Source organism: Carettochelys insculpta, chromosome 6 (genome assembly GCF_033958435.1).
Source record: "Carettochelys insculpta isolate YL-2023 chromosome 6, ASM3395843v1, whole genome shotgun sequence".
Taxonomy (NCBI): domain Eukaryota; kingdom Metazoa; phylum Chordata; order Testudines; family Carettochelyidae; genus Carettochelys; species Carettochelys insculpta.
In genome coordinates, this window is record NC_134142.1 from 116493961 (window position 1) to 116625111 (window position 131151).

The 131151-nt window shown below is 45.1% G+C and overlaps 2 protein-coding genes and 1 pseudogene across 4 annotated transcripts; 2 read left to right on the forward strand and 1 right to left on the reverse strand.

The window, feature by feature from the left end:
- Positions 1–2865: 2865 nt before the first annotated feature.
- On the reverse strand, positions 2866–32170 carry MRPL21 (mitochondrial ribosomal protein L21). 3 transcript variants are annotated; one of them, XM_074997938.1, is made up of 7 exons: positions 27147–27255; positions 26836–26896; positions 20599–20684; positions 16680–16843; positions 14184–14236; positions 8271–8374; positions 2866–6932 (listed from the first exon to the last, which is right to left on the reverse strand). In XM_074997938.1, the coding sequence occupies exons 1-7, from the start codon at positions 27238–27240 to the stop codon at positions 6868–6870; spliced, it is 627 nt and encodes a 208-aa protein (XP_074854039.1). In that variant the 5' UTR covers positions 27241–27255; the 3' UTR covers positions 2866–6867. The 3 variants fall into 3 exon arrangements, with proteins under 3 accessions (XP_074854039.1, XP_074854041.1, XP_074854040.1); XM_074997939.1 differs by lacking the exon at positions 27147–27255 and adding an exon at positions 32076–32170 and having other exon boundaries at positions 6766–6932; XM_074997940.1 differs by lacking the exons at positions 20599–20684; positions 26836–26896; positions 27147–27255 and adding an exon at positions 19177–19239 and having other exon boundaries at positions 6765–6932.
- On the forward strand, positions 32161–108284 carry IGHMBP2 (immunoglobulin mu DNA binding protein 2). Its single transcript, XM_074997937.1, has 15 exons — positions 32161–32321; positions 36856–37025; positions 42318–42510; positions 43978–44075; positions 58026–58189; positions 60394–60594; positions 68225–68372; positions 71694–71868; positions 88606–88788; positions 93169–93287; positions 97453–97547; positions 98076–98199; positions 100756–101619; positions 102425–102609; positions 107735–108284. The coding sequence occupies exons 1-15, from the start codon at positions 32245–32247 to the stop codon at positions 107930–107932; spliced, it is 2994 nt and encodes a 997-aa protein (XP_074854038.1). The 5' UTR covers positions 32161–32244; the 3' UTR covers positions 107933–108284.
- LOC142014009 (jun dimerization protein 2 pseudogene) lies at positions 45977–46462 on the forward strand (annotated as a pseudogene).
- Positions 108285–131151: the final 22867 nt, after the last annotated feature.

Here is a 131151-nt window from a genome sequence, read left to right on the forward strand (position 1 = left end):
TGAATTTATGAAATATATCTGCTGTATAATTACAGTGTTACATGGATCCAGTTGCTAAGACTCCCATTGATTGCAGTGGGCTTTGGAACAGCTGCCCCTCCCAGAGCCAAGTATGAGTGTTAATTGCTTTTCGCTGCAAGGCATAGAACTGTAGTGTCTCTAACCCAGGCAGGAAGAGCTGTCGTCAGAAAAGAGAAATGGGAAGCGGTGCTCCATAGCAGTTGCTGTTCCTCCTCCCAGCCCTTACTCTGTCTTCATATTCCTGTCCTATTTCACCTACTGTACTTAAACAATTTAAGTCTGGATTAGACTTGTATGTTTGCTCTCTTCCTCGTGGCAGAAAGTCAATAGGCCTGGGAGGGCATTTTGTCATGTTCCATTACGCTCAGCTTCAACCCTGTTAAGTGCTGGCCTTGGAGTCATGGGATTAATACCACTGCAGAGCCTTCTATTTAGACATGCCCCAGAGTGTACCCAACAGGAGAAGGCTGCATGGTTCCATTCATACAGGAGTTGTCGGGGCAGAGCAGAGCACTGGGCGACCCAATCCAGTACTCTGCCTCTGTGGGTGGCCAGCACAGCTGCTTCAGAACAAAGTGCAAGAAACTCTCATGTGGCCAATTACACAAATTCCTGCTTCATTTCTTTGGACTGGATTATTAACACAGAAGCTCTGAACAAGGACTCATGACCCCCCCAACCTGTTTACATAAATTCCAGAAAGACTTTTTGTGAACTAGAGTTTATTCCATCACTCCTGTAAACCTTATACAATAACTTTGCAATAATTGTATCTGTCCCGTTTCCTTAGCTCTCATAAATAAACTTTTAGAGATCAGATCTTAAAGAATTGCAACGCATAATTACTGGGTAAGATCCAAGTTAATATTTTGACCTGGGCACATGACTGATCTTATGAAGTCAGAAGAACCCTTTGGTGAAATTGGGACAATCAGTCTAGAGCCAATCAAGAGAGCCTGGTCAACCTGGCAAATGTTTGTCTCATCCCACTGGCTAACCAGAAGTCAAAAATGCATTCTCCTTAGACATCCCAGCCCTTGTTTCACCATCCAAACACTAGATTTCATGGTAAAACAAGGGCTGGGATTCCTAAGGAGAATGCATTTTTGACTTTTTGTTAACTAGTGGGGTGAGACAAACATTTGACTTTGTCTGTCACCAAGTATATCTAATAATAGACTAACCACCAGTTGAGGAGTCAGCCCCATTTCTCTGCAGTTTGTCCTGAATCTGACATCCTTAGCTGTGTCCCATGGAAGCACGGTGGCAGTTCGTTATGGCAGGGTCTGTATCTTACTATATCCATATAGTACACAGCAATATTGGGTCTCAGTTTTGGTTGAGGCTCTTAGTCTCTATTGTAATATAGGTAGAAAGTAAGGCATAATGCTTGGCAGTTATGTAAACTGACATCCAGGTTAACGAGAGAACTAGCACGTTGCAATGGACCTGGTGGAAAGTCTGCATTGTTTTGAATGCATTTTGGATTATATTGAAATATCTATGCTCAGGAGAGTTGGTATTATGCCTTGCTACTTTTGAAGCAGAGTGAAAATATGTGCAGAGTTTGCATTTGGAAATATTTGAGATTCAAAGTGAACTGTGTCTTTACAAATAAAACTCTCTCAGCAGCCAGATAAAAAGCAACAGTTGCCTTAAAGCAGATGAAGCAAGAAATCACCCCAAGCTACTGTCATGGAGCATGTGATTCCCACCACATGATCTAAGCGATATCTTAGCATGGGTCACCGGCTATTTTGAGACCAAAATGCATTTGAATTTTGCTAGGCTGGAGAGAAAAATAACTAGCTGTTGCTTTTCTGACTGATGCCTTCTCCTCACAATTCAATGATCTGAAAGGGAGGAGAGGTAATCAAAAATCTTGGGGGAACTTTTCTAAAGGGCCTAAGTGACTTTGGAGTCTAAGTCCCATTTAAAAATTGATTTAGGGGCTTCGGAACCTAAGTCTCATTGACTTTTAATGAAACTCAGGTTCCAAAGTGCTCAAGTCTCTTCTGAAAATTGGGCCAGGAAGCCCAACTCAGGTACTTTTGAAAATTTTACCATCTCATTAGTGATCTTACAAATACCGTCATCCTACTGTGACACACTCTGTCACCACCATTGGTATCCCCATAGTCTCTATAGTTAATCTAGTGCTATACTCCGAAAATTCACTCTGAAAGAGTCAGCATTCTTCCTGTACAGAACACAATGCCACTTTGCCCATAAACACCTAGATAACATGTAGCTTTTTTAAAAAAAAATTGTTGCTGTGGAAATAAACATGCATTCTTATTAATTTCAGGGGGGGGACTGGACCTGATATTTTTCTTTGCAAGTCTGTGGACCAGTATCTCCACTGAAGTCAACAACAAGACTCCCACTTACTTCCATGGAATCAGCATTGCATGTTAAAATCTGAGTCACTGTTTTTTATATTACATAAATAGGAGATAATGGCTGTGTCTACACGTGCCCCAAACTTCGAAATGGCCATGCAAATGGCCATTTCGAAGTTTACTAATGAAGCGCTGAAATGCATATTCAGCGCTTCATTAGCATGCGGGCGGCAGCGGCGCTTCGAAATTGACGAGCCTTGCCGCCGCGCGGTGCGTCCAGACGGGGCTCCTTTTCGAAAGGGCCCCGCCTACTTCGAAGTCCCCTTATTCCCATGAGCTCATGGGAATAAGGGGACTTCGAAGAAGGTGGCGTCCTTTTGAAAAGGAGCCCCGTCTGGACGCGTCGCGCGGCGGCAAGGCTCATCAATTTCGAAGCGCCGCTGCCGCCCGCATGCTAATGAAGCGCTGAATATGCATTTCAGCGCTTCATTAGTAAACTTCGAAATGGCCATTTGCATGGCCATTTCGAAGTTTGGGGCACGTGTAGACATAGCCAATATGTGAAAAACTACTGGCCTCAGTATCTTCGATTGCGCATTGCTGGAAGACAGGGACAGAAAAGTTTTAACTGCATTCACCTATTGCCAAAATGTTACAATCCCCACTTCCCCCCATGTATTAAAAACTTAGCTTTGGTCACAAAAAAAAACCTCCCATACACAGAGAAATCAAACCAACACAATTCCCTGTTATTACTAGTCTTCCTGGTTCTGAATTCTAACCACCACAGCTTGTTTTTTATTAGCAGCCAGAACGTGTCTGTATCAGACTGAGAAAATAAATCTGAGATAGAAAGAATTCAAAAACACTTCACAAAGCTGATAGCATAAAGAAAAAAGAAGTTATTCCCCTCTGTTTTTTTACGATAGCTTTTCCTTAGCACTCCACCCTCAAAACTCCACAAACCTTTCAAACTGCATTTTCATATAGCTGGAAACATGCTGCAGTAGGGGACATGTAGAGACTTTCAGTATTAAGGAATTCCAGTTATTGTAACTAGATGCTGCCCCTTCCCTAGCCAGTGTGTCTGAATGGATAGGTTCACACAACTTGCTGAGATACAATCCTATACCCATCTCTGTAAGAATGGGGCAGGATATGGTGATAACACTTCAGCAAGTATGTAGTGCTTCATTACATTGCACCACAATAATGAATCCTCACAGCATGTGGGCTGAGCACCCTAAGAAATTTCTTAACAGTAAGGCTTATTCAGGAGTACAAGATTAATTTGTAAGGGGAACTGATAACAGCCCCATCTTCTGAGTTATTTAACAGACACAGCACTGTAGAATATGCTGCAGGGAGCAATTCTGCACTGAACACATAGGGGGGAAATTTGATGAGCCTTTTTCATCTTTAATTTTTATGACTACTGTTGTTTTGGGGATATTAAAACCCCTGCACAATCATCAACAAATGGCACGCTTAACAGACAAATATTACCAGTGGGTGACATCTGGAGAATAAAAAGAACAATATTAGCCCTTCTACTTAATAAAAATTTCAAAAGCGTTCTTTTTTGGCTAACAAACCCACTCAGAAAAAATTGAAGTGCCACAGTTCATTGCTTTTGAGGGTGATTGATGTATTCATTGTAATGCTGTTTAATCAGACCCAAAATTAATTGGTCTCTTGCACAAAACTGCAAGCTGCTTCCCTTTAGTTCTTTGGATTGGTGACTGAAAAACTGGGGTTGGGGATTTGTCTAAATTATCAGCTTAATGCAGGAAATAAAGGCCTGCACAGCCACTAATCTAGCCCATTGCAAATTATCACTAACCATTTGAAAGGCAACAGTTGGAGTTTTGACAAAAGGGAAATATTTCCTCCTGTTTTCATTATATTACAAAACAAAAACAAACAAACAAACAAACAAAGTCACGCCAAAAGGAAAATGGAAAGGATTCATACTGAAAAATTCAAAGAGAGACACTTTGACATTGTTGGATTTTTTCCCACCCTTTCTTTCCTCTGAAATGAAATTTCAGAAAATAGGACACAATATTGCAAAGTGTTTTGATTTTGATATACCTGTGTTTTCCAACAGAAAACTTTTGAGTGTTTTTTTGAATCATAAAAGGTAGGTTCTTTTTATTTGCCTTTTGGTGGCACTCACTTCATATTCTCAAGTTATTTTTTTAAATAACCAAGAGAGCTGGAAGTTCAGTTATTTTAAACAATGAAGAGATTCTTATCTGGTCTCTTGATTCTAGCAGCTGGGCCTTTAAGACAGCCACCAAAAATTGCTCTGGCTGATGCAACCATGCCAACTTAGCCTCCAGTGTAAATGCAGCTATGTCAACGGACAAACGTAGCTGCCATTGTTCAGGGAAGTGGTCCTACATCACTAGAGAAACAAACCCCTTCTATTGGTGTTGGCTGCATCTACACAATCAGGCTATGTTGGCATAGCTATAGTGGTACAGTCTGTGTAGTGCTGTCACTATTGGAACCTCTAATTCTGTTTCCTGCATTACCTAGTGATCCTTCAGAGGCATCTATTCAAGTGCTACCTAACAGCAACCAGGCTTAGCTGGTAAGCCCTGATAGGCTCACAGCACAGAGTACCTGAGCATATTGATAATGAATGTTGTTATGACAGGGTGGTAAGAGGACCAGGTGGATTTTTAAATGAGGTACTGGGCCTTCTTCGCACTTTTTCTTTGGGCTTAGTCTCATCCACTTTGGAAAGGGATATTAGCTCCCCTAAGAAGTGCTAAGCAAGGGCCATTCTTTACCGTATGCAGTAGCTGTAGGGAATCTGACAGCTACTCTGACAATGTGCTGGAAGATCTAAGAGAAATAGCTCTATCATCACACTGAGTGCTTCTCCTCATGTCTCAGAGCCTTATAACTGTTCCTGCAAACTGTTTGAGTTGTTGGCATGTGCATGTCTGATCAAGAAAGGAGTCCTACAACCAGTGGGAACACGTGGCACACAGGTTAAAAGGAAGTGCACAAAGAGCACATCCTGTGATTCCTGAGCAACTATTTCAGCTTGCAAATGTTTACATAAACAACACAAGATCTGTGGATTTCGAGATAGTAATGGGAACCAGGAGAGCCACAAAATCACATTAATGTATTCAATTTATAACCCCAAAAACATCTCAAATGAGGTTGCGTCTGTGCCGAGCGCTGTGCACTCACAGTACAAAGTCAGTCCCTGCTCCCCAAAGGTCTTATAATCTGCACAGACAAGTGTGGAAAGGGAAATCCTGTCCCCAGCCACTGATTAAACACCTTGCTTGAGGTCCCACAATGTCTGTGGCAGCCAGGAACTGAATCCAGATCTCTGAGTCCATTCAGTGCCTTAGCCAAAAGGCCATCTACCTACACTTCCTTACATTTTTATTTGTAAGGAAGTAGTGCACAGGAGTCCCAATTGCAAACCCAGGGACAGGAGCTGGTGCAGTACATACACAGAGCAAAAGGAGAAGCCCTGTCCCTAAGAGCTTACAGGCCCTACTTCTGTTTTAGATGTTAGTGCCACCAGCTATAAAAGGATCCAGAACTCAGCCAAAAGAATATTTTCAAATACTGCAAAGATCTGTCATTTCTAAGGCTATTTATAAGACTTCTGCTAATGGGCTGAGACTCTGAACAGCTTTTTAGAAATAATCAGGCCTTTTGGCTCACCTTTAAGAGGATTATCTCCTCAGCTGCATCTCCTCTGGCTAATCATTAACATGGATTTGCACTGCTCCATCACGAAGCACATTGCAAGTCCTGCAGACACCAGGTTCATCTGTCCCTTCTCCTCGTTTTTTCTGTACCGTACTGTATAGCACATTATCCTGCAGTGCTATAGAACGACAGGGTTCAGATCATACTGTTCTTGTGTTGAGCTCCCAAAGAATGCTACTGCACTGACTGTGTCCTGGGGAGAGGGCGGAAACACATGCTACACACTTTATGTCTATTTGCCTGATTTTAGGGTTCATCAATGTTCATGCTCTAGACCCCACCCAGCAAAGCACTGAAGCATGTTAATACCACGCACTTGAGCAGTCCCCCTGAAATTTACAGGGCTATTAAACAAGCTTAATTGCTGTGCTGGATCAGGGCCTAAGCTGCAAGGCTTTTCTCTTTTATACCACTAGGTCGCTGTCAATTTTAAAAGTACCTGAGCATTTGCTTTCATTTTTCCATGCTGGCCTTCTGCTTGTGAGAGGGCAGTGGGGAGTTCAGGCAAAGATAAACTGTCCTGAAATCAAACATCTTGTCAATGATCCTTGGATGCAGGATTTCAGAAGGGATTGGTTACAAATAAACACCAATAAATAGTATTTTCACAAAAATGTTTGTTAAAGAAAGTAAAAATTGGTTTCTATAACAGATAATAATAAAAAGCTCAATAATTTCCAATGAGAAGAGTGCTTTATTTCCATACTTCCTAAAGCAGTAAAAATAAACCTAGTCCTACTCGACCAACACTCGATCATGTCAGACAAGGAGCAATTTCTATAGTGTTTATCCGGAGGACAGTTTGTGGCTGCACGATAACTGAAAAAGAATGAAAGAAGACAAATAAGATCATGCATTAATGTGTCTTACACATTCAAGCCTGGAACTGTAATGCTATTTAGACACCGTTGTGCTCAGTGCCTACTGATTTAGGAGCCTAAATATTTTCAAAGAAGGTTTAGGCATTTTGATATTTAAATCCCATCAATAGTTATAAATGAGAAATCGGCATCTAATTCAGTGGCGCTCAGCAATGCTTAAATACCTTTGAAAATCTGGACCTAAGGCTACGTCTACTTTAGAAGGCTTTTCCTGATACAGGATGGGATAAGACATGATCTTGCCAGCACTACTGTGTGGGTAATAAAGTCCCACATGCAGACAGTTATTCTGAAACAACTGTGCTTTTACCAGCACAGCATATATCATTTGAAAGAGCTGGAGTAGATTACACTTTTTACTTTTGCTGGCATTGACACATAAATATAACTACACTGGTTAAGCCATCTCAGGTAGACAGAGCCTGAGTGAAGGCGGGAGCATGGATGGTGAGCTCCTGTGAGGGCAGATCACGTTTTACTTTTGCCCAGTATTTCTACCTCATTGTTTTTCCTTCTGATAAATCAGGAAGAAACTCCAGAATTGCCTCATTGCCAGGGTAATCAAAGCCTGGTTCGAGATGCTATTTAGACCAGTAAACATCTGTGGATAAATATGCAAGACTAGAGGCTCGGGGAGGACAGCAACACTTCCCTGTGCTGAAAGCAGTATTTTAAATGGCCTTTTTGGTGATGAGTGTCAGATCGTGGAGAAAGGAAATGAGGTCACTTTGCTCAGAACTCTCAGGACTTGTGCATGTTGCTCATGTTGCTGTGTTGAGAGCCATCAGGGCACTCCACAGGCACCACGGGATCATCCTCATGTCCCTCTGCTGTGTGCCACAACGGCACTGTGTATGCAGCCTATAACTCTGTACTGTGTGTCAGCAGAACATTCCCGAGGGCATTGCGTACCAGGCCTACGTCCGTGCTCTCAGCTTCAAGGGTGCTGTTCAGTGGGCTCATGTACTGTGCTCTGAGCTGGGAGGACACTGGGTATTGAGCCCATGTCCCTGTGCCATCAGGGCACTCGTGTGAGCATCGTGCACCACACTTGCGTCTGTGCTCTGAGCTGGGGGGACACTGGGTACTGAATCATGTCCCTGTGCCATCAGGGCACTCCTGTGAGCATTGCGTACCACACCTATGTCCGTGCCCTGAGTTGCAAAGACAGCGTGTGCTATGCCTGTGTCACTGGACTGTCAGCTACAAGCCTGTTCTGTGGCTCTGGACCATGAAAGCAGTGGGAAGTGACAGTGCTGTATTCTTTTCCTCTTACTTTTTTTCCTTTGGTAATTGTGCCTTTTCCAAAATTTCATGTTAATTTTTGGCCATGATTCTGTTTTTTCGATAACTGTGGCTTCCACGCGGACGAGATCTTTCCTGAAAAACGAAAATAATAATTCAAAAAAGAAACAGTGCATAGTCAATGATGTCCTGCTGTAATCAAAGGGCAGGTTCCCTGGAAGAGTATCACAGCATAATGCCTCTTTCTGACAGAACCCTCCCTGTGGAAACTGCAAGTCCCCGGCAGCGAGTGGGTAAATGCATCTCCGCAGTGCTCACTTATAGGCTTTGAGCTGAAGAAATGCAGGACTGATTATGCAACTCCTACTAGATAAGTGCCATGACAGTCTGTATGGCCGTACTTCTCTGCCTCTCTGGGAGGGAATTAGGCCATGTCTACACTAGGAAAAGTAAGTTCATTGCAGATATGCAATTCTATCTATGGCAACTGTGCAGCTAGAATTGATGTAGCTGCAATCAATTTACCTGGCCGTCCTCACTAAAGAGGGTCAAAGGGAGAGGGAGGTTGACTGCCAAATCCACTAGGTCAAGTTCATGCGTCCCTACCAGATGCATGAAACTGAACCCCGGAAGATCGATCCTGAGTGTGTCAATCTTCCAGGGCAGCATAGACATAGCCTTAGGAATGTCCGATGCTGATAGACTAGCAGTGGAAGTCTGCAATGACACTCAGAGCTGGGAATCCCAAATTACTAGTGCTGGGAAAGTGCCTGCAATGAAACTTGATGCACCAGGAGCTTTTACAAATTTCCTCTTTGGCTTAAAGTTCAGTAAACTTTCAATACTGGGCTCAGACTGTTTGGTCACTCTTCTACAGAGCTCTGCATTGGAGCAAGTACTGGCATTTGCATTTACAGAGTGAATTATAAATTCTTCTAGTGTGACTCAGCTGAGTACTCCTAGAGAAGACTATGGGTAAGAGAAACAGGATTTGATTTTTCTTCTAGTAATGTAACTAATAGAGCACAGGTCTCTGACCAGCTGTGTCTCCCCTCAGATGAATCATTTCACCTCTCTTTCCCCTCCCACCCATTGTCTGCTGTAGGTTTACTCCTGGGGTTTCAATTGCATTTGAAGAAATCCAGACATAAATTCAGAACTTCATGCTCTCCTAGATCCAGAATGGATCTCTCACAGACATCTGTGGGAGGTTTGCCAAGAGACTACTCATGGAAGAATGTGGCCGTAATGTCTTGATTCTGTAACCTACTGCCAGAAACAGCATCACCTAGTGATAAAATCTTTCCCATCTCCTCTCTGTGAAAGATATCCATGGCCAAATGGTTCTCAAAGCTCCCATCTGACATGACCTAGCATGCAAGGCCTTCTCTTTTGACCTGGCACTGACTCATTGTTCAAAGACACATGAAATGTGGTACTCAGCAATAGCTCTCACATATATTCTCGTACTTTGGAAGCTACTGAGAGGAAAACTACTGATCCAGACCATGAGGTTATTCCCTTTTGGAAGAGCACCCTGGACTCTTTATCTGCCATCTGGAGGTGGACAGAAAGGATGGCAATATAAGGTCCACATAGAAGAATAAGCTACCTGCCTGAGCAACTGCCAGGCCTTCTCCTAACAAATCAGCCTCAATTTAGGATAAGAAACCCAGTCCATTGCTTTGAGATGCTCTGACTGTAATGAAAGGTAGTGGTGCGTGATGGAAGATGTAGTTTTTCACGTCTTGCTCCAAAACTGCATTAAAAGCTCATTATTGTTCTCCCTTCTCTGCCAAAGGATGCTCACAGCACATTTTTCTGACAAATGGCTGTCTGTACATACACGGCGATTGGGGGATCCCCCCAATAAGATAATGAAAGGGCCAAAGGATTTGAAACATTTACAGTCGGCATTAACGTCTACCTTTTGGGAATGCAATATTAAAAGAAATTGAATTCTTAGAGGAAAACCTACAAAATTCAGCCTGTGTATTTAGCAGCCAGTCAAAGGGCTTAATAAACATGGCTATTGGCCACATGTGAATGAGCTGCAGAGCAGAGTGTGACCTTGGAAACGGGGGTACTCCACAGCTAGCACAATGGTAATCCAATCCTGATCAGGGTCTCCAGGAGCACATGAAAGCAATGCTTAAAAAAGAAAACAGCTCAGGCAAAGACAAGCAGGGGATGAGGTACTTCATGAATATGTCTTCTATCAGGGAGCTGTGCTGCCTGACCCTGTGCCCACTGAAGCCATCGAGAGAGATAGCTTCCCCTTGCCTCACCACTGCAGGATTAGATTCTGTGCGCATAAGCAAGTCCAGGAACTAACGCCAGCGCTGTGGAATCCCAAAAATATAATTGACATTCTGAAGGCAAGATAGGTGAGGACAGAGTGATTCAAACAAGTTCGGTGGGCTGCTTTAAGCAATCAGGAGTCAGGATTTTAAGTAGTGCAGTTATTGGCCGCAAGCCACAAGACTTTTGAAAAACAGAGTGGGGGTGAAGGGAAAGCTGGTTCAGAAATGAGACTTTGGTTACCGGTGGGCCAGATGTCCTAGCTCTCATGAGCCTTACTTGTGTTCAGCCAGAGGTGTAACACCAAGGAAATAACTATACCTCCCTCCTCTAGATGCTCGATACAGGCACGTGCACTATGCAACAGTGACACACACAAAAGCAGACCTTTCAAAAGGCGATTCTCGAGCCTGCCCAGGTGCCATGAAGTAACTTCTGTCTGCAAGCCACGTTTCAAAGCAATCTGACTACAGCTGAGTGTCTAACAACAATGTGACTTTGCCGTTTGGTTGAACCAGTCCTTAAGACTCAGTGATGGAGATGAACTCTTCAGGATGGGGCCCTCGTTCTCAACAGGAATCTGGACAGTGTGAAGCAAAATGAGGCCCTAATCTTGAATCAAGACCTCCTGATGCTACAGCAATTAAATAATTAATTTATTAAACTTCTCAGCTGTTTGCATTATGCAATCACAAAGGTAAACTTCTGGCCCCCATGAATTGAAGGGGAAGCATCCACTGACTTCAGTGGGGCCAGAATTTCCACATTAGGCTTTTCTAATAAAGAAGAGGAATTCATACTGTACCTGCCTTTGCCCAAGTTGGCGTGAAAGTGACAGGTACTACGGCTACTAAACAATGAATACAATCCATGCAGAGGACATGGCATAAGTAACAAGTGATGGCAATCTTTGTATTGCTCCCAGGGGTCTCTCTTCTGACAGGAGTCAGGTGAACCTCAACGTGGCTGTTTTGGGGGAAAGAGGCAATGTGGCACACAGTGGCACTGCAGACTGGGATGCAGGTGGGCACTGATTTAGGGTGAGCAGGCAATGGCGGGGAGGGCAGGAGCCCTCTATGCCACCTTTCTCCCTTCTATGCTCCTGGGGGGCAACAGACACTGGCCAGAGACCCTGGAAAATGGGGTGTGTGTGAAGAAGAGTGCACCTCCACTTACACTGCCCCCTAACCTGGCACTCCAGCCAGGGGCATGACACTGCAGGTTGCCCCGACCCACCCAGCACTCCCTCTAGGGAATGGGATCATGGCTGTGGGACTTGCCAGCTCCAGCAAGGGAGAGGGAGTTGTGCTGCAGGATCTTGCACCACTCTGGCAGCCCAGTGCTCCTGCCTGGGAGCAGTGTCAGGGCATGGGGTCTTGCCCCACTCCAACTGGTGCCCCTGCCAGGGAGCAAGGACAGGGCATAGGGTTTTGCTGCAAAGTCTTGTCCTGCTCCAGTGCTCCAGCTGGGGAGATGGGCGGGGGGGTCGGGGCTTGTAAGTCCCTATGCCCCAATCCTGCTCCCCGGCAACAGCACCAACTGGGATGAGCAGGGCAAGTCCCCAACCCAGTTCTGCGGCTGAAGCACTGGATGGGAACAATGGAGCAAGCCCCATGCCCTAACCCCAGCAGGAACTCCGGGCAGGAGGAGCTGGGTGAGCTCCCACACCCCGACCCACCTCCCAAAAAGAGCACTGAACAGGCTGAGCAGGGCACGTGCTGGAGCTGTACTGCTGGGATGGGGGTGGGCCTGAATGATAAGGCCATTGCCTACTCAGACCCACCCATGGATATGCTACCGGGAGCACCATGCCATCTGCCAGCCAGGGGTCTGTAGCCTTGGCCAAACTGGGCAAGCAGACAATGGGAAACCCTGCGTAACATAGCTAGCTACCTTAATGGGAAGAAACCTGCTCAAGAGCATCTAGGATTAGAGCAAGCTGAGCTCTTTTACTAACACATGAACCACCGAGGATGCCATGTCTCCTTTATTTAGGGCTAAATTACCTTGGGGTATTGCAATGGATCAGAGCGTAAACTCCTCATTGGAAAGCAGTGAAAATGCTGCTACAATTTCTGGGTCAAATCATTTCCTGTCACAGCTTTGGGGTTGTACAATATTGTACAAATTATAAAGCTAAGGAAATGACAGCTGCATACCACTCAATATTGCTTTTTGCATAGAAATCTTGGACAATTAGTGGTTGAAAAGAACAAGGCAGACCACAGGCCTGGTGCTTGGTATGGGCTACTGGGAGTTGGAGGAAAGATATGCTTTGTTTTGTTTGATGATGTTAAAAAAGTGTCATTTGGGAAGGTATTAGATTTCTGCAAAAAGTTAAAAGACCCATCAGTGTAAAACAGAACAATTCCTATCAGCCTCCAAGTCTGACCAGGAAACGCAGCTGAAAGGGACTGCTCTACGCTGATAAGCGCTTGGACATTCACTTACATACTGATTTTTAAACCAATGGAAAACAAAATATCTTTGTATTAATGCAAGCTGTTATCTATCCTCCAAAACTCTTGTGGCTTAGGGAGAGTGGGAAACTATGCACAAATGCTACAGCCCACACCATCTCTCATAGGCTGTGCCCTATTTTCCTTTGTTTCAGACCACAGTGGTGGGCAGGTTGCACATCAGCCTGTTTTCCCCCCAAGCCCTACACCACACTTCTGTTTTACACCGTAGGCTCCTCCACTACCTTTATCTCAATTTAACCTAACGCCAAAATGCAACCATTTGCTCTGCAGTTGATTACATTGCCAAAGCTTCCCCACTTCTGAGGGGCTTACAGAGACCAAATGATGGCTCTTCCTGGTCCCTAATATTTCCAGGGAAGGCCTGGATTTCAGTGTGTGCCCAATGGCTAGTGCAGAAATATAGCTTTGCCAGGGTACTCTCATGCTGCCAATTAATTAGCAGAGTTTAAGGCACCGAGAAGAAAGATCTGCACTGATAGAGGAATGTTCCTTTAAGTGGTGCCAAAAATATTGCCTGTTGAAGGTGACTCACAACTTACACAGTCTATAAAATCTGAGCTTTCATTGCAAAATATTAACTTTCTAGCCCTGCTCTGTGCTGGGGGGGAGGGGTGTTGAGGGAGGAGAGGAGAGGGTTGGGTTTGTTTGTTTGCAAATTTTCCCCACAGATATGAACTCTGGTTTAATTCCTCTGGTGGTAGCGGTATTGGGAGCCCAGAGTGGACAAGGCTCCTCTGGGCCAAAGTGTTTCAGGGCTAAAATACTAGCAGCCACAGAAGCCTTCTCTACTGCTGGGATCCCACTGGTGCTAGTGCTCTTGCAGCTGAACTGGTGTTAGTGTGTGTGCAAATGTTTTACAAATAGCCTATGTCACAGCTTTTTTTAACCCTTAGCTGTTTTGGTCTGTTACAAGAAGAGGAGATTTAGTTCTCGGATTGTATGAGAGTGATAGACTTAGGGGCCTAATATCCCTTTGATGTGTGCATCCAACTCCCCACAAACGCTAAGTTACGCAGGCTCAACCCCCTCAGCACTGCAGACAACCTGCTGCACCGACTTCATGTATGTTCCCAGCCCTGGCAAGACTGAATTGTGCAACCATTTCCCTGGGATAGTCAGCTGACGTGCAGATATGTTAGTCTAAAATGTGTTTTTCTTACCCTAGAAGTGGCTTTCCAATTAGCGTGAAGTCATCGGCACCGACCAGCAAAACCTGGAGAGATTAAATTAGGCACTTGGGTCACTAGCCAGTGGTCACAATCTAATTAGAAAAAATATTATCAAGACTTTACAAGAATCCTGGAACGTTGGGCGTTGGAACATTTGCATTTTTATGAGCTTCCAGCCTCAATCTGCTGCTGGAAGAGAGCTACTAGCCAAGAAATAGACTCATTCAATAAACACCCTTCCAGGCAAGGCTAGATTTGTTCTCCCAGAGTGTGTTTTATGAACACTCAGACCACTAATCGGAGCCCACTAAACCCTTTGGACCTCTCTGCATTTGTAAGACTGTGGAACGCTCTTCTCCCTAATCTTTTTCATCCTTGTGCAGAATAAATATTTTAGATGCACTGAGACACGTGCAAACATGCACCAGCAGTAAAAACAACAATATCTAGCTGTGGGTGCTCTGCTTATCAGCTGGGCGGCATTTGAATCTCTCCTGAGCAGCCACATGAGCACACAGCTTACAGGGAACACTGCAGGGGAAGAAAAAGGCAGAGGAGGACATAAAGACACTGAACTTCTAAGATCTTCATGCCAAAGCCTGTGAACAGTAGCTGCTCTGATCCCTGGAGTTTTATAGTGTTGCTATGCACTCCTTAGGAAAACAACAACATTTTTCTTCTTCTCCTGGAACACTCAGATGGGTAATAAACAAGTGGATGTTTAGGGTATGCTCACTTCATGTACAGTCCTCTGGTTCAGGGGAACAGGAATTGCCTGCTTAAGTAACAGAACAGCCAATCCCTCCAGTCAGGACTTGCAGAGACTTGGAAGGGTTTAAAACATACAGGGTTTTTACAGCCTCTTTCTTTTCCCCACTAACTATTCTGTACCATTTACAAGTGATGCACATGTGATAACTGAGGCTTTTGACTTCTGGTTCAAATAGGCATTTGTTTGCAAAAACCTGATAGGATTATAGTTTGGATTTACTTGAAAATTAAACATAAATGCTTGACTTCCTTCACTCTGATCCAGATCTCTGCACTCTCAGCAGGCTGCTTCTTGGAATCCCCTATCTCACACAAGGGATCCAACATGCAGTTGTCAGAGACCAGGCTGCAATATTGGGCTTTAAAGCAACAATTGTGCAGAAAACCAGCATCTTTCCTAATGTAATATGCTGAAAATAAATGCTTGGCTATGGTTAATAAAGATTAACACTGTGGCCTCACTTCAGGGTATTTCATCCAAGGTTTGGATTAAGGAGTCTATCTAGGTTCATTTTGAGTGTTAGAAGTCGATTAAGATAGAAACATCTAATAAGGAGCCAATAATTATCTCCTCCCATGCCCTCCTCATCCACTGATGTAATGAACATTATGGAAGCTCAGGAGAGGAATCAACTTTTATGTCACTTTCCAAAGTTCCGTCTCTTTTGGATGGGTTGCTGCGACAGTTGATTAGTATTGCCAATCCCAGGACAGAAAATTTTTCTTGGATAGTTTATCTGGGAATCACAACATCCAGTGGCCGATATTTTACACCTTGGGACCAACTGGTAAAGGAAACTCCCTGCCTTCCCACAGACTGAAGGAGCTTGAAGTCTTCAGAGCAATTCATTCCATCTCTCTTTAGTGTCAATTATGTTGACATTGTCAGTAAGAGGGTAATTAAAATCACAGCAACATGAAGAAGGCCTGGCAAAGGAGCCACAGTTAGGACTAGAGCTTTTGTAGATCCAAGGGGAATATTCAGGACTTCTCTGAAACTGATTTTTGAGTTCCTAGGGAACTTTTTCCCAAGCCACCTATTTATGATGTGGTGTTGGGAAAGGGGCCTCTATCCAGGGCATTTCTGCTAGTAAGCACAAAGAATTACAACACATCTTTGTGGTTAGCACAGAACTGCTGGGGCTTTGCTATACAAACATTTTGTATGGAAACATCCATGATATTAAATGATACAGGGGGATACTGTGAGAGCAGGGGAGAATAAAGGAACTCAAGTTTCCCATAATCTGTTATTTATTTTTACGAACAGCCAGCTCTCTCTTCCAGCCCTCAGCATAATCTTAAATACCGGAACAGTTACCAGCTCTGCTGAGTCAGTTTTCTTGCCTTCCATAGGGGTGAATGCAGTTTTCTTGACTTGTTGGCCATGAAGGGACATCCCTATGGGTTTATATAAGAATGAAGCAGGAACAGTGAACAAAAACTAGGTGGCTCAGCTCACAGGATAGATTAGTGAACTTTTGTTTCAGTAAACAACTAGCAGTCAAGTGCTTTCCTAAGGATGAAACAGCATTCCAAATAGGAAAATACTCACAAAAGTGTTAAGCGAAGCAGTCTGGAGAAAGAATCAAAGCTCTGGTGGTCCACATGAGTGGGGAATAAAGTCTTATGTCCATCACAAACAGCAGCTGACATAATCTGAACTAAGAGTTCTTGAGTTAAGGTACATAATCCTGAGCATCAGGAGGGTTTTACCTTCTCCAGTCGGATTCGATCTCCGCATTCAGCTGGCAGCACATTTTCCATTAAAATCAAATCTTCGCTGGTTACCTTCCACTGCTTACTTGCAAAGTGAACCACAGCAAAGAGCCTTCCGTACTGTCCAGCAGCAATCATCTCATTCACCTTGTGTACAACCTCTGTAAGCAAGTGGTGAGTTAAAGAGGGAATCAGTGAGGAGCTACAGCCAGAAAAGCCAGCAGAAAAGTCTAGCTGTTCAACACCAAAAATTTTGTCCCTGCAGCCCTCCCACGGAAGCCATGATCTCAGTACTGGCCCTATTTGCAGTGGCAAGGATTGGCTGAACACCGACAACATTTCATAAGCATGGACCTTACCTCCCTTCCTGAAAGACTGAAGTCCTGTCCACAAGAGAATTTTAACCATTGGACTGACTGAACTCAAACAACACAATGTGGATATGGTTTACAGTGGTATTGATTATATTGAACGGCTGACGTCTGAAATATTTGTTTAGACATCACCAGAAAGTTCTATCTGGCAGATCCAAGGTGTTGAATAGGAGTATGCCAGGGTCTGTCGTTGGTGCATTCTGCAGAGTGTACAGGAGCCATCCCTTATCTTCTGCAAAACCTAACACAATTGCCAGGTGCTGAAGGAGGGATGAAACATACTTTGTAATGGACACAGGGCTCTGCAAATGGTGCTGGAACTAGGCTCCACTGGACTTGCAAAGCCCAAGTCTGAGGTTTTGTCTATTTCACAAAGCAAGAACCACCGTTCTTTTCAGCCGCTGTACGCTTTCCAGAGAAGTTATCCATGCATTCATCTGCACTGCAGCTTTTCTTAGCCATGCACATTATCAGAGTAGCAAAAATACTGTGCACAATATTCCACACAAGCAAAGCACACCGTTTTTAAAAGTCATAACTTAGTCAAATCAACCTCCATCCTTATGAGAACACTGAAAGGCACTTCCTAATAAGGGCTAGTTCTCAGTCTATTTTCAACTTTTTACCTTCAGTCCTTTCAGCCCTCGAGCTGTTCAAAAAAAAAAAAAAAGAGTATTTTTTTTACAATAAGGAAAGCATATTCCTTCCCCTCCCTCAGTGTGCTCAAAAATAGCTGATCCAATTTTATTCAAAATTTAAAAAAAAAAGTCATTTCAAAAAGAGGTAAAAAGCAGGGAATGTTTCACCCCCTAAAGGTGATGCTTACAAAAAGTTAGGAGCAACTGAAAGCAAGGGGTTACAACGGAAACTATAAAGCAACCTTCATTACAAAAGCCAGTTTCACTCCCACTTCAATTAAGCAGTTTCACTCCCACTTCAAAACAAAAAGCAGTCAAGTAGCACTTTAAAGACGAGCAAAATAGCTTATTAGGAGAGCTTTTGTGGGACAGACCCACTTCAGAACTGGGTCTGTCCCACGAAAGCTCACCTAATAAACTATTTTGCTAGTCTTTAAAGTGCTACTTGACTGCTTTTTGTTTTGATAGTGTATAGACTAGCACGGCTTACTCTCTGTTACTACTCCCACTTCTATTAAGCAATGAGCTTATGTTATGGTCAGAATATGCATTAAGGAACAAATCACTGTCTGCAACCTAGCCCTAGGATACAACTACCTTTGTTCCAATCCCTTGACAGAGACAAACACCTACTGGATCTTTATCAAGTGTTCTTAAAACTACAATACCACCGTAGGTAAGTGAAGAAACAGATTGACAGAGCCAGATAGGTACCAAGAATCCAGCAGTTGTACAACAGGCCCAACAAGGAAAGTAGCAGAATGCCACTGGCCATCAGCTACAGCCCTCACCTAAAGCATCTCCAACGCCTCATCAAGGATCTACAACAGGCGTGTCCAACCCGCGGCCCCACAAGATTGTAAACTTTTAACATTATTATGTGATTTATATACATTAACTATATTATATATTTTATATGCGGCCCAAGACAATTTCTCCTCACTCAGTGCGGCCCAGGCAAGCCAAAAGGTTGGACACCCATGATCTACAACCTACCCTGGTAGATGATGCCTCACTCTCACAGATCCTGGGAGGCAGGCCAGTCCTCGCTGATAGACAGCTCCCCTACCCCCAATGAACCCGAAGCGAAAATTCATCTGCAACTACATACCAAATCACAGAAACAGTAACCCAGGAACCAATTCCTGAAACAAATCATGTTGCCAACTCTATCTGTATATCTACTCAAGCAACAGTGACACCATCACAGGACCTAACCACAGCAACCACTCCATCAGCGGTTTGTTCATCTGCACATCTATTGACGTGAAACATGCCATCATGAGACAGCAACGCCTCTCTGCCATGTGCACTGACCACACAGGACTGTCTCTATCCAAAGGAATAAATGATCACAAATCAGGTAGCAAGAATGGTAACAAATACCAGTGGAAGAGCACTTCAGTCTCCCTGGACCCTCAGTAAGAGATCTGAACAGTTAAACATACTTCAGCACAAAACCACCCCAAAAACAGATTTTACCATGAAACTGCAGAGCTGGAATTCATATGCAAACTTGACCCTATCACACTGGGTCTGAGTAGAGACGGGAAGTGACTACCTCACTATAGAAAGTCACTTTCCCCTTTTGGTATTTACACCTTCTTATCAACTATTTGGAGTGGGCCACATCCACCCGGCTGAATCGACTCATTAGCTCTAGTCCTCTACATAATAATATAACACCCACCTTTGCATGTGTATACAGAAATCCCTCAATTGATGCGGAAGTTGCATCCTGGGCAACCTCTCTGTAAATAAATTTTGAATAAATTGGAGGGGAGGGAGGGAGTTGGGGAGATCCCGAAATTCCTGTTGCTGGGGGAGGGGCAGCTGGAGTTAAGTGCAGAGAGTTAAACACAAACCGCAATCGCGCTTCTCGAGGGTTTACTGTATATACCCACCAAACTGGGTATATATACTTCCACTTCATGTATCTGAAGTAGGTTCCAGATCACAAAAGCTTGTACTTAAATAAATTTATTAGTCTTTAAGATGCTACAGGAGTCCTCATTGTTTTTGCTGAAACAGACTAACATGACCACCCCTCTGAAGCTTGGTATCAACCAGCACTGCTATTTTTATCATTATTAGTCAGCTGCGTTTTAGCAGTACATGAAGTGATCTCACAAAAACATCCTGTGTACATTTCTAATCACAGTGAGGGAGAGAGACTGGCATGCAGAACTCAAATGCTCTCAGGGTGTGAGTTGAAGATGGAGCTTTAATATCATTTGAGCTTGGTCCAAATGGGCAAGCCAGCTGCTTTGTACAGAGGTCTCCTGGACATGTTGAATTGAATGACACAAAACTGTGAATATCTATGAGGTTATGAAATTACAATGTCTCAAAAGCAGAGCCTGTGAAAATCAGACCCAATGGCATTGAAACCTGTGTGGTAAAATTTGATGCATTTTATCAAGCAGGTTCAATACTTACTTCCCCCAGTGATGGTGACATTACATTTTTATGATTCACTGTGTCAACAAACAGCATTTGTGGGAGAGAAAGCTTTCTTCATTATATTAATTTGTCACTTGAGCAATAATGAGGAGTATAATGTGTGACATGCAAAGAGCAGAATGAAAACAATGCAGAAAAGGAGGCGTGGAGCTGAAGGTTTTTTGTCAAGTAGACAATTATACATGCAGTTACTTATTGATATTTTATCCACACATTGCTTAGTGAACCACATTAAAAGCAGCATACCGCTAAGTTAACTGCCCCCAGCAGACAGTGTAACAGCTCTCTTCTCTAAAATGTGTTAGGGGAAACATGGAGTAGACTTTCAAGAACAATGCCCCACCCAAAAAAAAATCAAGGATGTGCTGCCTTACATTCTTTCAGGTTGACTATCATATTACAGAAGAATTGATGCTGGGCTCTGCAGATGGACACCTTTACCTGCATGGTACTTTGCCTCTTCTATCGGATCTGGCAGTTTGACTTCAGGCCATGGGGGTGAGGACAATGATGTTTTGGCAATAATTCTGTCAAAAATAAGATAAGAATCAACTATTGCAAATATGTATTATCATGAGACACAACAGATTAACAAAGATGAGCATCAATCACGCAGACACACAAAAGTCCCACATGGCAGGAGAGCGAAAAGTAGGGCTGCTCTGACATCACTGGAGGGGAGGTAAAACCTTGGGAGCTGTACTCCTCTTCCTCATACAGCTCACTCACCACTGCTCCTGGCCTGATCCAAGCCTACTGACATCAGTGGGAAACTTTCACGTTTGACTCAGCCCCCTGAGTGAGTCATGTCAGTTTTGGGTTATTGACTTCCCCACTAAAGCTATGTATGTTGGTCAAGGGATGTCTAACTAGATGAAGCAAGAGAAAGAGATTCTTCCTGAGGGACTTTGATGCAGCAACTCACCATCCCGATCTCCTTACACTCTTTGTTCAGCTGAGCAGCTGCCCCAAGACCATATTAAAACCAGGTCCAGAGATGAAACATCGATGCATTCCGGTGAGTAGGGAAGCAGTAGGTGCTTTTCAAAGGTGTTGAAATTGCAGCCTGCCTGAAGAGATTGTTTAACCACAGGCTGAAAATGCTTTTTCTTGCTTCAACAGTGAGACATCCTGTGGCACCTTACAGACTAGCAGATATTTTAGAGCACAAACTTTCCTAGGCAAAGGCCCACTTCATCAGCTAGTCTTGCAAATCAAGGAAAGGCACTCTACTGAAACAGAAACAGCTGCTGCCCTGATGTGCAATGCCATTCAGATACACTACAAAGTTTAGAGAATCCCCAAGAGCTTTGTTAGAATTCTACTTCCTCCCTCCCCACACACTCTATAAACAGTACAAGTTTCTTTCTTCAATTTTATAATGCACCAAGCCAAAATCAGCAAAAATGACCTTTAAGAATAAGCAGTTTGAAATTGAGCTGGAGAGTCAATTAAAGTTTAAAATCTCCTTCAGCCTTTATATACCAGGCTTTGATATAGCACAGTCCATGACACCACTGCAGCTTCAGTCCTGGTGCAGAGAAAAAGCCTGTCACCACCAGTGGTTTTATCACTGTGTTGTGTAGCTGACATGAGGCATGTGCCTCCCACCCCCACTGCCATTGACTTCAGTGGGAGCAGAAGCAGGCCCAGGTTACTTAAAATGCTGGTAAGCCCTCTGTGGCATTGTGTGCACTAGAACTCTCCCTCACCAATGGCTGCACTGCTGTTAATGATGGTGGGGACCATTTCAGAAAATAACCCAGCGTAGTCTCAGGCTTAGACAGAATATGAAGTCTAAGTAAAATAATGCCCCTACATCAGCCTCAGGGGACTGGAGATTAATCATTCATGCATGTTATTTGTCCTTCTCTAGGCAGACTACTTACAAAAGCTCTTCGCTGCTAAATTGGTAGTTTAGTGAGGGGCTTGAGAAGCACAGTGGGGCTCTCTACGCAAGTTCATGAAGCTGGGTTTTTTTAAACTTCCATCTGCATGTCTTGAATGCAGATACTGATGGCTGCTAACACACCCCTTGGAAACTTCTGCAAAATTGCAATATTTGAGCCAAGAGATTTTATTCAGCCCAAGAGCCTATCTGTGAATAATGTAAGAACAGCTTACTGGATCAGATCAATGGTCATTTAACCCAATGTCCCGTCCTCTGACAATGGCCAAAACCACACACTGCAGAGGCAATGAACAGAGCAGGCGATCACTGAGTGACCCATCCCCTGTTGTCCATTCCCAGTTTCTGGTAAACAGAAGCTTGGGAACCCCAAAGTATGGGGTTGCACGTCTGACCATTGGGGCTCACAGAATGGATTTGCCCTCTATGAACTTATTTGGTTCTTTTTTGAACCCTGTTCTAGTTTTGGGCTTTACGTCTCCTGGAAAGGCGTTCTGAAGTCTGACTATGCATTGTGCAAAGCATTTCTTCCTTTTGTTTGTTTTAAACTTGCTTCCTAATAATTTCACTGGATGACTCCTGTTTTGTACTATGTAAAGACTAAGTAACACTTCCTTATTTACTTTCTCCACAGCAGTCAATTTTAGAGACTTCCAGCACATCTTATTTGGCCTTTTCCAAGATGAAAAGTCTTAGTCTTTTTCATCTTTCCTCATATGGAATCTGTTCCATATGTGTTACCTTTTTCTGCACCTTTTCTAATTCTAATTCTGTACCTTTCCAATTCTAATACATCCTATTCTTATGTTATTCAATACGTAAGCATACCATGCATTTACATGTTGTACCTCTCTAGGCTGGAGCTCACTTGTCTGGCAACATCCATGATCTGACATGATTTTATCTAGCCAGACAACCATTTCTCGTGGTGTGGCCCAATTTCCTGTGGGCCTATAAAGTTTGTTTACAGCAACCTGTGCCATCTCTCAGTGTTCTATGCTGTTATTTAGCTGTAATTTACCCCTAAATGACTTCTGAGAGACAAGTAAGCAGTGGAAGTGTGGGTAATATTGCTAAACAATACTCACCTCCTGTCATTTTGCAAATTCTCTCATTTGGCACTGGTCAAGTCCCGAAGGTGCTGGGCTAGAGAGGTTCAACCTGTACATAGCAGTACTATATTTTCTGTCTTATTATCTATTCCTTGCCTAATGGTTCCAAACATTGTTAGCTTGTTTGGTTGCTGCTGCACACTGAGTAGATAGTTCTTTTCAGAGAACTATCCACAATGACTTCAAGATCTCTTTCTTGAGCAGTAACAGCTAACTCAGATCCTATCATTTTGTATGCATTTTGGGGATTATATTTTCCAATGTGCATTACTTTGCATTTATCAACACTGAATTTCACTAGCTATTTTGATGCTCAGTTTTGTGAGATTTCTTTGTAACTATTCACAAACTTTGCACTAGCTATCCCCAGTAAGTGCCACTGAGTTGTTTGTTATGTCCCATATTGCTTTGGTGTTTGAGGTAAACTGACTTGTGGATAGATCTACATGGCACCTTGACACCTATGGCTGGCACACCACTGCTTCACATACCCAGCCATGTAGCTGTGGTTTGATTCGGGCTCTGGCTGCAGGGCAGTTTCACTATTGCGTAGACTTCCTGGCTTGGGCTTGAACCCAGACTCTCGAACCCTGTGGGGTGGGAGGGTTCCAGAGTCCAGACTCTAGCCTTGGTCCAGACGTAGGTTTCTCTTTGCTGTATAAACATTCCCTGTGAGATGGTGTGTCTTGTCTGAATGACTGGCTTCCAGATTCAGCTCACAGACCATTGCTAACATTTTGGGGATGAAAAGGTATCAGTTCTTAGTGAGCTGGCATGCTATTGCTTCATATATTCAGCCATATAACTGCATTTTGTTATTTGTTTTGTGTTTTACACAGATTTGTAGGGAATGGAGTCCAGCAAATTATGTTCAGTGTTCCAGCTTAAATCTTTGACATTCCTTTTCTGCATTTCTTATAGCTGTGCTCCAAATTCCTTCAACAAAGCTTGCTTCTGAAGTACCTCCTGACCGCAGCAAGGGCTTCCGCATGCTAGAAGTTCTTTCCTGAGGAATCTCCTTGGGAATCCAACTAACAGGAAGAATGGAGCATTACATCTTGGATGCCACCTGGTACATATACCTATCTCATAGAACTGTAAGGGAGCTTGAAACGTCACTGAGTCCAGCCCCTGAACTCACAGGAGGACCTACCACTGTCCCTGACAGTTTTTTTTAAAATTATTATTATTCTATTTGCCCAGATCCCTAAATGGCCCTCCTCAAGAACTAAACTCACAACCCTGAGTTTAGCAGCACACTGCTCAAACCACTGGGCTCTCTTTCCCCAACAACAGGTTCTCCATAAGGGCACTCAGTATTGACATTCACTGATGTTCTCAGAGCTCAAACTTCCTGAGCACTTGTCTGCCAATTTCTGCACAGAATGAGTTCTCCCAGCAGGCTGATTTACTTTCTACTTTTAGGAGTTGCTTACATTACCTACTGGAAATGTCAAAATTCTGAATACAGTGACAGCTCTAATTAAAAGAGTATCCTGGGGATGCAATGAATGGCAGCAAATCCTCTGCTACTGCTGTAACACTGATGAATGGAAGCTATCAAAGATATTTAAGCTGGCATCTATCAGTGTTTTCCCATCAGCAATATGAGTGAATCTTCTCTGCTTCGCTCAAGACTGTCACTGTGCGGGATTCTTTGCTCCAACATTGAAAAGAATCCATTACCCGAAAAGCCCTATTCAACTAACAGTATGTAAACTATATATCATCTGGTTTGCTGGGCCAGAGTAGGGCTGACATACAAGGAACTAAGACGTCACTGGTGAGTATACTTATTTGCTATAAACATCAGAGGGTGAACAGCAATTAAAACTGCTCCAATATTCCAACGTGAAAACTGTGAAAGACAGTTTTAATTACAAGATGAAAATGTCTATATGATGTAAAATGGATGTCAGACTAAACGATCACAATGATCCATTCTGGTCTTATAATCTATGAAAAGTGATTCTAAGTGGAAAAAATGACTACTCTTTGCTGGATTACCAGCAAACACCTGTGCTTCATGACTTTTTTTTATTTATATATATTTATTTTGTTCCATGGAACAACAGAGAGAAAAGCATGATTAGTCTAACAGACAATACTCCCCTCTCTCTAGGAAGTGCTCAATAGATCCTACCTGTACCGCAGGCCCTGCCCCAATTTCATGCCTTCACCCAAGCCCCACCCCGATCTGCCCCATAAGACCCTTTCCCCCCCCCAAGAACCACCTCCACTTTGCCCCACCCCATTCTAGCCCTTCCCCCAAGCTCTCACTCCTTCCCCGCTCTTCCCTACCTCCTCCCCAGCCCTCCAGCAGCTTCCTGAATGCTACAAATCAGCTATTCATGGAGCTCCAGAAGCACTGGGACAGTGGGGGAGGAGTTGATAGTTGGGCTCACTAGCAGATGAGAAGTGTACAGGATGTTGGGGCGCAGTTTGTCTGCTGATGGATGCTCAGAAGCCAATTATTTTTCCCTGTGGGTGCTCCAGCCCTGGAGCACCTATGCTTTGCACCCAGAGATCCCAAAGAGCTTTACAAGAGAAGACAAGCACACTAGCATATCCACTTTGCAGAAGGTGAAACTGCCACAGAGAGATTATGTGAACTATACAAAATCGTACTGTGTCACTGGCAGTAGGAACAGAACTAAGTCCCATTTCCACACCCCACAGCAGCTTTGTGTTTTGCTATGCAAGCCCCCTCATGGAGCAGAAAGCTCACCATCTCCTGTAAATACTCTAAAACTAAAACATAGCTGCCATCAAGAATGGTTCTGTATAGTCCAGTGTCTAAGGGTATCCTAACAGTTCCAGGATGCTTTAAATTAAAGAGAGAGACAGTTAAAATCCCCCTTACCAATTAAAATAGTTATTCTTAATGAACTAACAACCAAGGACACTGCAAAGACATTTACAGAAAATGGTCTGATTCAGTATGATCTGCTCTTTTGAACACGTAATGTCTCAGATGGGATGGTCAGAAAGCACTGGCTTCTGAAACCTCAAAGCACTAGGAACCATGCGACTACAATAAAATTGTCCCTGAAATAAACGGAGCACAGAACTTCCTGAGAGCTCCATTTAAGTACTTTCCTGCAGTAGTTTCCCCAGCTTGCAAATGATATGTAAATTACAAGCAAATATTTTCAAATGCAAGGGGAATGCTACACACTAGTAAATCAGGGCAAAATGAATAGTTGGGGAGTTATGTTCAATTTACTTGGCAATGTCCACTAGTGCTCTTTAAAGTGCCTTCATTTACTAGAAACACTAACCAAATATTATCAAAAAAATCTCCAGAACCAGGCCTTTTTGGGCTGGCTCCACAGCTTAATGACAGTGTCTTTTTCTATGATGCAGGAACAAATTAAAAACTCTCTCTTGAGCACCCTTGTTTAGAACTGTGCAGATCAGGGACATAAAATAATTACTAGGTCATGTATTCCAGGCTCCAGCACAGAGTAATTTTCTGTTTCTTTAGTGGCCTCTTCTGGCTAACATAAGGAATGGCACTGACTGAAGCAGCACCATGCCTTGCTCAGTTACCTCTATACTGCATCATTGGAAGGGAGGGCTTTACAAGACAATAAAAGCGAGGAGGGAAGGAGGGTCAGTATTTCAGAGGGAAGCAGAGTAACACGCTGACCTTACCCTTGTTGTAGTGAAGTGCTCTGAGAGCTCTGGCTGCGAACTGTAGACCACAATAGAGATGCTAAAAAGAAAAGAGGAAAGAGAATTAAAAATAAACAATAACACTTACATTCCCAGTGACATATGAGGTCGACAGAGTACAGCCCAAGTAGGGCGGGCAGCTTCAACTGTCAGCAGTGCAATGTGGATACCTATCCCATAGTTCTTCCTACCCCCTTGCATTTTGGGTTAAGCTCCCACTGTCTGACCAGACAAAAACAGTGCTGCAGGTGGCTCTGGGTATGTTTTGTCAGCATCCATAGTACACTTACCTCCTCCCCCTCCCGCTGGGAAGCAATAGCAAACAGTGTTTTCACATCCTTTTTCACTGGGGTATCCATACAGATGCCATTGCAAAGCTAGCATGGTCACTGTCCAGCTTCAAACTGTAGTGGCAAGCATTGTATACGCCTCACACATTGTACCAGGGTATGCGCAGAGCCTAAGCAGCAGCCTTCAGTGCAAAAAAGCCTCTGAGGAGGATGCAGATATACACACGTGAAACACTGGAGAAGAGCGATGCTGTGTACATACAGGAAAATCGGTTCTAGTGCCATAAAACAAGCTCAGACTGGTGGGACCACATTGTTTTGCAGGTATGGAATGATCAGCAGTGGCTACAAAACTTTTGCACGTGTAAGGCCACTTTCATGGAACTTTGCGAATTGCTTTTCCCTGCTTTGAAGCGCAACAATACCAGAATGAGACCTGCTCTGACAGTTCAGAAGTGTGCAGCAATAGCTCTGCGGAAACTTACAACACCAAACAGCTACCAGTCAGTGGACAGTTAATTCAGAATGGGCAAATTTACAATGGGAGCTGCTGTGATCCAGGTAGCCAAGGCAATCAATAGCCTTATACTACGAAGGGCAGTGACTCTGGGAAATGTACAGTACTTAGTGGATGGATTTGCCACGAGGGGTTCCCTAATGGTGGCAGGAAGATAGATGGAACACACATCCCTATCTTAGCACTAGACCACTTTGCCACAAAGTACATAAATAACAAGGGCTACTTCTCCATCATGTTGTAGGCATTGGTGGATCACAAGGGTCATTTCACTGACATCAACATGGGATGGTTGGGAAACATGCAAGATGTGCACATCTTTAGCAACTCTGGTCTGTTCAGAAAGGTGCAGAATGGATGTTTAAAAACCACGTTCAGGAGCCTGACTTGGTTAGACCTCAGCAAAAGTAACATTGCCCTCATGGTGGCAGCCAGCTGTGTGCTCCACAATTTATGAGAGCAACGATAACATTTTCATGACAGTCTGGAAGGCTGAGGCAGATCATCTGGCCACAAATTGTGCTTTCCTTACTGTTCTGGTGTCTGGCTGATCACAGCGAGAGGAACTGCTAATCAGGGAGCCTTTGAAAAACAGCCTTATGAATGACCAGACTGCGACATGATAGTCATGTCTATTGCTGTTAAGGAGGTGCCCCCTATATGATGTGTACTGACCTGTAAACCCTGTAGAACTCCTGGCCCCACTGGTGCAACATAAGCAGTAAAGACACTGCTGTTGAGAGGTTATTCCTTTTTATTTAGTGAACAAAATTAAGCAGAGAGTAAAGGAGTTCCTGGCAGGAGCTTTGAGGGGGATGAGCAACGGCAAGAGGTGTTTTGCAATCACAGCTGTTGGTACGTCAGCCTTCTGTTTTGGGACATGTCCCTAAACAGTTGAGTGGAAAGCTGCCCTTTACTTCCTCCTCCTCCTCTGCATTCTGGGCCCTCAGGGAGAAAGAATGGAACATAGTCTGGAGGGCATGTGGTTCCCCATGGGCTGGAATGGGGCTCTGCGTTCCTCTACCAGGAACCCTCTGCGTTCCTCTACCAGGCACCTCAGGAACTCTGTTTGCTGCACCATGCTAATGGCCAAATCGGAGAATACTAATGAGGTGCTAAAATGAATATTCAATACCTCATTAGCATGCTGCCAGCCATGGCACTTCAAAAGCGTCGCATTTCAATCATGTGTAGCTCATCTACATGGGGCCCTTTTCAAAACGGCCCCGCAAACGCCGAAATCCCTAAGGGATTTAATGACAGGATCCCTCCTGTTGCCCTGCTGGCCGTTAAGCCAATTAAATTGAATTCTACTGTTTCAGCAGTGGGAGGGCAAGAAGCCACAGAGGAGCCAATGATGCCAGTGTCCAGAGCCACAAATTATTTCTGAAAGAGCCACAGCTTGCCAACCTCTAGTGTAGATGGTACTTGGCCCTGCCGTGAGGGCAGAGCACTGAATTCGATGACCTCTCAAGGTCTCTTCCAGTTCTAGTGTTCTATGATTTATCTTCTTGCACGCTCACCTGAGCACCTTTATTTTCACGTGGCACTGACAAATGTCCCTAGTGTATCCTTTTTCCACCATGTCCTGTGAGATCTTGGCACAGATGTCTGCATTTCTCTTGCTGCTCTATAGTTCTGCAAGTGCAGCTTCATTCCCCTATTTCTCCCACGCAGCAATAAGGTCATGGAGCTCCTGCAAGCGGACCTCTGCAACCCTGGTAATTCATGGCCAGATGTGATGCTGAGGTATGCTGCCTGCCTGTTCCACTTGCCATGCTGGCCAAACAGGAAATGAACTTCAAACTCTCCTGGGCCATTTCCTGTACACCTGGAGAGCAGTGGAGCTGAAAGTGCAGGACAGAGTGGTCATATTAGAGCACGGTGGAACACCTCCAGGAGACCAAGGAAGTTGAATTTCACAGTGCTCCACCTGCACTACACTAAGGTAAACCATGCAAGGTTGAATTTGGTGTTACTCTTTGTGAAAGGCAGGAGTACCAAAATCAACCTTTAGAGCCCTTAAAGTCAGCAGAACAGATCCAGTAATGTGGACTAATTGCTTAGAAAATCGATTTAATTCAGCTAGGTTTGAGCTAATGTCCTAGCATGGACCAGGCCTCAGTCCCTGGTAATGTAATGAGGAAGTACAAGCTGTGTCAATTTCAGCATTGCTTGGAAAAATATCACCAAGCTAGAGACAGAAACAAGACACAGTACATAATAAATAAATCAAGAACTTCTCCATAATGTGCAATATCCCAATGGAGCAGAAGAAGACAGGATTACTCTTACACAGCATACAAAAACTACTATAGCGAGAGCATCAGCTATAAGATTCTAAATGTGGATTGCAACAAAGGGAGAGTGGAATGGAGAATTACCATTACTATGACCAAATAGCCAGACAAATTAATGAAAATCCCTTCATGGAAGGGTTGTTTTCTAATGTAAGATTATCTTTTTCATTACATTTTTGCACCCACCCCATTTGAGAGATTTTCTTCAGAAAGGAACTAGACCTGCACATTGCTAACTAATGGGAAGGGCCTAATCCTGGAAAACTGGGCTAGCAAATAAGAAAAACAGTAATTGAACTTTATTAGGAAAAAAAGAAGCTGTCTTGGATGTTTTTTGTTTAGCTAAAAGAAGCTGTCTTGGATGTTTTTTGTTTGCACAGCTCCTTTAAGCAGCTGCTCTGCCTTCTTCCTTCACCCTTCAGAGTGCAATAAATATCTGTCTGGAAGGGACCCATTACAAATGAATAAGCCTAACCATTCTAGACTGTGAGCTCTGTATTTGATTACTATTCTAACCAACTGGTAGCACAAACTAAATGTAGATCTGGCTTGAGAGCCAACTTATTCAGATAATCACACTTATCGGTATCTACCGTCTCTCATTATAGATACTGATACAGACACACTCCTTCTCAGAGGTGTCCTCTTTTTCGAAGTTCAAGTATGGTAACCGTATGCTGCACCATGGGACTTTTAGTAAACCAAAGATCATGAAGTAAAAGAACGAGAGGCGATTTGATAGCAACCTTCAACTTCCTGAAGTGGGGCTCTGAAGAGGATGGCAAGAGGCTCTTCTCAGTAGTGATGGAAGGCAGAACAAGGAGCAATGGCCTCAAGTTACAGACAGGGAGGTGTAGGTTGGATATTAGGAAAAACTATTTCACCAGGAGAGTGGTGAAATACTGGAATGGGTTACCTAGGGAGGTGGTGGACTCTCCATCCTTAGAGGTATTTAAGTCCAAGCTTGACAAAGTCCTGGCTGGGAGAATTTACTTGGGCTTGGTTCTGCTTTGGGCAGGGGGCTGGACTTTATGACCTCCTGAGGTCCCTTCCAGCCCTGGGATTCTGTGAACCAAAGAGCCTCAGACACTTCTACAGCCACAATTGCTAGGACCCGCAGTGGGCCAGACAATTATATGAACTGGGTCCACAGACCAGATTTTGACCCCAGAACTAAACTGACCCATTACACCCTATGGGAGACTAAGGCTATGTCTACACTACCAGATAAATTCTATTTTATTAAATCTAATTTTATAATGCTGGGGTTTGTAAATTTGATTTTGAGTCTCATCACTTACCTACAGAGTCCAGTTAGTGCCGCCACACTGAAAGGCCGAACATGGACTGTTGCAGCTGTGCACTGTGGGGAACCTATCCCACAGTTCCCTCAGCCCTGCATTCTGCACCCTCCCCACCAGCAGCACTCACCCTGCTGCCTGGATCCCTGCAGCTTGAGGGAGCCGGGAAACTGACCAGTACTGCTGCACCTAAACTCACCAGAGAGGGGAGCCAGGCGCAGCAGCACCACTCGGCCTCTGGACACCAATGAATTCCATTCGAAGACATGGCACTTCCCCCCGCCCCAGCCTTCACCTGAACTATTAAGTTTGAACTTGAGGCTACACCCAGCCGGTTTCAGTGACGTTATGCGATCGATAGTAGCGCTCCCTAAATCGAGCTAATGGTATTTACACCTATTGGAAAGTCACTTGGTACAACCGCGCTAACGGCCTTAAATTCGAATTTATCTGGCCGTGTAGACGTAGCCCCAGTTATGACGTGCGGCAGGCAGGGCAGGACTGGGGCGCACCCCCGCCTGCGCCCACGCCACGGCCGGGAAAAAGTTAAGTGAAACACGCCCAGATAACCCTGGCAAGTGAGCTGCGCCCACACACTGGCCCCAGCTCCCCGCCGCCAGCGTGGAGCAGCGCCCGGCACCAGCCCCCGAGCCCCGGCGACGCCGGGCCCAGAGTGTCAAACCCATTTCCCCGCTCGGCGCCGGACCCAGAGCGTCAGACCCATTTCCCCGCCCGGGCACCCGCCGACCCCCGTTAGCTCCGGCAGGCCGGCCTGCCAGCCCGTCCGTCTCCCCCCTCCGGCGGCTCTCACCTGCCGCGGGCCCCGCCCTCCACCGCGCGGCGCCCAGGAGCCGCCCGCAAGCCGCCGCCATCCTCCCGCCGCCGGAGCCGGAAGCGCGGGGGGCAGGAGTGAGGGTGCACTGGGCCGGCCGGGAACTCGGCCCCAGCCCGAGCAGCTGCTGCCAGAGGCCGCCGGCGCCATGGACGTGCCGGACTTCGTGTCCCGGCAGCTGGAGCTGCTGCAGGAGGAGAGAGAGGCCGAGATCACGGAGACCAGGTACCGGCGGGGCCCTGCTCTGCCCCCGGAACGAGCCGCGCCCCCCTCCCCGGCCGGCCAGAGCCGCGGCCTCCCCAAGCCCCATCTGTGGGGCCCGGGAACGGCTGCCATCGCCTGCGAGAGCTGGGAAACCCTGCGGGGAGCCAGCAGCCCTCACTCCTCTGCGCGAGCCAGGAACCCCGCGCCGCGCAACACACTGCGGGGAGCCAGCAACCCGCACGCTGTCCTATGGGACTCACTGCCCCCCGACACCCCTGCAGGGAGCCAGCAACCCGCACGCTGTCCTATGGGACCAACTGTCCCCCGACACCCCTGCAGGGAGCCAGCAACCCGCACGCTGTCCTATGGGACCAACTGTCCCCCGACACCCCTGCAGGGAGCCAGCAACCCGCACGCTGTCCTATGGGACCAACTGTCCCCCGACACCCCTGCAGGGAGCCAGCAACCCGGACGCTGTCCTATGGGACCAACTGTCCCCCGACACCCCTGCAGGGAGCCAGCAACCCGCACGCTGTCCTATGGGACCCGCTGTCCCCCGACACCCCTGCAGGGAGCCAGCAACCCGCACGCTGTCCTATGGGACTCACTGCCCCCCGACACCCCTGCAGGGAGCCAGCAACCCGCACGCTTTCCTATGGGACCAACTGTCCCCCGACACCCCTGCAGGGAGCCAGCAACCCGCACGCTGTCCTATGGGACCAACTGTCCCCCGACACCCCTGCAGGGAGCCAGCAACCCGGACGCTGTCCTATGGGACCAACTGTCCCCTGACACCCCTGCAGGGAGCCAGCAACCCACACGCTTTCCTATGGGACTCACTGCCTCCGACACACCTGCAGGGAGCCAGCAACCCTCACGCTTTCCTATGGGACTCACTGCCCCCTGACACCCCTGCAGGGAGCAAGCAACCCTCACGCTGTCCTATGGGACTTACTGCCCCCTGACACCCCTGCAGGAAGCCAGCAACCCGCACGCTTTCCTATGGGACCTACTGCCCCCTGACACCCCTGCATGGAGCCAGCAACCCGCAGGCTCTTCTGTGGGACCCACTGCCCCACAACGCTCCTGTAGGGAGCCAGCAACCCTCCGCAAGACCTGGGAAACCCACTACCTATTAATACCCATGAAGGGAGATAGCAAGCCTCCATCCTCTGTGAGACCTGGGAAACCCTGCACCTCATAATACCCCTGCAGGGAGACAACAACCCTCCATACTCTGCAAGACCTGGGAACCCCGCCACCCCATAGTACCCCTACAGGGAGACAACAATCCTCTGTCCTCTGCAAAACCTGGGAAACCCAGCACTCCTGAAGCATCCTTGCAGGGAGCCAACAAGCCTCACCATCCCCTGTGATGCCCAGAAAACCCATTGCCTCAGCAATGCCCCAGCAATACATCTGTGGGGACCCAGGAAATCCAACAGTCATGCAGGGCACAAGCAACCCTCACAGTTCTCTATAAGATCCAGGAAAACCACCACTCTTCTAACACCCCTGTAGGGAGCCAGCAACTCTCAAGATCCAGGCCTCCTCACCCCCACCCGTAAGGACACCCACAAACTTTTATTATGCCCTGTTCTCAGGTCTGTGAAATCTAGGAGTCCCCACTGTCCCCCCACCATCCCATATAAACAGTTCCACCTCACCCTTTTGGGGAACCCCATATCTATGAGATCAAGGATACTCCTCTGTCTTCACTGAACTTTGTCTTCAGTTCAAACTTTTCTTACCTTGAGTAGAAAGGCACCTGATCTAAAATAGGCTCTTTCATCAGTGGTCTGACCACATGTCTTTGTAGGATCAGCCACAGTTTGGGCTCACAGGAAAAACAAACCCATTTATAAATCATTGTCTTGAGCACTATGCCATTAGTAACACTCTGGAGATATATTGACCTTGTTAGCCTGTCTAGAATTATTAAACAGATCCACAATTCATATTTCTAATGTCACATACAAGAAATGATACATACAGGCCGTGTCTACACTAGCCCAAAACTTCGAAATGGCCATGCAGAGGGCCATTTCGAAGTTTACTAATGAAGCACTGAAATACATATTCAGCGCTCCATTAGCATGCGGGCGGCCGCGGCACTTCGAAATTGACGCGGCTCGCCGTCGTGCAGCTCGTCCCGACGGGACTCCTTTTCGAAAGGACCCGGGCTACTTCAAAGTCCCATTATTCCTATGAGCAGATGGGAATAAGGGGACTGTGAAGTAGCCCGGGTCCTTTCGAAAAGGAGTCCCGTTGGGAGGAGCTACACGGCGGCGAGCCGCGTCAATTTCGAAGTGCCGCGGCCGCCCGCATGCTCATGGAGCACTGAATATGTATTTCAGTGCTTCATTAGCAAACTTCGAAATGGCCCTCTGCATGGCCATTTCGAAGTTTTGGGCTAGTGTAGACATAGCCACATAGAAATAGAATATACCCATACAGCAGATTGTAACTTTAAAAATACTCCATCATACATTTTGCCTAAAGCATCTTTGAGTTATGCATATTCATAAGACAGTTCTCATAAAGCTGGGGGAGGGCATGACAATCACATCAAACATAAACTGCTTCCCTTAACTTTCAAGGACCTTCATGGTCAATGCCCACCCAGTCAGCCGATGATGTCAGTCTCCTTCGTCTACTTCTTAAATGCCCTTTAAATGCAAACAAGCACTTTTGTACCTTCACCCATCCACAGAGTTATTTCATTATTCACCTTCAAATCTGTCCTCACCAGGAGGCCTGGTAAAACATTGACAATGGTTAAGCTGCTGTGCTGGTCTGTCATGCTGACCAGAGCTATGCCACTGTTTCCTGCTAAACCAGGGGTTGGTAGTATTTGTTTATGGGAGCCACTCCAAGAATTTGGAAAGTGGTCAAGGGCTGCACTCTTCCATTATATTAAAGGAGAAGTGCATGGGCTGGGATGAAGGTTAGGTACAGAAGAGAGCTCGGGAGCAAGGGATTGTGATGCAGGAGGGGCTGTGGTGTCTGGGCGGGAGTTTAGGTAAAGGAGGTGGTTGTGATGTGGATCAAGGGTCTCGGATGCAGGAGGAGGTACCGGGGGTTGCAACCGTGGGTGAAGATGGGGATTGTGACCTCAGGCAGGAGATTGGGGTGCAGGATCTGTGAGGTGCTATGGCTGCAGGAGGAGGGGAAGAAGGTTGGGGTTATGTGGTGGGGGTCAGAGCGTTGTGTGAGATAAGGTCTGGAGTGCCAGAGGCAGGCTCTGATTGGGAGACTTACCTGGGTGACTTCCAGCCTTTGTCTGTTTAAAGGGAAGCTGGCAAAGTTTATTGACTAAGGTTAGATGTCAGTGAAAGCAATATTCCCATAATTGTGACTTCCCACTGTGTGCTGCTTAATATCAGTGAAAGTAAGGGGGAAAGTTTCTGGTGGAGTGCAGTGTCGAGACCAATTGTATCTAACTAAACATTCCCTGCTCTACTCAGATCTTTGGTTCCAAGTTTAGTCCCTCCCAAGGCATGGGTATTGCTGGAAATTCCATGTCTTGCCCTGGCTTAACCTGTATCTCCCAGCTCTGCCCTGGTCTCACACACGCTGCATCAGGAAGGTCCTGCTTTTCAATTAAAAAACCTGCACTCTGTATTAATTCTGTATTAATTGGCTCTCCTAGGTCTCTGTAACACCCCTGTAGGGAGCTAGCAACTCTCGAGATCCATGCCTCCCCACCCACACCCTTAAGGACACCCACAAACTTTCATTATGCCCTGTTCCCATGTCTGTGAAATGGGTTTTTGACCACTTCCTGGGGACTGTCAAGGACCCTTTGTCTGTGGGTTTAACCCTTGCAGACATTAACTGAATGTGGGATGTCCAGAACAGGATAGAACCCCTCCTGTTCCTTGCCTACTTTGTCTTCCCTTATGCTCGCCTAAGCTGCTGTGTTTTTACACAGCACTGTTAGTTTTCCCTACTGTGTCCTTTTTCCACCATGCCCTGTGCAATTTTTGGCTACGATATCAGCATTTCTTCTGTTGCTTCAGTGTTTTGCCAGCACAGATTCTTCTAACCATGCACTCCATCCTGGTGCTCATTTGCAACCCTGGGCATTCATGGTAAGGTGTGCTGCTTGGCTCACCACAATGAAATTCAGAAATTCCTGGGTCTTTCCTTGTGTACCTGGGAGTGCTGCAGAGTTGAAAATGATGGCCAAAGCAGTCACACTAGGGCCCTGTGGGACGCATCTCAGGTCCCAAGAACATCCAGTTGAATAGCACTGTGTTTACTTTCTCCCACATTTAACCCTGAAATGTCAAATTTAGTGCTACTCCTTTCATCAAGATGGAGTATAAAAGTCCACTTTAAAAGCCCTTAAGGCTGGTGGAAGCGGCTTGATGATGTAGACACATGCATAATAGAATTGGCATAATGTGGCTCACTGGCCTAACCTCATAGTGTAGAACAGGCACTAATCTGCTCTTTTAGCTTTTGAAAACGGGAACTGGTACTATCTACTTGCAAGCCATTGAAGTGCCTCTGTATGTGCATGTGTTTTTTGTTTTTGCTTTTTTTCCAGGGCCTGGAGGGAAAGTGTCTTTCTGAAAGAGCTCCAGCGCAAAGGGGTCTGCTTGGTCAAACTGCAGGTAGCCAGTCAAAGAACTGGGCTCTATGGACGGCTGCTTGTAACATTTCAGCCTAGAAAATACGATCCAGATGCAGAGCTACCCTGTAACAGCTTTGGGCCTGGTATGTAACATTTCTGTTGATGGTAAGGACGTAAAGTGAAAGGTTAATGTATTTTTCTAATAGTTTTTGCATTATTACATTTCTGAAAAGGCTGAACAATTGAGGTTAAAAGATGAGAAACACCTAAAAATGATACTCTGAATCTAGAGAAAAAGGGCGTTGCTTCTTTCCAATCCATTGTAGACTCATAGACTTAAACGCCATGAATGCCAAACAAAAGAATTGTGAAGTAATTCAGAACTTTACCCATTTAGTTCCTGTGTCCAGCCGTTGGAAATATTTGGTAATAGCAGTCATTGATAGGCTGTATTTCACTATAAGCAGCCTCATCATACCATTACCCTGCATACGCTCATCAGGATGAGTCTTGAAACAAGTGAGGTTTTGTGCTCCCACTGCTCCCCTCGGAATGCTAATCCAGAATGTCACTCCTCCATGATCAGAATCTTTCAAATAATTTCAAATCTAATCTTGTTGATGGCCAGTTCACATATATTTGTTCTTGTGCCAGCAATGACTCTTAAATAACTCCTCTCCTTCTTGGTGTTTACCCTTATGATGTATTTATAAAGAGCAATCTTATCTCTCCTCTTCCTTTGCTTTGTTAGGCCAAACAAGCCATGATGCTTAAATCTCCTGTCAGGTTCTCCGTTTCTCTGATCATCCTAGTAGCCCTTCTCTGCACCTGTCTCAGCATGAACTCCTCTTTCTTAAACATGGGAGACAAGACTTGTGTACAGTATTCGAGAAGAGGTACTTCCCTATCTCATACAGCAACGAATGGTCATGTGGCACCTTACAGACTAACAGAAAAGTTTTGAGCATGAGCTTTCGTGAGCACAGACTCACTACATCAGATGAAGTCTGTGCTCATGAAAGCTCATGCTCAAAACTTTTCTGTTAGTCTGTAAGGTGCCACAGGACCCTTCGTTGCTGTTACAGATCCAGACTAACATGGCTACCCCTCCGATACTTCCCTATCTCCTGTCATTACTGTCAACAGTTCAGCAAAGAGTGTTTTCTGGTGCAAAGATCCTGTTGTATCATAATCCAAGGGTTATGGCATCACAGGATACAGCAGCAGGAGAAACCACCTTTATTAAAAACATATGTCTTGTCTAGGGAGCACAGATAGTGCTGGGCTGGGAAATGCTCTAATTTTAAAATTTATTCCATTGCAATTTATCATCTTTTTTGAGTGAGATTTTGAAGGTATTTAGGCACCTACAGATTTTAGATAGATCGGGGGTTGGCCACCTGAGGCTCTTCAAGGAGCCATTTGAGGCTCCTAGCACTGCTGCCGCTGACTCCTCTTGCAGCTCTGGAGGCTGCTGCGGCTTAAACAAAAAAACTAAGTTCAGTTGCCTGCTGTTAAACCAACTGAGTTTAGTTTGTTGTTGTTGTTGTTGAAGTGGCAGCAGCCTCCAGAGCCACTGAGCAGTCAGCTGCAGCAGGAAGCTCCAGAAGAGAAAGCTGGCAGGGCAGGAAGCTACCTTGACTCCACATGGGGGGAAGTGAGCAAGAGAGCTGTGTGGGAGGGGGAGCTGAGTTTGCCCCTGCTGGAACCATGCAGCCTGCTGAGAAGGAAGCAGCAGCGGTGGGGAGCAGCAGGGCGGAGGCGGTGGCTGCTGCCGTGGAGGAGCTGCAGGTGCTGAGGCGAGTTAATCCTGGGGATGTGGGGGTGGGTTTGGAGTTCAGAGGGGTTAATTCTGGGTGGAGGGGTGGATGGAGGGGCTGGTTTGACGCTGAGAGGGGTTAAGCCTGGGGATGTGGGGGCAGGTTTGTGGGATGGAAGGTAAAGCTTGGGGCTAGGGGGTGGATTTGGGGGCTGAGGCAGGTTAAGCCTGGAGATTGGGATTAACTTTCTGACTGGTACAAATCGTGTGTGTGCTGCTCTTAAAACAGAGGTGACAAAAAGTACGGTTTGACTTTATTTATTAAGGACTGTCCCGCATTGCAGCTCTTGAAGTATTGATTTTGTAACTGAATTTGAAAAAATAGCTCTTCTCTCTATTTTGTTTGCAGACCCCTGAGACAGATTCTTAGAATAGTTTACTTGAGTGCCTAAATGGGTTAGGTGTTACTTTGACAATTTTCAGTGTAGTAACAGAGAGGGAGCCGTGCTAGTCTATATACTATCAAAACAAAAAAGTGGTCAAGTAGCACTTTAAAGACTAACAAAATAATTTATTAGGTGAGCTTTCGTAGGACAGACCCACTTCTTCAGACCATAGCCATACCAGAACAGACTCAATATTTAAGGCACAGAGAGCCAAAAACAGTAATCAAGGTGGACAAATCAGAAAAAATGATCAAGGTGAGCAAATCAGAGAGTAGAGGGATAGAAGGAGGGGGGAAGGTCAAAAATTAGATTAAGCCAAGTATGCAAACGAGCCCCTATAGTGACTCAAAAAATTCCTATCCTGGTTCAAACCGCGTGTTAATGTGCCAAATTTGAATATGAAAGACAGCTCGGCTGTCTCCCTTTCAATAGTAGTGCGAAAATTTTTCTTCAGTAACACGCAAACTCTTAAGTCACTAACAGAATGGCCCACTCCATTAAAATGTTGACTAACCGGTTTGTGGATCTGGAGTGTTTTTATGTCTGTTTTGTGCCCATTAACTCTTTGTCTAAGGGAGCTAGAAGTCTGTCCAATGTACAAAGCATCTGGGCATTGTTGGCACATGATGGCATATATGAGGTTAGTTGAGGAACATGAGAATGTGCCCGTGATTCTGTGAATAACCTGGTTAGGTCCAGTGATGGTATTTCCAGAAAAGATACGTGGACAAAGCTGGCAGTGGGCTTTGTTGCAAGAAAAGGTTCCAGGACTGGTATTCCTGGGGTATAGACTGTGGTATACCTCGTAACTTGATTGCCCCCACGGCTCTGGATGCAGAGCCCTATGGCTGGGGACCAGGAGCACAGCCCAGCAGCTGTGGAGCTCAGTGAGCTCCTGGCTCCTGGTTTCCAGTCTCCATATCCACCCTGCCTCTTCTCCTGAGTGCTCCCTGCTCCCCAGTCCCTGCTTGGTCAATACTGGACCCTCTGCTGCTGCTGCTGGAGTACAGCCCCAACTCTGGTGGCAGCAGAAGGACTGTTCACCTCCCCTGGCCCTGCAGATCCCCTGATTTGGGACTGGTCAGGTCCCAAGGGTGCTGGACCAGGGAGGTACAACCTGTATCAAAACTGTCCCATAGTTCTAACAGCAAAGTGGATTTCTGTCTTCTTATCATGAATTATTGTAAGGGATCACTTCATTTCTGTCCGGTGGTGGCTGCTTTTCAGAGGTGGGCGAAGTGTACCATTTGTTGGTAATTTTACTTTGTAATGCGCATGAATTATCCCTTGGAATAAAATGTGCTTTAGAAATCTAAGACTGTTAGCCCATTGCCTTCTACAGCAAACTTGTTCAGCTTGCATTTGAAAAAAATGAAATTGTTTACCCTTTCAGCTCAGACTCTGTTTTATTTTTATTTATTTATTTTTTCTGTCCATGTCTCACTGTCCATCACTGTCTGTACAAAAGAAGCTACAAAGCCAGCCAGATCTTAGTGGGTGATTTTGTTGCTGTTGCACGAGGAAGGTTAGAGTCCAATTTGTTCTCCTGTAATTGGCTTTGTGTGCTAACATCTGGAAAATCTTGGATTTGTTTGTGACATAATTAGGTGTGATTGGAGCACCCTGAGGATTGGAAATTGAAGCTAGACAAATTCAGGTCAGAAATAAGTGTGTAAGTTTTTAACAATGAGGACAATTAACCATTAGGACAGTTTACCAAGGCTGTGATGAGAGAGATTCTCTTACCAGTGGCAATTTTTAAATCAAGATTGGATGATTTTCTAAAAGAGATGTTCTAGGCATTATTTTGGTGAAAATCCAATGGCATGTGCTATGTGCCCTATAAAATGGTGGGGTCAAAATTAGCTGTCACCACTTCAGAAAGAGCTTTTGGAGCCTGGTGGATAGTCCTCTGAAAACATCCTCTCTGTGTGCTGTGGCAGTCAAAAAAGCAAACGGAATGGTAGGAATCATTAAGAAAGGGGTAGCTAAGGCAGAAAATATCATAATGTCTCTACAAATCTATAAACTGCCCACATATTGAATACTGTGTGCAGATGTGGTCCTTCCATCTCACAAAAAAAAAAAAAAGATACCTTGGAATTGGAAAAGGTTCAGAAAAGTGCAACAAAAGATATTAGGGGCATGGAACAGCTTCTCTATGAAGAGAGATTAAAAAGACTTGAACTTTTCATCTTGGAAAAGAGATGTTATTTTAAAGATGAACACTAGGGTTTAGTTTATTTTTTTATCATTAGCCCGACTCCAACCATCAGAAAAAATTTTTAAATTAAAATGACTTGGCATAAATCTGTGTTTTTCCATAAGGGCAAAAAATGGCATATATCCACGCTATTTAAAAAAGGAATGACACTGTTGTAGTGGGAAATTATAAGTACAGCATCATTTAAAGTAAGATTTAATAGGTATTATTAACTAGAGCTTTTTGTAGTTCATGATTCAAAAATAAAATTTTAGAAAGACCTAGTGGCTGCAGCTAAGTAGTTTTCTTGGCAGACGTCCGTCTTTTTAAATCATCATTTCCTAGTTAAGCCAATAGTTTGATCAGCAGAGGCCCACCTCTAAGCTATAAAGAAAATGAACTGCTATTTCATCTGAATGTCAGGTCTTGATTGTTCATTTCTTAGCCCTAACAACTGACATATACCAGGGTGGTAATTTGGAAAGAGTACAGTGTCATATCCTCTCAGTCATTATAAAGAAAAAGGCTGTCTGAAATAAATTGTCTGAAGTTCAGAGAAACGAGCCCCCCCAGCATTGTACATACATATCAGTTCCCTGAGTGCTGCTCTATGGTACAACAGCTGACGTACGTTGAAGTTCAGCGAAGTTGGTTGGGGGATTACTAATGGGCAGAAGGCATCCCATAATGAATCAGTGTTTCAGGAAGGGGAATGAAAGAGGAGGTGAAAGGCAAGGGAAAGGGTATAGGACTGGGTTGTTGCATTAAGGAGTGTCTTTCTGTCATCTAAAAGAAGGAGATGTCCTTTCTTGAGGAGTTTGATACAAGTGTAAACCTGTGGTGTGCAAAAGTGCAAGATACGGGGGTAGACTGGCAGTGCTCCACTGATTTTAATGGGTTATGCTGATTTACAGCAGCTGGGGGACTGATTCACTGTCTCCTCAGAAGGGCTCTTCTTGTTGGCTTGTGAAAGTTCTTGGCTTCTTGTGCACTGAGCTTTGTTCTCTCCTGTGACTTGTATTTGTAGGTGACATTGTGGGTCTTTATGAATCTTCTGGTCAGGGTGATCCGCTTTCCACAGGAATTGTGACCCACATAACACCCAAATTGGTTACTGTCGCCTTTGAGGAGTCTCGAGATGGCCTGTTAAGCTTGGACCAAGAGGATTCCTACCACCTGCTGAAGTTGGCCAATGATGTCACCTACAAGAGGCTGAAAAAGTAAGCTGTTGCCTTCTTTCCATGTCATTCACGTACTCAGACAACTCCTCTGGCTCCTCATTCCATTCAGGATCCCGCTGAAAACTGCTTTGCTCTTTTAGGAAAACCACAGGGACTTGCCTTAGTTTACCTCACTGATCTGACCTCTTCTCCCTCTCCTGCCCCTTCCCTCTGAGTCTTTCTGTACAGTCTTGCCTTTACTGATGGAACAGCTTTTCTGCTTAGGGTGACCATATCTCCCTGTCCCAAATACGGTGCAGGGAGATATGGAGGGGAGGGGGGCTCCTCCCAGTTCCGTCAAGCCTCAGGAGATAGGAAGGAAGCGGCAGCCACCAGTGCTCCCCCGGAGCCCGGGGAAGCAGCAACTGCTCATGCTTCTCCAAGGCTCCAGGAAGTGACTTCCGCCAGCAGCTGTACCTCCACAGCTGCGAGCAGAAAAGGTCAGCGGGCAGTGGGCCCAAATATGGGACAATTCGTCCCTTTTAAAAAATAAGTCAGAATGCCTTTTTGGCATCCCAAATACAGGACTGTCCTGTCTAATACAGGACAGATGGTCACCTTTCCTCTGCTGCAGCTTCTGCCGCCAGTAAGTTCCTCCCTCCCCGCTTCCACTTCATTATCTTTCCATCTTGTTTCTAGATCTTCCCTGAAAAGCTATCCGTTTCTTCTCAATGTACCATGTATTTTTTTCTTTATCTGTTGTGTAACTCTGTGATTCAGTTATTTACTGCTATAAAATATTGTTGGATGCAGTGTTCTATGACAGTTTACCACCCGCTTTGGGCTGCATTCCCAAGCAACCCGACTCCAAGAAGACCCGGTCCCGGCGCGCCGGGGGCCACTACCGGCCTCACACCGTCCACGGGCACCTCTTAACGGTTTCACGCCCTCTTGAACTTGGGAATGCAGCCCAAAGCGGGTGGTAAACTCCATCTAAGGTTAAATACTGGCACGAGATCGATGTTCTATGACAGACACTGCAGAATAATACTGGGCTTTACCTCATAAGGTACCACTTCTGTAAGTGCCACTGAGGTCTTAGTTGCACAGTACCTGTTTGTGGGAATTGTATGTGTAATACTCCTGCCACTGAAACTGCTTAAACATGTTCCTCCTAATGCAGGCCTAAGAGCTCTGACACCCACTTATGCTATAATCTTTTTAGAGTATAAAGTTTATTTGCATGCCGGATCTCATTGTGGCACAACTATCCAGAAGCAAAGCTTCCAACCTGAAAACCAAACTCAGGAACCAACTGCTAGTGGAGAGGGACTCGAGCTAAACCCTCAGGCCTGAACGCCACTGGGAAAGTCCCAGTTCAGATTTGAACTTTGTGATTTGGGTTTGTTTCTGGATCGTCCTGGAAGGGAGGGAATGGAATGTGGCTCAGCAAGGTTTCTAGGTGGTCAGGAGCATCCAAAGGAATCCTCTTTAAATCTGCAACCTTTATATTCTCTTCTTTGGCAGAGCTTTAAACACACTAAATCAATATCGCACTGGTCCAGCGTGCGGTCTTATTGATGTCCTCTTCTTTACTTCTGATCCAAGTGCTCCAAGTGAAACAAGTAAGAACTTTCATTTCGTATTCGAAAAGCAGATATAATTCTGGTGGGAGGCAGAGGTTTGATAGGTTTGGAGAGTGGATCTCTCTGCCCACAATCAGACTAAGGAACTTGCCCAGGGTGACACAGGAAGTCTGGGGCCCAGGCAGGGATAGAACCAATTTTTCCTTTGTATCAGTCCAGTGACCTATTCAATAGCTCATCATTCTGTGCCCATTTTACACTTCTGTGTTCCCCTTTCTTCTCACACTGTCTGAGGTCCTGTGTGTTTGTTCTTCATGCCATAACTTCCTTATGCTCTGTGTCTGCAGGGATGTTTTCTTTCATCTCGAGTAATTAGGTTCTTTCTACATGAGCATCACACGCGAGCCACCATTTCCCCCTTTCACAGAGAATCTCATTCATATACCTCAGAGTAAATTCTCCATGTAATACACTGAGAATGAAGAGTAACACTGAGTTGTGTATCTACATACTCCAAGCACTGTGCTTAAATTGAACTGTACCTCCGTGCCTTCCCCTTAGACTTTTGCTTATTCAGGGACTCTGATGTATATCAGAATTTTATATTAAATAAATGCATTAATTTCATCCTCATTTGGATGTGTCGATAACTTTGCTTTTCCTATATGTCAGCAGAATCACCTCATGTGATTTAAAGAAAAAAAAAGTCTATGAATTGCCTAGATGTATAGTAGAGGCTGTGCAGGGTTTTTTTTTTTTTACAGTCCCAGTTGTAATATGATAGCTGTGGCCTACCAACTCAAAACATCACACCATAGTCAAAGATAATGAATGTTTTCCATTTATATCTCTTGTGGCAGACCGCTGCCTGTAGGCTGCAGGAGCCTGCTAGAGGGCAGGTATGTTGACTGGTGGGCTAGTGCCTTCCTGTTCCCTGAGTGAGCCTAATTAGGGCAGGTAGCTGGGGCCTCTTAGACTCAGCTGTGGCTGATTCCTAATCAGCACTCATGGTCAGTGGAGGCCCAGCACTCCCTATAAAAGGCTCCCTGCCTGGTAGCAGGGGGGTAGGTTTTGGAAGGTGTACTGGAGAGCAGGAACAGAGCCGAAGCAGGAGCAGAGCCAGAAGGTACCATGGGGAAGCGGTGGGCGAAGTGTCCTAGGGAGAGGTCCTGCCAGCTGCCTCTTGTCCTCTTAGGGACCCGGGGACGGAGTCCAGGGTAGAGGGTGGGTCTGGACTGCCCTCACCCTTCCCCAGAGGGTTACTCCACTGGAACAGGCGTGGGTCTGCACGGGGACTGGTTTTATCCTCCCCATTCTGGACTTGCCTATGATGAGGATGCTAAGTGGAGACACCTGCCTCTGGAAAGGTCTGGGCAGATAAGGAGTCTCCATGAGTCTCTGAGGCACAACAGAGAACCGCCAGGAAGTGCAGGTACCCACAGGGGCTGACAGGGTAAATTGTCACAATCTGTATATATCCGTCCCGCTTAAAGGGGAAGATGCACTGACTTGGCTGTGAATAATAACCATCTTACATTATACAGTGTGTGGAAAGTGGTATGCATCCTCTGCTCCCTTTACCTCGAAAAGTTGAGACTGTTTGGGACTTGGCTGGGTCAGCCCAATTACCATTTAGGCCCTCTTGCATGACTTGAAATAAGGGGACTCTAGCAGCAATGCTTTGTAATACTGTTTGGAAGTTTTGATTCAGGAGTGATTTGGTGAAGAGCTCCGCCTACTGAATCCTCGATTCTGCTTCCTTACATTGAGAGACTGCAGCCTGTGCAATGACTCCCAGTGGAGTAGGGTTGCCAGATGTCCAACAGGCTGTGGGACAGTCCCCAGTTTCCATGACCAGTCCCGTCAGTTCCTCCATTCCACCATTCTCCTTGCTAGGATGTATGGAATGAGGCAGAGAGCTTGGAGCTGCTTCTCTTGCTATGACGCCAGTGCAGATTCTAGATCCGTCCCTGACAGCTGGCATTCTGCCTGGGCTTGGCACCTTGACAGGGCTCCCTGGCACCACCTTGACCATAGAAGAGCTGAAGTATGCTGACATCCGCAACACTGGGGCCAGGATCTCGCCACTGCGTTTTCTGGAGGTGAAATTTGGGAAGAGGCCCCGGCCTGTGAAAAGTGAGGTGAATGAGGAAGAGGAGAGGTGGAAAAGGCACCATGAGAAAAACAACATAGCAGATGCTTGATGCTGCAACAGGGAGAGAACAGAGTTCCTGCAGTGGGAATCTGAGCATCTGGAGTTCATGAATGCGGAGCTGAAAGCCCAGATAGAGGAGCTGAAGCAGGAGAGGCAGCAGCTGATTCTGATGCTGAACAGACACCATCCCAGTTGCACTGTGTGAACAGACAGCGTCAAAACACCGGAGAGTGAAGCCAACCAACTGCTTGAATAACTGGAGAAAAAGTGAAGGTGGCACTATCCAGGAAAAAGGAGGAGGCAACAAGATGTAGTCTCCGAAAACCTCACTTATGTACTCTATGAAGAACTGTGTCCCAAGGCTTTGTCCTGCCAGAACCTAGTGGGCTTCCTTGGGAACTACAGGCCAACCAAATGAGGGAAAGGAGAACATCAGAATTGGCCGTTCATCCTGTTCTGAGGCTGAACCTGGAATGGGTCTAGCAGGTGCATCAACCTGCTCACCAGCCCTAGGGATCAAGTAGGTAGCCCATTGCAGGGCATCCTGAATCTGGGTCATGTTGGGCTATGGGGAGGGAAGCTGCAGCTTCCTCTCTTCCCGCACCTACTGGTATGCACCTAGCTGGGAGTGAGGGCTTGTCCCAGGAGAAATGAACATGTGTGGGAGATGAGTGACAGGCAAAGACATGCTGTCTGTATCTCCCACATCTGTCCTATCTCTGTCCCTCTGGATCCTGCCGCTGCTCCCTGTGCACACTCCAGAATGGAATCTGAAACAAGGAATTGCAAACACTTGACACTAGCCCTGCCTCTCGGCAGGGCCTGTGCATGGCACTGTGGTGCAGGCACCCCACAAGCACACTCTGCATAGTGTTTACAGCCCAGCCGTCTCTCTTGGACGTGCTTTTGAATGCACATTTTTACCCTTTTTATATATCTTTTACTAAGTGTTTATACATCAATATCTACATGGATTTATATAATCACTAGATGTGAGCCCACAGAAATGTTCATTGTGTTGGTCCGTTTGTTACAAATGCATATGTCACAGTTATTTCATAGTAAAGACTAACAAAATAGTTTATTAGGTAATGAGCTTTTGTGGGGCAGACCCACTTTTTCAGATCTGGAAATAGTGCTGTAATGGAAATAGTGCTGTACTGCTTTCAGATCTGAAGAAGTGGGTCTGCCCCACGAAAGCTCATCACCTAATAAATTATTTTGCTAGTCTTTAAAGTGCTACAGGACTGCTGTTTTGTTTTGTTAAGATGCAGACTAACACAGCTACCTCTCTGTTACTATTTATTTCATTGCGTTACTTGTTAGATGACATCAGCTTCTTTCCTCTCGGCATGCTGGGAGAGGGGCCTATGCAGCGCTTCACGCTGGCTTTGCTGCCATTTCCATTCATGTACATCCTTTGTAATACATGGTCCTTTACCTCTTGGTGTAATTTAAAAAAAAAAAAAAAAAGAAAAGTTCTGCATCCTGCATTTACACAAAAATGTCCAGCAAAATGTGGGACGTGGGACTTGTCATGGACGTTCCCCTCTGGCCAGGTTTTGTGCAGCTGGGGCTGCCAGCAGGGCTCATGCCCTGCATAAATATTGTGAAAATGTGGCAGTCATACAGTAGAGCTTCATAGTCACGATCTGTATTTTGTAGGTAGAACTCATTGCCTTTATCTGGAGCACTCTGAGACAAATACCAAAACTTCATTTCCTGCCTAATCAGGGAAAACAAATCTTTTCCAATCTTGTTTGTCAGTATCTGTGGAAGAAAACTAGACATCATCCTAACAGAAGAGGAGGAACAGCAGCGCAGAGCAAGGCTGCTTATACAAGTGACACTCACAATTGAGGCTGAGCGTGATAATCTGCCATCTAGACTTAAATCAATGGGGGGGAGGAAGTAGGCATGATAGGAGGTAGTGAGGTGAAAATATGTGCTCTTTTCTATGGGTCTGATCCAAAGCTCATTGCAATCACTGGAAAGACTTGCATCAATTTCATTATGCTTTAAATCGGGCCCAAAGAAAAGGTGAAGCTGGAAAGCAAAGTGCAGGAGACAAGAGTTGCTTCTGTAGCTTTAGAATTCTCTCTTTTCCTGGGGAAGGAAGGCTCAGAATTTTGTAGATTAGAATATAACAATAAAAAGATTCTTATCTTGTCGTCTTTAATCACTAAATCATCAGGCCTCATACAGTTTCCCAGTGATGCTTTTTAGCTAAGATGTGGATAAGATTCTTCAAACAGTAAGGAAATGTGCATATGGAAGAATTATTTAAAAAAAGAACAAATTTAAAGAGACTTCTGTATCTCACATCTGTGCTTTCTGATACATGACTGGAAAAATGTTAAAGCATTTCACTCCTCTTTGTTGCCATAACAGAGCAATTTCTGTAAGGATCAAAATTACATCTTTTGTGAATCAGAAGATGCAATTTTCTATAAGGATAAATGCATCAAAGACTATAACAGAATTTAAGAAAGAGCTAGATAGGACTATAACAGAATTTAAGAAAGAGCTTAGATGAACTCATGGAGGTTAGGTGCATAAAAGACTATTAGCCAAGTTTAGGAATGGTGTCCCTGGCTTCTGATTGTCAGAGGCTGGAGATGGATGGCAGGAGACAAATGGCTTCATCATTGTCTTCAGTCCACCCCCTCTAGGGCACCTGGCAGTGGCCACAGTCAGCAGACAGGCTACTGGGCTGGATGGACCTTTGGTCTGACCCACTATGGACATTCCTATGTTCTTAAAGATGTTTCATGTGATAATGCTGAGGCTGAAAATTTGGTTTAACTTGGGAGTAGATGTCAGGTGCACCACAGAAGTGTGGGTGGAGTACAGGGAGCAAGAGAGATGTAGAAAAAAGTGGCTAAGGCACAGAGGTGTGCAAATGGGAAGAATTACTTGTACTTAATATGGAGGATGAAGCATGGGATCCAAGGAGGGGATTCAATAGAGAGATATGGTTAGAATGGCAGGAGAGGATGATTTTTGACTGCAGAATTTTGAATAGACAAAATGAGTAAGAATTGAGATGCAAAAAGGAACAGGAGAGCCTAGGGACCAAGTTTTTAAATAACCAGTTCTGGGATCAGGGTTTAATTTGGAATAGAGCTGTAAGTGGGGGGTGAGAGGTATAAAGCCTAAAAAATACAGAGGCTGAACAGTATCAGAGAAATAGCCGTGTTAGTCTGTATCTTCAAAAACAACAAGAAGTCCTGTGGCACCTTATAGACTAACAGATATTTTGGAGCATAAGTTTTCGTGGGCAAAGACCCGCTTTGTCAGATGCATGAGTCAGAGGCTGAAGCAATTCAATGTGAATATGAAATCAAGTTCATAAGCAATATTGAGAGAGAGAGTCAGGCAGGCATCCTAGTCAGCTGGATGGAGTGCAAAAGCTGTTGTGTGCTTTCCTTGTAGATTTCTTTACTGTACTGATTTCTGACATATAGCCTCCTGGCCTGGAGATCTCTTCTGTTGTGCAAAAAAATTAGAGGCTGGTTTTCTCTTGTAGTTCTGCCATGCCACAAACAAACAGATTTGTAATAGCTTGAGATGCCCTGTGATGCGACTCTCGCTGCTAAATGTGTTTCAGGTTTTGGTTTTGGGTTTTTTCAGATGACATGTATGTACTCTGATTTATAACATGGCCTTAACAGGTTTTGTTATTTTGAGAACCAAAATATAAACTGCCAAATACTGTGGCTTAACAGCTATGTAAGTGGCTGTCTGTATCACACAAGCAAGGCCTGGCTGATCCATTTCCCAGCTGATTTGGACACACAGTGGATCGACAGAGCAAATCACAGCTAGGGTCTTGTCTACCCTTACAAGCTTACAGCAATACGGCTGTACTAATGTAGATGTGCCTCTATCAGAGCACTAGTGTAGCCACGCTCGTTCCTGGTGGATTTCTGTGCACAATATTTCAAAATTCTGCATGGTTTATTTTTCACTTTAATGCAGAATAAGCACTCAGGTTTCAATTCCTTTGGTAAAGTATTCAAATTACAATACAATGGATGGACAGTATGAGTGGGGAGCTTTGTTAGACAGCCCCAACCCCCAGGCCTAATAGTAATGTAGATAGGGTCCACCCTTTTTTCTAGTTCTTAATCAGCAAATATGTGCAGTCATATGCTCAGTGTTACATTATAGGCAAAGGAAGAGCAAACAATGACCAAGGAATCAAACTCAGAATTTATATTGTCCGCTGACCATCTCCAGAAAAGAAAGTAGCAAACATGCCATGGTGTACGTTTTCATAGAAATGTTTTCAGTCCAAAAAGTTAGATGAGTTTGAATCGCAAAGACAACATAAGCATTTATAAGACCTTATTGTCTTTTATACCCCTCTAACAGGAGCCTTACAGCTTTACTCAGGCTTTAGTCTCTTGTGGAATTTCACAAAGAAAATGGGAACAATTTACTGAGCAGGCAAGCTGCTACATTCTGCTCTGCCTGATGGAACAGCCTGTCTCATGCCTCCCTCCTCAGAAACATTCCTGTGCCCTGTCCCACCATGCTAAGCATGCTGCAGTATTCAGCAAGAGGGACAAGGTCTTCCTCTTTCACATGTGACAGCCCAGGTCCCTGGCCTCTTGTATTTATGTCTATACTAACTGCTCTGTGTGCCCAAGCCAACCTGCATGTGCTTCCGGGGAGGCGTGTGTGACCACTCGTGTGGCTTCCCTTTGCTTCACCGTCAAAAGTCATTTTTCTGCAGGGAAACAAAGAAATCTCTGGGGGGGACACATTCTGCACATGTGCACTGACAGATTTCCCTCAGGAGTACATGTTATACAGATGAGAAGGAATTCTTCTACTGACATGTAAAACCAGTTCAATAGGCAGCAGTAGCCCAACAGTATAGTGGTGTACATTTAAATGTTTATACTCACGAAATTTATGTGAGTTTTACTCACAGCCCAAGCAACAGAAGTATTGCGAACATAAGTGCTAGTGTAGATGTGGCCTTAAAGTAATTAACAACAGCCAGTAAGATCACAGTTTGTGATGATACACTTCGTAAAGAAACCTCCACTTGGCACATACTAGTCCTAACAATAGGAATTTTAAGCAATTCCACCCAGAGGTATAGTGATTTACTGATTGTTGCGAGTACTCTGTGTGTTGCCCATCTCTCCGCCCTCATGTCACTAGAAAATCCTAGCTCCCAGTAGTGGAGTAAACGCCAGACCAGTAGTCACATTTTCAGGGATCTCTCCTGCCAGAATTCCAGCTGCTGAGGCCTAGTGCTAATTTCCTTTCATTTTTGAGCTTTTCGTTGGGCCTCTCCCTTGAAGTTTGGACACGCTAGGTTTGCATCAGTGTTCTTGTAACTTGCATCTCTACATCTGCTATCTTACTGTTATTGCAGTCATTATTGGGCCGTCATTTCTACCACCTCTGGCTGTGTTCTTTTTAGAGCTGAGAGGGCCAGACCTGGTGAATACTGGGAGGGAAGAACTCTGAGAAGCAGCCAGATCCTGAAAGAAGTGATGTTGGTGATTGAAAAGGTGCTTATTTACATGCCCCAGCATGGGACTAAGGAACACAGGACTGCAGGGGGTGCTGCTTTCTGTGTGAGGCAGAAAGCTGAAATTCAGACAAACAGAAGTTTTAAGATAAGGGCACTTTTCTGAAGGACAGGCAGGATGGAACCTTTGTCTGGCGCAAATGCCATTGTGACTAATTACATTAATCTCTGAAGAAGACTGCAGTTGCAGCTTGGTACAGTATTATTCACTTACCATCCTAAACTACTGCTGTTTAATGTTTAGTTATTTATACTTATAATGGTGCCTGTCCAAGTTCATAGCACTGTAAAATGATTGAAAATGCAGCCAAAAATAAATATCCTTTAACACAAGCACAGATCTTTCAGGGAGGCTGCAAATATAATGGCCTATTCAGTAATCTAAGGTTATATAAACATAATAGCAGCTTTCGGACATAATATGCCCAGATGAGACTGAGACCCTCCCTTAAAACAGTCATTGCAAAGTCCTGTTTTTCTGCTCGCAGGAAAACCCAGGAGAATATTTTCCTAATAGCAGGCTCTGAACTTTAGGCAGTCCTGGTCTTGTCAAACCAATAAACTGGCCCAAACTATTTAGAGCTTTCTAAATAAATCCCACACTTAATTCCAATTATTTATCAGCCGCTCAATAACACCTGAGAAATAGCTGCATATGAGTGTGTTTGGAGTAATTCCTGTGTGTCTGTGCTGAAGCTAATAGCTTTTTGGAGTTCTTTAATGTACAAAGCAATGAGTTAAGCTATTATCCACAAGGGGTCAGCATTGTGCTATTACTAGTTTGCGGCTGGGGTTCATGTCCTTGGATGGCTCAAACTTCTTTTGTAAATAATTCCATGATAGAGGTCTATGCAGCTACACAGCAGAGAGTAGCAGAATCTGTTGCTTTTTTTCTTGAAGCTGTCTGGGGGAGCTTCAGAAAAGTAGGGGGTAATTCAGAATTCTGCTCCTGGCTCCCTCAAAATCAAGTCACAAAAGAATGTTTTGCTGCCTGGTCTGAATATGAGCCACTGTCGAGGACAGAATGGCTGCTGCGTTTACTTGTTCAGTTGTTTTGCTACCCACATTCAACTCACTGCTTTGGGAAGAACTTTGGGCTATCTCAAGCATGGAAGTTGCTTAGAGTACATGGTTTTAAAACATATTTAAAAGGGAATTGGTGATTAAGAGCAGAAACTGACCCATCAGCAGATGTATTACAGAATCTTTGAAGATTTACTGAAGATTTTTTTTAATGCTCTCATGAGGTATTCTCCATTTAAACCAGCCTGTCCTTGCAGTCATCCACCTGATGAACCTCAAATATGCCATGTCTCTCTTGCTAATGCATCCTGCTGTATTTACATGGTCACTGCACTGCTAGTCTGTAATGGCTGTGACAGCACCAGGGAGGAATGGAGAGGAAATAAAGCCCACTTTGGAGTAGGAAACTGCTGCCCTATGCAAGAACTCTCCCATTGCTGTATGGCTACGTCTACACGTGCAGCCAACATCGAAATAGCTTATTTCGATGTTGCGACATCGAAATAGTCTATTTCGATGAATAACGTCTACACGTCCTCCAGGGCTGGCAACGTCGATGTTCAACTTCGACGTTGCTCAGCCCAACATCGAAATAGGCGCAGCGAGGGAACGTCTACACGTCAAAGTAGCACACATCGAAATAGGGATGCCAGGCACAGCTGCAGACAGGGTCACAGGGCGGACTCAACAGCCAGCCGCTCCCTTAAAGGGCCCCTCCCAGACACAGTTGCACTAAACAACACAAGATACACAGAGCTGACAACTGGTTGCAGACCCTGTGCCTGCAGCATAGATCCCCAGCTGCCACAGAAGCAGCCAGAAGCCCTGGGCTAAGGGCTGCTGCCCACGGTGACCATAGAGCCCCACAGGGGCTGGAGAGAGAGTATCTCTCAACCCCCCAGCTGATGGCCGCCATGGAGGACCCAGCAATTTCGACGTTGCGGGACGCGGATCGTCTACACGGTCCCTACTTCGACGTTGAACGTCGAAGTAGGGCGCTATTCCTATCTCCTCATGAGGTTAGCGACTTCGACGTCTCGCCGCCTAACGTCGAAGTTAACTTCGAAATAGCACCCGACGCGTGTAGACGCGACGGGCGCTATTTCGAAGTTGGTGCCGCTACTTCGAAGTAGCGTGCACGTGTAGACGCAGCTTATGTGTCCAGTGGTGACATGGCCTGTCTAAATACTAGTCGGGAATAGAGAGGAGAGTCTCTTGTTACAGATTAGGCCTCCCATAACCCCTTTTTAAAGTCATGTAGATGTTGTCATGTTGTTAGGGAGATGCCAGGTAGGATTGGTTCCTACATCAGCACAAGTGTGGGTCTCGTCAACGTTACTACAGCTATGAGCGTATCTTAGGCTACGTCTGCATGGCACCCTAAACTCAAAATAAGATACGCAATTTGCACTACACAAATTGTATATCTTATTTGGAAATAGGGTAAATGTCAAAATAATTTGCGATTTCAAAGGATCCCTTACTCCTCCTGCAATGAGGAGTACAGGGGTGCTGAAATAGTGCACTTGTTATTGCAAAAACCGTTTCAAAATAACGGGCACGTTTCAAAGGTGGGGTGTAGCTATTTTGGGATACCGAGGTATCCCGAAATAGCTCTGCTGTGTCGACATAGTCCCAATGAATATCTCAGGTTAGAGTGATGTCCAGCCATTGAAAATTGAATTCCTTACATTGGTGAGCAGTTATGGGAGGGTTTCCACTGACTAAAGGGGTGTGATCTCATCACCACAAGGGGTTTGCAGCCTAGACCTTAGAATTCAGAGAGATCTGAATAATCACACGCTGCAGTGATAAAGTCTCATGTCATATGCTCTCCTGGAACTCCTGACAAACTGCTTCCACCCTCATTGCTCTACCACTGAAAAGGGCTTTGGCTTATCTCAAACCAGGACTGCAAGAGTGTTAAGATTCCTGCTTTTCATCTGTGTAACTAATGCCCAGGGGTGCTGGGTGTGTGAACAGGCTCCCATTTTTTAGGATTAAAATTTGCTAGAAGAGCACTGATTGGAAGAAAGGACTGAGATGTATGTTTTCATTTCCCTTATAGGCCTTTGTGTCTCAGGGCCTAAGTATGCTGCCAGGCCTGATGGTAGGGTAATCAATGTATCTGAAAATCCTTAATTAAAATGAAAAATGTCTGAGCAGCCCTTAAGTGTGACAGTCTGCTAGCAGACTGAAGCCAGATCAGCTCTGCTCTGTGCATTTCATGGCTGACGTTCTGAGCCTAAATGGTGGGTGGGGAAGACAAATAAGACAAAGAAGCTGCAGCAGGAGCTGGAAAGCAGTCACTTAGGTTACGTCTGTACAATCGGTTAAATTGTGTAGCTTATTTCAAGTGTGACTCAAAGTAGGCAATTTCAGCATTTGGCACTGCCTAAACAGCGCCAGATGTTGAGATAATGTGCTATTTCATGGGATTCCTTACTCCTCCTGCAACAAGGAGCACAAGGATGCCAAAATAGCGCACCTTTTCATTCAAAATGATAGGCACATGTTAAAGATATGGAGTAGCTATTTTGTCATGCTTCTAGTATCCTGAAATAGTTCTGCTGTGTAGACATAGCCTTACTCAGTGTAGGCAAGTGGTGTGTCAAGAGAGGGCCAGCTGGCCATGGCAGGAGCCAGAAAAGAAAGATCTTTTCTCCAAGTGGGACTAAGGGTGAACAAGTCTCTTTAATGAACTAACAATCTAAAGAATCAACAAGAAGTCCAGGCCTGATCTGGGAATGAACTGGGGGCTTTTCTAGAGGGACAAAACACATCACCCTGTCCATTCAATTTCCTAGACTGGCTGTAGCCTCAGAGACCTGGAGAGATTTCCAAACTCCACTTGCAAGGGAAACCTGCTCCACAGGCTCTTCTTCCACTCACCAGGGCTATGTCTACACAAGCCCCAAACTTCGAAATGGCCACGCAAATGGCCATTTCGAAGTTGACTAATGAAGCGCTGAAATGCATATTGAATGCTTCATTAGCATGCGGGCGGCCGCGGCACTTCGAAATTGACGCGCCTCGCCGCCGCGTGTCTCGTCCCGACAGGGCTCCTTTTCGAAAGGACCCCGCCTACTTCGAAGTCCCCTTATTCCCATGAGCTGATGGCAATAAGGGGACTTCGAAGTAGGCGGGGTCCTTTCGAAAAGGAGCCCCGTCGGGAAGAGACACGCGGCGGCGAGGCGCGTCAATTTCGAAGTGCCACGGCCGCCCGCATGCTAATGGAGCGTTCAATATGCATTTCAGCGCTTTATTAGTAAACTTTGAAGTGGCCATTTCGAAGTTTGGGGCTCGTGTAGACACGGCCCAGATGGGCAAGCAGTCCATAGCTTGAACTTACTGCGAGTCAGAGTAGGTCCACTACTGATCCTCCCTTCTGTCTTCTGGGCGGCTTGTAGTTCTCTGGCCTTAGGGAACAACTTCCTTCCAGAACTGCAACAGTGCTCCTATTTCTGCTTCCTCCAGTGTCTCTCCATGGCCCTTCCAGATCTTCTGTCCAACCCTCTCGCTAGTCTTGACACTTCTGGAAGGTGCAATGTAGTGTCCCAGACTGCAAGCCATGAAAGCCCCTTTTGTCCTAGCTTAGTGTGCTGTTCCTCCACCTCATTACCAATGACTGATGGCTGCGTGGTGGACTCCGTGCAATGAAGTGGTGGTCTGAAAGCACAGAAAATATCATCAAAGTTCATTTCTTTTTAGGGGTCTTTGAGAGAGGCTGAGGACTGAATGGGCCTGAGGACTGAACCGCCTTTCCAATTTGAACAATGGCCCCCTCCGTCAGCACACTGATGGGCAAGAGGGAGGGGAAGAAGCTGGCACTGTTAATCATTTTGATGTGCCTGCTCCATAGAGCACCTTTTGCCAGCGTGCCCTTTAAAACCCCCATTCCCATTTGCCAAGCTTTTTTAAAAAAAAAGCAATGACTCCTACTTACCAGCTGTTCCTCTTTGTGGGAAATGCCTCTCATTTGGGAGCTGTTTTTCCCTGTCCCAGAGAGATCTGACATTCTGTGGATAGTTATTGTAAAGTCAAAAAAGTGGAGTAAGGCACAAGGAAAAGAAAGCATTTTATTTCCTACCTCTTGAGGCCTTTTGAGCCCCATGTCATTAACTTGTACTTGGGAGATGTAAAGGTGCGCTCCTAGGCAGGAACAAGTTGTGTACCAGCAGGAAAAAGATCATTCAATCTGCCAAAAGGACAGGTCTGATCTAAAGCTCAGTGACTATGGAAGGTCACTTTCGATGGAGTCTCCCACTGAGTTCACTGAGCTTTGGATCAGGCACGAGGTGAAATTAATGAATGTCACCAGGCAAAAGCTGGCATAGGGAACCTACCTGATGTGTTTTCACCCATCTTTTACTTCCTGTAAACTTCAGTCTCATGAGTTATCCCTTCTGCTGTAATTAACTTGCAGTAAATACCAGATTGATTAGCAGCAGGATTATGTGTGATGAGAATAAATTTGACTTAAACTCGGAATAATCTGAGCGGTATGAAGAGAAATAAACTACCTGTAGAAATAAAGAAGAATCCCATATTTTGAAAATAAAAGCACTGTCAAGAAGAAAGTCAGAGGTTTCTCTTCCTGTGTTGCTAGCAACATCTTAGATAACTAGAACTAAAAGAGATTCAAAAATCTAATTTTCCTTTTTGGTCATTTATGCTGTTTGCTTGGTGTTGTGCAGTGAAACTAGACCGATCTGCTTTACTTTTGTGTCCAGACAGTGGAAGTTTTCTTCTTTTCCTGTGTTAGTACAGTGCTCTTGTGTGTGGATTCATAACCAGCAGGAGAATGATTAAATTAAAATCAAAACCTCAGTTTTCTCTCACTGAATTTTTAATGTTATCAAAACATTTCTGTTCCCTTTAAAAACCACAGAAAAAACCTTTTTGGTTTTCCCTGAAGTAGACTGCTCCTTTAAATGCTATCCGATGCCACAAAGTTTTGATAACAGGCTATCTCGAAAACTAATGCATACACTTTCTGAAGCATGTCCGGGATAACAAAGAGAGGATAATCAGGACAATGCATATAACCTATCATTCCTGAAAGAAATTCAGACTTCAAGTGTTGGTCCCTAGGGTGTGAAGCAGATTGCCTTGCTTGCTAGAAACGTTATTCTCATTGTCAGACTGATTCATACCATTTACCAAGAATATCTTTTATTTATACTTGTTCAGTCACTCTTTTGTATGTGCCCAGTGTGTAACTGACATCTGACTGATCCTCTTGCTACTTTCACAGAGCCTTTAAAATTCTACAATGAATTGCTGGATGTTTCTCAGAAGGAGGCAGTTTCCTTCTCGCTGGCACAGAAAGAACTTGCCATCATCCATGGACCACCTGGCACCGGCAAAACCACCACTGTGGTCGAGATAATACTTCAAGCTGTGCAGCAAGGACTGAAAGTGAGTGTCAGATTTCAGCTTTGCTAGGGATATACCTATTTTGCTAAATAATGCAGAACATTCATCTGTGGAGTTCTTCATCAGTGCCCATCCCTGCTCCATTCCGCTGCAGCTTCTGTGTTAACTCACACACAGTGGCGTTAGTTGAAGGAGTGGATGTTAAAAAGAAAAAAGTGTGTGAGTGCATGTGCCAGTGCAGGAGCCCTGGAAGAATTTGTATAGTGAGGATGCTGAGGGCCATTGAACCAGACTGTAAACCTTGCATATGATGAAAACCACTTGAAGCCAAGAGATGCGTCCCTAGTTCCAGCGTCGATGCACCTGTGCCTTTGAGTGACATCTCTGCTGCGTCAGGCAGCACCTGACACATTTTACTCCACCTGCCAGGTACTGTTGGAAGCAGTGGCTTAAGCTGCTGAGTCACTTTAATGACGGGCACATAAGCAATGCCCAGATTTGTATTCTTTATCTTAGTTGGGAACCCTGGGTACTCTTCTCAGTCTGAGGCCCTGTTATGCTAAGTGCTCTGTGTGCACATAGTCAAAGAAAATCTGTGCCTCAATTACTCCATTCAGTCTAACAGAGTCCTGTAGCATCTTACAGACTAACAAATTAATTAGGACGTGAGCGTTTGTGGTTAAGACTTTGGGTGTTACCCATGAAAGCTCATGGCCCAATTAATTTGTTAGTTTCTAAGGTGCTACAGGACTCTGTGTTGTTCATGAAGCTACAGACTAACATGTATCAGAGAGGTAGCCATGTTAGCCTGTATCCACAAAAACGAGAAGTCCTGTGGTACCTTATAGACTAACAGATTTATTGGAGCACAAGTTTTCATGGGCAAAGACCCACTTCATCAGATGCACTGGTGACTATATGCATCTGACAAAGTGGGTCTTTGCCCATGAAAGGTTATGCTCCAATAAGACTAACATGACTATTCCCAAACAATTTTTAATTAAGTGTAGTGTGACTACCCCAGAAAGATGAATGGTTTATTATTGCCCACCCATATGAAGTGGAGAAGTCCTGTTTTCCTTGTCCTGCACATAGAGAGGTGAGGCACAGAGAGATTTAGAGATTCCCCCAACAATCACACAGGGAACTGCTGGTAGAAGTGGGAACTGACCCAACTTCTTTTGATTCCCAGTTCAGAAACTAACCATAAGACAACCTTCTTCCTCCAGCTGGTGAAATGTCATGTTTGTGAGCTGTGTGAAATGGGGGTGGTTTTCCATATTTGCTCACTAAATATATACAGCTGTAGCTTTTGTCAAACATACTAGATTAGAATCTTTATGAAATGGTGATTTTTGGCAAAAATACACATTCCAGGGGCCAGGATGCTGGCTCCTGTCCAACTCCAGTGTTCTCTTGGGAATGTGAAGTTACTTGCATGGCATTTTGTGGGGGTAGGGAGAAGAAAGGAGTGATAGCAAATTGAGCAAAACAAAAAAAGCAGTCATGCAGCACTTTAAAGCACTTTTGTGAGACAGACCCACTTCTTCAGATCTGGAGAAGTGGGTCTGCCCCATGATAGCTCATCACCTAATATATTATTTTATGAGTCTTTAAAGTGCTACGTGACTGCTTTTTTGTTTTGTTAGGGTACAAACTAACACGGCTACCTCTCTGTTGCTATTCAGCAAATTGAGCAGGCACTAGTCATCTTCCAAGCACCCAGCTCTGACACCTGATGGGAAAAAGCTCTATCTGCTTGAGCCAATGAATCCATAATTCTATTGCTAGTGCTGTAGCTATAGTATGTGCATTTACACGTTGTCATCTGTGAGTGTTTGAGCCTTAATGTGGCTGCATTTCACAATGGAGGGCCTTGTCAACACCAGGGATTCGCCCCAATTCTTGTCAGTAGCATCTTCACCTGCCTGTACTATTGTGCATGACAGGAACTGAGGCAAATACCAAGTGTACACAAGAACTAAGTTAAGTCCTTGAGATGGGGACTGTAGATAACTATTTAAAATCTTGTGCTCTTTTGTGTTGTGCATGCATATTTCCAGCCGTATTTTGAAGCTACAGAGATTTAAATTGTTGCCTTTCCTCTTAGCTGCATTCACCAATCTCCTCTTCCCTCCTGTCAGCACTAGTGAGAATATTGTTACTTTAAATGCTCTTCAAGTAAGCTTTGCAATCTTTTGCAGTTCAGTGTTGGAAGTTAATTAGCACTTTGTTTTGTCTCCAAGGTCCTGTGTTGTGCTCCCTCGAATATTGCAGTGGATAATCTGGTGGAAAGGCTGGCTGACTATAAAGAAAAGATATTGCGTCTTGGTCACCCCGCTCGTCTGCTGGAATCCATCCAACATCATTCCTTGGATGCGGTCTTGGCACGTGGCGATAGTGCCCAAATAGTGGCAGATATCAGGAAGGATATTGACCAGGCATTCGTATGTATCCCATTCCCACTGTCAACAAGCTTACTCTGTCAAGAATATTTATGTTGCAGACAATGCTGACAGTTGATGTTAATATGCACCAAACTGTCATTCTTACAGCTTCTGTCTACTTTCAGTGCACTCACCATGGCAGCTATAACCTATAACTTAGTATCAGACCCCACATTTTGTTGAAATTAAATACAGGGAACCAAGCCAACATTTATTACAAATAATTTTAATGCAGGAATCTTAAAATGATATTTGAATAATGATAAAATCCTAGGCAAGGAAGAGGTCATCTAGTTCCTCCTCTTCACTCCTGGCAGGGCTAAGTGTTATTTAGACCACCCTGACAAGTGTCAGCAGCTGGGAATGAGCAATAGGGAATGGATCACTAGGTGATGACCTGTTCTGTTCAGTCTCTCTGGAGCACCTGGCACTCATCACTGTCAGTAGACAAGATACCGGGCTGGATTAATCTTTGTTCTGACCCACTACAGTTGTTCTTATCTGTTTGTCTAACTTGCTCTTAAATCTTGGAAGAAGGTAATTCCACAATATTCCTAGGCAGTTTATTCCAGTGTTTAGCCACCCTCAGAGGAAGTTTTTCTAATGTCCAACCTAAATTGCTCTTGCTACAATGTAAGACCATTGCTTCTTGTGTTAACCTCATGTGATGAGAAGAACAGTTTTTCCCTCCACCTTTTAACAACGTTTTATATACTTGAAAACTCTTCTCGTGTGTCCTCTCAATCTTCTCTGGACTAAACAACCCTAATTTTTTCAGTCTTCCCTCAAAGGTCATGTTTTCTAGACCTTTAATAATTTTTGTTGTTGTTGTCTGGATTTTTTCCAGTTTATCTACAGCTTTCCAGAAATGGAGCACTCCAAACTGGGCACACTACTCCAGCAGAGGCCTAATCAGCACAAAGTAGAGCAGAAAATTTTTTTCTTGTATCTTGCTTACAACACATCTGCACAAACATATCCCAGAATGATGTTTGCTTTTTTTACAACAGTGTTACACTGTTGAGTCATATTTAGCTTGTAATTTACTATGATCCCAGATCCCTTTCTCTACTACTCCTTCTAAGCAGTGATTTCCCATTTTGTATGCATGCAATTGATTGTTCTTTCCATGGTGGAATACTTTGCATTTGTCCTTATTGAATTTTTGTATTTATTCCAGATCATTTTTGCAGTTTGCCCAAATCAATTTGAATTTTAATCCTGTTCTCAAAGCACTTACAACCCATCCCAGCATGGTATCATCTGCAAATTTTATAAATGTAAGCTATGCCATTTTCTAAGTTATTTGTGAAGAAATTGAACAGAGCTGGACTCAGAAATGACCCTCTTTGATATGCCATTCCAGCTTCACTGTGAACCACTGATTATTCTCTGAGAATGATTTTTCCCACCAGTCACCATTCACCTTTTAGTAGCTCCCCCTAGATTGTAGTTCCCTAGATTGAGAATGTCATGCAGGCCAGCATCAAAAGCCTTACTAAAATCAAGATAAAAACAACAAGAAGTCCTGTGGCACCTTACAGACTAACAGAAATTTTGGAGCATAAGCTTTCGTGGGCAAAGACCCGCTTCGTCAGATGCATCTGGGGAATTGTAGACCAGTCATCTTAACTTTGTCAGATGCATCTGATGAAGCGGGTCTTTGCCCACGAAAGCTTATGCTCCAAAATTTCTGTTAGTCTGTAAGGTGCCACAGGACTTCTTGTTGTTTTTGAAGATACAGACTACCACGGCTACTACTACGCTGATAAAATCAAGATATACTACTGCTACCACTTTCTCCCAACACAAGGATTGTTACCTTGTCAAAAAAGCTGTAAAGTTGTTTTGACATGATTTGTTCTTGACAAATCCATGCTGACTGTTACTTACCACCTTATAGGTGTTTGCAAATTGCTTCATTATTTGCTCCATTAACTATCTAGGTATAGCAGTTAAGATGACTGGTCTATAATTCCCCAAATGCTCCTTATTTTTCTCTCTCCCTTTTTTTTTTTTTTAAATAGATTGACACTATAACTGCCCTTTTTCAGTTCTCTGTTATCTATCGTATCTTCCATGACTTTTCAAAGATAATTGCTAATGAAGTAAGGTCCTTCCATATTCTAGCATGTATTTGCTGAGACCCTGGTGATCTGAAGACATGCAACTTGTTGAAATAATTTTTAAGTTTTTCTTTTGCTATTTTAGCTTCTGATCCTACCTCATTTTCCCTGTCAGTCAGTATGTTTGACATGCAATCGCTAGTAACCTTGTGGCGAAAACTGAAACAGAAAAGGTCATTAAACTATTCTGCCATTTCCATATTTTTAATTATTGTTTTTCTCTCTCATTGAGTTATGTCCATCCTGTCTGGGGTCATCGCTTTGCTTCCTCTCATCTTTCATTTCAGCTATATGTCCTTCTTCCATAAAAGTGAGACCTGCTGGAGCTATGCTGAGTGTCATTCAAGTAGTGTGTATAAGATTCATAGTGTCTGGAGGGTTCTATAGTCCAGCTGCAGATCATCTCAAGACAGTGAAAGGTTAAAAGTGAAGCACTGTTGAAAACTCTGTATAATCTGTTTACTACAAGTCTAAAAGAAAAACAATCTTTAGCTGCCCTTTCATAAGGCTGTCCCTTATGACTGCTAAGCTTTGCATGCCAAAAAAACACTCCGTGTTAGTAAATCCTTTTCCATCTTTCACATACTGAGACCTGACAAGAGCCTTTTTCATAGTGTTCCTTAGATTTCTCATGTGACTCTGTATCCATGAGTAGAGCTGGATTCCTTCCCTCCTGGGGGCATAAGGAGGCAGTGGGGTTGAGGGGACAAGGTAGAGGTCTCAGAGGCCCGGTTTCTATTCTTGACTGTCCTATGTGACACTAGGCATGTCTACTCTGCACATCTTACAGTGCCATGGCTATGCCACTACAGCTGTGCTGGTAAGATAAGATATGTAGCTGCTCTCTCTCCAGAAGACAGCTCTCCCAACAGAAAAGCTCACCCCACCAATGAGGTGCAGTAGCTTCCTCACCCAAAGAGCATCTCCCACCGCCAAAGCACTGTCCACACCAGCACTGTTTGGGGTATGTTTTTTTTTCACACTCTGGAGCGACAGTAGTTTAAATGATGAAAGTGCAGTGTAGACATAGCCTGAGTGTGTTTCCGTGTTTGGAAAGTGGTGCCAACTAAACCTGTTTCTGGGCAAAGTGGTATGAGAGCTAAGCTCTGTATGAGAAATATTCTTGTTAGTTTTTGGTGGGTAGGGAGCCTTTCCAGATTTCCCTGCTTCTGCCTACTTTCCACTCAGTGCCACAATGTCCTCCTCCTTGGCCATTTTTGAGGCTCCAGTTATGCCTTATTCACTCTTATCAGCATACTGACTCCAGGGAACCTGTGCAGCATACTTTCCCCCTTCTCACCATGTTGCAGCTAAGCCTGCAGGCTAAGGGATTCAGTGGATGGGATTCTCCTGTGGCTGCAGGTCATGGACCAAGATGATCTGACTATTGAGTATCTTTATTTTGATGAGCTCTTTGACTGGCTAAAAGTGAAACACATCAAAGCAGGTGCTCATACAATGGCTAGCTAACCCCTCCCTTCTGCAAATTGTTAGCAGTTGTGTCTTGGCATGCCACCAGTTTGGTCTATTTGGTTGCATGCTGTGTGTTTCTGAAGGCTACAGCAATTCTCAAAACTGTGCCATGTTATCACTGGGATAATTTTGAAAAGAGAGAAGACATAATTAAGGGTATGAGTAGTCCAGAGGGTGGTTAATGATATATTTAATTGTTCATATCTAGGTTGGTGGTTCAAATGCAATCCGAGACTAGAAGATCTCAAGGCAAATTGCTACTATGCAGTTTCTGTGTGTGAAGTGCCAGCAGTGCTGGTTATTTATGGTTTCTCTGACAGGCCTAGGTGGTTTGAGTACAGTTCTTACTGGACACGTGTCCACATTAGCACAGTCAACAGACATGTTAACAGACTCAGCAGAAAGACCATGGATAGAAAGGAGGTGAAGAATTCTGAATGCCCTCATTAGAGCCTAATGTTTTAAGAGCATAAACCATTTCAATGCTGATTAATGTTTTCCCCCGACAATGACATAGCACAGGGTGGCTTTACAGCATCAGTAACACCAGGTGCTGGATGCTATTCCCTTCTCAAACAGCAAAATGTGTGAAGTAACCTCATATCCCAGCACAACATATATTGTGCCATGTCTGCCTAAATCTGCTATGTTGTTGAGGTTCCAGTTATGGCTTATTAACACTTATCAGCTCTCCCTCCTCTCCCTCAGCAATCAAAATACTGGCTTTTGCCAGCAAAGCTGGAAGGTTTCACTCTGCAGCAGAAGACTCTTCAGACTTTTTTTGTGAGGCTGGAAACAAGGCAAGACATTTTTACGATGTAGATGGTATAGATTGACTGTGGCTTCTGGATTCATAATCATTCATCTGCAGCCATTGCTCCGGCAGTAGCTTACTTAAGTTTTTCAATTGAGGCTACTCATCATCTTTCATTTCTTTTGCTGCTGTTGAGCATTATTTGCCGTAGAAGCCCGTGAGAGCTAGAAAAGAACCTAGCAGGTCTCAGGGGAGCTCTTTCTCTCCCGCAGGCTGACTTGGGGGCAGGAAAGGACATTGCTCCATGGATAGACAGATGGGGGGGGTCTGTCCTGTAAAATGAATGGGTGTTCTGTAGCTACAGTGTTTCCCTCAGCGTCTAATTTAACAGAGACGTAGGTTGTTTTCACATCCTGTAAGCTGTAGGTTTTGACTGTATTTTAAATCATTTCACATCTTCCCAATTTGCAGGTAAATTTTTCCCTCAATTTTGTTTCCTTGGGGATACACTGAGGAAATGGGAAATTTTGACTGGCAAGCCCCTTGACTCCCTTGATTCCATATAGCAGAATGAAAATGAGGAAGGAAATGGATACTAGGGTTTCCCTTTCTGCTTCCTCTTGTAAGAATGGCTGTGGTTGATGAACTGTGTTCCATAATGGCTGCTGATGGGAGGAATTTAAAGGGTATATGCAGTGCTTTATTGGTAATGAAAGAGATTCCAGGCCTCAGGCAATGCTTTTACTTTCCTAACTGATGTGGCAAGATCAGAGGTGCTGGGGCTATGAGCTGCCAAACCTCGTGTTGCCTGGGCTCAGCCCTGGCACAAATTAAGCACTGTGTGTATGTTTCATGCTTGAAATGCAGAATTGGCAAGGAGATCTTTTAAGGCCCACTAACTGGATCCCATGGCAATGAAACCATCTGTATGATTTCCCCGGAGTTTCTCTCACTGAGGAATGATGCTCCAAATTTATGTCATCATCTTCCTCCATGCACCCCACGCCACAGATTGAGTCATTGTGCCAAGAACAGCTGATATTGGGCAGTGTTCACGTTGCTCTGCTTTGGAGTTGATGTGGAAGCTGAGGTAGCTGTCTTGCCTCTTCCCATGTGTCACAGTCAGCTGTCTTGGCCTCTTGAGAGGACATCTGAAGGGAAAATACTGAGCGTGGCCAAACAAGGATGTTTGTTGAAGATAGACTCGATACCGTACTGAGGCTGTATCAGTGATATTCCACATGCTTTCTTCATATCTGCCTCACAGGCTTTTCCCCAAACGCAAAAATAAGCCAATGCGCTCCTGAACGCATACCAGTAAGAGACAGGCTGGCTGAGGACAGGGTTCCAGGTGCTGCTGGCACCCTGGATGGTGTGGCCATAGCGGAACAAGACTCCAGCCCTGGTGTTCAGGTGACTGGGCAGCATGATCCCACTGCGGCTCCAGGAGTTGGGCAGCCTGAGCTCCCCTGCCACACACACCCACTTCCCTTGCCCTGAGCCCCATCCCCACTCCACTTCCCTGACTCCTGCACTCCTCCCATCCGAATATCCTGCCCTGGGCTGCCCCCTTCCTCCCTCACTCCATCCTACACTTAAATTTCTTAGAGGTATTGTCCTGTCACAACTCTGCACCCCCAGGGGTAAAAGGGTCAGAAAGTAGGTTGAGGGGTTGCAATAGAATAACACCTGTAAGATATTTGTTACTTTCACCCCTGCTTTTCACCACAGCTTACTTAACTCCATGTGCCCTTCTTATCCTTTTTACTTGCAGCCTTAACTCTTCTCTCCCTTGTCTTGTGCCCTTCAACCTTTGTCTCTTCATTTAGCTAACCCCTATCCTTTTGAAGAAGACTGTTGACCAAACGTGCCATTTGCAAATCAGAACTCTGTATTTTCTGTCCCTTTCTCTGCCTTGTCTGTTTAGACTGAAGGCTTGTCAGGGAGGACTGTTTGTACCTCTGTTTATGCCATGTCTGGCACAAAGGGGTCCTGATCTTGATTGGTGTCTCTGCAATAAATAACATTTATTTTGTAATAATGTGCAGGAGCTCAAAGACAAAGAGCAGCAAAGAGAATGCTATTACTGAGTGCTGGGTGCTCTAAAGGGTTTCTTGAGGCCCTTCTATCACACTTAACTCTGTTGCCGTGGCCCTGTGACACCAGCTTGTTTCCCCAATCCAATCTGCTCCCCACAGCCTAATTGCAGCAGCAGATTTCAGTCTACAGTTACGCCACTTATTCCTTTTACAGGTAGTTTTAGTCTTACAGGATCCCTTTGCAGAACAAACTGTATACATAGATCTAACAAGGTCATTTATTTTCCCATTTCCCATTTTCCTTCTGCTTTATGCTCTTCTGCAAGAAACTTAATTGATATCTAACTATCTTAGCCATCTACAGCACCAGTCAGCATAGTATCTGTAGTCAAAGCCAGCTTCCTTTTTAGCCACAGCAATTCCACAGCAAACAACTTACTAGAGCAGTTTTGGTGGATGGAGTTTTTGTAGCCTTTCCAGGTTTCTAATAAGTTTTAACCACCAAAGAGACAAAACAATTCCAAAGTTGTTTTCCATTTGGGAGGGCATCATTGCTATGAGAGGCTGGTGCCCTTCCAAGATGAATTACAATGATAGGTGGCTTTGCCAGCATATCACAATCACCAAAGATAAGCATCTCTGGTTTATTTTTTAAACAGGTATAACTAAAGAAATAACCGTCTCTATTAAAAATATGTTTGAAATCATTGACAAATGTTTAAAGGTGTTTGTTAGAAAGTGCAAAGATGCTGCTGCTTAGGCTAGATGAGTGCAAACAACTCACTTAGCCTTCCTGTGTGAAGGGTATTGGCGTTTTCCCATCTGTCCTGAGTAAGAGGCAAGCTCATGCCCCATCCCTGGAGTAGAGCAGAGAACAGTGTTAGTCTGATAATCTCTTAGTTCCTCCCCTGGCTCCTTGTGCTGGGAAATGAATAATGGCTGCAGAAATGAGTAACCAAGATTATTTAGGACCAGTCAAGGTTAGGCTCTGGATCATGTCTAACGGTTTTAGAGCCTATTCTTCAAGGCTTAGTCATGTAATCATGGATAAAGGTTTTAGGATTGGAGTCATAAAGCCTATTTATTTAATGAATAGCCATTGAGTGAAATTCAGTAAATTGCATTCATACCAAAGATTCTGCTACTTTGATTTTTAAATGGGCCACTAGCAATTTCCTCTGGTAGTTATTTGACTAAAGTCTGTCTTCTTCCTCTTCTTTTTGATTTCCATTGTGCAGACAAAAACCAAAAAGACCCAGGACAAGGGGGAGCGAAGCCATTTCCGAAATGAGATTAAGGCGCTGAGAAAGGAGTTGAAAGAACGAGAAGAAGCTGCTATGATTGAAATACTTACCCAGGCTAATGTTGTTCTCGCAACAAATACAGGTTAGACTTGCTGTTTCCTCTTTTGCCTTTAGAAATGTTTGATCAAATTAGCTATGATTACAGCTAAGGTTATTCAACACCGATTCATAGCCTCATCAAAGGCTCCATATAGTTCAGAGTGACTCTTACAGAAAATCTGTAATAGTAAAAGCAATGCACGCAATACTGCTGTCTGGTCATCTGTTTTGCTGTTAGAATTATTAAGGTATTTGGAGACGTGATTGTGTTGTAGATGTGTCCAAACTAGCTTTAATCCAGTCGGTGCAAGGACCAACAGCAACAAGGCCTGGGATGATATTATGAGTAAGTTTCCACGGTTTCATGTGGATCTGTATAAACTCATGCTTAGGGCTCTCCCAAATTCACAGACCAGTTCTTGCCCACAGACAACCTGCCAACCTGAAGCAAATCCTAACCAGCAACTATACACCACACCACAGTCACTCTAACTCAGGGACCCATCCATGCAACAAACCTCGTTGCCAGCTCTGCCCACATATCTACACCAACACCACCATTACAGGACCTAACCAGATCAGCCACACCATCGTGGGTTCATTCAGCTGCACATCTACCAATATAATTTATGCCATCATGTCCCAGCAATGCCCCTCTGCTATATACATTGGACAAACTGGACAGTCTCTACATAAAAGAATAAACGCACATAAATCAGATATCAGAAATGGCAATATGCAAAAACCTGTAGGAGAGCACTTCAATCTCCCAGGCCACACAGTAGCAGACTTAAAAGTAGCTATCCTACAGCAAAGAAATTCCAGGACCAGACTCCAAAGAGAAATTTCTGAGCTACAATTCATCTGCAAATTTGACGCCCTCAGCTCAGGCTTAAACAAAGACTGTGAATGGCTGGCTAAATACAAAAGCAGCTTTCCCTCCCTTGGTGTTCACACCTCCAGATCAACTGCTGGTAGTAAGCCTCACCCTTGCTGACTGAGCTAACCTTGTTATCCCCACCCTTGCTCTGGCTTATTTATACCTGGCCCTGCAGATTTCCAAGACCAGCATCTGATGCAGTGAGTCTGTGCTCACGAAAGCTCATGCTCAAAGCTTTTCTGTTAGTCTATAAGGTGCCACAGGACCCTTCATTGCTGTTACAGGTCCAGACTAACACGGCTACCCCTCCGATACTAAGCAATAGAAGTGTCAATTTGATGTGGATTGCATATGAGTCTAGAGACCCCGATTTCAGGGTTGAGGCCCCATTGTGCAAGGCACTTCACACTTAATGAAAAGAGAGTCTCTGCCCGAAATAAACTTATCAACGAATTTTCTGAGTAGTGTTTCTGCAGCATTTTTGGTAGAACTGGTTTTCCTAATCATGCCACAATGTATTCTTGAGAAGACAGGTAGATTAGACAAAGCCTGGCTGGTTTGAGGTTAGAAATACTTTCCGATAATACATCATTAAAGAGAAATCTCAACTCGAATTTCTTTCTAGTTTTGACTGCAGGCTGGATAAAAATCAAGGATTTGGGGGGGGAAAAAAAAGAAAGAAAATTGCATTTTTTAATTTAAATCATTTTTTTAAAAAAATCAATAAAATATTAAATTTCACATTTAAAAATAACAGTTACAATTAAATCTCATTCCAAATATTCTATGTATTCACTTATAGGCTCATAAAAATTAATTAATGGTTTTAGTCTGTGCAGCCTACCTACCAGCTCTTGCTTTTTTGAAAGTTCTTGACTTTCAGATTTTGTTTCTCAGCAGACTGAAAATTAACATGTACAAAGAAAGACACAGGCTGGATAGGATTATTTTTGATCCGTGCTTATGTGGTGGTGGACCTTGGCCAACCACAGCAACAAAGTTTATTAAGACCTGGTCCTAATTTTTTTTAGAAAGAAAGGTGCTTTCAAAAGCAGGGTTTCCTTTCGAATTAAACCCATCTTACATGGCTGTTTTGGCTTTTGAAAACAGCTCTTCTAAAGTGAGACCTCGTGGGAGTATGCAGATGAGGCATGAGGTGTTTAAATCCATGCCTTATTGGCATTTCCAATTAGCCACATTTGCATGCCTCTTGTGAAAGGGGGGGGCAATGTAGATGTAGCTAAGGAGAATATATAGGAAAGGGTGGAGGCAGCATAGAAAGGAACAGCGGTGTGGACAGAAAGAAAAAGGGAAAATGTTGTTCAACGCACACACGCACAGCGTCCTTTATTCCCCAACATTTTTGCCACATAAAAACTGTGGTGGCTTCTGGATGTAAGAGAGACCGTACCTGGGAATATTTTGAAGAAATTAATCTCCTGGGTAAAAAAGGAAAACATGACAAACGTAAGCAGTGCAAGAAGATGATGCAGGGCTGAGATGCTTATTGGGGGAAAATGGTGTGGATGAAAATGTGGATGCGGCTGAGTGGCTCACCTGTTTAGTAATATAAATAATAGCCTTTGCAATGCATCATTCTTCAAGGCTCTCTCGATGCTTTTTAGTATAAGTGTGATTTGACAAGTAAATTCCCCAGGCTGTTTGCTGTTTTGGATGTTGCCAGGAAAAAGAAAAAAGATTTAGCTTAGCTAATCCTTATGGCTTGTTTTATTAGTTAATTAGGTTTCGAATCTATCACCCAAATATACAATACAGAAACTGCAGGAAGAAAATTCTGGAGATGCCAGTTGCCACTGAGTATCATTTTCTTATTTTATATTATGTAATACATGCCCCTTATTTTGGAACATCATGGACTCAGACCGTAACGGTGATCCCATAAGCCTATTCCCTATTTTACTTCATCATAGCTCAGCTTTCTCAAGGGAACCCCCGGCCTATACTTGTTTTCTCAAAAAAGCAGAAATAACAGTGAGTTCAGTGGGACTTACTCCAAAGTTAAGTGCACTCTGAGCACAGTAGTCTTCACTTTCTGGGTAAATTGATTTAGATCAATGATTTTTTTTTGGTAGTTTAAATCACCTTGATTTAAATCAATCCACCCTGTTTGGTTGCTTAGTGCAGAGGGCAGAAGGGAAGTGAGTGCATTTTCTCTGCTTTGGTGAGGTAATGGAGCATATTGTTCTGTGGTTTTAATTATGTGCTGTTGTTGTTGTTGTTGTTTTTAAGGTGCTCCAGAGGCCTTTGGGCCTGAATGTCAAAGCAGAAACTGGCAAATAGCAAGTCCCTTTATTTTTCCATGTGGACCACACATTTGAAATTGTGAATCTCCACAGAGAGCCAGCATCTTTGTTACTTGCCTTTAACAGCAATTAATTTGTAAGGGGTTTTATAAGTTTGTTTGTGGTCTTATTCTCTCCTTCCAAGATGTGTTAATTCTCTCTTGATTTCTCCTTTGATTAGGTACTTCCTCTGATGGGCCACTGAAATTACTTCCTGAAAATCACTTTGATCTGGTGGTGATAGATGAATGTGCTCAGGCACTAGAAGCAAGCTGCTGGATACCTCTGCTGAAGGCCAGAAAGTGTATCCTGGCTGGGGATCACAAACAGCTGCCTCCCACAATCATATCTAACAAGTAAGCAGCATTTCACAGCTTTAGAATCTGCCATTAATTCAGGCAAAATTGACAAACTTTGCAAAGATTCATGATGTGCACCCCTTCATTGGAATAATATATATTAAATGGCCTGAATTTAATATACATTCATGAACGAATATGTATATGTTGTATCAGACTTTCATTACAGGATGAGACAATGCTAGGGAATTTTACATTCTGGTGACCAAATGAAGTATTACAAAGGCACTGAACTTTTGTATTATCTGAGATGCATGCAGATGGAGCATCTTGTGATAATGTGTGAATACTATAGAAACAAATAATAAACTACTTGTAAGATGGTAGCAGGATCAGTCATCTTGCTTAGGGATGTGGTGGTCTTCTGTTGAATTAACTTTTTAAAAGGCATTTGAACTGTGCATTAAGCTGCTGTTGTTTCAGTGTAGCAAGTGCTAATTCCACCAAGATGTAGGCATAACACTCGTGTCAGAACTTGGGATAGTGACATGGAAATCCTGCAGGAAACTAGAAGGAGCCAGGTTTGTAAGGAAAAAAATTAAGTGGGTATTATTGTTTGAGTTATTAGTAAATGCAAATCCCAGGAATCAGTTAAATATGATGTCATGTGACATGCAGACTTCATTTGCCGTTGGGTCGAACATAAGCTTAGATGACTCCATTTTGATGCATGCAATGGGCTTGTATTAGAGCAAGGGAGGTTTAGGATGGACATTAGGAAAAATTTCCTAACTGTCAAGGTGGTTAAGTACTGGAATGAATTGCTTACAGTGCTTATAGAATCTCCAGTATTGGAGATATTTATCCTACCTGTTCTAAAATATCTAACGGGGATGATAAAGGTGGTGCTTGGTCCTGCCCTGAGGGCCAGGGACTGGATTTGATCACCTTTTGAGGTCCCTTCCAGTTCAAGTATTCTATGGTTCTGTGATTCTGTGTAGCCTGTGCAAACGGAAAGAGTTATGGTTGCTTTGGCAGCTTTAATTTTGAATTTCTGGACGTTTATGTGATGATAATGTGTCCTTTCCTTGCCTTTAGCTGCAGTTTAGTACAATATATACAAGCATTTGAGATCTTGAAAGCAAAAGAAAGAATGAAGAGCAAATCAGTCTGCTGTAGGAACTAAAAAGAGACCAAAAAAGGAAGAGGAGGATCAGTGTGGAGAGTTGTTATAAACTGGCTAACTGAAATGTGGAGCTGGCATAGTGAGCAGTGAAGGGAAGAACTTGGAGACCTTAAGGGGAAAGAGAACCACTCGCAGCAGCTAGACGCATGTCAGTGGAAGATGTGCTTAGGAGCATGAAGGAACAGCTAGTTTATGTGATTTTTCTTGAGTTTACAATGACAGTGTGTCCTTGTACTCGTGTATTAAGGCCCTAAGTAAGCAAAACACTTTCTGGCTTAAAGTTAGGCACCTGCTTAAGTCTAGGTCTATTCAGCAAGGCCTTCAAGCATGTCTCACTGTTAGCGTGCTTAAAATTAAGCATCTGTTTAAGTGTTTTGAAGGAATGGGCCCTTAATCGGCATTTGAATGGGATTGATCTAAAGCCTTTTGTACTCAATTGGAGTCTTTCATTTCAGAGAAATCCTGAGAATGCAATGTGAGATCAGTTGATGCTGTCTGTCCTTCCATCCTGATCAGGCCTGCTGATGAAGGTGGGGGAGGGAGGGCAAAAGGGGCAGTTGCCCCAGGGCCTGGCAATTCAGAGGAGCTCCAGGCACCTTTGGAAAGCCATGAAGCATCGTGCTGCTGGTCTGTGTGCAGTGGGAGGGGAAGGCAGGACTGACTGCCCTAAGTCCCTCCCCATTCCATCATTGGCCCCACCCCTCCCACCTTGCCCCCACGGCCCATGACTGCTATTGGTGCCACTGATCCTGCTCCATCAGAGGCTCAAACTTTTCCTTTCCGCTCTGTGTAACAGATACTTGCCCTCTTTCCTTCCATCAGTCAAAGTTCAGATTCAAAAGAATTTAATTTATTGCTTGGCTTCTTTGGTTGGGTTGAATATCTGTTATGAACTACTGCTGCTTTATTAAAAACTGAAAGATTTACCTGGGGCACTGGGGTCCTTCAGGGATGGAAGAGTGGTGCATGTGTGTATCAGAGCAAGGGGTTTGGAGGTGAGGGGTCTCAAAGCAGGGGATTTTGAGACTATGTGCTGTGCAGGAGTCAGGGCAAGGGGTTGGGATAAGCTGTATACTAAATTGCGTGGTCCTAGCTCTTACCATTTAGGAGGAGTTTCTTGAAAAATGGACTCATGGATGGACAGGTGGACACAGACAGAAGGATGCATAAACTCTCAAATATATAGTAGATTAGGTCTAATTTACACAACTCTTAATAAATCACAGACATTGTTTTTAATATCCTTTCCCAATAATAATTTCCTGCATACTGCTTCCTAGATTGTGCATTGCTATGTTTGCCAATGTTAACATATAAACATTAGTTTGATTTTATGCAAATGATAGGTGTGGGTCCTTTCACTGTATATTACCAGCTAGCTGCATGCATGGCCTACCACATATGGAAACATGAGCAAAGGAGCTAATTTCATATGCAGAAATATGTACACTTTTGACATTAATTGGTATTAGAGTAGCATCTAGACAGCCATTTGAAATGTGAGCCTCAATACTAGATTCTGCACATATACCTAATAATAAACAATCTCTGCTTCATAGCGCGGACACTGTAAGTAGATCAGACTAGAAATGGGGTGAGAGGAATTACTACCCTTATTTTAGAGAGTGACTAGATTTTCAAGTGTTTTAGGTACCTGAGGAAGGAGACAGGTGATTAATGGGATTTACAAAGCATCAAAGGTTAGGTGCCTAACTCTCTCTGCCGTCAATTTATATCAAATTTGCATTTCAGTTTATACTCAATTAAATTTTAGACTGTTGCTGTTTTTGAAGTTTCTCTAACTGGTAGGGTATGTTTGAATTTTACAAAACTACTGTAGGTGAAGAACAAAATCTTGAAATAAAAGTTTCAAGGGACTTACGCTTAAACAGGTACATAAATCCTATTCTGTTTTTATTAAAATTGTTTTAGTGGCATAAATCCTTCTCACTTATAACATTAATAATGAAAAAGTTATTTAGACTTCTGGTACATTAACAAAGATATTATGAATGTCTTCACACAAGCAGACCCAAATTTTCAAAAATGTGAGCCTCGTGTTAGGTTTCTCGGTTCATATTTCAGCACTGAAGGTTGAATTTTCAAAAGCAACTGGGAATACAAGTTTCATTGCAATTTGGATTTTCTAAAGCAGCTAGGAATACAAGTTGGTTGAAGCATTTCAGCTATTATGACTTGAGGGAGTTTAAGTGTATTGGGAAGAGGAGCTGGTTTCAAATATAGTACAGGCTCTTTTCTTATATGTTTTCTTGTTTGCTGTGTCTACAAGTGTCCCCTCCTTTTAGAGGGGGCATGTTAATGAGGGAGGTCAGAAGATGCTAATGAGATGCTGACAAGAATATGCAGCGCCTCATTAGCATAATTGCAACCATGTGCACTTCCAAAGTGCTGCTTTCAGAACACTGCCTCCCATGTAGACAGGAGCCTTTCAAAAGGACCCCCTTGATTTCAAAAGCCGCTTCTTCCTATTTGTTTTAGGGAAAAGGGGCTTTTGAAGTCAGGGGGGTCCTTTCAAAAGGCTCCTGTCTACACAGGCAACAGCGCTCTGGAAATGGCACTTTCGAATTGCATGTGGCTGCCATTATGCTAATGAGGCTCTGCATATTCATGTCAGTGCCTCATTAGCATCTTCCCACTTCTCTCATTAACATGCCCCCTCCAAAAGGAGGGGGCATGTGTACACACAACTGTTTTCTCACAGTCAGGAGATAAGTGAGGATCTGGATTTATCTTATCAGCATAAGTGAGATTTTTCAGAGTGAAACTTCTTGTCAGGAAAAAAATAAAACCCTGTGCAAACATTGAAATTCTGCTAACAGTTGGGAAGCAAATAAAAATAAACAAGTACAGAAATAAAACAAACCCACAACATTTCATGTGTCTGACAAAGTGGGGTTTTGCTTGCAAAAGGCTATGCGCAAATAAATCTATTAGTCTTTAAGATGTCACAGGACTCCTTGTTGTTTTTGTGGATACAGACTAACACGGCTATTGTGGAAACCATCTTGTATAAAAGCCATTTCACATCCCTTACTTCTGCACGTACACAAGAGCCTGTACTTTCCTTGACCTGTTTGGGAATAGCAGGGAGGATGAGCTCTATGGAATGCATTAATGGACTCTTTGGAGTTATGGCTCCAGCTCCCTGGTACCTGTGTCTCTCTGCTGATAACGGTTTCTCTTTGAGAAGTGATTTACGATTCTCTACCTCATTGCCTCGGACACTGGGCTTTGTTTGTGTAAGGGTATAAAATACTAGAGTTGGCTGCATCAAGCAGCCTTGCTGGACCCGGTTTTACTACTGTCCAGTTTGGCTCATCTGTTGCCTTATTGAATTCAATAAAGCTGAATGTTAGCCACCTAAACACAGAGAAGTCTTCTGCTTCAACACTATAATGTTCCCTATAATACTTGTCCCCCTTAAGCCCTTCAGAAGACTGTAAAATAAGAACATACAGAACTAACAACATATAAATAAAAAGTCTGATTTAAATGGAAAATTAAATTAGTTTTTGAAAATAATCATAATGTGACTAAAAAGTGATTTAATTTTTTTATAAATTGTGTTTTGTATTGAGTCTGGCAAAGGGTTTGCTTGACTTCTCTCTCCACACTGCCGATTAGAGTATCTAGCTCTGTGTGATGGATTTAGATGGTCTCTTGTTAGTTCGTGCATTCTTTTCCCTTATGAAATTCTGTCACTGTGGTTCCGCATTTATTTATGTAAAATAGGAGTGCAGTAGTAAGCCTACTAAGAGGAAGCGGTGCTAGTTATTGTGCACACAGCCCCAATTATAAAATTACAATACGTACAGTACATGTTTTAAGAACGGTTACATTACATGGGAGATCTGCTGCTGGTGTAAATTGCCGTGGCTTCAAGTGGACTACGGTGGCTTATACTTGCCAAGGATATGCCCCAATAATTTAAAAAAAGTGTTTTGAGTTACTGCACTTTTTTAAAAAGATGAAAGGATTAGGTACTTGGTACACCACAACCTGAGTAAGGGAGTTATTTTCATAACGTGGCAGCCCAAATGAGGAAAATAGACATTTGTAACCTGACTTACATTTCAGAGTAGAGAACCTCTCCTGTGTATATATATGTCAGGCAGACAGAACAACTCAAAGCAGGGTGCTAAAAGATTATTGTAAATACAGGGAAAGCAATCCCTCATCTTGGAACAATAGGTTCTGATCTGAACATAAATCCTGAGACAGTTATGCAATGCATCCAGATCTCAGACAACCCGCCAGCTCTCCCAGCATTAGCCTGGTTCTTAGCAACAGGAGTTAGGCTATGTGTAGAGTATCTATGTAGTCCCTATGTCTGGTAGGGATGCATAAAACTGACCTATCGAGTTGGCAGTTGACACGTGTACTCCTTGTGTCTTGCAAGGAGTAAGGGAGGTCATCAGGAGAAACTTCTTCTTTAGTGAGGACGACTGCGTAAGTCAATTGCAGATACATTGATTCTAGCTATGCAATTGCCATAACTAGAATTGTATATTTGCAATTGACTTACATTCTCTAATGTAAATGTAGCCTTAGTGAGCAACTGGGAAGCTTGGCTTGAATGTCTGAATTCTATTCTCAGCTTTTGCTGTTGTCTTGCTTCATGAGCTTTTTTTTTTTTGGCCGAGTCGTTTGTGCCTCCGTGTTTCAGTTTCCTCATCTGTAAAATGAGGATAAGGATGCTTAAGTACATCAAAGATGTATTAGCAGGATTAATTCCTTAGAGCCAGATAATGAGCTGCTCACTCCCAGCCATGAGCAGTTCCATGACTGAGTGGACCCTCCAACGTCAGTGGCACTGTTCATGTGAGCGGCAGCTTCTCAGATAGAGCAAGGGGCTTGCAAGCTCGCCCTTCCAGTTTTCTGGCAAATTTGGAAGCCTTTTACAAGTGCAATGTATTAGTATTAAAACCTGCCTGAAAAACTTCAACATATGTAAATAGCTGGGTTTGAATTGTATGAAGTGCTTTTATGGGCAACAGAATTTGGATCAGATTACGTATCGTAGAATTGTAGAGGTTGTTTTACTGGACAGAGCCACATCATTAGGAATTTTCAGATGATATCTGTACTTGTTTAAATAATTTGGGCCAAAGAAGAAACTGCCAAGCCCATTGCACTCTGACTGAATGGGTCTGATCCTCAGCTTGTGTAAGTTGCTATTCCTTCAGTGGAACTAGGCTGATTTACATTTTTCAAGATGTTGAACTGTAACAAAGATACTTAGCAGGTTTGTGGTGTTTCAAGGTGCTTCAGCTTCACGTTTTATTCTGCACTTGTGGCATGCAGGTACCCTGATATAGTTAGCTGCATCATTGAATCACAGAGTTGGAAGAGACCTCAGGAGGTCCTCAAATCCAATCCCCTGCTCAAACAGGACTAATCCCAAGTAAATCATCCCAGAAAGGGCTTTGTTGAGATGGGATTTAACAGTTTCCAGAGATGGTGATTCCACCACTTTTCTATGTAACCCGTAATTTCTCATGTACTGGTTTCAATACCAACACAGCAGGCAAAATCAAGATTAGAACCTAAGCCTCTAGACTTTCAGCCCAGGGCCCAATGTATTAGTGGTTCTGCAGTGATTTCATATTGCAGATCACTGAAGGTAAGGCTCCTCTCATAGACCTGGCCTCTTACTCTGTCTTATACCTTTCCTGTGGCACATGAAAAAGCTATGTGAAATAGATACGATAAAGCTGGACCACCTTTCATGTGATGGGTGCCTATGTTTGGGAGTATCCCCCAAATTTTGTATCTTTGCTGTTTGCTTTGCTCTCACCTGTCCCTTGGATTTTATACCTCTAAGTTTCCCCTCTTTGATCCCTGACCTCCAGTAATACTGACTTCCTTTCTGTTCCCTTTCAACAGTCTCATGACTGCCTGTGCCAATAGCCTTCTCTATCTCTGCTTATATAATAGGAGACAGTTTTTCACCCTATCAAGACACCATCTATTTACAGATGCCATTAGAAAGTTGTTTGTTCCTTTGCCTGAATGCCTTAAAGTGTGTATCCCTCTGCTTTGAGTTTTCATTTAACTTTGTGATGAATCCCTCATGATTTTCACCATTTTCCCCTTATGTGTGTACATGTTTACATGTTCATGACGTTTAATTTGTTCCCATTCCATCATTTGTGTTATTTTGCTAGTTAGTTGTTGCAGAGTCTCAAAGTGCCTAGCCATTGACTTATATTTAGAGTTTTGTAGCAACCTTCATCATTTTTCCCCCAAGCTCTTACAGTACAAATAATTGGACTCTATGAAACATAAGAAAGGGAACGGATGGGTGGAAGCCAAATATCCAGTGTGCATCCTTGTAAACAACTTTGCAGTAAAAATTCTTGTTACCTTAGCTTCTTGTGGGCCAATATTCAAGTCCTCTGAATTAGAAGCGTTAGCACTATTTGGATGCTGTGGCACCCAAAGTCCTGGTTTAGGTTTAATAGAGTTAACATAAAATAGAGCAGAGAGAATGTGTCTCTAAGTCATTATTGTTAACGTATTTACATCTCTCAAGTTACCAGTAATTATGCTCTAAGGAGCTTACTGTATTAAACAACGTCACTGTTAAAGACATCAGCAGTACTCTGTGACCAGTAGCCCCACTTGCTGTTCAGGCAGAATACCAACCATGAGCTTGAACTTGCACCTAGGAGTACAGCTCCTGGTGAAAGGAGTCACATTGACTTCAGACTGCTTGGAGGATCAGATTTACAAAGGGAAAGAACTCATTTTTTTCTAGTACATTGTTTGAAAAATAAACAAGATGTGTTCAATAGCTTCTTTTCATCAGGATTCATAATAATAAAATTGTGTGCCAAATGCATTAGCTTTTGCATTTAACTAGGAGGGTTATCAATCCAATGTTTGTCAGCTAATCCAATATAGCTACTGGACTCCACTCACATCTTTATTCCTTACAAACAAATGCTGACAAAGGGTTTCTTTAAAAATCTGTAAAGTTAGAACATTTCAGAGGATTTAGAATGCATTTAAAAGAAGTATTCAGCATGACACAATTATTTCTCCAGTAAAAACAGAGAACATTAATATTTCTGTTAACACAAGATTCTTTCCATCACTTCTGTGACTCACTTTAGTATATTGAAATGGTGTCTAGCGGCCTGTAGAATTAACTGCTGGGAAAACAATGCCAAGATTTGAGCAACACACTAATTTTCAAGATAGTGAACTTCGCCTTGATTAGAGCGGCCCAGTTGTTCTAGCCACAGGAATAACATGACACCAGTATATATAATGGGGTTATCTGTAGGATAAGATTTACAAACTACAGGTTTAAATTGTGATTTATAAGCAGAAGTGTGGGCTTAATAATATGTGGAAGCTTCATTACGCAGGATATGCCTTGTAACACCGTCCTTTTTTGCAGTACAAATAAGCGTTAGCATGGGAAATATTGGTTTTTATGGCTTTCACATCTAAGAGCTCAACAGTTCATGCAGAAAGACATCAGATATGTGTAGGATCATTGCCATGATGTACTGAATCAGCCGTACTTAAGCAGGAGGTTTTATTAATTGAAACCTCTACAGCTACAGGATTTTATGCACCTTGTGTTCTATCCATGTGTACTTATCATGGGACCATTTCCTCTCTGGAACACTCTGTAGCACGTAGCAGCAATAGATGATATTACAGCTATTGCTGTCTGTTTCACCCCCCGCCATACTATACAGTAGATAGCCGTGTGCTTTTTCACTTGGAAGTTGAGGGCTAGACTTTTGATTCTGGCTGTGGGAGATCAGACCCCTCTCTTATACCATGGCATGTACTACCTGGTCTTTGGTTCTGGGTGCAGAGGATGAAGTGGGAAATAGGTAGTCTTTCCTTCTTCCCCGCTACAACCCTCTGCCCCCCGTATCCCAGCCAGAAGAGTTTAGTTGGCTTAGAGACAGGCATTGATTTGCTGCAGGGATAGCCCACCAAATTTTTACCCTTGGTTGATTATGGAGGGGGAATATAACTCTCCGAGAACGTTTCCCTCTCTATGCTACTTCTAGGTTTCCACAGTGGTGGAATGTCCCTTAAGGACTGTGTCCCTGGGAAACAATCTAGTCCAAAGCACGTGAAACGCTGTGGTTATTAAAACTCTCCAGGACGCTATTCCCAATTTAGAGCTCGCTCCAGAACCATTGAGTCAATGTAAAAAGAGTCCCATTGACTTCAGTGAACTTCACGTGCATCTCCTTGTCGGGGCACTTCTTGATATTCTTCCTAGATGTTTGCTTTTCACTTCATTCCAGTCAGTCCATTATGCTCTTCAAATATTTGCAGATAATTCTCATATATCTGCCTCGTGTTGTGGCCTAGATAAACTGAGACCTGTTTCGCTCTTCCAATCATTTGTCGTAAATCAATCTGTATTTTTCTGCCACTGCGCTTCTTTGAAATCATCCCAGTTTTACGGCCGTTATCTTCCTCCTCACAAGTAGATGTATTTAGAGTTGGCGTCTTAACAAATTTGCTTTCTTTTAATCAGTGACTGCCAAATATTGGGCCTTTAACTTTTTGTGTCTAGACACTACAGATCCAAACAATAAGCTGCACCACATTTTTATTGCAGTTATATATCTTATTCTTGCTGTACTTTCAAAGGAAAACAACTATGGGGGAGGGAATCACTACAGTACATTAACTAGCATGCCTATCTTCATAGCAGTTTCAGAACTCTTTCTCTGATACAGCACAATATAAAACAAAATGTTGAATCGACTGAAACTGACAATACCATGAGAGATCTAATCCTGTTGCATGGATATTGCTGTAGTTGTGCGAACTATGCCAAAGTAATTTACTGATTGATAAATTAGTGTTTTGAACTCTCTTTATGTTTGGAAGTACTGTTATGGATGGAGGAGCCAAGGCCCAGAGAGGTTAAATGACAACCTTGGGCTTGTTCAGAAGAGCCAGGTACTGAACTAGGAACTAAACCCAGCTCTCTCGTCTGCCAGAGACGAGACCATCTTTACAAAAGTAGCCAGGGAATTAAAATGTATTGGCTACAAGCTTAGAATGGTATTTAATTTTACAGATGGTAGTACAAAATGAAGAGAGGAAGCTGTAGCTTCATCCTTTCAGAAGCCCTAAGGTAGTGTCCCTTTTAAAAAATATAAATGTAAATTCAATAACCTTATTTATTCCTAGCAGTGCTAATTATTTCTTTCATGGACGAGCATCTGGAGGTGGAGTCACACCGTAGGGTAGACCACGGCAGCCTTTTTTATCTAGGAAAGATGCTAATAGTTAAGTTAGAGAACTTCTGTTAAGAGCCAACTGATGAAGGCTTGCTAAAGATATCCCTGCTTTTGTGCCCTCCCAATTCATAGAGCCCTACAAATCCATAACAATGGTTATCCACATCTGAGGATATGGATGCAAATAGTCGTGGCTCATTTTTGCAGGTGCAGATACAATTTTGTTTCTAGAACCCAGCAAATTTGCACATCGCTGGTGATCATTTTTAGAGATGCAGCTACCAATTTTGTATTTGTACAGGTCTCTACCAATTCAATTGCTCTAATGTCTTCTATGTGGGGTATCTTTGGTGCCAAATCACTCATTCTCTAGGCCACTTGGCTTGCCTGTTGTATTCACTTCCTCCCCAAATAATGTTTTGAGAGAAGGGTGGCACTGCTTTTCTAACCAATCCATTACAGATGCTGTCTGAATTACCTGTGTCACTATCCATTTCATAGCTTAGCTGTTTTACACCATCTTTGCCATGGGGAAACTGGATTGGAGGAAGTGTCCTCAGCAGTGCCAGAGTCCTGCTGGATCTCTAGTCCAGCACTTTTTTTAGGAGCCAAAAAGTTGTGTTTTGGTGCTTGAGGTACTTTCAGTGCTTGTGTTCTGGCACTTCTCAAGTACTGCATTCGCTTTCTGATCCTCACCTGTTTGTGCTTTTGAAAAAAAAAAAGGCAGGGGACTGTAGGTTGCAAATCCCAGTCTTTTACTAACGAATTGTTTCTAATAAATAATTTCATCTTCAGCCAAGCAGAGCATCACTTTCTGGAAAGGTTTCTGTTTGTAGCCCTCTAAATCTAGTCCCAGCCATCCAGAGAAGGATCAATGGACAATTGAGCCACAGTGAACCTTTTTAGTAATGCTCCTGGAAAAGTTCATTGAAAGCCCAACACAGCCTTCGTCAGCCTAAAGCCTCAATCTGTAACCCATTTCATCTAATTGTTTTGAACTATCCCCTGTTGCATTCAGTTCCTTGATTAAATTCCTTCATGGGAACATTATATGTAGTTAACAGATGGATATTGATGAATTAGAGGGGATATGATTAAAGATACAATTTAAGATGTGATTGCTTTCAGTGAAATGACAGTATGATAGACAAAGAAAGAAGGTATTCATCATAGGACACCCATGTTCTCAGGGACTTCCCTGTTGCATATGAGCTACTGAGCAGTCAAAAGACCAAGACCAAGATAATGAAGTGGTTTTGGATCCCTCAGCATTCCTGTGTTGAGCTTGAGGCATCTTAATGGGGCCCAGTTTTCACAGAACAGCTGTTCAGCATGTTTTAACTCCAAGCTTGGTTTGGCAGGGAAATTCTGCGAATAAAATGGGATCTTAAAAGTCCTGCATTGTAATACCTCTTATTGGTAAAGTATGGTGAATGCAAGTTGGCAGGGCACACAGTGAATTTCATTGGTTGGGTGACTTCAACTTCAGGTGTGTTTCCTGACATCCTAATTTTGAAGTGTGACCTTAATTTTGATTTTCTATGTGTGTTTTCAGAGAACTGTGCCCCCCCACCTAAAGGATTTTGTGTCTTAAGGGATTGATACTTGTATCCCTAACTCTGTGTATGCCTGGCTTTGCCTCTGTAGCACACCCACGTGGCCCTTCAGGGTGTGACTCAAGCAGACACATCTCTGCTTGTAGCTTGCTGGCTTTTTGAGGTCCAAGATAATGATGGTATAGGCCCGTGGCTAAAACACACTTCACTCCAGCTCCTTTCTGTGTGTTAAAATACAAAGAAGACCAAGAACAAAATACCATAGCTCTGAACAGTGTGGTCTGATAAACCTTTGGTGAGACCCTGCCCTTCTCATCAGGGCTTGTCTTCTAACATTCCTTGTTTCCACCAGTTTCCCAGGGGCAGCTCCTAGCATGTGGTGTGTCCAGCAAATAAGCTAGTTCAGTCTCTGGGTGCTAACTAGTCTTTTCTCGCAACAGAAGCAGAACTCTGCTCTCCTTCCTGGTGAGCCCTGAACTTGGCTAAGTTCACCTCCTTTTAACTCCGCACTCCACTCCTGGCATTTGTGGGCCCTTTTTGACACTCTCGTGACCACTGTGAAGCTATCTGCCTCATCACACCATGTTTAATGTCTTTTTGGGGATGGGAATCAATAACTATAGAACCTAATTGGAGGGTGAAATAATAGCAAACTTTATTAGCACATGAAGGATTTCTAAGCAGCTTACTATCCTCATTATTAATCACCACCCCCCCCCACCCAAGGGACAGACATACACACCCCAAATGCACACATACCGTCTGTTTTGACTACAGTAACACCCCAGCCTACAGACTCATTTTCATGAGCTTGAATTTCTCCAACCCACCTCGCTCCAGTTCTGGCTTCCCAGTAGAGATAAAGGACCTTGGAAACCATGCTGTTAATATGTTGAGAGGGGTTATATTTCAGAGAATAGAATAAATTCTAATACTTCACCTATGTTTTCTGAGATGCCATTAAAAGACATACCGTGCAACATTTCTTGCCCAGTATTAAGATGTGAGGTTTTATGGCAAATACTTCATGAGGTTGTATTGCAATGAGATCCATGATTTGCTTATTAGATTTGTAAGGAAAGTGTCAACTAAGCGAGGGAAAAGATCCTCTTGGTGTGGAAAGACTCTAATCCCATGTTGCATTCAGGTGAACCATCAGCGATGTACCAAGAGGGTTGCTCAGGTGCATCAGAGTGCCAAATCTCCTGAACCAGTGTGCTTCACTCTTGATTTGTTGGACCTGACTAATGCAGCCAGCTGCTTCCCTGGCCTAAGCCTGGAGTCCACATCTCTATAAGTGGCTTGTTTTTCATTAGCAATGGCAGCTAATCCGAGGGCTGGGAGGCCCAGGGTGTTGGTAATGAGGATCCAGATAGTAAGTAAGCCAAAGTTACCTCTAGCTGATGGCTCTCCTGGCCTGTGTGAAGCAAGTTGGTCGCAGTTCAGTTTCTAGTGGGCAGATATCCACTTAGCACTTTGTTAGTAGCACCATGAAAGACTGCAAAGTCTGAATGTGAACGGACTACAGCAGCCTCTTGCCCCTGGAGATGGACCAGGTATGGTAAGATGGAGAGGTTGGCTCAGCAGAGTAAAAAAGCTTGGATTCCTATTGCCAGGCTCCAGATCCTTATTCTGATTGACACAACAGCTCCTTTACCCTGCAAAAGCAAGGCAAAGGGCCTTTGTGTCAGTCAGAATCAGGCCCTTCAGACTCCTGGGCTCTAAAACCAGCACCTTTCCATTTGTAGGCCATTTGAAAATTACCAAATTAGCAGTTTTGGTTCAGATTAACTGTTACAGAACAATGAGGAGTCGTGTAGCACCTTAGAGATTAGCATGGTTATCCCTATGAGAAAGTTATTCTGGACAATCTGATTCCAAAATAAGGGTATCCACATGGGAGCTTATACTGAAATAATAATAATAATGAGAAGTAGTAGTAGTAGTAGTAATAATACATAATAATAATAGCTATTTCAGTAAATGTTCAAAAGCAACTAAGCTCTGACATACATCAAAATTAAACTCAACACTCTATAGACAAATGATTTGATTTGTATGACCCCAGCTCGTACTGGGAGGGGAATTTCTCACAGGTGGTATTTATGCCTTTTATTTCTCATTCAGAGTTAATTGGCTCGACTGTTGCTAGGCCCAAATCAATAACAGAATCTGCCAATATTAGTCTATCCAACCTGATTCTACTTGCCATACATCACTCGCCACAGGTTTTCTTTGTTGTTTGTTTCAGTCGTCACTGCTTGTTTTCCTGGTTGACTCAAGGCTAAGCTAACAATTTTCAGGACCGCAGCAGGGCAGGGGGAAGATGAGGGATCAAGCAGTGACTCACTTTCCCTGTTCATTTCTGCTCCTAGAAGGGAAGATCTTTTGGGTCCAGTCATTCCATTTGTTTCTAAATGAACACCTGATCACAGAGCTGTAGTCTGTTACTTGCATTGTTCACACAAAGGTTTTGACTTTACTTATACTGAATAGCCAAATGTTTGGGTTTTTTTCATTGCTGGTTATTTATATGGGTTTGGTAAGAAAATTACTGCCTCACCAGAAGGGTAGCTCTGGGTGTATGTTCACTCATCATTTAACTTAGATGGATGATATGAGTGACTTCCATACCTACTTTCACTCTCTATCACAGCATTCTGTTTTATGGAGTCCAGAGTAATGAAGATGACTTATGCAGTTGGTACATGTGTCAGAAGGCGTGAGGAAGCCCCTCGGGAGGCTGAAGAGATTGTCTCTACTGCTGGAAGGACCTGAACTCTGTTGTGGGTTTAGTCCTCCAAAGTCTGAAAGATCCAGTGGTGGAGTTGCAGGGAAATGCATGTCATCCTGTTGTCTGAGCTCTCTATTATCTACAACAGGCGCCAATTGTATGGTCCTGTAACATGGTGTGGAATATTCTCCTGGGTCCTGTTGGCAATATTGTCCTGGGTCCTGTTCGTAATATTTCTTCCTCTGCTCCCCTCACTAAATGTTTCCATTGTGTCTATGGCTGGAAATGTTGATGCTGGTCATAAAATTAGTCTTTTTTTCAAATCTAGCCACTGTATTTTTTGAGTTCTATGCTTTAAATAATGATCACACAAAGAAGTAGCTTCTTTGGGCTGGTTTAAATATGTGGCACTTTTAATTTCAAGAGGCTTCTCCTGATTAGTAATATATGACAGACAAGAAGGAGGTTCTGGTCATATTTCACGACGTAACCTTTCCTTATCAAGGACATCACCTGAGTCTTCTCCTTTGCAGTGCTCATTAAACTGAAACCTCTCATTTTATGTAAATCTTGTCATGTTTCTAACGTGAGAAGATCAGAGAGTACTGTAAAAGAGTACATGGCATTCCTGTTTCATTTAGTGAAATATTTTTAATAATCTTCTTTCCCTCTTTAATTTCACACTGCTTGTGTGTTTAAACAGCTCAGGCAATGACTTCAGTGAGTTAACACTGCTAAGTAATAATAGTGGATATAGTAGCATCTGGAAGACCTGTCATGAGCCAGAACCCTGTGGTGCTAGGTACTGTACAAGCCCAAGAAAAAAAGTCCCTGTAACAAAGAGTTTGGCGTCTAAGCTCAGTGACTCTAGATCTTTTCCAACAAACTGCTGCAATACACTGCAGCAGAGAGGCATATGTACTAGTCATAGAACCATGTGGAATTATGCTTCGTGTAAGTGAATTTAAAATGAACAATTACAAAAAATAGTCTGCACAGTGGAAGCAGTGATGAGTATAAAACAAACATATACAATATTACCCATGGTTAGCATTTGGGACTGGGTCTCTGGGGTGTGTCTACACAGCAAAGTTATTTTGAAATAACAGCCGCTGTTCCGAAATAACTTTGCAAGCGTCTACACAGCACAACCATGATTTCAAAATTTCAAAATAGCAGATGGCTTATTTTGAATTTGGTAAATCTCATTCTATGAGGAATAGTGCCTATTCCAAAACAGATTATTTCAGAATAGGGGCTGTGTAGAGAGGGGCTATGTCTACACTACAGCAAACTTTTGAAGGAAGTTCTTTCAAAAGATCTCTTCCAAAAGACCCTCTTCTGAAAGAGAGCATCCACACACAAAAAAAGTGGATCAAAAGAGCATCCACAAAGTCCCCTACTTTTTTGAAAGAATGATCCAGGGATCAAAAAATCAGGTGCCATGAGGACTGTTCTTTTGAAAAAAGGGCCCCCAGAGCATGTATGCGCATTTTCCTTTGAAAGAAGCTTTTGGAAGAAGGTGCCCTTCCTGAAAGGGGAGTGGAAGAGTGCTTTCAAAAGGAGTGCTGTGTTCTTTCAATTTAATTTTGAAAGAACACTTTTTGTGTGTGGATGTTCCACTGGATTTTTCAAAAGTGCCCCTTCTTTTGAAAAATATTTCAAAAGTACTTGCAAGTATAGATGCAGCCAGGGAGGAAGGGCTATTTCAAAATAAACTATCGTGCATCCAAAGGCTCTAATCTGAAATAATTGTATTGTGTCAGGACACTCTATTTTGAAATAACCGAGTGCTATTTTGATGCACTATTTTGAAATAAGCTGTTCTGGAAAATCTCTTCCGGAATAGCTTATTTCGAAATAATGCTGCTGTGTAGATATAGCCTGGGTTCTGGAGGCTCTCATGGTGATCACAGCTCCTAATCTAGTAGTAATTTTTGAAAGTTAGAAAGAAATATGATGACTAAGTTGATGGCATTCCTTTAACAATCCTAAAACAATCTCCTAATGGACTTGTTCTCCTCTCCTATTGAGTTTGTCTTGTTAATTGTTCTTCTGGTGCAGGGCTGCAGCAAAGGGTCTTTCTGTCAGTTTAATGGAGCGTCTGATTCAGAAATACGGTGAGAGCATTGTGAAGATGCTGACTGTGCAATACCGAATGCACGCAGCCATAATGCAGTGGGCCTCCACGGAAATGTACTGTGGCCAACTCACAGCTCACCCTTCTGTGGCACACCATTTATTGAAGTAAGTGACTTGGCACTTTTTTATAAACCAGATATCAGTGAGCGTGGACTTTGTCAGTTAATATTTATGAGCAATGAACAATTTTCCATCTGTCTGCTATATCCTTTTGCTATTTCCTTCCAATTCTTTTCTTATTTCATTTAGTAAACATTGGTTTTGTTTTCCCTTGTGCAGATTACAGAATAGAATCCTATAGGGTTATGCTCTGTTTTGGTTTTAAAAAAAAAATCTTTCTATGATTTGTTATAGAGCCTGTCTGCAGCCTGTTTAAGGAGAACTCCCCAGATCAGAGAGTTAAATATAGACTAGCTGTAACATCAGTATTGCTGTATCCAGCAAGACAGAACTATAAGTGGGTTTTCAAAAAAAAAATTTTTTTAAACATGCCTGTTACTTTTTCAGTGTCGTCATTTGTTTCTGCCTATACTTCCAACTCAAGTCAATGGAAGATTCTGTGATTTATTTCAGTGAGAGCAAGTTACATGCCTCAGGGAATTATGATTGTTTGATTGCTTGACAGTATCTTTAGGCCCTGACCAAGATTGGGACCTATTGTACTAAGCATTGGACATGTGTTGTAAACTATTTGGGGCAGGCAGCCTCTTTTTGTTCTGAATGTACTGCACCAAAACCAGGGTGATTCTGGTTTGTGATTGAGTCTCTTGTGTGATACCACAATAACAGTAGTAGTGATAACAACAACAACAACAGTAATAATGCACATTGTTCTCCCATGTGTGTCTGTTTAGCCGCGGTTGTATACTGTCAGAATCCTAGTTTATGAGCTGTCAGGGGCAGAGACTTTTTGTGTTACTTTTTGAAAAGTGCCTATCATTTGAGTAGTAACGGAGAGAAAGCCGTGCTAGTCTGTAGAATATCAAAACAAAAAAGCAGTAAAGTAGCACTTTAAAGACTAACAAAATCATTTATTAGGTGAGCTTTTGTGGGACTTGTCCCACAAAAGCTCACCTAATAAATGATTTTGTTAGTCTTTAAAGTGCTACTTTACTGCTTTTTTGTTTTGATATCATTTGAGTAGGGATCTGATCCCTGCTTGGAGAACTTAGATAGTACTGCAGTAGAAATAATGAACATCACTAATAATATCACAGCCCCATGAGACCCTAGTCAGATTTCAGTTACTGGGTTTGTTAGTAAAACATGCCAGAGCAAAAGAATATACTTTGCCTTCAGTATCCTTTCATGGCTCAAGTATTTCTTAATGACCAAACCCTTCTCTCCAAACTCTTCTGCTGACACGGCCAGCAGGTGACAGTGCACTTAAGAAGCTAGGACACTGGGATAATAAGAAGCCCTCTGAATCTCACTGCCCAGTCTGTGAGGCCATCGTACAGTATTGCCAGCCCTCAGCATTCAAGAAGCACGAGTTGATCCCTCAGAAATAATGAGATTGAGATTTTAAAAAGCCATACGTTTCGGATTCCTTTTATTAACTGCCTAGTTTCTGAGGCTTTCGAGCAAGGGTGGAGAACATATTTTCGGCTGGGGGTTATTGACCCTCATTATAATCAGTCAGCGGCCGTCCACAGGTGAGAGGTAAAATTAAAACCTCACTCACCTAGCTCCCAAGAAGCCAAAAAAGAGAGAGAGAGACTCAACTTAATCACATTCAGCTTGGAGCACTGGGGTTCTTCTCACAATCCAGTCAGTGGGGGAGGCAGGGGCCTAGAATCATGGCTTCCCCACACAGCAGGGCCAGCTACCCCTTGTGCTCCAGCCTAGTGGTGGGGACACCAATGCTTTGGGCTTCTGGCTCATGATGCAGAAATTTGCCAGGGGCCAGGTCCAGCCTGCAGGCTGTAAGTTCCCCACCCCTGCTTTCGGGTTGCACTTTGGTTATGTTTTCAAGATTGTCTTTGCAACTGTGAGGTCTTAGAAACTATTTGGGAAAGGGAAGGGAAGGAAATCGAAGGTTGCTCCTACTCACGAGTCCAGGAGCTAGATGTTTTAAGTGAAACAGCAAATATTGTGAGTCCCCATGACAAATTCACATGGGTTGGCCACTCTGGTTGTGCCTGAGAGGCACTTTGCACCTGTGATTACTAGGTTCATCTAACTATTCAGTCAACAAACAAGAAGTTGCCAAATGTTTCTTTCAGAGGAGGTACAGGAGGCAGTCAAGCATTGTATATATTGCACCAGAACTGGGATTCCATCCAGCATTTGACTGCAGAGGCTCTCCCAACTGTGATACTGACAGCAGGATTCTCTCCCTAAAACAGTAACACATCACTGCAGTTCACGTTGCTTTGCAGGTGGGAGGTTAACTTTGCCCCTTGTCTCTAGGGAGTTAGCATTTAAATAAGCACCAGAAATTGTTCCAGAGTAACACCCTGTTGTTCTGAATGCTTTCGTCTCCCAAAGGAGCATATTCTTTCTTTCCCCTGAAAGATTTATGCAGCTAATAATTCCTCAGAAATGAAGTTTCCAGATTAAGATTGTTCCTCATCATGTGAGATGCTTCAGCTGTGCTCTTTGGTGGATAGGAATTGTCAGAGAATTATGTTAATAGATTTGTCTCTAGGGAGGAGACTAACCATGGTTGTGTTCCAGACAGATCCTTCACTGTGTATATAAACAGGCCACCAGTGTGAGAAGTAGCAGCACCGATGTTAAGGGGAAGGGGAGCTGCTTAGCATTTGCACTGAGAAAAATTCTGTCCTGCAGACTGAAGGGAAGAAGTACTTCAATGCAAAACTGATTTGCTGCTGCTCAGAACTGTATCCATAGAAAACATGGATGGTAATTGCAGGAGTTAATTGTAGATATGGGTGATGAGTCACATATTTATTAAAATCCAAATGCTGGACTGCAGCACGAAGCCCAAACAGCTGTGCTTTGGGAAGAAACCCTCCATGGCTGGGTGGAAGAAATCTTCCTCTCAGTCTAAGAGCAGCAAGGGAGTACCTGAGCAAGGTGCAGCATGCTGTGGCTGGAAAATCCAGCTTTGTTCTGTCCCAGTGCCCCCGAACGCAGGACATGCTGGTGAGCATGTATAGAGGCGGGCTCAGGATTTCATCCTCTGTGCTAGTTCCCTGTCTGAAAAATGGTGATAAGCCTGCATTTTCTCCACCTTTTGTCACTCCTGTCTGGTTGGCATGTGAGCTGTTTGGGGCAAGGAGTGTCTCCTACTGTGTGTGTGTGTGTACCCCTCTTAGCACAGCATGCTGCCAATGTGGGCTGGAGCCTCTCAGTGCTGGAGTAATAAGAGCAACCCTGGTTTTGTTGTGTGGCATCTCCATGTGATAGCGACACCATAGGTTTGCACTGTAGGATCAGTGCCTTTGGACTCGTCTTGCATCTGTCCAACGTTCTGTTGCTTTCCTACGCCACCTCCTCCATCTCTCCCTGCATTCACAGCCTGTGAATTGAACAAATAACTCTCTGTGGTGTTAAACTGTAACATTCTGATGTAGCTCCTTCTGCTGTAGAACTGACATGACGCCAGGAATTTTGGTTAGTTACCTGGCTCATGACTAATATGACAGCTGTCAAATTGCTTTGCCTTAGAACACTTTTAAGGACTCTTCCTCCTAAAAGCTGCTGTGGTATAAACCTATTTCTGTAGCTTTACTGTGTGTCACTGGCGGAGTGAGGTACTAACTCCCACAGACTGTACTTGCGCTAGTATTGGAAATGGTTGCAGTTTGTAGAACGTGATGGGTGGTTTCTACGTGATCACAGAGTGGTCATGGCTGGCTGGCTAACTAGCCTGGGCTTTGGGAAGAATTAGTGCATGTTACCACCCACCACTGGGCTTCTGGGTAAAGAGATTAAGGGAATGTGACATTGTGCCTATGGCCAGAGTTCAGATCCATGTTTCAGACATCAAGATCTGCCACTGCTGAACTGCCACCCTCTTGGAAATTAGTGTGTGGCCTGATGACAAGTCTGTCTTCCAGTGCAGGTGCAACGACCATTATCTTGATCAATACTGAACACGGGGACCCAGTAGCTAACGGCATGAGCCAGCTCATTAGCTGAAGAGCTGGCCTCTCAAGCTGGGAGCTAGATCAGACCTATATCCTCTGTGAAAGAGGCACTGACTGAGGAGTCATGTAACACCTTGGGTCACAGCAGAGTCAGCATTGGAGTCATGTCATTGCCACTGCACCAGGGCCAGGACACTGAGAAGAGAAGGGGGTTGGGGAGCCATTTTATAACTTGGATGCCTCTGTTGCTCTGTATCCCTGCCCTAGGAGGTGCTATGGAATGGTTCCACTGTCTTAGCCTTGAGGCTAAAGTCACTTTATTGGCCATGTCGGGGGACCAGGGGGTGGCCAAATGCTTGATCTGCTGTCTGCTGCTGCTGTGTTACGTCAGTGTTGATAACTCACTCTTTTCCACATAACCTGTTAGGGACCTGCCGGGAGTTGCTTCCACAGAAGAGACTAGGATTCCCTTGATGCTTATAGATACAGCTGGCTGTGGCTTATTTGAGCTTGAAGTGGAAGATGAACAGTCTAAAGGGAATCAAGGTACTGTTGTTTCACAGGACATAAGATTTGCTGACTGGAGTAGATTGTCCCAGATTCCCAGCCTACTAGCTTCCTCACAAGCTAAGTCGCAGCCCAGCCCAGAGGAGAGTTGCTATAACACTGTCAGAGGGAACTTGGAGGGTTACTGAATGGACGATATTGGGAACCAGTATGCTAGTTCTTCCAGAGATACAGGGGACCAGTGGTGTCTCCTTTGGATGGGGCAGGTCCTGTTTGTTTAGAGCTCTTGAAAGAGCAATGCAATAAGCTGCAGCATGATAGATGGACAGGATGATTGGGGCTGCTGAAGGTTTATTCATAGTGACTGATCATCCAGCTCAGCCACATCCCAAAGAGCTGTACAAGGAGCACTACAGAGCTGGGCTCAGTGCTGAGAAGTGGTGCCCACACCTTCCCATGAGGTCTTGCATCCTCTCCACCTAAGAGTTTTGCTGTGGTGGCGTTGGGGTCAGGATTTGGGCCCCAGAGTGCTGATGGAATTTGATGTCCCCATGTCCTGGGACTGAGAGCGGCCACTTTCATGCCATCAAAAGCCCTAGAAGAACTTTGAACATTTATTTTAAAAGGACTGATGCCTCTTGCTGACACCTTCTTTCTTTTGGTCAGAAAATGCCAGGGTGTGGTCCCCTGCCATGGAGAGAGGGCAGCAAGAATTGTGCCCCCTCCCTTTTGGGGCTAGTGCACTGTAATATCTGCAAGGGCTTTCAGAGATGTGATGGTGACAAACCTCTATTACTTAATGACCAGTTCCAAGAGTGGAGCCTAATTACTGTCTGCTCATCCCATCGTTATGAGATTCATTTCCTTACCCAGATGGCAGTGACCGCCATCTAGGTGAGTTGGTTGTGTAAAACCCTTCTCTCAGAGTTGAGATCTGCACCAGTTCCTTTCCAGCACATCCTTTCCCGTCAGTGAGCCTCTCTCCACTTCCTTTTGATCGCTTTACCCTGCAGCTCATCGCACAACCAGAATCAGATCCAAATAGTCTGGATCCATTTCTTCTCTGCCTTGTGCTGGATGCTGTACATGCTCGTGATGAATGCCCAGTCCTTCCCCCAAAGAGCTGAGAGCCAAAGTAGAGCTATAATTTGGAGCCTCCTTGTCCTCTCCTGCCGGAGCTGCTTCTGTAAGTGCAGTTTCTGCTCTCCTTTCAGGCAGGACAAATTAATGTTTCCTGCAGGCCCCAGTGCCATTTGAACTCCATGAAGCAGTCATCTCAGAATCAGGAAGAATGGGTAGAGCCCCTGCATTGCAGAAAGAGCCTTTGCTGGCTCAGAGCATGGCTCTTGGAATGCCCTGCATGCAGTAGTGCTTCTGGAAGCTGGAGGGGGCTGGATGAAAACAGACTGAAGCATCTCTGAGCAGATAGGAGAGTTTTAAATACCACAAAGATTGTAACACCCGCCAGGAAACAGTGGGCAGAGCTGTGAGTTTTCAGCACGGAGTGTCGCCCTCAGTGCTGATCTCCTATTCGGTTTGTGTTGTGCTGGAGTCTGTGGGTTATTACTCGATTGTCTTGGAGTATCGCTTTGTTGGATTTTTATCGTGATAACATGTGAGGTGGATAAACCGCTATGGTTAAATGGGACAGTAGCTGCATCACCATAGTAAAATAATGAGACTCCCAGCAAAGAGAGAGACCAGAGCCCTGGCGACAGCTTTTTATATTAGCAATGGAGTTGGAAAATAATGATGAGGATGGCCTAACCTGTGCTCTGGGAAGACTGGCTTATTTCAATTAACATACCCAATACGTAACTGTCGGGAAGGAGAGTACAAGAGCCAAGGAGGTCTGACTTTCTCTCAATCCAGCCATTTACGCAGTGTAGCATGAACAATGTAATCACTTGAGACCAAAAGTCAGAGCCCTCTCTCCCAGTTCCTTTAGTCTGCCTACTAGTATGATAGCACATCCTCCCCTAATTTTCATTGCTTTGGGGCAGGGGCTGTTGTCTTTGTTTTCTGTGTGATGCTGTAGGGCGCCAACAGATTCCTGATCTTTGACTAAGGTTCCAGATAATAACAACCAGGTGCATCCAAACCTTTCACCTTCTCCTCTGACCAGTGATGCTGTGGCCTCCCTGACCCAGCCACTATCACCTCTACAATAGTCTTGATTCTACCCTCACCCCCTGGCTCCTTCCTTTTTCACCAAGTATCTGTCTACCACGTGGCAGTGTTGCCTGCTAATGGGATTAATGTAGTTTTCTCTCTGCCCACTTGTCCAAATCCCACGCTTTCGATGTACATGACATTGAACTTTCCAAAGGTCACGCCCTAGTTTCCTGGGTCTGAATGCTTCTCTGGCAAGTCAGACCTTAAGATAACATCACAGTCTTTCCAAACTCAGCTTTCCAAACCTTCTTTCATTTGACACCTGTATGTCTACATGAGGTACTTATGTGGCCCCCATTACCACAAGAGCTGAATGCCTCATTATCTTTATTTCTCCTTACAACACTCCTGTGAGGTAAGGCAGTACTAGTCTCCCAATTTATGGATGAGGAAGGAACTAAGTGCTTGGGCCAGATCCTTCAGGAGGAAGGAATGGAACCTAGGCATCCTAAGACCCAGGCTAACCACTGGTCCACCTTTCTTCTCCAAGAATGTAGTTTTAGCAAGTGAGGCCCTGATTTTGCAAACTTACATGCTTGGCTATTCTCTTGCAAAAAGCTAAGCTTGAATATAACAAAGGTTTGAAGGATCAGGTACTCATGCTCTATTTTGTGAACTTGTAGAGCTAGACTTGTGCTTTCAATCATTGAAAGGCAAGATTCCAAACTCCTAGACAGAGCCCTGAGTACTCTGGCAATGCAAACCTAAATTCTGCAACAGGATCCCTGGACTCTGCCGCAATCCAGTGTGGCAGATGGTAAATTAAATGGCAGTTACCTTTAAAGAAAAAATGGATTTTTCAGAATTATTAAATACAACTGAAGGTAGCAGTCAGACCAGCGGCCCCTTGGGCATTTCTTTTCATGTTAAACGCTATTTATTTTCTGCTGTCTCTGTATTTATAGTTTTTGATAGGTGACAGATGTTGGTATTGACAAAGCATAATTAAATTGTAGAAGGTACCAGGGGTTTGGCGTGGGGTGGGGTGGGGTGGGGTGGGGTGGGGGGACAGCTGAAAGTTTTGGAAATTGAGCATAACCCTCAGTCAGATTTGTAGATTTTGGCACTGGAGAGGAGGTGAACAGTAATATAGGCTAAGCACATTACCTGGCTGTTGCTAAAACGATCAATAGTAAAATAGTTAACAACATTTACATTTGCGTTGTCATCTTAGGATACAGAGTTAACAGCCAATTGAGCTGAATGAGGCAATTTTCTCTTCCGGTGCTATTGTATCAGGCTTTCTGCAAACTCAAGAAAATAACATTGCATCTGTTACACTTGGCTGACGTTTCAGGTTGTCCTCACAACCCTGAGAGCTAGAAACTTTGTAATTAAAAGTGGGAGAGGGATAGATTCTGCAGCAAATTACACAGCAATGGAATACACAGGGCCCTGCTTCTAGACAGTATAACTACTGAAAACTGAGATCATGTTTGAATTGAAATGGGAGGATGGGAATAAACCTGATGATAATCAGAATACTGTGATCCTATGTTTTAATAGCTAGATATCTTGTGGGCTGAAAGTGCTAGAAAAAAATAAATGGGAAACTGGGAGTCCTGAATTTTTAGCAGTAAATGGCAATAAACTCCATCCAAGGAGATCATTGGATGGAACCTATTAAAAAATGTCACTGGTCCTCTGTAAGTGCTTTTTAAACCAGTGGTTACTATAACAAACCCTGAACCTCAGACAAATGCAGTATTCTGTGGCTGTAATGTTTGAACACAAGACACATTTATGTTGCAGGGGAGCCTGGTTTTAATACATCCCTCTCCTGTTTCTGATTTTTTCACTGAACACCAGGACTTTCTGTCCATATTGGTGCCATGATCTATAAATGTGACCTTATAGAAAATGTCCATCTTCCAGAGGGTGCCTTTAAAGGTTCTGTGGAGTTAGTTTGGAAAATGTAGCTTTTCCTAATCATTGCAATAGAAGTGAGCAGTTGAGTGGGAATCATCTTTGTGGCTTTCCCTGTCAACATCATCTGGAGTATTCACACCTGGCTTTGGTTTTGCCCTAGGGGAAGTGCATCTTGTAGGCTTTCACATCCAGGCTTTGGTGGAAGCTGGTGTTAAAGCAAGAGACATCGCGGTCATTGCTCCTTACAATCTCCAGGTAAGCACACAGCACCCCCCAGCACAGCTTTTCAATCTGAGTGTAAAATAAAAAACACCAGAACAAATTCAAATGCATTGGTATTTTAATAACGATACTTAGTATGTTAAAGGTTCAGCTCCTAGTACCTTAACCTCCCATATGCTCCCTATTATCCTCATATTGCAGATGAGAATGCTGAAACAGAAGGCCAGACCATTGCTGGTACACATGGTTCTCACTGCAGGGGATCTGAACCAATGTATGTTTACCAGCTAAGGATCTGGCCCAGTAAGGTTAAGTGACTGTTTCAAGGCCACATAGAGAATCAGTGTCAGAGATAGACTGGCTCTAAGATGGTTCTTCACTAACAGTCCCATGCCAGTCCCTTGGGCCGTTTCCCTTAGGATGTGAGAGTTCAGGCATGCATGAATTTGAAGGAAGGGTGGGCACCTTCCAGGAGAGGTGAGGGAAAGGGGGAATATTGCTTTCAACCTTCTTATCTTGCATTTAGCTTATCCTTAATATTTGCATGGTATTGTTTTTCAGGTGGACATGCTAAGAGAGCATCTTTGTCACAGGTATCCAGAGTTGGAAATTAAATCTGTAGATGGCTTCCAGGGACGGGAGAAGGAGGCTGTTGTGCTGTCCTTTGTGAGATCAAATAGGAAGGGTATGCATTCCTCATTGGACACTATTGTGGGGAAAGAGGAAGCTGTGGTACATAAGGAAATGGGAATAATTGAACAACACCCAATGTTGTTCCCAGTTCTCATGATTTATTGTGAGTCTCTTGATATCTGGAATCTTTTTCCAAAGTCCTGACTTGTGGAGCCATCTGATTCCCTGAGAATCGCAGCTTGGTGTTTTAAAAACAAATAACATCGTAGGCCTCAGGATTTCAGAAAAAAGCTTGAAACACTGAACCCCAAAACTTATGCAGCAGACAGTAAATGAAAAAACCCAACATGTTTTGTTTTTAAAATCTCCTGATCTGTATGTCCTCAAAAATGAAGGCAAATGCCCTGACTCGTCATTGTTGAGCCTTTGGGGTTGGCAGTCCTGCACTCACAATGCCACCAGCCTGCTTTGATGTGAGTCCCAGGCATTCCCCACAGGAGATGGGATTCCCGAGGAAGCTGCTTTTGCGTGTCCTCAGAGAAGATGCAGCTCAAATGTGGGATAGTAAATAATGAATAATGCTTTGTTTTCAAAGCAAAATCTAGGACAGAAAATTGGGTTCTTTCCTTTCAGAGAATGCAATGGAAGATAATAGCTGGAATGAGTGACCTGAAGCTGGAAGGTTTTCAAGAGGAGACTGAATAGCCATCTGTCTTGGACGGTTTAGGCACAACAAACCCTTCCTCTTGGTAGGAGGTTAGACAAGACAACCCTGGCGGTCCTTTCTAACCCTCTGATACGTCTTAGACTCAATCTGCTGAACCGTGTAATGGGGGCCTATTGTGTCACATCTTGTGTTATCTGAGCCATAAGGATTATCATTGAGAGTAATTTCTAGAGCACTGTAAATGTGCCTTACAACTTTCAGCGACAGGCCCAAAGTGCTTGGATGTAAGATAGTTACAGACAAAAAACATGGAGCAGTGGTCCAGGAAAGGGTGGGTGCAGGCTTTGAAGGGTGAAGGAAGAAATTGGAAAGGATTCATAAAAGCAGTAGTTCCAATGACCTGTGCAGATTTACACTGTGTCTGGATTTGAGGGGAGATTGATGGAGAAGGTGAAGGTAGGTGGATTAGAACAGGCTGATAACTGAAAGCCGTTAGTAATCAGGGATTCACTGCCTTGGACAGCTGTCAGTGACTTACCCAGAATGAGTTCAGTATAGGTGGTTCTATTCCCAAACTCCCCATTCCAATCTGCCCCTGGTGTCCTTGTGTTGGTACCTAAGCAGAGGTGTTGCAGGGTGATAGCACCTCAGTAAGGACAAGGGGCCCAAGGCTATCCCATTTTCCCTGGTGTACATCACAGAAGCCCACTCTCTGCCCAGTGAAGACCAACTAATAAAACAGCAGGTGCTTGAATGGCTCTGCCTAGCACCAGTCCTGGCCGGGCCCCACGTTTTCATGACAGCTACACACTGGCAAAGCCCAACCACAAAGCCCACTGGTCTTGCTGTGGATTTTAATCGGCAGAACTTTCTCCGCTCTCAGGTTCCCACGGGGATGGGAGAGAGACAGTCCAACACGTTATTGCTTCCGCAAGGTGACAGTCAGTGATATCTGATAATTAACATGAGGTCGGGGAGCACAGACAGGTGGTCTCACACAGTGATTAAAATCCATTGTGGTTTGATTTGTTCTGTATCACAAACCTCAAGTGCTCAGAATGAAGCTAGTCACCTAGATCTGCGTAATGTTTGTTTTTCCAGTTGTCTTCCACTTCTCCGTAGGAACAGGAGACTCAGTAGCTGCCCACGTTGGCCTTCGCACTAGCTGAGGCGAGCTGAGTCATTCTGGCATTTGCTGTCTGTTATCACTGCTCTTTGAGAAAATAGCCAGAGAACAGAAATAGACTTGGTGTCATCTCCTGCAGATGCGTTATTTTTAACATTGTGTCTGTGTGGGTATGTAGGAGGAGGGTGGCCGGGGATTGGTATATCTCGGCTTATGAAAGTGAGACTGGTATCGATAGCTGGAGACAGACTATGGGTGGGTGTGTGCGGAGATGGCTGAGCTCTGCCAGTCTGCCGTAATCCTAATTATGCCACTTCCCCTTCTATTTCAGGCATGTGCTTCCACATAGTTCGCCCACCTCACCCAAGTCCTGCTCTGGCATTCCCTGCTGCCGCGCTCCTGAGCCCTCATTCTAATCCATCCGGGCAGTAGCCCTTGTGTAATGATATTCTTCTTCCAAGCCTATCTTCATGCTCATCCTCTGTCACCTGGGCGTTGTATCAGCATCATTAGTGCCATTTAGTGAAACTGAGGCAGAAGCTGAATGACTTTTCCATGGCCACAGAGGGAATGAACGATAGAACCAGAACTGGAGCTCAGGGGTTGTTGCCTTCCAGCTCATGCTTCTCCCTCTGTCTCACTCTGCAACCAATGCAATATCTCAGGCCAACGCCACAGCTAGAGTAAATCCCTGTAGTTCCAGTGACATGTGCTGAATGGGTGATCTGTCCTTTAATATCAAAACATTGGGGTTTACATGGTCAACCACCTTGCCATAGTTTCTGATGGTCTGGCTTGGGCGTTATGTTTTGTAGGTGAGGTGGGTTTTCTTGCTGAAGACCGGAGGATAAATGTTGCAGTGACTCGTGCCCGACGTCATGTGGCAGTCATCTGTGACTCACGGACTGTCAGCAGCCACGTCTTTCTGAAACGGCTGGTGGATTATCTGAGTGAACATGGGGAAGTGCGGACAGCCTTCGAGTACCTCAGTGACATTGTGCCAGAAAATTACTCTCATGAGAGCTCGCAAGGTCATGGTGAGCAAGGGGCAGGGTCTAAAACCAGTGCAACCTCTGCTCCAAAACCACAACCTAAAAGCCAGAAATGCAAACCAAACCTAAAGAAACCATCTACCCAGCAACCAGCAACATGTCCCTTGAAGAGTGTGAACGAGCCCTGGGTGGAAAGACCAGAGATGAAAGACAATTCAGGCAGTTTCCGAGTCATGATACTGGAGTTCCTGGAGAGCAGCAAGACTCAGTTGGATTTTCCCTCATCCTTAAACTCTCACGACAGGATGCTGGTGCACCAAATGGCTGAAGAATACGGGTTGCAACATGTAAGCACTGGGGAGGGGAGAGAGAGGTACATCAGCATCAGCAAGACAACCATTGCCAGTCGTTCCTCTCCGACCACCGCCATGAGTTCCTCTCCGGTGAATGCAGACAATGTTGAGCAAAGCCCACCTTCTGAATCTCAAAGGCCTGATAAAGAGGCACTAACCCCTGTCACAAAGAGAGGAAGCAGCATGAGCTCAGGGAAGGTGGATCTGAAAATGCTTCACCTGGAGAGAATGCAACGAGAAAAAGCCAAAAAAGAAGAGAGGGCCAGAAGGAACGAGGCGCTGAGCATTGGTTTTCAGGAAGCAGTTGGAGGAAAAGACAAAAATGAAGCCAAAGGTAAGCCCCTGTCTCCAGGGACTCCCAAAGCTGCTTATCTTCTTCAGGGCATTCCAGGCAGATTCGCTATGTCCTTAGCAAAAGCCAGTCATGCTGCGGGCTTCCCCTTGTAACGGTTCCCTGGGCTCTTCTCAGAAGAGCCTAGAAAAGTATGGTGCCCAGCTCCTGCTGAAATTCAGTGAGTGCGTAACTCTCTGGGCTGTTTGAAAATCCCAACCTAAAACTGTTAAAATATTGTGTGAATTTCTACACAGTAATTTTTTACATAGCAGGTTTTTGGGTTTTTTGTATGGTGTGTGTGTGGTTTTTTTTTGGTTTTTTTTTAAATCATCCCTAGATAAAAGTCTTTGCCAATTTCCTTGAGATCAGGGATTCATTGGAATTATTGACCATGCTTGAATCAAGGGCGTGCAACATTCTCATTAAGTCCCTGCCTTCCCCCTTAGGGGGTGAGATTTGTATGTGTCCATAGAGCATTGCAGATGACTTTCAGAAATGTCAGCTCCAAAGAAATAGCTCCTAGATGGTCACATGGAATGGCTGGCACCTGGATCTGTTGGCCGGGTAGATCAGACTGGGAGCTGCACTTGCATGCTTAGAAATAGGTTTATTGACATATGGGGCAAACATTCATATGTTGTTGCTCCTGCTCATCATGGCATTTGGTGGGTGGCATTTTAGGACCAAATCCTCTGATGGTGTCAGTGTGCAAACTTCTGAAATATACAGAGCTGCACCCATCTATACCAGTAAGCAAAGTAGTTTGATTATGTTAAACTGTTGGGTTTTTTTCCTGGACATCTAGGAAAGGCTGCAGTTAAAACCAGAGCAGATGGCCCAGCTGAAGAAGATATTGATGCCCTGATTTCTGCCGCAGTGAAAGCAGACAACACATGCGGTTTCCCCAGATGTAAAGCTAGCGTTGTGACTGTGGGGCAGCTCTGTCTGCATTGCAACAAGCGCTACTGCCTCAGCCACCACATCCCAGAGGTATGAGCTGAGTGTCCACGCCAGACAGCCCTGAGGAGCTGTTTAGGTGCAGGGGGCTAAGCACTGTTAGAATTTCACCATCTGATCAATTTCTTGGCCAAAGTTTATAATGTGGGACTGTGAAATTGACTTTTCTTACAGACTGTTCTGTGGCTGATTTCCTTAGCATTGCTCTCCATTTCTGAGCACCTGTTTTGAGGGTTTCCCTTGGAACGAAAGAGGAGCACTTCTGCAAAGTGAATGCAAGAGCATGAAGGCTTTGTTAGCAGCATGCAGGCTATGAAGTCCTTCTGCTGATAGCTGCTTCCATCTTTTACTGATCTCTGAGAAATAGGATATCAGGAAGAATGATGTGGCTGAGGCAGTGGATTGGGGATCTGACAAGGTAGACTGTGAATTTCTGGCTTTCCCACAGGCACCCAGGGTGACCTAAGGCAAGTCAGTTAGGGCTTGATCCTTCACAGCTGCTGAGCACTCTGGCCCCTATAAAGCAAAGAATTTAGGCATGTGCTTAAGTGCTTTGCTGGATCAGAGTGCTCAGCACCTTGCAGGATTAACCCTTAAATTCTGTCTGCTTCAGACCCCCATCCGTAGAATGGGAATAATAGCACTTCAGAGGGAGTGCAAGGACTGTGTGAGCTGTGCAGTACACACTGGAGCTTGGATCTCTCAGATAACAGCCATAATGAAACCAAATGCCCCCTGCTGGCACGGGAGCCAGAAATGGAAGTGAGTATAGATGTGACGGTTGGCCCCCAGAGGTGAGAAAACAGAGCATGTGCCCCTGTTGTTTTTTTACACAGGGGTTTGTTTTGTGCATTACCCATTTGAACCAATTTTAAATTATTTTTTATTGATGCTCAAAAATGTCCTTTCCCCTTTTTCTTCTGCAGAGACTTGAGAAAAGTTTATTTGCTGCCAAGGTTCAGGTGCAGTGTGGTTTTTTTGTTTGTTTGTTTTTGTTTCCAGCATTGGAAAACACTTTCTTCCTCATCTCTGGTTATATTATTTTTATAGGAAGAAATGAACAAGCAGCACAGTTGTGCATGTCCTTGGATTCAGTTAATAGCCTACTCTGTGACATAGTGCTTAAACCCAAATCTGAGGGTAGACAGTTTAACAGCATGTTAGCGCTGAAATAATGCAGCTCTTTGGAGTCCCTTCCATCCTGCTGAGTCTGAGTCACTTCTTCTTTGCAAATCCCACCACCAAACCTTCCTTTCTTCTGTTCTTTGCTCTCCATGAGGTCTTGTGGTGTCTGATATAGAAGCGATACATACCTCATAGAGCTGGATAGGACCTTGGGAGGTCATCAAGTCCAGTCCCCTGTAGTCACAGCAGGACTTATTACCATCCCTGACAGAATTTTTTTTTTAAATCTAACCTGCCCCAGACCATTGAAAGGCCCCTCGTGGGCTGAGCTCACAACTCTGGGTTTCAAGGCCAATTCTCTAACCACTGAGCTATTTCCCGCTCCCCCACTTCAAAAAATCCCCTCCTATATTAATGCCCACTGTGGCAATTCAAACTCGAAGTCCTTAGTACCAGGACAAGGCCCATGATTTTGTCCTAGTGTCAGCAAGGAAAGTCCAATTGGAAGTGTTAGGGGATAATAAACTATTGGCAGTATGCGCTGATCTAAAAGCACTTCTGTTCTGTGTGCATGTAGCTAATCCTAGCTGAGCATGAATCACACAGCAGTTGCGTAAGTGACTAATAGCTTATGCATTGTTTTCAGATGATTGATTTAAAAAATGCTTATGTAAATGTGATAAGCTAATAGCACTGGTTAGAGCCAGTTTATAGGACATGTGGGTGCTAGTATGCCATCATGAATGGTAAAAGATGAGGCCCCCAGTTCAGCAACGTACTCTAAGGCTATGCCTAATTTTAAGCAAGGAAGCAGTAGTGGTAATCCCATGTTCGTTCTCCTCAGTTATTAATAATATTACCCGGCCCTTAGGTAGTCCGTGTAATCTGCAGCTGTCAATTAACTTTATGCAGGAGGATGGTATCGTTTAGAAATGAGTGATTATTTCCCAGTGATTTGCTGAAAAATGCCTTTTTTGGGCACAGAAATTATTTATAAATCTGGGGAGAATTCGGCAAATAGATTTAGTCCCAAAAACCCATGAAAACAAAAGTTCAGAAATGTCAGAATGATTATTTTGAAAATGTCATTTCAAATACATCAGCTTTAATTGACATTTAACATTGTCTCCCCCCGGTTTTAGTTTTTGGTGAGAGAAGCCAAAAACATTGTGGTTTGGTTTGAATTGAACCAGGATTTCTTTTCTTCAGATTTTTCAGTTTGAGCCCAGAACCAAAATACCAATTTTTTGCTTCATTCATATTGTCCTCATTTTACAGAGAAGGAGACTGAGATACAGAGCAGGAAATAGGTCCATCCACCACAGCTGGGCAGCTGCAGGAGGTCCTTCTGCCACTCGCTGTGGGTAGGCAGATGCAGGTGGGGGTCCCCTTCTTGCCTACCAGGGTGTACAGTTGCAGGGGTCCTACCTATTAGAATGTAGGCTGGCTGGAAGATCTGGCCTTGGGACAGAACGTGTCCTGGGTGTCAGTGCGAGTGACAAATTCCATGACATCTGTGACATAATTGTAACCTTACTCACAGTCACTTCTAAGCTTCTGTGTTCTCATATACCTATTCAGTTCCTCCCTATTAGGAAGTAGATCTGAGGAAGCTTCTCCCTGGTTGGAGATTTTGATTTCTAGTTCAAAAAGCTGTGTCCATGTGTATGTCTGACCTGCTAACCTACCTGGTTTCTCTGTAAGCTTTTTCCATGCCGCTTTTCCAATCCACATCTCTCTCCTGTTACCTGAGTGGACTTCTAGCAGACTTGCGGCTGGGCCAGAATGCATAGCAGTTGGATCTAGTTTTCACCTGCCACCATGAAATACAAGGAGAGCCCCAAACTGATTTTTCATGAGTGCCACACCTAGAATCTGTATCCAGTTCTGGAGAGATGAAAAGCGGGTGTAACTGACCTGCCTGTACCACCTGATCAGATAGTCATAGGCCAGGCTACATCACCCTGTAGAGTGTCCTGTAATCTTCTAACAACCTGTCTGGTTCTGTAAACTGTCAGTCTAGATTATTCCACTGAAAAAACAAGATCTACTTTTATGACAAAGAATATTTGTATTCATGTTCATTTGGAGTCTGGTCTAGACAGAGTTTCATTTCATGCAAAATCTAGTTGACGTCCCTTTCCTGAGGAATTGTATTGAATTCTTGATTACAGGGATAAAAACTGCTTCACTCCCTTTTCAAACCAGGTCAGACTTTGCGCTGATCTAATAAGGGGCCCGGCTTGCCGCTAACATACAGAGCAGATGTGTTAGCTCAAACGGGAATGATGTGCATGTGGGGACTGAGCAGCCTTCATAGACAGTCCAGTCTTTTTCCTTGTGAAGAACCCAATTTTACAAAACACTTCAGAACAGGGCGGGTTGGTTTAAATCAAGGAGATTTAAATAACTGATGTAAGTCATCCAAAATAAAATAGTTGATTTAAATCAAGTTTCCAAAAAAGCTTGTTCTGAGTGCTTAGAATGCTCTTAATTTTGGCATAAGTCCCATTGAACTCACTGGCATCTGTTTTTTGAAAAAACAAGTACGTAGCCTGGAGTTCCCTAATCCACCCTGCTTAAGAATATGCCTAACTGAAACCACGTGCATAAGTCCATTCCCATGCAGCAAAGCACCTGTTAAGGCCCATTAAATGGGATTTAATATCTGCTGTTTAAGAATGTTGCTGACTAAGCGGTTTTGCCCACAAAAGCTTATATTCCAAAATATCTGTTAGGTCTATAAGGTGCCACAGGACTTCTTGTTGTTTTTGCTGACTAAAATCGACATTAGTCATAGTTTTAAGGTTGAGACCCATGCTTCAGTACCTGGCTGAACTGGGGTCAAAGTCCATGGCAAAACTTCCATCGATTTCAAACAGTACCAGACAGGGCCCAAAATGTCCTAAAATCCTTCTAAAATGACTTTCTGTGATTCCATATTAATTTGCCCCCTGTGATGTCTAGATCATATACCTCAGTTGTGTTCTCCCTCCTCTTTGCTTATGTAAGCAGCAGTAAGAACACAGGTGTCAGTAGTGCTTATATTGAGTATGGGAGAACAGAATCCAGCTTTTTTTTCCCTTAACATTTATTATTGATATTACTGGAGGGCCTCAGTCATGCACTCCACTGTCTTAGGCATTCTGCAAACACGGAACAAAAAGACAGTGTTTGCCCCAAAGAGTTTCCCGCCTGACCCTGTCGTGCTAACAAGTAAAAATACTAGGTCAGATAATTATAACTCTAAGAGCTTGTCTACACTGGGAAGATATCAAACTGGTTTTAAAAGGGGTTGAACTAAACCGGTTAGTAAAATTGGTAACAGCTTTAGCTTCAGCCTGTGATTTTTAGGTGGCTTTCTCCAGTCTTACAGAACCAATTTAATTATTTTAAAATAGTGGTGCGAATCAGATTACCATAAACAGATTCTTTGATGCTGTTCTGTCTTAAAACTCGTTTAGCTGACCTGATTTTAAAACCAGGTAGAAAACTCCCCCCATGCAGACAGGCCCAAACTCTTGCAAGGATCAGATGTTTGAATAACAGGTGCCTTTTTTTTTTCCTCCAAAGTCGCTGCTGACTTTAAGTGCAATATCTTCTTATAAGACATATTTCAGATGCATTCCCTCAGTGAGAGAAAAGAAAGAGCACACAGTAACACCACGGGATAGAAATCAGAGTTAATATTTCATTTTTAAAAATTTAATTTCAGTTTAAAAATCCTCAGATGACAGAACAACAATCTCCCAAAATGTTTAGACTTTAACGAGGAAATACTTAAGCTGCCTGAAAGCATGATTTAATTACTGTGTGTGTTCTACCGGGGGAAAGAGGACTTGTGTAATTTGTTTCTGGATTAAAAGAGCTATAAATAACTGGTAGACATTTTTATGGACTGTGAAGTATTCTCAAGCTTGGGATTCTGCAGTGAAGAACTTCAGGCTGTAACAATGCACGCATTCATAAGGCAGTGTGAAATCTCAAGGCAGTTCCAGGCCTGTCACCGAAATTATTGTTGTGTCTCCTACAGATTCATGGGTGTGGGGAGAAGGCCAAAGCTCAAGCTCGGCAGAGAATTAGCAGAGAAGGAATTCTCTATGCTGGCAGTGGATCAAAAGACAAGTCATTGGACCCAGCAAAAAGAGCCCATCTCCAGAGGCGGCTAGATAAAAAGCTCAATGAACTGACCAGCCAGAGAAAGAGCAAAAAGAAAGGCAAAGAGGAATGAGGGATTTGCTCCCGCTAAAGAGTGAATCCTTTTGGAGATTGATCTTCAGGTTGAATGCACAGGGATGCAAAAAGCCAATGGCTCTCTTAAATCTATTTCCTTTGTAAACTTGGTTCCTACTGTGCTGAAGATAGAAAAAGGACTTTTATTTTGGATGTGTGTAATAGCTTAGAGCTCCTCTGTGATTGTACAATGTGCTGCAAAATAAATATCAGTTAAGACCAATGTAAAAAGAGCTGCTCTAAGGATTGAGATATGCAGGGAGGAGGAACAAAGGTGATTTGTTTTGTGCATGGTAATAAATGTGTATGGAGAGAATGCACAGTGTTACAATAAAGAGTGGTAATAAACACTTTCAGCAGTAAGCTGTCAATGTGACATTTGATTGTGATACAAGTTAAATGTTCATGGGATATGAAATGAGTATCATTATCAATGGGGTGGGGACAAGCCAAAGGTGACAATGCATTAAGGAAAAAGAATAACCAGTTCCATTTCTCCAGCCCAGAAGTCAAGATTTCTGTGTCAGAAAGAAATGAAATTTTTCAGGTCACTCAGCTGGGTCTTTTGTCCTGTCTGTCTTTTCCTACTGGTTAGCACAAGAGTCTTGCATCTCCCAGTGGTAAGCATTTTAGCTGCCACATGCTGCTCTGCTAAACCTTTTAAATGAACTGGAATATGGTCAGGCATATTCCAAAATTTTGACCACAAGATGGACGTTGAGCGAGCCAATGGCAACTTGACAGACCTCTTCTGTGCTGAGAAGATGCTATGCTCCAAAAATAGTTATGTGCCATATCTAGGAAGTACAGCAGCTTGTACCCCTTGGCTCACTTCGATGCTGGCGTGTAGTAGATATTGGCCTAGATTTGGATTATGCTTGGTATTAGTGGAGGACAGAATTACAATTGGATAAATACCTGCCTTGAAGGAAACATCACTGAATATCTGCACTTTATTCGTTACATGTCTTTGTTCTTCAGAAGTTGGGGGAGACCACATTGGGCACTAAGCATAAAATTCACCTTTGAGCAGAAAATTAGCCCAAGGCCTGAACACTTCTCAAGCCCCGCCAACATGGCTTACTGACGCAAAAAGCTTTGTGCAGGCCATTTGGGTTGGGGAGGAACTCCCCCTCCCCCAGCCCCAAACAGTAAAGATTAGGGGCCAGTTACGTCTGAGAAGCTGGGGCTTCTTAACTAAATTTTAGTGGGGAACCTAAAGGAGTCTGTGGCCATCTTGTTTTAATGACTGTAGGGAATGGGGACTGTCCAAAAACTCGGAGTGAGGAGAGTCAGAAACAAACATTTCTTTACCTCCTGAATATACCAAACCTGAGGTGCACACTCAGAAGGAGAGGAGGTGGGAAGCCATAGACCAGCGGTGCACAAAGAAATTTTGTAAGCGGGGCACAGGGCAATCGGTGCTCCCCATACCCCCTCCAGTGGCATTTCCTGCAGTAATGCTGATTCTGGGTGAGCTCCTGAAGGGCTGGTTTCGATCACTTGAAGATCAGGTAGATAATGAGAAATCAATCCCTCCTTCAGCGGTTCCACAGCTTTCTTACCTACGCTACCCATAGCTTCTATTAGCCCCTCGTCTGGAGAGGCTTCACAGCATCCAGCGCAGGTCCCAGCAGCCTCGGAGTGGTGGCCTCCAGCAGCAGCCCCTCCGGCTGCTCCACAGTGCTCCAGCTGAGGGCACAGAGCGACACAGGACCGTGAGGCCTGGCGGTTGCTGCCTCCCACCAAGTGGGGCACTGAGGCTCCACACATGGCCCCTACCCTGCAGCTGGGCCCATCGCTCGCAGCCCCCAGAGACCAGAGGGTCTGGCCAGAATTTAGCTGAGTAGAGGGAGCTGCGAATGGGGGTGTGAGCATGCGCCAGGCTCCCCTGCTGATGTCTGGCAGGAAGCAACTCCCCAGCTAGAAAGTGGGGGAGTGTTGGGGGAAGGGTGAAGCAGATGGGGGAGGCTCTTCCCAGACCAGGGAGCACAGAGGGGGCTGAGAGTACCTAATGCAGCTGTGCCCCAACCCCTCCAGCCCACAGAAAGCAGAGAGCCCAGCCAGACCTGCGCTGCCACAGCTCTTGCCTGGAGTATGAAGGTCAGTGAGAATGAGTTCAGAAATGTCTTGTATAGATCTAACCTGAAGGTCCATTTCCTTCTCTAAAGCACAGCCTCTTGGCCCGCTGTTAATCAGCTGAGCCTTTCCAAGGTGGACGGGCTCTCAGTGCCAGTGGGTGGGGGGGGGGGGGAGTTTAACCGCTTTAACTAATTAGGGATGTAAAATCCTGTTTAATTTTAACTTGGCTGGTATTCATAGGATGTGGCTTCCTTTTAGAATAGGCTAGGGAGGGGAAAGTTAGTACCTCATGTAGTAGGAGTCCTACTTAACTACACCAAAAACAAAGCTTTGTTAGGGGTGCACGAAAACAATGGGCTGCTGACTGTGGGTGGCTGTGGCCACTCTGCTAAGCAGCAGGGTGGCACCTGAATGTCTCCTAGGCAGCCACCCAAGTGTTCAGCTTACAGGGAGAGGTGCTCCAGAGGCACACCAGTGTGTGTGACGGCAGAGGCTGGCCTTAAACGATCGGGGGCGGGGCGGGGGGCAGCCAAAACTAAACCAGGATCAATTCAAACTGTTTGGAAAATCAACGAGCCATCCCACAGGCCTTCAGGGACAAACTGCTTTAGAGAGGACTGAGTTGAGTGCTGTTAATGCAGGCGGAGCTTTACAGCCCAGGCTGTTACAAACAAACAAGGCCGGTTGTGCTGCTGCTGCTGTGAGTCCCACTGCTCAGCTGCACTGTTCCCTTTTCATGCTGAAAGTGAAGAGCTGAATGCAACCACCACTGTAACATTTTAAATTCCGTCCTTGCCAGCCAGGGCAGGAGCCAGTGATCTGAACATTGTCGCTAGTGCTGAGAGCCTCTTCGGCTGCCCACTCCAGAACCTGGCTGTGCTCTGCCAGGCTAAATATTTAACCAAATTTCACCCCAGACGTGGAATTTGGCTAAGCTATTTTACTGACTCTGCGTATTTGTAGAAATTCATATATCTCAGGGCCCAAATAGACTGTTATCATATCACCTGTGCCCCTGCAGCACAGGCCATAGATTTTCACCCACCAGTTTCTGCCTTGCGCCCATTAGTTAGTGACTTAAGTTAGAGCTTAATTTTAAGCAGATGTTTTGAAAGGGGAAATTGATTTCCAAGGCGCCCATACACCTGCCAACTCTCCTTCCCCAGGTTCAGTGGAAGTGTCAGGAGAAATTCTGATGTCCATCACATGTACCAAATGCATCTGCTATCCTTGCCACCTGGGAAATCATTTGTGCTTCATTCTCTTTCTTTCTGAACATTATCCAGTGCTGGATGTGTTATTTCTGCCGTTTCCTCACTGAGAGCTTTAAGCTCTATTTTGGCACCTTTCAATACACAATGTTTCTCGCAGGAGGAGCAGGGGGGCTTCAATGCAGAAAGCTCAGTAGGTTGCAAAAAACTCATCTGAAAGATCCTGTGGTGTAGCAAATTTTGCTTAAAGCTTGGCTCACTTGCTGGCAGGCCTGGTGCACGTTCTTGTGAACCCTAGCACTTAACAGAGCAGTGCTTCACCAGTACCTAATTAGCCATCACAATGGCCTGGTGAGGCAGGTGGGTGTTACCAACTCCTTTTCACAGATGAGGACACTGAGGCAGAAAGGTTGATCAGAGCCACAGAGCACCCTGCAGCCGATATTGGGAGGCAGGAGCCCTTTATTCTCGGCTCTGTGTCTCGTCCACTAGACTAGTCTGCCTCTGGCAGCGTTGATGTGTCTTACAGCCAGAGCGCACACTGGCCACAGTTGAAGACAGGAAGTGTCCCCAGCGCTTGCTGTAGTAGCTAGGGCAGCACACAGCAGCAAACTGGTAATGGCAGCTGATGTCAGGGTTTCCAGCGGCCAAATGCCTGAAACAGAATGGTCCTTCCCACGCCCCAAAGGGGGCAACGGCTAGGCTTGTTCGGACACAGCCAGGACATTTTTAGAGAGACAGGCTTGGTCCAGTTTTCCAGTCCCTAGTTCACCTCCAAGGTATCGCTGGTGTTCTAACAGCCTCACACTTGCCCTCCAGCGTGTAACTCTGCTTATGCTGTTCTCCCTTATGCCTCAGAGAGAGCCACCCTTAGCTGGGGATTACTTGTTAGTTTTGTTCCTGGCAATGGGCTACAATTCCATGTGGTGTCATCTGGAGCATATGCAGGTGCTTAATGGGAGCAGCAAGAGGGACAATGTTTCTGTGGGAGAAGGGATGGCTCCACATCAGGGCAAAGAGGATCTTGGTTTATACTTCCTAGTTGATTCTGGGTGGTTGCTTACTACAATAATGTGTATATTATTGCATGGTTTACTAGTGGTTTGGAAAGGAATAGTCAACATGGACGGCCCTGGCTGTCATGATTTAGTTAGGGTTGTTCCTGCTCTAAGCAGGGGGTTGGACTAGGTGACCTCCTGAGGTCTTCGCCCAACTCTCATCTTTAATGATCATCAGAATTCATGAGCACCAGGAATGTTCTTAAGTGGCTACATACAGGGTAAGCGCTGGGCCTCTCTGCACACAGATGCTATTCAAACCCCAGGTACTGTGCAGAAATTGGTGCTTAAAGGGTTGGTTTCCAGTCATTTGAAATATTCCTTCGCACACAGAATGCCCAAATTGATTTTCTTCCACGGAAGTAGCATCATCCTGGCTGAATACATGAGGCTCACTTTCATAGAAAAAAGGCTTCCCCACCAGAGTATCATTCTCCCATATCCCAAGTAACCTCAGCTTTTACTGACTCCACTGGGCATGGCAAGCGCTCACCACCTTGTTGAATAAAGCCCTGGGTGAACATTCCCCCGATGCCTCTCGGCAGCAAGCAGGATGCAGTTTAGATAAGATGAAGTATAAGCAAGCTCAGTGGACTCGCTGCCTACTGGGAGACAGCCTGGAAAACCAGGAACTATTTCCAGGTGGGAAGCTGAAGTCTCCTCACCCTTAGTAACACAAAGAGTTTATTAACCACAAACAACTTCCAAAACATTTTTCCGCCTCAGACGACCGCATGGTAAACAGCTGGTGCAAAGGAAAGGAAGGTCAAGAACCTGGTGATGGAACAGGACCAGCATGAAGCTTGGCCCCGTAACAAAACTGTCCAAAGGTCGATTACTGTTGTCTGCATTTTAATGTTGAACTTTAAATTTTGAAAATGAAGGTTTCTTTTATTTTTTTTCAAACCCCCCCCCCCCCCCCCGCACGCTCACTTTTTTTTTTTTGGTAAACTACGATTTCCTTTTAAAGGCCCCTTCTGAAGAGCTTTGTGGTATTTCTGATGAACCCTAGTTCTCGCTACGCACGTCCTTTGCCTGGGGAAGTTGGGGGAGTTTGGCACTGGTCTGGCTTCATGGTACACCTCCTTCTTGGCATGGTCTGTGGCAGGGGGGTGAGCAAACTTTCTATGCCAGGCCCCACTTTTCATACCTGCAATTAGCAGCCCACTCCCTGCCCCTGGAAGCAAGTGGCAGTCTCTCAGAAGCGATAAGCCACACTCCTTTGGGGATGGTGGTGGAGGCCGCATAGGCTGTGGTCTGATCATGCTGTGCCCCACTTACAAAATCTGTAATGGTCTTTGTACGGGTTGTTCTTCTTGTGGCTCAGAGCAACTTGGGTCATTGGGCTGCAGATGAGCACAATCGCTGATCAATTCCTGATCAAATCAAGGACCTGGTCGCGAATCACTTTGGACTCTGTATCAGAGACACTATATATGAATGAAAGTGGCTCTTGCTGGGGCTAAGTTCCTTCCATGGCCAGTGTAGACTGGTGCACATCTACACGTGCCTTGGTGCACATAACAAAATTTACTCCGCCCATGGATGGAAAAATTTGGAGGCAACACTGCTCTGGGATAGCTGGGGAGATGTCCCTCAATCTGTAAGTGAAGTTACAGAGCCATGCTATGGTAAGTAATGATACAGCTGTAAAATCATTGTTGTGCCTGTGTCCCATGGAGGGAAAGGTCCTCTCACAGTTGCGCAGGAAGAGCAGGCAGCCAGACTTGCAACCTGTCACCTCACCTGCACTGCCTGTGGGATGCCTTTGTACAGTCCAGACTCCCATAACAAACAGACAGGGTGTTTGTTGCTGCTGTTCTCATGACAGAAGTGCTCACGGGAGCCAGAGGCTGCCTTCCAGTCCACTGCCTCCAGTTTGTGGCTTGCGCTAACTGATCTCAGAAAACTACTGGAGCATGAGCTGCGGAAAGGGTGTGATGGTGTGTGTCCTCCTGGCTGCCTATTAACCCCATGCCTGCAGAACTGGGGAGAAGAACTCCAAGCCTTGGCCCTAGGAACAGAGGCCTGCTCCCAATGAGGTAACTCAATGAATGCCTCCACAGGTTGGGCTCTGACATCACCAGGTCTGGCGTGGTCCATCTTGCACAGAGATGCTGCAAGTGAATGTCAGGATGAGAATTCTGCTCCATGGTTGCTTTCTCCCAGGCTCTTTCATTTGTCATCTATGTGTGAATTCACTCCTCTTCTTATCATGACCTTTCCAGAGGACAGTGCAGTTGTGTGCAATAGTTTTATCCCCATATCTGCACTAAAGAGAAGAGTGCAGCCTCCTGGCATGGTGGAGAGTAATTAGTACAATAATTAATGGTTTGTGGTAACACCTAGAGGTCCCAACTGAGATCAGGGCCGTCTTGTGCTTGGCAGTGTGCAAACACACAGCAGGCGACCAGCCCTGCCTGGAAGGGCTTATGGTCTCAAATCCATGCAATGTGCACAGAGAATGGCCATTCAGACCATGTGTTCAGTGCTTGGTGCTCTGGGATGGGGCCATTCACCTTGCCTAGATAGGTTGCAGGGATTGTGTCTTTGGCTAGGAAGTGATGGAAAAACTGTCAACCAAAGAGGCCTCTGCACTACACATGGTTGTTAAGCCAGGGGGTGGCCCCTGAGCCCAGTCCTCAATTGCAAGTTGGGTAAGTGGCCATATTAAATCCTTGATGCCTGCCTGAGTCTACATCCCTCCTGGAACAATATCTCCAGGAGATGTGATCTTTTCTATTCATCTACAACCTGCTACTACATCGTAGAAGGGCCTGGCCATGATAGTGGAGGGGCCATGTTGGTTGTCACTAGGACACCAGACTGCCTTAATTCAGCCCTGTGGAGCCAGCCTAGATAAGACGTGAACAACAGTGCCTGCCCCAGCTGTAAAAGCCATGCAACAGGTGTAGTATCAAGCACTTTATCGTCCCCTACTAGTATGGAGCCTTTGGGACTCACAGGAGTCTAGTTTTTCTCTCTGTTCACAAGGACTAGAAACTTACTCCTTCTTACACTGAAAGCTGAGAGGTTCCCCCAGGCCAGGGCTTTACAGAACACACCAAATACTTCAAGCCTTGCACCACAGTCAGGCCACTCTCAGCATCCCTGTGATTGAAGGGCATTGCAATCGGATGACTGTTTAGCAGTGTGCGTGAAATGCTGGTATCAGAGAAGCTCCTGACATTCAAGCGTCCACACTGTGAGAAGATGCGACACGTTTAACACCTTAGCGAATTGTCCGGCCCACAGCGGAATGGAGACTGGATTGTTCCCTGCCATCCAGGGACAGTCACAGCGGTAGCAGGATGCAAGGGGGAGATTCAGTTGTTGCTGCCTATATGGGATGCTTGTTTTTAACTTAAGAATGCAGAGATGAGACAGAGGGCATTGGGGTAAGGCAGCATTTCTCCAACCTGCACATTCCTGGTGTCTGGGATTACAGCACTATTTGATAAGGCAAATTAATCTGAACTGAGCTAGATTCTCGGTTGTTTGAAATCATTGTAGCTCCAGTGAAGTCAGTGGCACTGTGCTGATTTACACCAGCTGAGGACCTGGCCCATTGAGACACTGATGTTGATTCATGTGGAAGAAGCAGAATTAGGACCTTTGAAGCAATAATTTACAAAGGAAAAGGTCGGAACCTCCCTACAGTCATTTGCTTCCCAGTTAGCGAATTACAGTTTTCAAAACTTCTTGGCATCCAATTATGGCTTTTTGGCATCTGAATTCTTGTTGGGCCACATTTAATCAAGCATGCAAAGATGGGTGGATGCATTCTGGGCCCTGCAGTGCAATTGTCTCATCTTATTGTGCCAGTTATTTCTTCTCCTCTAGGTTCTAGCCCCAGGGAGATGAGCCCTGTCTGGTCCCATCTAGGAAAACAAGCCTGTCAGTGATTTGTATAGGCAGTAAAGGGTGAGATCTTTTTTTCCCCCAGGGGCCATTGTTGGCTTGACTCCACTCCCACTGAGTGTAGTTCCCATTCACTGCAATGGGAGCATAGGCAGGCTGATGTCAAATGCCTGTGGGAATCCCACCTACGATAGTTAATATTTATTAGCTTTTGCCATTAGCCTCCCTATGCTTCCATTGCATGAAGAAGGGTGGTTCTGGCTTATATGCAGTAATCATTTCATCATCACCAGACTGTGTCCACGAGCCAAGCTAGAATGGGGCTCTTACTGAGTCCTCCTGGGAGCTGGCAAGAGAAGGTGATGATGATACTGCAGGAAAGACTCATGTACAACCCCTGTGCTGCCCATTCCCTTGGGACAGCTCCAGCCTCCAGGATCCGCAACCCTAGTAGGACTGACTGAGACATGGGAGAGTTACCAGTGTGCATCTCAGTACAATGCACCATTGTTCCTAGTCCCTAAATGCCTCTGATGTGCCAGACAGAGAAAAGGCTGTTCTGTAGGAGAGTGTTAGACCCAAATTATAGTCTGTTCTGTGATTCTGAGACACTCTCTCCCTCAACCACGAGGGACTCTTTCCCCTTAATATTCTCCGCTGTAATCCAGACTGAGACCAACCAGTCTCCCTGACTGTAAGACAGAACTAGCCTGTGCAGAGATGTGATCTCCTGATCTCGGTGGCACACATCAGTATTAGACAGAGCGCCTCCTGCACCAAGTGTGACGCTGCATGTGTTCCTGGCAAGAGGAGGCTTGGACGGTGCCAATGCTTTGTGGAATCAGACCAGGGTAAGACCCTGTTTTACCAAGAAGCATGGCAGGGACCCTTGTTCCCTGGAGCCTGTCTGACCTATGCTTCTTTCATCAGAGATGTTAGAGGCTGTTGCCCCCTATGTGCTGCTGAATTGCATCCTAATTAATGCTGCTGTGAGAGATGGATGAATAGAGATTGGGCCTAAGAGCATTCTGAGTGTGTTCTTGTTTTACCCTGGTACCCAGAGTTATCTGTAACCTGTGAGTCAACACAGAGGAGGGGGCAGCACATGTTTTTTGACCCACCAGGTCAAAAACCACCAGTAGAAACAAAAAGCCTAGTTGTGGGCACCCTGCTGATCAGCTGGGCAGCACTGGCATTTCTCCTGAGCGGCTGCCCAAGCACACAGCTTACAGGAACACAACCCACCAGGGGTCAGCATCGGCCTTCCCGAACATGGTTACCGTTATCTCAGGCTTGGTCTCCACTAGAATCAGGCTGATACAAGTTGCTGGAGGTCAGTGTCTATGGCACTGTCAGGAGGTGCTCGCTCACACTGATGTGCGTCACCAAGCCCCAGGAGAAACATATTTGCAGGTGCCTCGGTGCACCTGGAAAAATGTATTCCACACGTGGATGGAAAAAATCCCCACCTGCATGGAAAAGATTAGGGGACCATTGCGGATGGGACAGCAGTGAATCCACCTGCCCTCTGGACAGAAACAGGCAGCTGGTTTGCTCTCTGGAAGAGGTTGCCTTCTTTTGGACCATGAGAGATTGAGCATGGCTGGAGGCAGGGTACGGCACTACTGGACCTGATAACTGATGGTTGGAGCTATTATAGTAAATGGTCCCTTCTTAAGTCGGTGGGAGTCATTGCCATTCTCAAGAGGTTCTTTCCTGGATCCTTCATATCTGCCTTCAGAAGGAGGTTGAGGGCCAATGGTTCTTTAGTGCAAGGGTGGTGCCAAGAGCCCCAGCACTATTCTGATTAGCCAAGCTAGGCCAAAAAGCAGGACCTAAGCGTACGTGGAAGCTACTTCTCATCCTGCGTCATTCCCTGAATTTCTCCTCCTGTTCCTGTCCTTTCCACCTCACAGGGCAGAGTACTCACTGACATTTTGCCAGCCAGGAGCCAAACAGCTCATTCCCCACAACTGTGGGAAGATGTTACAGTGCCAGGGAATTGGCTTCTCCATCACAACATTTACCAGCTAGCACGTCACCTAGTGGGGAGACAGCCTGGTGGATCATCTCAGCAGCCACAGGACCAACTACACATCAGTGACAGCCAGTTTATTGTTGCCTTTTCTTGCCCTTGGTTGACAGTGAAACCCCAAACTTGACTGTGATTGCCATCATTTCTCTCTCATTAGTGAATCCTTATTGATTAGGCTCCACTGCTCCAGGGCTGAAACCTTTGTTATACCAATACCATTTGGAGCAAATGGAATGGAATCACTCATTCTGCCAGGAAGCAAAGAGCTGTCTTTGCATAAACACAAGCCAATGTTGCCTTTCAAATCCAGGACGTACTCAGGCTCTGAGATAATGGGCTTCAGAAACAGGTTCATATGAGGCAACTTACTTCAGAGGCAGAGTCAAAAATCCTGCACTGCATGCAACCGGGATGATGGAGAAGTTATGGCCACCAACAACAGCCATTTCCGGTGCCCTGTTTCCTGCTCATGGCTTTTGCAGTGGCTGTGACAATGTTCCACTGCCAGCACTGATCTTGCCAATCTCACCATCTACAGGCATAGTAAGCACCGGGCTATGAGATCGCCACCGGCAGGGGAGGCTGGTGACTCAGGGTATGGAACTCCTCTTTTGGATGCATGGGTAGCCCCAGCCTGATACCAGTCGAGAGAACAGCTACTGTAGCACAGTCTCATGATACATAAAACCCAGACTTTGCTCCTTCGTAGTTCAGGGAGGCGCTCATGCAGTGCCTTTTTCCTAGAAAATAGGTGGCAGAATCAAGCCCCAAACCTCAACCCCTGCCCCCAGGCCAAATCCCACCTTCAGCAGCTTAAACCGCACCCCCCCGCAGTGTGGGGCCTGAGCCATTCCCTTATATGGGGCCTAAGCCGCCTACCCCAGTGGCAAGCCTCTCCGCCAAGTGGCTTGACCCTGCCCCCTCAGGCCTCAAGCTGCACCCCACCCCCAGCTTAACCACCCCCAGCAGGGCTCAAGCCTCCCCGCAAGGGGCCCACACCATGCTGACCCCTGTGGCTTAGTTGCCCCTCCCAACAGCCCCAAACCATGGCCTCCTGGCTTAACTCCACCTCTAAAACCCAGGACTCACTCAAGTTGCGTGGCTCCCTATCTGCCATGTACAGCATGGTGGGGCAACTCCCACCCTGCTGCACTGAAAAAATAGAACTCCATTTAATTGGTTTAATGGCTGGATCCCTCCTGCCAGCCATTAAACCAATTAAACTGAGTCCTCTTTCAGGGTGGCAGCAGGGAGCCAGGAGAGAGTGGCAGCAGTGGTGTCCCCACTGGTGGTCGAGAGAGTGGCCAGGCTGTTTGGCCAACAAAACTGTTGACAAATTGCTGTAAATTTAGACATAGCCTTTTATAGCTCTTCACAGTCAACTTTGATCTTATCTTGAGTAGTTTGGTATTATCTGCAAATTTTGCTGCATTGATGTTTATCCCTTTTTGCAGATAATTTACATGTTGCAGGACACCCCTAGTTACCTCACTCCATTGCAAAAATGGACCATTTATTCCTACCCTTCTTTCCAATATTTAAACCAGTTATCAATCAATAAGAGGACTTTCCCGCTTATTCCATGACAGCTTACTTTGCTTAAGAGCCTTTGGTGAGGGACCTTGTCAAAGGGTTTCTGGAAATCTAAGAACAGTATATCCATTGGATCTCCCTCGTCCACATGCTTGTTGAACCCCCCTCAGAGATTTATAGTGGATTAGTGAGGCATGATTTTACAAAAACCATGTTGATGGTTTCCCCAACATATTATGCTCACTTATGTATCTAACAATTTTGTTCATTACTATAGTTTCAACTAGTTTGCCCAATGCTGGAGACAGATTTACAGGCCTATAATTGTTGGCATTTCGTCTAGCACCCTTTTTAAAATCGATATCATTTTAACTATCTTACAGTCATTTGGTAGAGAGGCTGATTTAAATGATAGGTTACAGACTACAGTTAGTTCTTCAGTTTCACATTTAAGTTCCTTCAGATCTCTTGGATGAACATTTTCTGGTACTGGTGACTTATTACTATTTAATTTATCAATTTGTTCCAAAACCTCTTCTAATGACACCTCATTCTGGGACAGTTCCTTAGATTTGTCACCGAAAAAAGAATGACTCAGGTTCTGGAATCTCCCTCACATCCTCAGCCATGAAGACCAATGGAAAGAATTTATCTAGTGTCTCCTCAATGGCCACATTGCCCTTGAGTGCATCTTTAGCATGTCGATCGGCTGGTGTCTCCCCTGGTTGTTCAGCAGTCTTGCTGTTTCTGACATACTTAAAATTTGCTATTTCTGAGTTTTTGTCTAATTTTCTTCAGATTCTTTTTTTTGCCTTCCTAATTATATCTTTACACTCCATTTGCCAGAGTTTATGTTCCTTTTTATTTCCTTCACTAAGATTTAACTTTCATTTTTAAAGGGTGCTATTTTGTGTCTCATTGCTCCTTTTTCTTCGGTGTTGAGCCAGGGTGGCACTTTTTTCATTCTATTTCTATGTTCGGTTTTGTTTTTTAATCTGAGCTATACTTTTAAACTGAGCCACTAATATGGTCTCTTGAATAAGTTCCATGTAACTTGTAGGGATTTCACTTCTGGCACTGTGTCTTTTAATGTTTAACAAATGCCCTCATTTGTGTGTGGTCCCCCTTTTCTGAAATTAAAGGCTACACTGTTGGGCCGCTGAAGTGTTTTCCCCACCACAGGTATGTACCTGTCAGGAACGGTCAGTCTGGGGTAAACACCATGTCTACGCTACAGCCTAGGTTGGCAAAATGGCTGTTGTCGAGGGGGGTTAAATATTCCAAAAGCTACACAAGTTGTGCTGGCCTCAGTGCTGGCACTCACACCTGCCAAGACAGCTTATGCCACCCACACAGGTGTTTGAGCTCTGTCAGCAGAGGCGCTGCGGTGGCATAGCAGCCTCAGAACATCTGTGGCGCTGTTCATACAGACATGGCCTAAGGAAAGAGAAGAATTGTTTAGACTGTTTTAAGGGGAAGTAATTGGAAAAGATGGGATGGAGAATTATGTCAACGAACATTTCCTACTGCAGAGCTCTGCCTAGCTATGCAATTAGACTCCCAAGGGGGAAGGGAGGAGTTTACACATACAGGCATGCTATGTGGCAGTGTACTGGCATTCAGGTGTCTGTGATATATTGGCGAGTGAATCTTTTAGGAGGAACTCAGTCTGCCGGTGCAGAGGCTAATGCTAGGTACTGCTGTCTCTAAGCTAAGCCATGATACAGCTTTTCATTGCACACTGTCACAAATGGTGTTGTCATGAAGTTATCAGATTAACCTTCCTACGATTGCAGGGCAGCGAGTCCCAACCTTTTTTGCCCGCATGTCCCCATTCTAATGAAGAATTTCCTTTCAGGAGCCCAGAAACCACAGAGAGCACCATCTTGTAGAGCAAAATAGGGTCCGCCACCCAGCATGACCTCATGAGCACCCATATTTGTGAGCAGGGCCATCCCAAGGGGGGGGCCCTCCCCCGCTAATGCCTCACTTTCCCCTTGGGCATGGGGCCCTGGGCAACCCTCCTGCACTGCAGGCCCCACCCCTTCCCCATCCCCACCCTGTCCTGTTACCCCCTCCCCACAGGCAAACTGGGCAGGACATGGCAGTGGCAGCAGCTTCAGTAGGGGGTCATCTTCCCTCTCTGCCCCCTACCCACCACACAGTGCCAGCCTCAACCTGCTCTGCTGTGCCATTGCACATCCTCCCAGCCCATTGAGCCCCACTTCCCTGAGGGTGGCAGGGAGCAGAGGCCACCGCTGCAGGGAAGTGGGGCTTAGCAGGCTGGGGTCTGCAGCAGAGCAGAGCAGAGCAGAGCAGGCTGCTGCTGGGGCCACGTGGTGCGTGTGGGGGGGGCCAAGGGGTGGACCCCCCCCCACTGACGCTGCTGCCCCCATCACCTGGTGCCACTGCCGTGCCCTGCCCCAGGTAAGCCTCCCTTGTTTAGTACGGCTGGAGCAGCCTGCGCTGGTTGTGAGGTCATACCTACAAAACGCCATCTTCCACAGGTGACCTCATCCAGCTGGTGCATGTTACAATGCAGTGTGTGGGGGAAGCCAATCTGTAGAGCAACCTGATGTCCGCTGGGTCTTTTGACCTCCCCTCACATGCACCACACACACAGTGACGGATCAGCCATTGGACCAGTAAGGCCCATGCCCAGGAGCCCCACCCAACGGTGGGGGGGAACCTTGGAAAAAATGGGTCTATACACCCTCACTGGCTCCCCTACAACCCATCATATACTGCTGCTGGGGAGTGGTGTCTGTGCTCCTGCCAGGTGGTGAAGGAGCCACTGTACTCTGACCCCATTTGTCCGGCAGGAGCGCTAGGGCATGTGGAGGGGCTATTGTAGGTGGAAGGGGTGGGGAAGGGCTCCACTTGATCTCGCCCCAGAAAATGGCCATCTGCCTCCACGGACAAGCAAGGCTGCACTCTGTGGAGCAAAATGGCCACCTCCGCCCCCTAGGGCTCAGCATGACCCCATCTGGGTTTGCGACCCACTGTTTGGGAACCACAGGTGTAGGGGGAAAAGATTGCTCACACGGTCCTTAGAGATCAGCATCACTACAGACCCCAGCGCATGGCCCGCACCCCAGCAGGCAGAGCGATCGGCAGCCTCACACTGAGGGGAGGCGTTGAGACTAACTGAGATAAGCAACGTGGAGCATGTAATGGACCCAAGTGTTTTCGGCAGCTGTTTTCTCACTTGCAGCAGCTCTGAGTGCTTCACAAAGCAGAGGTCGGGGGCTGGCAGGGCAAGAACAGTACAAGGGAAAGCAGCAGGGACAGGCTGTGCTCATGTACGGCCTGGCACCCCAGGAGAGGCTGCTGTTGACATCAGTGGGAGGGTGATGCCAAATACGGGACACCCGGTAAAATTGCTCGGACTGCAGCGAGTTCAGTGGAAATCGATCAGACCTACACCGTACAAACGTTCAAAATAACTGAGCACTCCTTAAAAAGCCATACTACAATTTTGTAACTAACAATAGGTAAAAAAACCCCAAAAATAAATATATATTTACAGCTTTACAAATAAATGGCAACTGCTCTTTAGAAGGACCTTTCTTGTCTTCCTCTTGCCATCCTCCGGTATGTGATGCTTCTTGTAGACTGTGTTTTACTGCCCTGTTGTAGTCAAATGTGTGTGTGTGTGTGTGTGTGCGCGTGTGCACGCCTCAGTTACCCAAGAGAGGGAAGGGGCTGGCTAGAGTAGGAAAGGGAGGTTACCAGGCATGTGGGTCAGGCTGGACTGGCTTGGGGTGCAGGAAGGGTCCTAGCCCTGAGCTTCCTTGCCCCAAGGTGGGTTATATTGACCGTTTTTGGTTCCTGGGCTGCCAAGTCTGTTTTATGCTGTATCCCTGTCCACAAATGGAGCTTTCTGTTCTCCCTGCTGGCTGCGAGTTGCATCTGACGGCAGATGAGGGTGCAGGGTCCTGTGACACCCCACACTAAAGGCCCACATAAATGTTTGAGGTCAAGGCACGCAGGAGGCTAATCTGGCCCTGCCCCTGCCCCAAGGGCTCCAGAGGCTTCTCCTCTTCAGGGCACACATGGGGAATGCAAGATTAAGCCCTGCCACTCCCAGCTGTTGCCCACAGTGAGGCACTGGACAGTGGATTCCTGCCCTGCAGTGGTGGCCCTGGGCCAAGCGACTGCAGTTCTCAGTGGGGGCAGGGGACCCCAGGGCTGAAGGCTGCCGCCTGCAGGCCTGTAGGGGGCCCTCCCTGGTTGTGGGGGCAGCTACTCAGCCATGGAGCACCAGGAATGCAGCCAGGAATGCAAGCAGGGGCGGGGGGAGGTTCCTCTACAGCTGCCCACACTGAAGGGTTCCCCAGCTGTTCCGTGCTGTGGGATGCTGGGAACTGGCAGCCTCCCTGCAGCAGGGGAGCTCCAAAGCTCCAGGGCCATTTGCCCTGCGGGAGCTACCACCCCACAGACAGGATGCTCCCTGGCTGGCCCACACCGCGAGGCACTGGCAACAGGGCTGCAGCCTTGCAGCTGTGGCTTCCAGCTTCCCCCAGGTGCAGGAGGCAGGGACATGGATATAGCCCCATGGGTATGGCTTCCAGCTTCTCCCCACACTGCGTGGAGGCGGGAACGGGGGCTACAGCCCTGCCTTGGTGGGGATGGAGGAGTTATCCCTGACTCGGGGGGGGGGCAGACACCCGGCACACCAGGGACCCTGAAAATCTTAAAAAGGACTGTCGGGGACACACACTATCTCGCCCCACCCCACCCCAACATACCCTGCCTTATCTACGACACGGCCCCTGCCAGCTCCTCCTCCAGTTGCTGCCTGCACACCTGGCCAGCCAGTACATGCTGCATCTGCTCACCAGCCTGCACCTGGTACCTGCAGCTGCAGCTGCACTGACCTCAGGGAAGGGCAGCTCAGCAGGGGACGTGAATACAGGACAATGAGTCTTTTGTTAAAAAAAAGTCAGGACACCATCCTGTACTGTCCCAGCCAAAACGGCCCAGATGGTCCCCCTAATCAATGGGCTTTGGCTCAGGCCCTTCTTGAGAAGAAGGGTGGCATGGTCCTGGGGCCCTTTCTTAAAGGCACATCTTTGTTTTTCAAAATATGCCAACACAGCTTTGACATCCATCTGCACAAGCACCAGGGAGCCTAGCTTAGTGGAATGGTTCAACCAAAGAACACCACCTCTGACAGTGCAGCATCCCCTTAATCGCAGCAGAGGAAATTAATCCAAAGCTGAACATGGGTCTTGAATCTAGGACCATGTGGCCTAGACGCCAGATTAATTATCCAGTGTCTCAGAGCTAGGTCAACACTTCATTCAAGCTGTCTATTTAATTTCTTTTCCTACTAGGGAACCATCCATCAGCACATTGCAAAATCTGCAGTGAATAACCCTTGGCCTGCATTCACTGATGAGCCATTCAGCACCCACTCTGTTAGTTACTAATTCAAATCATAAAGAAATGAGGAATCCTGTGGCGTTTTAGAGATTAACAGATTTATTTGGGCGTAAGCTTTTGTGGGTTTAAAAACACCACTGCGTCAGATGCACCGTGGTACATTAATTGAGCAGCTAAGTTTCTTTTCTCAGATTGGACAACTCATGGAACTAACCACCATCAGCGGCAACTCTGCATGACATATATGAGTGTAAATTGACCTCCACCCAGTGGGTGGGGAGCTCCTGCAACTTTCCAGAATAGGTCAATGCTTCAGAGTCTTTTTACAAGTTCCCTGATGAGTATGTCTCGTTCCCAGGCACAAGTACGGTAATTTGGTTCTAACTAACGTCAACCACCTTGATTAGCAGGGGTGGCATTTCAAGCAGCTCTGTGATGAACAGCTGCGGGGACTGGTCAGGAAGTGTTTTCACAAGTGCAGGGGCACTCTTTGAATGGCGCAGTTCATTGTGTGGGGAAAAGGAAAGGTGATGTAAAATGAATACTACGTTTTTTTTTTCAGTCCGTGAGCGGTGACCCTAGTGATAAAGCCCACGCTAAGCCAGTATGGCTCTGTCCCCACCTAGTGGCTATAGGCGGAGCAATTGATACTTTAGCTGGAGTGGAACAATCTCCTTCTTTAGTTTATGGAGAATGTAAACGCTTTGGGGCAGAGACTTTTTTTTTTGCTTTGTACAGCACTGAGCACATAGGGCTCAGGTCCCTGGCAAGGGCTCGTTGATGCTACCGTGATACAAATAATTATTAATCACAAGAGGCTCATATTTTTGGGTCCTGAGTTCATTCTCAGTTCTGAGTTACCATTTTATTTGCCTTTCCAATTTAGAGGCAGCCTCTAGAGCAGGGCAGGCAAAAGCCAACCCAAGGGCTGCCTCAGGCCCGCCAAGCTGCTGGATCGATGCAGTGGGCAGGCTCCCTGCCTGGCCCAACCCTTGTATGCCACTCAGAAAAGTGGCTGTGGGGCTCTGTTTGTTTTCAATGATTGTGAGTGGGATTGGGGCATTGGGGGAACTGAGGCACAGAGCAGCCAGCTAGTCTGTCCCACAGCGTGGAATTAAAGCCTATCTCCTGAGTCCCCGGTTAGTGGGCTAACCATTGGACCATCCTTCCCCTCTCTGACGGACTCAGTCAAATCTGATCCCTTGCAATGGTCCCGCTAATCTTTTCCACCCGTGTGCAGAATACATTTTTATGCTCACCATGGCGTGTGCAAATATGCATCACCTGTAAAAACTGATGTGTTAATTCTGGGCAGCATTTACCCCTCCCCTGAGCAGCCACACAAGCCCTTGTTCCTGACTGACCCTTTCCATTCACCACAGTTTAGAGCTGGGGTGGTGGTGGGGGGGGGAATCCTGTGGTGTGTTCTCTCTTTGGTATATGTCCTGCTGGTGCACCATGAGTGCACCTGCATGTGGGCGCAGCTGGGGATTAGCTGGCCTCTCCTCACCACACAGTGGGATGCCATGACAGGGCTGCTGTGTGGATGTCCCTCGCCTACCTTCTTTGGGGCGCTCGGGCATCCTTTTTAGTTGCTTGTATGGGAAGTAACAGAGGGGCAACCAGCTGTAGTGAGTGCGCAAGCCATGGGGGGGTGGAAGATTTTGGGGGGTGTGTGAAAGAGAGATGAGAGTAGAGGTAGGTTGTGGATGGAAGAACTATGAGAGACACCATGAGCGTGAAGATTTAATCCTGAAAATGAGATTCAGTTCAAACCAGATGCAAGCAGAAAGGCAAACGCCATCCATTAAATAGCCTGTGTCCCTAATTATTTTGGCATTATCTTCAATCAAGGCTAAGTTGATCATTCACAGGCTTTTTGCTCAATTCATTCAAACCGTTCAATAGCGCAGCCATTAAATACATCAGCTAGCTTCCCCAGTGTCATTTGCTTGCTAGTAAATATACCAAATCCACCCCCACACTCTCCTTGTCAGGCTTCCCAGAAAATTTTGCAGACAAAAATAAAAACCAGCCAGCTCACTGTCTGAGAGAAATGTTCAAACGAGCGTCAGCAAGAGCGGCATGCTCCATCATCCCAGGCCAGCGCCTACCACTGTGTAACTGACCCTCTGCCTTTACAAACCAGAAACGAGTCCTTCCCCTTTGGGCATCTCCATTTTCCTCCCTGGTCAGAAGTCAGGGCATTCACTTGTCACTGGTGCACATGAGCGCACGCCATGCAGGGACCTGGGGAATTGAGCCCCCGAGTCTCACATCCCACTGGTTTCACACCTGTGCAATTCCTTTAACTTCAGCTGAGTGTCGCCAGCTGTTTTATGATCTGGGGATAACTGTCTGCAGTACTGTAGCACTGAGAAGCCCTAGTCCTGGACCAGGCCCAGGCACTCGGCAAATACAGAACAAAAGGATGTTCCTGCCTGCCCCAGGGTGCTCTACTCACCATGAGTGCACCTGCATGGGGGCGTGGCTGGGGATTAGCTTCACCAGTCTGACAGCTTCTTCTGCAGGTGCGCACCCGTCTCCCCCAGCTCTTTCTCCTCTTGACCGCTTCCCTTCAGCCTGGGGCACTTTAGTGTTCCCCTGCTGGGTGTTTGTGTAACAAAATTTCTGTGCTGATTGCCCTGGCAGCCTTTCGATGCCTGGCTCCTCGCCAGTGCCACTTCCCCAGGGGCTGGGAGGGGCACGCAGGCTTGAGTTCTGCACTGGGTTCCAGCCCAGGGACCCTACAGCCACCAGTTGAAGTCTGCACTGTCCCACATCTTCCTGCTGCTTCCCTGGACTGGTTGCTGGTTCCTACGTTGACTCTGTCAAGCTCCTCCACTGTCCTCCAGGCCTCGGATGGAACCGGGTGGAGGGGGCTGGAAGTGAGAGACAGGCTATAGGCCTCTTCCCTGTTGCCCCTCAGCTAACTGGCTTTACACATGTCTTCTCCCCTCCCCTGCACCTGGTAATTCCTGTCCAGGTGAGGGTCCTCCTATAATTAGCTCTCCCTGGCTTCTCCTCCAGGTGCAGCCTAGATGAACAACCTGCCCACCTACCCTCCTTCACCTTTTCAGTGGCTGGTGTGAAGTGAACACCCCCTCACACAGCCCCAGGAGACTGGATGTGCAAAACCACTGGGAGATGGACCCGGAGAGAGGAGGAACCAATGAGACAGCATTGCTCAGCAGGATCGATAGCTAGCGGGCTCTGAACACCGACCACCTGTTAGCCCTTACTGAGCTTTCTCTAGGCCTCCTGACCAAGGAGGTTTTTGAAGGAAGGTGGTGAAGGAGCTTTGTGGATGTATAGCGGGGAGCACATGCCAGGCACAAGAAGCAGTGGGGACCAAAGCACGAAAGGGCTTGTTTGACAATGTAATGACTGAGCACTTGCCACTGTGTGTAGGTGAGCCTCAGCAGAGAACAGTGAATGAGAGATGACAGGTAGAATGGGGTATGACCATGAAGGGCTTTGAAAGTCTGCACAGGTTGAACCAATCTCATCCAGCACCCCTGGGACCTGACCAATGCCGGATGAGAGAATTTGCCAGACCACGGAAGGTCACTATTGTCTAGCAGCATCACCAACCCTGCCACTGCTTTCTGGGCTCTTAGAAGGCATTTAGGGGTAAATTACAGCTAAATAACAGCACGGAGCACTGAGCGCCAGGACTGGTGGCTGGAATAAAACTTTATGGGACCACAGAAAACTTGGCCATAAGTTTCATCTCACTAAAGTCATGTCAGATTCTGGATATTGCTGGACACGAACTTGCTGGCTTAGAGAGATTCAACATATACAAGCAGGTTACATTTAATCTAATAGCAAAGGGCGACCCAGTGGCAGGAGATGAACAGCGACAACATGGTAAAGTAGCAAGGTAGAAGAATGATCTTTACAGGAGAAAAACCAGTATCAGGTCCCATGGGGCCTGCTGTGAAGAGGTTACACGCCAATGGGCTGGATCCTGCAGGCAATGCTGAACACCAATAAAATCTGAGCCGGCACATTGATGCGGTGATGTGATGCAGTAAGTTCAGCGGGATATGATGTGTCGTGGGGAGCCAGCTGCAGACTGAGGTCATGGAGGCACTACATTTGCACAGAAGAACGAGTACTACTCACATCAGGGGCAGGCCGCACCTGAGTCACTCCAAGTCCGAACCCAGATGGGCTGCGGCACTGCCAGTGTGGAAAGTCAGCCCAAATGCCCAGCGCTGGTGTAACTGACAGCAGCAGCGCTATGGGGCTATGAACTGAACTGAAGTTGGAGCTATGGGGCCACGTTTCTGTTGAGGACCTGGCCTGCGGTGAGCAAATTTAATAAAAGCTTCACAGCAACATTTCAATGTCACTGTGAATATTCATTTTAATGCCTGCAAGAGCCCACTTTGGGACTGGTGCCATTGCGAGTGCAGCTACATGTTGGTGACAGCCCTGGAGCACTTGAGTGACAGCTGCTGTGCTGGGGCGGATGGATGCTTTTGGCAGCTTCTGACAACCAGCGGGAAGAGGGGTGTAAATGGGGGGGTGTGGGGGGGGGAGGCTGACTTGGGTGAGGTTTCCTGCACTGAGTAGAAATGTGTCACTAAACACAGGCCTCGGCTTGTGGCAGCCCAGGTGGAAGCGCCGCACGTGGCTAAAAACAGCTCTAGGAAAGGTCCCTGCTTAGTCATGGCCATCTGTGCAGAGGCAGCCAGTGGGAAGGGAGGAGCTGGCACTTCAGCCTAACAGGGAGAGTGGCTGGCCCCTGAAACAGCACCAGCCTATTGCTGAGACGTCATTGCTGCTGCTCAGGCAGTGCTGGAAGCTGGTGACCTCCCCAAACAGGTGGGCAAAAGTGCTGGTAGAACAGCTCCGTGCCAGGCAATGGTCGGCTGGCAGCGACTTACCAAAGAACAGCGAGCGCTCTCAGGCCTGCTGAAGGTGCAGGGCAGGAGAGGGGAGTCTGTTGCCCCAGGGTCCAGCAATGCAAAAGGGCCTGGGGCTCCTGGCTCATCACTGTTCCTGCAGCTGGAGCCCCTGGCTGTTAAATTGCTACGGGAGCGTCACAGAGACAGCTAGCAAGTGGTAGGGATGCTATAAGCACAGCTACCAGAGCCAGCCCCACGTGGGAGGGAGGTGGGAGCACACAAGGTTCGAGACATGTGGTTTGTAGCTGCAGCAGCTTTGTACAGGGCTCTGACCAGCTGGTTTAGGCGACTACGTACAGGCCCAGCGCCAGACACCGAGGTACTGTGTTTTATGAGCTCATCCCTGGTGCCTAAAGAGGCTGTGTGGTCCCTGCAGCCCTTTGTAAATCTGGCCTTTTGTGTCCCAGGGGGCGAACTGCATGGCCCTAACACACAGGCACAGCACTATAGCGAGTGTGGGTGGTGTGGTGGTGGAGGGGAGAGGGGCAGATAAACTCCCAGCTCCTTGATGGTCAGGCATGTACGCAGCTAACTAGAGGAATAGCAGCACTGGGGTTAGCACTCACCTCGCCTGCAGCCCAGGTGTGTGCGCCAACCACTAGACACCCCCACAGCACAGGTTCTACGTGCTTGATATATTGAAAGGATTTCTGCAATTCCCAGCCAGGTGCCTCTGTACGAGGATGTATGTAACAATGGCTCTGGGCCTGCACAGCTCTCCCTTGGCTATCGCTACAGAGACCAGGCCACCTGGCAATGAGGGTGTATGTGACCTCAGGGGTGCAGTGAGCAAATGAGGGAGGGCCCTGGTGATGTTTGCATTCGAGGTGAGAGCTGGTGCTGGCCAGTTAACCCAGGCTGAGTAGCTTGGTGTGAGAGACAGAGGACGTGTGACAGATGGAGATGGAAAAACAGGACAGGGCCATGGAGAACAGAGACTGGAGATGGGGGCTGAGAGAGGAGGGTGTGGGGAAGCGGAGCTGCGAGTCAGTAAATGAAGGCTGAGGAAAGGGTGGGAGATGGGCCATCACATGGGGAGGGGCGAGCCCAGAGGAGGACTGGAGCAGCGAGGCTGCCTGGGCAGATCCTGCTGGCAGTAACCACGGTGCAAATCCAGAAATAGTCCACTG

Coding starts and splice junctions, on each gene's coding strand:
- MRPL21 (XM_074997938.1), bottom strand. CDS start 27,240: ATGCTAGCTTTGCAATGGCATCTGTATGGATACCCCAGTGAAAAAGGA. Junction 20,685..26,835: donor AGCACTTCACTACAACAAGG/GTAAGGTCAGCG, acceptor TATTTTTGACAG/AATTATTGCCAAAACATCAT. Junction 8,375..14,183: donor ATTGGAAAGCCACTTCTAGG/GTAAGAAAAACA, acceptor TTCGTTTTTCAG/GAAAGATCTCGTCCGCGTGG.
- IGHMBP2 (XM_074997937.1), top strand. CDS start 32,245: ATGGACGTGCCGGACTTCGTGTCCCGGCAGCTGGAGCTGCTGCAGGAG. Junction 37,026..42,317: donor CTGTAACAGCTTTGGGCCTG/GTATGTAACATT, acceptor TTGTATTTGTAG/GTGACATTGTGGGTCTTTAT. Junction 98,200..100,755: donor TGTGAGATCAAATAGGAAGG/GTATGCATTCCT, acceptor TATGTTTTGTAG/GTGAGGTGGGTTTTCTTGCT.